Below are 144,179 nucleotides of genomic sequence, written 5' to 3' on the forward strand. Positions count from 1 at the left end.
AAGCTGAGTTTGAACAACATTTTCTGATGTTTAGACGCAAATGAATGTGTGTTAAATGTCATCATGTTTAAGGAGTGAAGGCAACTTAAGAAAATGGCATTGCATCATGGCAGTTGCTTGAAGTGCGAGCTCCACCATGAACCAACCTGATCCAGGCGTCATCCAGATTACCAGCTGCCGCTCTTCAATCCCCTACACTGTTGTTGACCCGGGAGGAAGCCCCGGTGGCTCCAGGCGGCTGCTAGGCAGCTAAATCACAACATTACTGGTGAGGCAGGAGGCCAGGCCTACGACGTGGCGGCTAGCCTCTCCTGGGTGAGTGGAGTGTTGGACCCCAGAGGCTTGTCCCACATTGCCCTGGTGGGATGTGGATGGATACCACCTCCTGGACTCTTGCTGCACTCTAGGAGGCAGGGCTCTGCAGCACTCCTGACATCCTCCACTGCTGTGACTGGGCGAGCCCTGCCGCTTGGCCCAATTCAGTGCATTCCTGGACAAGGCACTCATCCTCTTCCCTGCCCCCTCACAGCCTTCATCTCTCACCACAGCCTATGGTGCCCCTCCTGGAAGGCCCGGCGGAATCGCTCTCCAGGCTCCTGTGGTACCATGTGATCGGTGTTGCACTTGGGGGCGAGGCAAAGAGACAGCAGCCCGATCTGGCCCGCATGGCAGGAGTGGGGCACCCCAAGCCTGCGGGCCCACTCGTGCGGTGGCAGGTGATGTGTGGGGCCCCCTCTGTTACTGAATTTAATTTCATTTTGATGAAAGAAATATAAAAAAAGTTATCGAAAACTGAATATACCTCTCCTAATTGTGATAACAAATTGCACAAAGAAGCCTGATAGTAAGTTGCAAAATGTGGGAGTGCTAACCCCCCTGTGCTACATCTAGTTGTAGTGTGGTTAGCTTAACCCGGGGGTGTTTATTGTTCCACACAAATTTCCAGATCATTTCACCCAGTTCTTTAAAATAAGAACTGGGAATTTTTAAGGGAAGATTACAAAAAAGAAACAAAAACAGTGGGAGCACAAACATTTTAACCATGAAGATTTGTCCTATCAATGATAGATGGAGCAAAGACCACTTATCTGATAATTTTTTCACTTTCGCAAGCGCGCTACTATAATTCAATAAAAATAATTGGCAATAGTTATTTGTGACAAAGACACCTAGGTATCTGACTGGATGTGGTAGTAATTGTAAGGCAACCGGGACGTCAGAAGGCGCAGGATTAAATGTGAGGATTTCCGTTTTAGCTTGGTTCACTTTATATACCCCATCTGTTTAAATTTCTGAATTTCGTCCAATGCATTTTGTATATTAGACCGGTCTGCTTCAAGATATAAAATTATATTGTCTGCATATAGCTTAATTTTTGCCATCCCCTCCAGAGGGGGCAAAATCAATAAATTATTACGAATCCTAGCAGTTAGGGGTTCAATAAATAAAGAAAACAAAAGGGGAGATAACGGACAACCCTGTCGTGTGCCACGTTCAATATTTACCCTCCCTGCTTCTGTTCCATTGATGATGATTTTGGCCTCCGCCTGGCTATAAACTTTTTTTAACATATGTATCAATTGTGGCGGAAAACCAAACTTCTCTAAAATAAAGAATGCCAGTTTACCAAATCAAATGCCTTCTCGGCATTCTTCATCAGAATGGCTGCCTTGATCTTATTGGCTGAAAAATAACCAATAGGTTGCGTTAAAAAATATGTGTTGGCGGCCATTAACCGTCCTGGAATAAAACCATTTTGATCAGTATGGACCACCTGTTGGGTGCATGGAACAATCCTTCTGGCCCAGATCTTCATAAACAGTTTACAGTCAGTATTTCACAGACTGATAGGGTGATAGAAATTTGGCTCACGAGGATCTTTATCCTTTTTCAGAAAGACTACCAGAACTGACTCCTTAAAACCTTTGTGGGTATCTATCCCGTCCTTTATTTGATTAAACAGTTCCATTACAAAAGGGATCCCATCTGACTCAATAGTCTTGGCGTTAGCCATGCTTTTCAGTACTGTCAGAATTTTTGAGATTCATTTTGTAACCATTAAGCGTCTCAATAAGTTGCTTGATATCTGTAGTAGCTCCAGTAATTCAAAATAGGACATCAATTCTAGCTCTTCTACCACCTGCACTTCCGTATAAATTTGTTTGAAATGAGAAAGAAAAACCTCAGAAATCGCCTGCTCGTCTTCTTTTAGCAGGCCGGTAGAGGGATTTTTAACCTGACTAATGATTTGCGCCGCTTTCTGACTTTTCGTAGTCCAAGCCAAAAATCTGCCGATATGCTGGCTTTCCTCATAGAGCTTTTGTTGGTAAGCCCTGCTCCCCGAAATTTCCTCCAATATAAATAAATCCTTTAATTTCTCCTTGGCTTTTAATAATTCTTGCAGTTGTGCTTTAATAATGTGCTCAGCTGTCGCTGTGAGATTTACATTTTAACTGGCTCTCTCCACAGCAGTCTGTAGCTCGAGAATCTTTTGCTTACGTTGCTTACTTAACCTAGCCTTATAGATTATCTCCTGTCCTCTAAAAGCAGCTTTAAATGCCTCCTAAATCACACACATTGAGGCAGTATTTGCATTAAACTCAAAAAATTCCCTTATAAAAATGTTAGTTTCTGCCACCCAAGTAGGGTCTTCAAGTAAAAATTTATCAAACTGCCACCTTGGTTTCTTTTTGGAGTAATCCCCAGCATTAACATAAAAGAAACTACAGAGTGATCAGAAATATCTCTGTTTTACCATTGGCTAGCAACTTATCTACCAGAAAAAAATCCAAACGGGATGCTGTTCTTTATCTTGAGGAGTAACAAGTACATTGAGAAGAGCCAAGGTGCCCTTGTCTCAAAGGGTCTATTAAAGCAAAATCTATTTTCAGATTGTTTATTTACTTTGCAGTTTTAGGTTTTAATTGTCATTTTGCTTTATGCGAGGTATTTAACGCAAGGTTCTGAATATAGGTAAAATCACCACCAATGACCAATATACCTTCCATGTTCGCTACTAATTGATAAATTTGCTCAAGTGCTGTGGTCTCGTCATCTATGGGGCCGTAATAATTTATTACATTTAACACTGTTCCCTGAAGTTTTACTTTTACCCATAACCATCTACCTTTCTCATCTCGCCAGACCAGTTTAACTTGCCAGTCCAACGTATTAGATAGTAAAATCCCAACCCCGCGCACTGCACAATTAGCAGATGAAAAATACGCCAGTGCATATTTCTTAGGTAGTGATATCTTGGGGGTGTCAGTCCTGAAATGCGTTTCTTGTAGAAATAAAATTTCAGGAGAGAGAGATGTTAACCAATTTAAAAAGAGAACAACTTTTACACGGATTCAACAATCCATTGAAGTTGCATGTGATCACTTTTATATTTTGTGTCATCTGGGCCATCTTAATAAACCTGTCTAAACTTTGTCAACTATGAGATTTCCCTCCACATTTTGCACCCTTCTTTTACAGTCATCTCCCACAAAAACCAGGCTGTACGGTATCTGGCTAGCTTAAAAGCACATCCTGTGTAATTCACTTTTTTCCTGCTCATTTGTCTAATGCTACATCCCCCCTTCCCTACCATCCCTACCCACCCCACACTTCCTGTGGAGGGAGGTAGTCCTTGCCTCACCTCCACAGCCTCCCTCAATCAATAAGGCACCTTGACTAGGCACCTGGGGGCACGTCCAACCCACCTTTCAACCACTATGAATGATACCATCTAGCTAGTTAAGCCCCGAGGCATCTCTAATACAAAGCGCTTCCAAAAAAAGTGCTTGTGCAGTAATTAACGGAGACTTGAAAATAGCCTATCTTGAAAAGAATAATAAACCCTTATGCATAGAGCTTTGCACTAATCGGCAAAAAAAGTATCGTTCCCCCTACAGAAGGGGAAATAAAGTAAAGTGCAACAGTTCAATTTTTAAATGTTACCAAAAGGCAAAATGTATTCCAGTCTTCAAGAAGCTAGAAAGTGCTCCCATACAGGGAAAGAGAATAAAGTACAATAGTGCAGTAGTACAAATTTTAGCTGAAAGGGGAAAAAAAAGAGGGGCACTAGCCCAAATCCAGTACACCATCCTCAAAATATTTCAGCCTTAACGAAAAAAAAGAAGAAAAAAAAAAAAGAAAAGGGGGGGCCGCCACAAATCTTTTACACGGATCAAGCGCAATAATATCATTCTCCCCTTTAAAGGTGAAGTGTAATGGTGCCATAGCTCACTTTTCAGTTATGAACATATTGCAAAAAAAGTGCAGAGTACAGAGAGCATTTCAGCATTCTAAAAATACTATAGAATACCCATGCAAGAGTAATTTCTATAGAAGTAGAGAGAAACAATAACTCAGTCCAACACATCTCTCCCCCAAAAGGAGAGCAAAGTGCAAAGTGGCAAAGGTTTAAAGTGAACTTAGTGTCTAAATAGTGAAAGTGCCTTAGTGCGAAGGAAAAAAACAAAAAACAAGAGACTTAAATATTCATTTCTAACTAAGGACCCGTTGTTATGAACAAAAGTCACCACTCCAGCACCCATACTTCCATTATTTTACATTTGCTTGAACAATCTTGTGCCTCTTCAAGAATGGTACACAAATGGAACTTTCCTTTCCATAAAACTCTCAGTTTGGACTGTTGGGCAATAGAGACCTGTGCTCCTGCACTCTTAAATTGGTTCATCATCTCCACAAAGTCCTTCCGTCGTTGTGCTGCCGCCGCTGACATATGGAAGAATACTCGAACTTTGGCCCCATTAGATAAAACAAACTCCCTATTTTTGATCGCTTTAGTCAGCACCGCCTCTCAGATATGGTAATCTGAGAAGTCCACATCAATGGAGAAGGTGAGCTGAAGTGACAAGTGCGCAAGGATCTGTGTGCAGCTCACTGCTGGATGACGGACATAGACTTGGCAAGAGACCGGAGGTGGTGAGAGTAGTGAGTGCTGAGAAAGCTGTGACAGAGCGGTGGAGCAGCGGAGAGCGGTGGAATGCGGGAAGTGGAGGCGGTGACAGTGGAGAAGCAGGTCTGTGGAGCTGCGCTACTGGGTTTGGTTGGAAGCGCAGAGCAGCCATATCACCGTTTTGGGTCCTGTGGAAAATACTCTGCAAATGGGGTGGTATGATGTGTAAAAACGAGCCTTAGAGGCAAAACTGGGGACCTGGATATGCTCTGAGGCGTTTTTCTTTTTTTGTCACTATAACCCCTCAGTGACACCGTGCAACCACCTCTTGTGTCGGGCAGGCTGTTGGAAATTTTAACGGATCTGCTAAAAGACTGATATTATCATTGGAATAGTTGCCCTCTGTGCCCCCTCAATACCCTTCCATGAGAGCTGGCTATAAGTGACTTTGGGGTAGCCTCGCTGTTCGTTGGATGTTAAAAAACCAATACTTGGCTCCCAGGAATAACTTTCTACGTGATACCCCACGTGTAATAGACATTTGCAGCACAGGATCTGATAATATAACTTAAGGCCTGGTGGTGAATTATGCGGCAGATGGTGTTGAGAGGTTAAACAACACGTGCAGGAGCTCCAGTTACAGTCCCTACTCCCCCATCACTGACCCAGAAGGCTAGGAGACAAGCAGGGCAGTCTCATACCTTGGCAGCCGGGAGAGGAAGAAATAACCAGAACCAGGGGAGCAATTAGTGCTATGAGCTCACAAGTGGATCTACTGCCCCAGATGTCTTCTTCTACGTCATCTACTCCCCCTGGAACTTCTTCAGGTTTTCCAGTCTCTCCAGGGTCCTCCCCAGAAATAGAGATTGGTGGAAAAGGTCCTAGTCCTAGCTCTAGCAGAGCGGAGGTGGCAGCCGCTGCCCGGTCCCAAGTGGCAACGGAGGGAGGCCTAGTTAAAGCGCTAGATGTGGTAAACCCACGGCATTCCAGTACTCAGCAGTCTCAGCAGCCGGTTAATGTGGACACTTATAAGATTGGATCCCCACAATTTGTCGACACGGGCAGTAGGAGTCTAGAGACAGATACTCCTCTCAATGAATACCCTCTGTTCTTTAAAAATCAAAATTTCAACCAAACGGTCAACAAGGTGCCTTCAACAGAAGTGACACTGCTCGAGGAAGCTGCTCCCGTTTCACTGGATACAATCACTACTGCTCTCTCGGGGGAGAAAGTAGAGATTGAAAAAGGGCTAGAAGGCCAAGCACAATCAATTCAGTCGGGGGGGGGTCTGCTCAAGGGGCAGGTCAGGATATATTGAGACATAATTCTAAGACTCTAGCGGGCTTAAGATCTCTATCTCCCTTATCAAAGCACAATCCTCCATTGAAAATTAGGCCTGAAGAGATGATCTTGCCCTTTCAGCAGGAAGTGGAAAGCAGAGATGTTAGCGCTGTGGGGGGGGTTACCATCACGGCCCAGTCTTCATCCGTCCAGATGGACCAAATGCAACAGCTCTTTGAGACCATCCTGGGAGAAATTTGGGACTGTAAGACCTCGCAAGCTCAGGAGCTCTCTTTATTGCACCATAGACTAGACAAAATTGAAACTATGGTTCAGCAAATACCTGAGCGATTTAAAGAATTGGAGAAAAGGGTATCCAATATTGAGGATCGCTCTGTATTATGTGATTCCCGTATTGCCTCTCTTCAGAAGAAGCTTCAGGCCTCTCAGCTAAAGATGGATGAGATGGAAAATTATACTAGAGGGACGAATCTACGCTTTACAGAGATCCTGGAAGACAGCGAAGGCATTGAGGGCCAGCTTAATCCGGTGGCTTATATGGAGTCGATGATCAGAAATCACATTCTTGAGGAGGCCCCTGAAGATCTCACTGTAATGCGGGCCCATAGAGTCCCCTTCCAGAAAATCTCAGGGCTAAGTAACCCAGGACAATGATTGCCAGCATGTGAGCTTGTATTGAGTGCAAAATTTGTGTGTGTTTAGTTATCCAAAGTGTACTTTAAAATTCTGGATGAATCAAACTGTAGAATGGTTTTACCCATTCTGTGTAGTCTAGAATGTATGTTCTGCCAAAGTTCAGCACACCCAATATTGATTGGAGTTTCTTCAATATGTTTGGTAGTTATAGAAGCACACACTTCTCAAGGAAATGTATTGCCAGGCTTCTGCCTTCACTTGACAATTCGAATCCTAGGAACAGGACACTGAGGTGGGATATATATTTTTTTTATTGAATTTGTGGTCCATGTGAGCAAATCCCAAAACTATGCGATCTGCTCTAGCTAAGTGAATTGAAAGGTCATCATCCATCAGATATATATCTTCAACATAGGACAATGCCTGGTCATCAAATTCTTGAAAACGTTCTGTAACTCGGGCTGAAAACAACCTTGGGCCGGTCTGATCCCACCGGGGCAATTGACAGACCTGCTTTTGAGAACCTAGCCCACTGAATGTGGTCAAGTATCTGCTTTCAGATGCTATGCTATGCTATGGAGCAAGTTGAGACCCTCATGGGTGAAGAGCGTGCTTATAAACCCCCTGTTGATTGACGATTGATTGATGTTTTAGCAGAAAAACCCATTGGAAATATCTGAAGTTGTTTTGTATTTTTTCCACACTATGTTATTCATTAGTGCCATGCTGTGCATGTTTTGTACAGGAAATGTGCTTGTAGCGATGTTCAAGTGTCTGTAATCTCATACTAGAGGATATGAATGGTCTAGTTTCTTTACTGGAAACAAAGGATTGTTCATTCAAGAGGTGCAACTTTCCATTACACATTGGTATTCAAGTTGTGTGAGTATTTCTCAAACTTTTTTTGGCCTCATGTTTAATTGGGTATTGTCTTTGAGGGTGTTTGGTTGACCTCACTGGTATGAAGTGATAAGGGGAACCGTCATGCCACCCCACATGGTTGCGGTGTAACACAGGAGCTTGTGTTAAAGCTCATACGAATGTTTAACTGCAACTAGGATGATGTTGGAAAAAGCAGGTAAAATTAACCTTTCTTGAAATATTGTGACTTCTGCCATGCTGTCCAACCTGGTCAGAGCCAACTCTCTTCTCAGGAGCAGTTCCTCAAAATCCATAGCATGCTTGATTTTCAGACCAGCCTCCTTCATCTTTTTGAGTTGAGGCTTAGAATGTTTAGGTTTATCTTCCTTTTGATTTATAAAGTCAGAAGAGTGTTGTGAATCCTTTTTCAGTTTCATATACTCCTCAGATCTGTGCTCTGATCATCCATGTCTCTCCGAGTGTTTTTCAAATGACTCCTGAAAGGAATGTAATGAACGTGCATCAATATCCTGTTACCTGAAAAGCATTTTAATATTATCACAGTTATTATCACAGTTAGGCAGACTATAGGGGCATATCAGCAACAACCGGCGATAATTATCACTAAGCGCACTTAGCACTAGGATAATTATCGCCGGCTAGCGTGGATTTTTATCGCTGGGATAGCATGCTATTAGCAACGCTTATCTCAAAACCGATAAAAATCCTCGCGCTAACTGCCTAACGTGAGATTATCGCTGGAAACACAGCGATAATTTCACGCAATGTGGCGTTAGCTTGTTGATAGAGCCCCACAAACTTAGCCATGATATCCACCTTCCATAGGATATCATGGCTAAGTCAGTCCTGAAGCAGGCGTAAGGAAAGTAGCGATAACAGGGGTTATTGCTACTTTTCTTGCCGCTATGCTTCATAGCGTGGGGCTTGATGATAGGAGAAATGTCGCTTAGCGACATTTCTCCTGTCATGTCAAGTCAGGAATGCCCACTTTGCATCTCATTAGAGATGCAAAGCTGGGCGTTAGGAATTCCTGCGCTAACGCAAGTTTTCACGCGTTAGCATGAGCTTGCTAATTAGGCGATTAAATTATCGCCGCTTTTCGGACGAAAACGGCCGCAAAAGCAGCGATAATTCTATCGCCTCGCCTTGCTGATATGTCCCATAGTGCTTTTCAGTGGACTCCTGTTAAGCCCACTTTTTCTTAGTAGAAGAATCTGATGCCTGCTTTAAGTTATCATTTTCAGAATACTGTTAATTTGTGGTTTATGAGGCCTGGCTCTCAAATGATCTCCACCTATTGTTGCATGGATTTCTTCAATATTGTTTGGTAATTCGTGCTCCTGTTCTCCTGGAGCCAAATTTGTGAGTCGCTGGCATATACCCAACACAGCTGCTTCCCCTTTAATGTTATTTACCATTATGGAGGATACTGCATCAGTTTCATCCCCAGATCCAGGGCAGTGGATGCCCTATCCTCATTTTGGATCTGTTTAAGCACCTCTGGAAAAACAGCTAATAAGTGTGTACTATGTGTTCTGGTATATACTGCTGCAAAAACTGTACCCCAAGTGAAGCAGTCTTCCACCACGGGAGCCATCCTCATTGGCAAGCATATTGTGAGAATTCTGTTTTTTTCCTGAGGTCCCATATAGAGAACCACTACTTCAATTGATTTGCTTTTTGTGCAATCCAGAATGGAATTTCTTCCTGTCTGATGGGAATTTTACCCATGACTGCATTTATTGTTTGTGGGCTAATTCCAGGTTTAGCCAATTGTGGATGTACAGTTTGAGCAGTCCATACAGGATTTATTGTCATTGTTTGCATTATAGATTGTTTTAAACATCTATGGTGCCGATTCCGATCCTGGAGAAACCGGGTACGAATCGTCGGACGGAGCGTTTTCTCTGTCCGACTCGTACCCGGGAAAAAGACCGTACAAACATGCAAGTACGATTCGTACGGAAACATCATTTCTGTACGAATCGTACAAAACACCGACCGACACAAAAATACATCCGAATGTGATCCGGGACAGCGCATACGCGACATGCGGACGGAGTTAGGCAGCTTTTTACGTACCAGCAAGTACGATTCGTACCGACAGCACTCCGGACGGCAATATTTTTACGGCACCCAAAAAGTACCGGAAAAGCTAAGTACGCCGCGAAGTGTGAGGAAAAGGGGGCCCGGTATGCGCCGAACACCCCCCCAGCCCCTCGTATGTATGCGCCATAACCCAGCTCCCCGCGGATGTACGCGCCGGACCCCCAGCCCCCCACGGATGTACGCGCCGGACCCCCAGCCCCCTGCGGATGTACGCGCCGGACCCCCACCCCACCCCCGTATGTACGGTGCAGACCCCCACCCGTGTATGTCCGGAGCGTACCCCCACCCCCGTATGTACGGTGCGGACCCCCACCCGTGTATGTCCGGAGCGTACCCCCACCCCCGTATGTACGCGCTGGGGGTCCGCACCGTACATACGGGGGTGGGGGTATGCTCCAGACATACACGGGTGGGGGTCCGCACCGTACATACGGGGGTGGGGGTCCACACCGTACATACGGGGGTGGGGGTATGCTCCGGACATACATGGGTGGGGGTCCGCATCGTACATACAGGGGTGGGGGTCTGCACCGTACATACGGGGGTGGGGGTCCACACCGTACATATGGGTGTGGGGGTCCGCACCGTACATACGGGGTGGGGGTACGCTCCGGACATACATGGGTGGGGGTCTGCACCGTACATACGGGGGTGGGGGTCTGCACCGTACATACGGGGGTGGGGGTACGCTCCAGACATACACGGGTGGGGGTCCGCACTGTACATACGGCGGTGGGGGTACGCTCCGGACATACACGGGTGGGGGTCCGCACCGTACATACGGGGGTGGGGGTCCGCACCGTACATATGGGGGTGGGGGTCCACACCGTACATACGGGGTGGGGGTCCGCATCGTACATACGGGGGTGGGGGTCCGCATCGTACATACGGGGGTGGGGGTACGCTCCGGACATACACAGGTGGGGGTCCGCACCGTACATACGGGGGTGGGGGTCCGCACCATACATATGGGGGTGGGGGTATGCTCCAGACATACACGGGTGGTAGTCCGCACCGTACATACGGGGGTGGAGGTACGCTCCGGACATACATGGGTGGGGGTCCGCACCGTACATACATGGGTGGGGGTCCGCACTGCACATACAGGGGTGGGGTGGGTGTCCAGCGCGTACATACACGGGTGGGGTGGGGGTCCGGCGCGTACATCCGCGGGGGGATGGGGGTCCGGCGCGTACATCCGTGGGGGGTTTGGGGGGTGTTCGGCGCGTATGCGGGCACATGTTTGGACGTCTCCATGGTTGCTATAGAGGTTCGCTCTGTACGGTGTTTTTACCATACGGTTGTGCATTCGGACGGATGGGACTGATCGTACTTGCGCATTCGGACTTCGGGTTTCCCGATCCGTACGTAAAACTGTCCGGAGACGTGTCGGACACTTTTTCCGACCCGAGGACGTGTCGGGGAATTTTCCCAAGGCGATTCGTATGGAGTTTTTTACATACGAATCGTACTTGCCAGTTTGTACGGGACTTGTACGATTCGTACGTAAAAAAATCCGGATACGATTCGTACGGGGAATATTTTAAACGGATCGGAATCGGCACCTATATGTTTTAACCAGATCTGTATATAGCATACACATGTCTGGAGCTGTCGGATTTTCATTATCTGGGTACGGTGTGTAACTGGCTAAGATTGGCCATGTTGCTTCTTCATTGCTAAGGGGACCTAGTCTAACATGGTTGTGGGTGTCTGGTAGGATGCCTTCAAACCAATTTTGATGTTCTTGGTAAGTTAGTCATATTTTTAAAGCTTCAAAAGCTATGTAGCTGTTAGGAACTGCAGCCTCAGTGTATGATTGAAACTGTCTTGTTTGTGCTTCTGCTGCTGGGAGTTTAACCTCTGAATAGAATACCTCTGTCTTAAATGCTTTGTGGGCCTCAACCATGAAGGTAATGTTGCCACCCGAGAGGAGCAGTCTACATTGTAACAGCATTTGTGTAATTGCATGTCTGCAGTTCACTGGCATGTTAGTTGCTGAACCTTCAGCCATATGAATTTGTGGAATCAGAGAGGGTACCCCTGTGGGGGATCCTTTGAAAGGTTTGTGATTCAACAACCTGCAGCCAATGCATAGGGTAAGCCCTACTCAGCTGAGGAGGATTTTTCTCTAACACCATGGACTTCTCTGGTTAAGAGGTGAGTAGGGGTCTTTGGGTATACAAATGAAAACTACTCAGGTGATCCATTAAATAAGAACCCAAGCTAGAACGTTTGCGGCGCTATGTCGTATGGCTTATACATTCCCAAGCAAAACTGTGCATTTGTTGGACAACATAAACATCAGAACTGTGCAAGATTGACTCCACGCCCACCATCCGGATATGTTGGCTTTAGTCCTGCAAGGTGACAGTGCATCATCTGTACCCCTGGCCTAACAAAGTAACAAATGGATGTGCAACCTCAGAACATGACAAACCTGACTCCCCAAGGAAATTGATGTAGCAGATCTAGAACCTAAAGAGATATGCAAGAAATACACAGTAAAGCATTTAAATATTTATTAAAGCATTGTGAGATTCTTGAGTAAAATACGTGTGCTGCAATAATCAACAGAAAGAAACTGAATAATGTTTTTAGAACAATAAGAATTGTGAAGAAGATGAACAGTTTAACAATTTTGCTATTACAGTGAAAATATGCGTGCGTATTATTTCAGTCCCTTCCTGCACAAAATCAATCAGCCCCGCAGCGCTAGCACCTTTGCACCATGGTGCAAGGGTGCCTGTGTTGGCACATGGCAGCCCATTGTGCACTGGCGCAGGTGAGGACAGGAATGTGCGGTATCTCATAGATACGGCGCATTCCTGCCCATTTGTTTTGACGTAGAGCAGTGCAGCAAGGTTCCTTGAAGCGCTGCCCTGCGCCAAAACCTCATAAATGAGGCCCAGAGGCTATAAGTGAAGAGAAAAACTGCTTAGGGAAGGGCCTAACTTACGTCATATAATTCTCCTTGGTTACCTGGTAGCGATGCTTCAAAATGCTAATCAAAGTCCAAGTTTGTTCAATCAATTAACATATTCCTTTGGTGGCAAAAGCTAAAACTCTTCTTTTCATCGGGCAGATGATGGCTGAGAGTGGTGAGAAGAATATGTTATAAAGGGGTGATGTATTCCAGAGCAGCAGTAACCCAAGATTTTAAATTAGCAGGAACCTGTTTAGGTTCTAGGCCAAGGCAAAGCTGATCTCAAGTAGCCCACTCAATAAGTTGTTTCTATTAATTCTAGTGAAGCACCGTTTCAGGATAGGACCAATAATGGAACTGACAGGAAGTTCAAGCATGATAGAGAAGATATAGCTCATAGATGCTACATTATCTGGCCTTGACCAAGATTTTCACCTATAAAATAGTGGAAGAAAAAAACAAGGTCAATAGTGTGGCCAGCTACGTGAATGGTACTGGCTACCTTCTGATTAGGACCTATTAGAGAGCAGAAGGCGGTTTTTGGGCGCAATCAGCTCAAGGGATCAGCCTAAGGAGTAAGTTACCTATGGCCATATAGGTGGCTGTTCGAAGGGCCAAGGGAGGATGTATTCAAAAAATCTAGTTTGAAATCAATAGTGAGGCTTAGCAGGTGATATAACCAACCACAGGTGAATTAGGGTGAAGGTAGTAGGGAGATAATAATGATGACACTGTTATCTATTGTAGAAGAATGCATAGGATTAATGGAGACGGGGTATTATTCATTGCAGATAGCCATCTCTCCTCTGCTATTCTTTACAATGCGACCTGAATGAAGAGGTTTGTGAGATGCATAAACACCAAGGGTGATATCAGATGTGGAAGAGTATTTGATACATTTCCATGTAGAGAAAATATATCATTTGTTATCTTCCGTCTATCCATAATGTCAGCTTTATGCATTACATGAGTAAGGCTGACTGGTACAAAGGAGAGGTAGGAATAGGGGTTGCAGGTAAATACTGTGTTCGAACCATCTGAGAAGCAAGGCGAGGAGTCACATCACTCCTGAAAGAGAGGAGCACACAGGTGATGCTGAGGTTGGGGCTGTCAGGTTGGTCTCAGGTGTAAATTGTTGCTATGGCGGTGCACGACGCTGCTACAATTGTGATGTTGACAAGTGCAGGTGGATTTGCTTTTGGTGTGCTCCCTGCACATTTACTGTTCTGTTGTCTCCTTATCATCTAGAGTGTGGCATCGCTGGCAGGGGCTGTGCCAGGCAGGTGATCATTGCATCTAGCCGCTCTACAAACGCACGAATTTAAAACAAACCCTGGGGGCAAAAGAAACACCAGAATTTAATGCCCAAAACTCACTCCTTCTTCAGCCCTTGCACTCCGAAGTCGGATACTGGAAAAGAAAAAAGAATCCCAAAAAAGTAAGAACTGACACAACACAATCAATACAAGGTAAAATATCAAAGCACCAAGCAGCAAATTAAATTAACAAAAAGTAAAATAATGATACGAGAAGCGAGGACACGATCCTCAAACTGCAAAGAAAGTAACAAGAGGAACTAGCTAAAAAAAATGGAAACACCTTCAAAAGCAGCCAGTGCCAGCGGTTTAAAGCAGCTGTACGAGAGGTGTGGTACGATGCGAACCTGATGCCGATGCATCCTTTTCGGACATTTGCAGATAGTGCTGGAACGAGACATCTTCGGTGGGATAAGCAGGGAGCAGATCAAAGGATTCACCCGTCACCTCAAAGCAAACATTTTTAAAAACTCAAACCAAGTGAGGCAAAAAAAAAAAACACAAGAGCTTTCGTTCAGAAGCTCGTCATGTCTTCAGCTTGTGACTGAATTTTGGTACATGAAAAAGAACAACATTTATGAAAAAGTAAGAATGTACACAGAAAAATCAACACCAGTTAAGTTAAATAAAAAAAAACCACAAGTAACCATTTAGAAATCTCTACCTCCTCTGTTAAGCATTAAAGAACAGAGAGGACTTCACGGTAATTCAGATCAAAACTCCGTTTAGAAGCAATTTCATCCCGTCAATGAAGTGACCGAACCGAATCACTTTTATTTACCTAACTGCTTAGCTTGTGGTAACAGGCACAGCAGACAGATTGCCCTGAAAATGGGGTCGGATTTAAAATAATTCGAAAATGTAACACCATATTCACTGCAGTGACTGAATAATAAATAAAATAGGTCCAAAGCATGATTGAATGTGCAAGGCACAGCCCCGTAGTGTTAAAAAGATTGGGAGGAATCAACACACCCTCCGTTTTGCTTTGAATACAAAAGGGACCTTTATTGGCAGCAAGCTGAGACCCCTGAAACTCTTTCGGCTGAGGCACACGTTCTGTTAGCCCTGACTACTAGCTAACACTGTGCTGTTGTTGTAAATTCTTTATTCGATTATTTACAACTAATCCTAAGATAATGAAACATACATTCAACAAAGGATATCAATAATAAAACAGAACTTACATGATTAAAATACATAATCACATGATCGCAAAGAACAAGATCCTTAAAAACACATATAATCAAAAAGTTTGCAAATACTCTATGCGATCTGGAGAAGTTATGCTAAAAGTGCTTCTACGGCAGAACACACCGCTGAATCATACAGCATTTGTAGAGAAAGAAAAGCATAATCCATGGGTTCTAAGGATGGGTAGTAAGTGCCTGCGGCGAAATGGTGCATACTAGATACAAAATGAAGGAAAGTGCTCAAGCGACTGGAGGGAAATGCCATCACAGGGACAGGGCTGGATGCTGATAGGGTCAAATTGACCAGCTGGGAAACAGAGGTCGTTTTTGATAAAGCCTATTAGAAATTTGGCTAACAAGGATCTTTCCCACGGGTTCTCCACCAGTGACAGATAAGGCCCAACGCAACTACCAGGTAATCTCTCAACATAACTTTGCTCAGGGCCTCCTTCTCTCTGGATTCCTTCGCACCCAGAACAAATTGCTCCCTAATCTTAGCACACTCTCCCTTATTCATCACCTGGGGGAGGAATACATTTAAGGTCTGCTAACACTTTAACCCTGAGCCATCGATCCACCCCTTAAAACACTACCACCACAAATTCCCACATCTCCAATGACCTGAGACTTGACAGCAAGCTCCCGCAATCTGTTCGAATTGACATGCGTGACGCCACCAATTGCTCCTAACACATGTCACACAGCCCATGCCAATGCCCCACCACATTGTCCCTTTCCAACCCAAGCTGGTTTCCTCCAAATTGCTTCTCTGTCACCACCACGGCCCATTTAACATTGAGTTTCTACAAATCTGCATGTCCAATCATCTATCACTTCCAGTTCACCTGCAGAAGTAAGACAAGGCATTTCAATTCCTCCTTTATCATCCAATTCCTCTGCATGTAACTCCAAACACGAGCACTTTGCCATCTCCCCAAACCTTTTAATCTGCTATCACTCATCCCCAGCCTGAAGCCCTCTTTGTTGGCCAAATCTGTAATAAGTGGGTCCCACCATATCTTCCCTCCCACATCCAATGACCTGAGACTTGACAAAAAACTACAACAATCTATTCAAATTAACAAGTGTTCTAGCAATTCTCGTTCTTGGAATTCAAAAATGTGCTCGTGTTGCCTGCCCACCATTTGACCAGGCCCACACCTCTTAGTTGTCACTTCTTTTCTGTCCCCCCACTCTTCCTTATTCCGCCATTTTCCGTTTACTCATCTCTCTGGCTTTCCCCTTCCTCGCCACCAGAACAACCCTCCCCTGACTTTGAAGTCTCCCTTTCCTAAACCACTCATTCAACATTCCAGCCTGCATGTCCAGGTACGACTTGTTTCATAACATAGACATGTGCACCCCATCATGCCTAAATAATGATGGGTATTCATACATGTTAGACCTGGCACCTTGGCGTGAGTTTCCCTTCCACTTTTTGCTGATGTGCCTCATTGTGTTTTGTTGGTGTTAGCTGCTCAAGGCACGGTGCCACTGCTAATCAGTGCCACAGTGCAAGTGCTCCCTTTGAAAGTGTATACATTGATTGGTGTCCATGTTTGGCTTATTTGGTTTACTATCAGCCCCTAGTAAAGTGCACCAGGAGTGCCAGGGCTTGTAAATTCAAATGCTGCTGGTGGGATTGCAGCACTGGTTGTGCCACCCACAGAAGCGGCCTAGAAAAATGTGTCTAGGGTCTGCCACTGCAGAACCTGTGCGTGGTCTGGTACTGTCGAGCTGATTGCGCAAGTGCACCCACTTGCCAGTCCCTAAACCTTCCCTTAACTACATATTAGCCACCCCGCTGGTAGGCCCAAGGGCAGGGTGCATTGTAGGCATAAGGTAGGACATGCCCTGATGTGTGTGGCATGTCTTAGTAGTGAATTACAGCCATTTTCGTTTTTCACTATTAAAGGCTACCTGCTCTCCATAGGCCAGAATGGGCTGCTGGAATTACTACACGCTGTAATCCCAGTGGACTCAGAGAGCATGGTAGAAAGTCAAGTTTAGTATGCCTGAACTCAGAATAATAAAATACTTCTTTTAGTAAAGTTTATTTTAATATCCTGTGTTTGTAAATACTACTTTTAGAAAGTTAGTATTTACTGACCTGGCCATTTCAGTCCGCCTCTGCTGTGTGTGTGTGTTCTGCCTAGTAACAGTAAAGGAGCAGGGCTGGGGAATTCCAGGAGACAGGCTGGCTGCCAGGTGGTGAGTAGAGAGATTACACCAGGATGGGTGGGAGGAGTACACCTTTGACTCTGAATAGACCTGTGCTCTGCCTCCACAATGCCAGCTCCGCACCCTGTGGAGCGGCTGATGTCTCTGCCCTGCTGCTGAAAGGAAAGAGCAGAGTCACCACAACAAAGTGCTCCAAAACTGGACTGAGCCAGGCCCAGGCCCCCTGGCGTCAAAGAACAAAAGAATTGTGCTATAAAAGAAGGAGCCCTGCTCCTAAGAAATCAGATCCTGTTTGCGCCAAGAAGGAACTCTGCCTGAAGAGAAGGACCTGGGAAAGCTGCATGGAGGACTAATGTCTCTGACCCGTGAGACTGGCCTGTGGTGGGTGCCTTGCTGCTAAAGGAGAGGAGGAAAAGACTGAGAAAAGACTTTGAAATTCAACTTGTGCTGAACAATCTCCAAGGGCTTGCTGGTGAACTTGCCCCCTGAACTGCGCCCCAGGAACAGTGGGCGCTACCTTTCCCTAAGAAGAAGAGAAGCTGCTGGAGGTGACCCTGTACCGCTGACCCCCAGAGAACCTGTGTGCTCCTCTCTCTCTTCGAGCACCGCAACGTCTGCCACCGGGGCTACCGTAAGCACCGCAAAGGCCTGCCTGCCTGGCCCAAGCACCGCAAGCAACTGCCCCCGAGCCGTAGCTCGCAACGCAAGGAAGAGACCCTGGACGTCCAAGCGCCGAGCCTCTGCGACCCTGCGCCGCTGAGATCACTGTAAGGACCTCAAGCACCTGTTCGTCACCTGGACGAAGCCAACAGCGCTGCGACGCGCTAGGAATCACCCCCGAGCCGCCCCTCCTTCTGCCAACCTCGTTGTGCGCCGGGGACTGCCCTCGAGTGCTCCACGAAGCACCGCCGCCCACTGACTGCAAGGGACGACAACGCGACGTGGGACACCTCCTTGTGGACCCCTGAGGCCGCAGCGAACCTTCCCGCAAAGAACTAAGGTATTTGTGACTTGTACGCCGTGGTACGACCCGTACTTGCATTTGTACGAGCCGTACCTGCTCTGCCGTCCTTGTGCGATGCGTCCCTGCCTCTGTACGGCCCGTAACGTGCAAAATCTATTGCCGGCGATCACGCGGGAAGCGTGGGACTTGGCAAGAGACGTCCCGAACGAGTACGACGCGTACCTGCGAGGGTACGGTCTGTACGGTTCTCGTCCGGCATACGCGTACTCACGCGAGAAGCGTGAGGAACGGCACGACGCGTCCAAATAGCGGTACGACGCATACCGGAGGCGCTACGAAGCATACAATACCCCAAAGAAGCCTTTTTAAAGTAGAACTTTGCCATTTTAAGATCTGTGGACTGCCTGAAAGCAATACAAGTAACAGGAACATTATTGAAGCAAGAGAACTGTATTTTGACAACCTGCCTAGAGAAATCTTTTATATAAAGAACTTTATTTTGATATAAATACAGCCTTGTGTCTTTGTGTGGTGGGGAGGTGATTATTGTGTGAGATATCGTGAACGCTTAACCTAATGCCCTCTGGAAATCTAGCCTGACTGCTCGCGCCACGTTACCTAGAGGGTGAGCAGGGGTTATTTGTAAAGAGGTAATCCTACGCCCTGACTTAGAGGAAAGGGTCCCTGCTTGTCGCAAGTGCATACCTGCGCCAACCAGAGACCCCGGATTCTAACAATACACTATCTCCTTGTGCCTAATCACCTGCACCCCTTCGACCCTGCAAACATCTTCCATTTCTCTATCGCTCTCCTTAGTGGCACTTTTATTTGCTGCTGACCTCATCAGCCCTTTCCACGCTCTTGTAGCAGTTGTGTCTAGTAGTGTCTAGTAAAACAGCATCCCTCACCTTTCCCGCAGTAACTCAATATCTTTTTTCATCAATTTCAGAAGCTCCAATCCCATCAACTGACCCAAGTCATTCTTGCCCAAGTAAATCACAATCACCTCCGGTTGACTGCCTCTCTCCTTGAATTCCCATAGAGCTGGTATGAAATGCTCCCAACACATGCTACCCAGACCCAAGCCATTGCCCGTGCACCACTACATTGTCTCTTTCCAATCCAATCTGGTTTCCTCCAAATGTCTTCTCGGCCTGCACCTTGGCCCATTTAACTATTGAGTTCCTGCAAATCCACACATCCCATTGTCTGCCTGTCACTTCCAATTCAGCCGCAAAACAAGGAATATACATTTCCTCATTCCTCATCCAAGTCCCCCGCCTGTAACGCCACACACAAGCACTTTGCAATCTCCCCAAACCTGTCAATATGCTATCACTCATCCCCAGCCGGAAGCCCTCTGTTGCTGTCAAATCTGGAATGAGTGGATCCCATCAAAACTTGTCACATCACCTGTGACCTGTGACTTGACAACAAGCTCCAACAATCGGTTCAAATTAACGTGTTCTTGCAAACCTTGTTTAGAAATCCAAAATGTTGTTGTGATGTGTGCCCGTCCATTGACCAGGTCCACATCTTTGAGTTGTCACTTCTTTTCAGTCTCTCCCCACTCGTCCTTACTTCCCCCATTTCCCATTTACTCATCTCTCAGTCTTTCCCCTTTGCACCACCAGAATAACCCTCCCTTGACAGTGAAGTCTTCCAACCGTGACCCACTCATTCAACATTTCAGCAGTACAACCTGTTCCATAACATACACAAGTGCACACCATCATGCTTAAACAATGATGGGGATTCATACACTATCTCCCTGTGCCCAATCACCTGCACCAATTTCACCCTGCAGAAACATCCCATTTCTCTATTGCCCTCATTCCTGGCCCTTTTAATTGCAGCTGGCTATCTCACCCCTGTCCACACTCTCCTAGGCAGCAGCTGTGTCTAGTAAAACAGCATCCCCTCACATTTTCTGCAGCGACTCTAAATCTTTTTTCATCAATTTCAGAAGTGCCAATCCCGTTAACTGGACCAGATCATTCTTGCCCAGGTGAATAACTGCTGGTCAACTGCCTCTCTTCTTGAATTCCCACAGAGCTAGTACCACTTGCCCCCAAAACATGCCACCCAGACCATCCAAAGCACCACCACATTGTCCCTTTCCCACCCAAGCTGGTTTCCTCCCAATTGCTTCTCTGTCTGCACCCCAGCCCATTTAACCATTGAGTGCCCACAAGTCCACACATCCCGTCATCTGCCTGGCACTTGCAAGTCACCTGCAGAAGCAAAACAAGACATTTACATTTCCTCATTCCTCATCCAGCCCCCTGCATGTAGCTCCACACAGAAGCACTTTGCCATCTCCCCAAATCTTTCAATCTGCTTTCACCCATCCTCAGCCTAATGTCCTCTGCTGCTGCCCCAATCTGGAATGAGTGAGTCCCATATTCCTTTCCCTGATGCCCAGAAAACTCCAAGCACCGACTGACAATTCCTCAGCGCCGCCAACACTTGTCTAGCCACCACACCTGGCTGGTCACACTACCAAAACACCACCCATGCCTCCAATGCCAAACATCCAGCCCCCTGACACCCAAATATTCCCACACCCTCCTTATGGACATACCCTTTTGTTGCCTCACTATCTCAACCACACCATCATCCTTTAACATTATGGTCAGTCTTGGATCTCCTCAACAATAACCTCATACCTTCTTTTTCCAAACATATGTTCTTCATCTCCAGACCACGTCGCCTTCTTCACCCCACCAATTCAGATACCAAGAATGCCCTGAAGAATAGCAACACGGACAAGGCTCTAAATAAGCATGTCTCCCAGGCGGACATGCATGCAAATACCTGCCACATCAATTGTGATCGGCTACCTCCTCTTTCACACCAACCCTTTCTCTCTAGCCCAAATTTCTGACAGCCTTTTTCCTAGCTCCCAATGTATTTTTCTGTAGAATGCAATCCCACCAGCTTTTCCTCTATGTTCACTCCTGCTAGATTCCCGTCACGCTGTCCTATGATGAACTGTATCATGTCCTTTCGCCTCCCTTGTCTGTCCTTTTTATCACCTAACTTTTGTCTCACACTTGACTCCAAAAATTCCCTTCAGCCCAGCTTTTTAGATGTCTTAGTTGAAACTGCTAACAAGTTCTTCACCAGGTGATGTGATACGCTCTCAAATTCTGATTGCCCACAAGTCACCTGGAACCTTCTATCCCCCTTCACAGCTCACGTGGCCAAACCTTGAAACCTCTCCCACTGCAAAGGAGAGTGCATCATTCACCTCTTTCTCAAGCTCCACAATGTTCTTAGCCCTGAAGAGGATGATCTAGATCTCTCAGGATCCTCAGCACCCACACATTGTTTGCAGATATCCTGTTCACCACCTGCACCACTGCTGTATTATCTGACACAAATGTCACTTTCTGGTTCCATAACACTTCCGATACACAAGGGTAGTGCCAGTAACAACAGGCAGAATCCCCGGAAAGCGAAGCTGTTGTGTTTGCCCTTCCAATCTAGTGTCACTGCTCCCTCACCATTGGCAGTCGCAATACACTCCAAATCCTCCAGTCCCGATGCAACAGAGTATATTTCCACCCTCCAGGTCAAGGGTTATTTTGCAGCACATCGTCACACCATGGTACCATAACAAGACCCGCTGCCACATCTTCAGATCTGCTGTCACCCACCTCCTCATAGGCATGTCACTGCATCGCAAACGCGAGGTGCCTGCAGAAGGCCCATCTTGGTGCTATCACCCAGCATGCAAAATTCAAGTGCCCTATCACTTTTTGGATCAGCCGCAGCTCACACTTCTCCCTTTTTAGCACTTCAGTCAGTAATTCAGTGTGAACAACTTGTCTACAGGCAGCCTCGATACCCTGGCTCGCGAATCCATTTAAATGCCTAAAAAAGTTAGCTTTGCAGCCGGCCCCTCCTACTTCTCTGCAGCTAACGGAATCCCAATCCTGTCTGCCACCATTTCTAAGCTTTTCATCAATCTTGCACATTCCTGTTTGGCACCAGCCCTCTCATCCATCAAACAATCATCCGTATAGTGGAGGACCTGTTCTGATCCAGCCAGTGACCTCACCACCCATTCCACTAAGGTGCTGAACTTCTCAAATACAGCACATGCCACCTGTCAACCCATCAGCATTCACTGAACCACTATGTAGTTGCCCTGAAAGTGAATTCACAACAGGTGATAGTCTGATTGATATACTGGCAGTGAAGTGACCAATCTGATTTCAGTCTTACCCCACATGACCTGATCAAGTGTACTGTCATATCTAAATTGGTGTAGAACACCTAATATTCTCCTGATGAATGAAATTGTTCACTGATGCACCCTCTAGCCATGAAAAATGGTGTGTAAAGCTAAATTCCCCCTCTGCCTTCGTTGGAACCACACCCAGCGGACGCACCATAGGATCAGGCAATGAGAGAATGGGAATGGGCCCACCACCCTATAAAGAACAACCACCTTTTGGAGCTTGGCCCTCACCACTTTTTTCATTTCCTTGTAAGATTTTAGATTATCAGCTCATTTCCCTTTCTAGTGGCCAGTGGTTAATAATCTAAACCCCCACCAAATCCCATTCCACAGCTTAGTGGTTGCAGCCCCGTCTGGCTACCTCTTCAACCAAGGTAGCATGGCTGCTGGTGTAACCGGAGTAGCCATCTTGTTCTGCCACGACCCAGGTGTCACCCCTTCTTTGACTTGTTGCAGCTTAACCTGCTCCACCGGCACGCTGCAACACGGGATATTGCCTACTGCACTTCAAACAGTCATGTCGGAATTTACATGGCTACAGATATCAGGCTCCTTTGTTGAAGTTTCAGGTCTTTCTTATTTGCTCTCCCCCCTCACAGACTGGGAACACTTGAAAAGGTCTGATAAGGTAAGGGTAAAGAAGTAGCCATGTGAGCTGATCGGCCTAATAGTAATCATGTTGGTGGGTGCTCATTGTCTATTTCGCCCCATGATTTCCCTGTCATAATGCTATTCCTTGCCCTGACTTGCTCATCATAGAGCAGCCAGGCTATGCCCCTATAACTTATGTTGACCGTCCTAATGACATCAAGCTACTTTCAGAGCACTACACAGCACTTTGGCACCCTTCTGCAAAATGTGCTTGCATAGATTGAGACTGCCTCTGTCCAGGTGTCAATATTGTTAGGGACCTTGGGCCTCTTATGCCGGACCTGCTCCTCCACCGTTCAAATCCTCTTTGATGTTGTCTCCAGATGGAGCATCTTCAATATATTCACATATTAATTTGCCCATACGCTTTCTTTTGTGACCAAAAACAAGTGACCCACCCAAGGACTCTCTGAGACCCATGTATGGCAGGACCGTATGCCCAGTTTGGGCATTCCTGCTTGCAGCAGGTGTGAGCTCTGCTACCAGCTTTTTACTATCCCCAGATGAGATCTGTTGCCCACCTAATGCTGTGCCACTCACCCATGCACTGCCTTTCCTATCACTGTGCTGCTGCACCATCTCATCTCCTGAGCTTGCTCTCTGTACTATCCCACCACCTTTTCCAGCCCCTCACTCTTTAGTCTATACTGCCGTGGACATCCCGGTACACTTGTGTGCTAAGAACAGGTCCCCTGACTCCCACCATGCTTTCTGCATTTTCTTAAACTCAGTCCCACCCCTCTTCCTGCTGTCACCCAAACTTCCCTCGCAGCATTGCCACTTCCTTGCTCTCAATTGTCCCCCTACATGTAGCTGCCAATACTTGGTCATACTTATGCTCTGGACCCATAGCTCTGGTCTTTCCTCCCACCTCAACCGTTTCCAAGGAGAGGATTCGGTTCTTTGGCCCACCCTGCAAAGCTGCACCTCCTGTTTGGTTGCACCATTTTACTACTCATACCAACATCGCCACTGTCACTGGACGCTCTACCTCCATCAGAAACACCCCCTGATGTTTCTGCTCAGGGACATGCCCCTTGGCCTCACTGCCATCTCACCTTCAGGGCATAATTCCCCTCTAAATTCTTCACTCCCTGATTTATCACCACTAGTGCTCTATTCCTCCACACCGAGGACTTCGCCCTAGACCTCCATTGCCCTTCACTGGGCACTTGATCTGCATGACCGCTGACTTGGTAGCAACCCTGTGCTCCACCGCCACTATGACCTTTACTCTTGTCTTCTTGTCAATGCTGCTTGCCCTATCATGTACAACGAGTTCTTGAATGCAGAATGATCAGAGTAAATACCCGCATTCTGAATCACTGAGGCCCCAAAACCTACATTGGTGCACACCTGGGGGCACCTACTCTGTAGGATTGGAATCTGTGAATGCTGTGCATCTGCCGGGGGGCCCTCACTTGTCCAACAAGGGCCCTGCTCTCTTTCTCTTCAGTGTGAGCTGCCTCCACATGCTTCTGAATCCAACATACTGGTCCTCCCCACCTACATTCTCTAAAGACGACTTTGCGTACATGTTGGTGAGGAGTTCATACTCCACAGCTGTCCTGCAACGTTCTATCACTGTTGTGCTGCAAGCTCCTCTGCATCCTCAAGTCTGCCCTGGACTCCCTCTGTGAGCACTGCCATCTGCCCCAGGTGTCACTCCACCCCTAGAGGGTGCTCCTGGGAGGCAACTCATCCACTCCTTTTCGCAATCTAGAGCTGCTCCTTGGTGTCTCACCCAACAGAAGGCCACAACATCTACCACCAGAAGACCTTCTGTTATGTTATGTTATGTTATGTTATGTTATGTTATTAATATTTTTATAGCGCACAGCGTATTGGCCCCAACTGTCCCAGGGACACCTTCCTGCGCGCAAACAATCTTAAGAGGCAATTCCCTCTATCTATGTTTGCTGCAGAATGCAGCACATATGGAAAGAGCAATATACGAGGAGAAATAAAACATTTCTCCTTGTATAACCTGTTTACGGCCAGGTATTTCCTGGTCTTATTTTTGGCGCTGACCCATACCTTTCAAATATGGGGCAGCGTCAAAAAGCAACGAGTGTTGGGGTGGAACGCCCACTTCAACAACCATTACACGCCCCATTCACGCTAAGTGCTGCGTGAGTAGGTGCATTATTTACAAGGTGGCGTTAAGCCACGTTAAGTGGTGTAACGCCACCTTGTAAATAAGGCAAAGGAGGTACACCAGAATGTGACGTTCTGGTGGCGTTTTGTCCTTGTAAATATGCCCCTAAGTGTAAAAAGCTCTAATTGAATTGGCATTATGATGGAATATCACTTGAATTTAAGTGAGGCTTGCCATGTGGGAATGATTCTTCAGCATGATTTCAAGTTTGGAGGACAGAGATACGCCCATAAAGGCGACGGAGTAAATAACTCTGTTGCAAATTTAGAGATGCCTGCTGGCCTCCCAAACATCTCTTAGCTTTGGCAGGAATTGTATCCACAGTAGTTCCTGTCCATTAAGTAAATGTTTGATGGATGGCTCCATTGAAAAGATAGTCACCTGTCAAAATTTTACAATTTTTCATTTTTCAGACCCAAACTTCCGGAGCTTGTTTCCGAAAAAAAGAAAAACTAATGACCCACACAACATGGGTATTTTACCAATTACTTGAGCAACTCGCATATTTTTGTACTAGAAGCTAGTGAGGCTCTTCTGAAATCTTCTTCTGTGAAATACTGCACAACGAAGTGGTGAGATAACATTCTGATTGAGTCATGTTAATACTTTGAATCCCATTTTCAGAAGTTCCTCACTAGTTTCTAGTAGCCACATATGTGCATCGTGCAAGTAATTATGCTGCATATCTAAAATTATATCGGGCAAACTGATGATTGATTGGAGGATACTCCTATGTTTTTTTACCTTGACATTGTCTAACAGCTTCTTATACAATGTGTCAAAGATGATTTTGGATGTATCCACAAGTTTGTGCACATCTTTGGATGGCATCCAGAGTGCCAGGATCATCCCAGGAGATGCTGCTTAAAAGAAGCCTTGAAGCCAGAAACCATCCAGAGATTAGGAGTTTCAGGGACAGGAAATGGCTGAACTTCTCCAAAGATGTTACACGTTGACAATCGATGTCTTGTTCAGAACTTGTTTAGGAACTGAAGAATATGTCCTTCAGAGCTCCTAAGCTAGAAGCAGTTGAATCCTAAGAATGACTAACAGCTTTGATGTCCTTCAAAAGGCGACTTACTTCTCAGAATCTAGGTCATGTCACTAGATTTTTGAAACAGGTTTTGGGGTTTCAAATATACCTAATTGGGCTCAGGAAAAATAGTTAGTATGAGGGAGAAAGAAACCTTTGAGTGTAGAATTTCGGAAGGGGAGAATGACAGACTCACTTGCTGTGCCTCACTCGGAATAAAATAAAAACTAAACAACATCAAAATGACTATCTTGCAAGTGGAATGTATTCTATTGCAGATAGGGGCGTGCAGAGTTGAAACATTTAAAAGACAGTGGCATAGCAAGGGGGAGGCAGAGGGGCGGTCCACCCCAGGCAGCACGAGTTTTGGGGCAACAGCCTCCCCCGCTCTTACCTGAGACCATCGCAGGGGAATCGCCAGCACACACCCCGCTCTTGCATTCGCCTGCCGAGGGTGGCAATTTCAGGGACCACCACAGGACTCAAAAGATCTATATACGCCATGGTTAAAAGTATTTCTGTTAGACCTGGCACCCTTCCCTTGATGTTTTGCCTACATACCTCCAGTATAGCTAGCTTCGATTTTGCTCTGGACACTTAACCACTGCTAACCAGTGCTAAAGAGCAGGTGATCTCTACTTAGAACATGGTAACATTGGCTTATCCACAATTTGCATATATAATTTGCTTATAAGCAGAGTCACTGGAATTATCCAGTAGGGTTGAGTAAATTATATGGCAAGAAAAGGCAAATTATTTGGAATAACCTGGCACATGTTTTGATAGTATTATTTCGTTATTTTGTACTTTTTACACTTGTTAACACTGTCTGGGGATTGGGTGCACCTCATTAGTACTAGTTTAACACCCAAATATCGCAATAAACAACATAATGGTAACCAGTCAAGCTTTGCAAAGGGCCTTCGACTGCATGGCAACACATGTCGCTGCGCTTTTAGTACCTTTTGAACCAATTAAACTAGAAAGAAAATAATTTTTTTGTTAAAATCTGCAGATTATGCAGCTGATGATGTATTATGTGGCAAATGTGGCAAATCTATAATTATGCAAAAATTGCAGTGGCCGCACAATCATATAATTCCAGTGGCTCTGCTTATAATTCCCTTGTAAAGTGCACTACATGCGTCTGTAAATTAAATGCTACTAATAGGTCTGCAGTACTCATTGTGGACCCACTTAAAAAGCACTTTAAGCATGTCTCAGGCCTGCTATTGCAAAGCCTGAGTGGGCAGTTTTAAACTGCCATGCCGACCTGACAATTTAACCCACTTGTCAGGCCCAAACCTTCCTTTTTAATATGTATGTCACCCCTAAGGTAGGCCCTAGACAGACCATAGGCTGGATGCTGTGTATTTGAAAGGTAGGACATGTCTTTATAAGTTTTATATGTCCTGGTAGCGCAAAACTCCTACATTAGTTTTTCACTAGTACAAGGCCCATCTCTCCCTTAGGATAACATTGGGATTACCTAATTACATTTTATAAGTGTAATATCCAAATAGAAAGCGATGGGACCCCCAAGTTTGGCATCTCTGGAATCACAATTTAAAATCACAACTCATAGTGAAGTCATATTTTAAATTGTAATTCTGAAAATTTAGTTTAGTAAGTTATACTTTTCTTACTTTAGCCATTTGGTGCCTTCTGCCTGTCTCTGAATACATGTCTGGGGTGGGTGACAGCTGGGCTTTGTGCATTTCCTCAAGACAGCCACACACAAGGGGAGCTTAGGTGTGACTGCTGGGCCATCCGCATCATGATGGGCCATCCTGGGCAGGATGGGAGGGAGACACTGACACTTACACCTGAGTAGGCTGTGTCCCCACACAGAGGGGTTCATACTCACCATAAATTGAGCCTGGAGCCAGGAAGGAATGGCACATACTCTGCGCACTTCAAATTCTCTCTTTGAAGTCTCCCCCACTTTGAAGGCACAACTGGGTGTAAGTACTGGACCTATGACACTACCAACTCAGTACACCTCTGGACCTGTGGATACTCTGCCAGGAAGAAGGACTTCTTTCCTGGAGGGGAAGAACTGAAACTGGAAACCAGTTTGAAATAGGACCCCAGGTATAACAGGCTCCCCCACAGCTCCTGGACCAGTTTTCTAAGAGTTCCTGGCCCCAAGAGGTGCCTCTCAGGTCCCTGGCCCCTTTGGAGGATATACAGCTCTTTTAATCAACCTATTGGGCTCCTTGCTTTGTCCATCCGTGACTCCTGGTGGCTCTTCGTGTCCTGCAGACCCTTGCCAGCGATACTCTCCTTGCTCCCTGTGAAATTCTCCCCTGCAAACGGGACTCTTGGCATAATTCTTGAGAAGGTTAAATTTCAACTGGACTTACCTGGAACTGTATCTGACCTGTGCTCCATTATGGTTGGCCTGAACATTTGGATTTGACCCTGTCTAGCGCGACCAGATAGTCCTGGTTGATGCTTTATGCCTTTAAGCCAATATATTTCAGTTTATTGTTTAAAAATTCATAACTCTGGTACTACTTTTTGGATTGTTGTTGTTTTGGTCGTCCTGCAAGTAGTTGCCAGAACTGTAAGTGCAGCAGAGAAGAAGGTGTGAATGATGGAAGCAAGATTGTGCGTAAGTGTCACAGACGCAGACGCAACACGGAGGACTGAGCCACTGAGGATCGATCTGCGGCCGCAGCTGCAGCCGTTCATCGCTGAAAACTCTCCAAAACTCGCCTCTAGGCTTCCAGCCATCGGGATCTATTTTCCAGAAGCACCCGGGAGCCGCCCATGAGGTCCGCGGGGGTCGTGGAGGCTGTGGGCCGTGGGCAGCCATCACCATCTCTGCTGTTGTTACCTTCACAGCCCAGAACCCTGAAAACTGCCGGGTTGCAGAAGGTCGCGGAGGCTGTGGGCTGCCATCACCACCCCTGCTGTTTGTTGCCTTCACAGCCCAGATCTTTGAAACTGCCGAGTTGGAGAGTGGCACTACATCAAGTGTGGTAGGTGTGGTTTGGCGGTTGGCGGCGGTTGGAAGTGTTACCACCAAATAATAAAGCATCAAATAAAACTTCCTGGAAATTGACTTTAATTTTCATAAGTGAATTTGAGAGGGAGCGGTTTGGCGGTGTGCAGAGCTGCGAGCTGTAAGCTGAGTCAAATCGAAGGAGGAAGGGGAGTAACTGCAGCCGTATGAGGAGTGAGGAGCGAGGGGCAGAGAGAAGAGGCCCGTGGAAAACTGTGGGGTTCGGCCGTGGACGCACCAGCTGGGTCTGCAGTTAGCTGGTACAGCGCAGTGCGGCCGTTGCAAGATTAAAAGTCTTGTGTAGATTCATTCAGCGCAAACAAATTGTATCGTAGCCGGCATTAGCAGCTTTCAGATCACCTTTGATTGCCGTTGGTACTAATTGAGTCTAACCCCCAACCCTCTCAATCGTTGTGCCGGGAGCTTAGGAGCGGCTCCCTTTAGGAGAGTGCCCGTGGGGGGTGGCTGTGGTTTGCTTAGGAGTTTTAGATCCCAGTCTCGCTGGCACACGTTGTATTTAAAGGAAGTTCATTTCCATTAGAAGATCTTTTGAGTGCACAGTCCATATAAGAGGTTTGGTGAGGCTTGGTGTGTGACATTCAAGTGGGTTGAGCCCCATTAATCAAGGAACATGAGATCTGGAAAAATTCGACAGACGCCACTGAACAAATCAAAGAGGAGTGTCTCAATAGAGGTTTCAAACTCTATCCCAAATAAATTCTTCACATTTGGGGAGAAAAACGGCAAGCAGCAATTTTATTTCTTAAAAGACCCAATGGCTGCAATTTATGCTCTAGATGGAGGTTTAGGTCTGCCAAGCCCAATTATTCCTATCAAATCAAGTGAAACTAGTCCTCAGGTATTGGGATGCACAAAGTTAGAGGCAAAATCAACTCAATTAGATCAACTAGGGCAAAGCCCCATACTCAAAACGCAAAACAGGCCAAGAAATAAGCCAAGTAACAAGTGCAAGGGAGGTTGATAGAGAAGAGGAGCCTGCAAAAAAAGTGTTGATAAAAATAACAACACAGGTGCATCTACCTAAGGATTCGCTTGATCAAAACAAAGAAAAAATATGTGGAAAATATCTTAGTAAAAAAGGAGCCCCAGGTAAGATAGGAGTACAAGATAACGTCCACATGGGTGAATGGATTAGTTCCTTTTCTATATCCAATGATTCAGACCTCATTCCCAATCCACTGGAAATAAACATTCAAAATAAAGTGGACGCTCTCACCGAAAATAAAGAGGATGCTCACTTTCAAGACCAAGGAGATATTCCTATATTCATTTCACTCCCAGATCGGCAAGACAGGGAGGTAGGGGTGGCAGCCTCCACCCCAATCAAAAGTACAGTTTGCGTGGAGCAGCAGGAGGGTAACAACATTACCCAAAATGGTCATCTTCTGGAAAACCAAAAGGCTTTGTCCCCTCCGATCACAATTTCATCAGTCAGTGGGTTCGAATCAACCACAGGGATGTCGGCGCAATCAATACATTCAGCCACATGGAGTGAAACTCTGTTAAGAACCCTACAGCAAGCTATTGATGTTTTAAATTTTCAATCAGACAAATTAGAGGTTTAGATCGACTTAATTAATCTAATCACGGCACACATTGCAGGTATAAACCCAAAATTGGACACAATAACAGTACATATTACAAAAGATTACAAAAGTAGTGATCCAGGCAGCGGACGTTTGTCAAACTTGTGGATGTGGTCAAATAATCGATAAATTCGCATCGATTCCACAAATACTAAAAGAAATTTTATGTGTTGTTAAACCTGCACAAAATATGAAACACCAAGCCACGAAAGAATCAAAAGATGTAAAAAAAAAGGCAGCATAGGTCCGGAAAGGAATTTATGAAACCTCCAACTTGACGGTACTACAAAACACAATGAACTTATGGATACAAACGGAACAGGAAATCAGCAAATAAGCAATCTACTTCAGTACTCAGTTCATCAAATGGTGTTCAAACAAAAAGACAATGAAAACGAGCACGTAAGGCCAGGAACAAAGCGTATAAACAAGCCGGCCATGAAGCAAGACAGATTTACCGTTTATTCTCCCAACGGCCAAGTCTTAAACAAAGTCAACAAAGCAGAAAAATTCGCCAATGAGCAACAAAGTAGCCTTAGGTTACATCGGCAAGACTCTATTAATAAATCCCTCCAAAGTGTTTAATCTACATGCGATCAAGAAAATAACAAAGAATATCAAAGTGAAGGCATTAAAAAACTAAACATGATAAAGAGCACCCAGTAAATTTACTAGAGCCAGTTGTCATTCTTGTCATATCTTCTCATCGTATCACATCTGGTTGTGAAGCAGAAAATAATAAAATTCCTCAAAATGAAGGATTCAAACGAATAAAATATGACAAGAAGCACATAGTAAACACATCTGGTTGTGAACAAGAAATCAACAAAATCCTCAAAAGCGAAGGACATAAAAAACACGAAAAGGAGCTTACAGTAATCACGAAATCGATACTTAATACTACAACCGTAATAAAAATCGAGAGGGCGAAATTTAATGAGAATGTTCAAAGAGATCCCAAAATTACGCAATTTTGCATCTGCAGAGCTCCTGGCAGCAGAATTTTTGCAAATGGAAAATAGGCCAGAAATAGAGGTGACCCAGACAACCTGATCTTCAAAAGAAATAACTGATCCGAAATACTCAACAAGAGAGGACTTTGAATCCTGGGTCATATTATTATTACATCCAAAACGCCCAAAATATCCGTATCCATTATTATCAGATACAGTGGCCCCACACTTATCAGGACATGAGTCACGGCCTACTTCATGTTTAAGGGGGGGCGAGAAGTACAACTCCTAAGAATACAGTTCTATCAGGCAAAAAGTCGAAAAATCTGGATCAAAGTCCATGAAAAATTAAAACAGACAGAAGAAGTTCAAGATTGGTCGAGTGTTTCTTATTTTCTGAGCCTACAACGATCCTGATGTATTTAATGGCCCACAAAGGAAACAGCATTTAGAGGTACCTCCAAGCCCGCCTAAGGAAACCCAAATCACTTTTTGTTCATGGAATATCCATGGCTTTAAAGAAATGGATCAAGACCCAGAGACCTTAGCTTTTATTCAAAGTTTTGATATTATTCTATTGCAAGAAACGTGGAATCTGACTCCAAAAACTATTGTGGGTTATGAGGATTGCCACGTCCTGGCAGAAAAAATTTGCAATTATGGGCATCCATGGAGGGGATTGTCAATATATGTCACAGAAAAATTAGATTGGCAAATGGAAGAACTCGATATGGGTGAAAATTGGCTTCAAGTAGTAAAACTGGAGAGTAAAACATTTGTAATTACAAAGCCTTGGCAGCTGTTGATTTTAAACATATATATTCATCCTAACAAAAAGCAGAAGGACAAATTGTCACGCCTGACAAACTTGATAAAGGTCTTGCAAACCAGCCACCAAGTTAGTGAGTTGATAATTTCAGGCGTTTTGAATACCAAAATAATAGGGACTAATCTGAAAAAAAGAGTATGTAAAAAGGAACTAGAGGTCATTAAACAAAAACATGAATTGGAAACCCTTGGTTTACATTTCCTGAATGGAAAAATAAAGGGAGACCAGCCAGCTGGCATTACCTTCTTAAGTGGGAAAAAACAATCCACTATCGATTACACAATGGTTAGTAATGAATTACTACACTTAGCGGAATCGTTCCATATCCAATCCCGCCCTGAAAGCAGGCAAATCTGTTTCAGAAAAAGATCACCTCAACTTTAATAGAAATGCCTGTTATATACAACTTAAGGAAGTTAAAATGGTGCGGCAAAAACATCAAATTAATTATGGCGTCGCGTCGCGCATAAATAAATAAAAAATAGTGGGTCACAGAGTGTTCAATCATTAGAAGAGGCTTGGGAAACTTTAGGGAAAACCTTAGTTAATAAATTTCCAGTACTCCCAGGATGCCCAGGCCTACAGGGAAGAATATATATACCATGGTATAATATTCAGCTCCGTGACCAGAAAAGGGAAATAGCAAGGCAGGTGAGAAAAACAGCAGGAAAAATAGTAAACAAGCGACATAATAAAGATATGAGGAAGAAATACAAGGAGAAGTGCAGGGAGGCAAGAAAAGAACATACGGAAAAACTCTGGGAGCAATTACTTTGGGCCAGCAAATTGCCAAATAGCTGCGAATTTTGGGGCATAATCAACAAGTTAATAAAGGGAACAAGAACATATCAAACGGCAGGAATAAGCGAGGCAAAATGGACACAACACATACAAAACTTATATAACTTCACTAAGAATTATAAGCAACCGAGGCTGGAATGTGATCTGGAAGCCTTGCAGGAGGAAAAGCAGAGTGCAATCGCAAACAGTCCATCAACTCTGGAAAACGTGCAACCTGAAAAAGACCTTAAGGAATTATGCCATAATGGCTCAAACCCTTTAACCAACAGTATTCAACTAAAAGAAGTAATAAAAAAACTGAAAACGGAGGGAACAGCAGGGCCAAATGGCCTTCCAAACGCACTTTTTACACAAGAACCAGATTTTTGGGCTAATTACCTCACACCACTATTCAACTATCTGTACTCCCAAAATAAGTCTCTATATTCTTGGAAAGGGAGTCAATTTCACCCCATTTATAAGAACGCAAGTCGCAATGAGCCCGGGAATTATAGGCTTATAGCCTTGATGGATGCAAAAAGAACAATTGATGGACAGAATGCAGAACAATGTCATACATTCACCCTAGTACACAGATCTGGGCCTAAATCCATTGTTTTTTTGCTCACCATGCCATTCCAGTTTGGACGCAGCCATATGCAAATCAGTCTTGACCCTGTGCCCAATGGGAACAGTCCAGCCCGAACTGCCAGGCCAGGTCCTCCCTGGCCTGGAAACAAGCATCCTAGGACCGTTTTTGGGTTTTCAGCCCGTATCAGCCAGGATAGCTTGACTCCAGCGGCATGGAGAGCACGGGACTCACGTCGGAGCATACCCGTCCCTCTCGGGGTGATAAATGCAAAAAGAACAATTGATGGACAGAATGCAGAACAATGTCATACATTCACCCCAGTACAGAGATCTGGGCCTAAAGCCATCGTTTTTTTGCTCACCATGCAATTCCAGTTTGGACCCAGCCATATGCAAATCAGTCTTGACCCTGTGCCCAATGGGAACAGTCCAGCCTGAACTGCCAGGCCAGGTCCTCCCTGGACTGGAAACAAGCATCCTAGGACCGGTTTCGGGCTTTCAGCCCTCATCAGCCAGGATAGCTTGACTCCAGTGGAATGGAGAGCACGGGACTCACGTCGGAGCATACCCGTCCCTCTCGGGGTGACAAATGCAAAAAGAACAATTGATGGACAGAATGCAGAACAATGTCATACATTCACCCCAGTACAGAGATCTGGGCCTAAATCCATCGTTTGTTTGCTCACCATGCAATTCCAGTTTGAACCCAGCCATATGCAAATCAGTCTTGACCCTGTGCCCAATGGGAACAGTCCAGCCTGAACTGCCAGGCCAGGTCCTCCCTGGACTGGAAACAAGCATCCTAGGACCGGTTTCGGGCTTTCAGCCCTCATCAGCCAGGATAGCTTGACTCCAGTGGAATGGAGAGCACGGGACTCACGTCTGAGCATACCCGTCCCTCTCGGGGTGACAAAGGCAAAAAGAGCAATTGATGGACATAATGCAGAACAATGTCATACATTCACCCCAGTACAGAGATCTGGGCCTGAATCCATTTTGCTCACCATGCCATTCCAGTTTGGACCCAGCCATATGAAAATCAGTCTTGACCCTGTGCCCAATGGGAACAGTCCAGCCCGAACTGCCAGGCCAGGTCCTCCCTAGACTGGAAACAAGCATCCTAGGACCGGTTTCGGGCTTTCAGCCCTCATCAGCCAGGATAGCTTAATTCCAGCCTGAACTGCCAGGCCAGGTCCTCCTTGGACTGGAAACAAGCATCCTAAGACCGGTTTCGGGCTTTCAGCCCTCATCAGCCGGGACAGCTTGGCCAGGGCTAAACTGGGGTGGCATGGTAATCAAGAGAATGATGGATTTAACCCAGATCTCTTGACTGGGGTGAATGTTTTGATTTGTTCGGCATTCCGTCCATCAATTGTGTGTCTTTTGCTTTCTCGCCCTAAGTGCGCCAGGTATGCGCAGATGTGGGTCCTGGGCTCACTGTGCCACTGGAATCAATCTATCCTAGCTGAAGAGGGGTGAAACACCGAAACTGGTCGTAGGATGCTTGTTTCCGGTCCAGGGAGGACCTGGCTTGGCAGTTCAGGCTGGACTGTTCCCATGAGACACAGGGTCAAGTCTGATTTGCATTTGGCCAGGTCTAAACTGGGGTGGCATGGTGAGCAAAAGAATGATGGATTAAACCCAGATCTCCTAACTGGGGGTGAATGTTTTGATTTGTTCTGCATTCCATCCATCAATTGTGTGTCTTTGCTTTCTCTCCCTAAGTGCGCCAGGTATGCTCAGACGTGGGTCCTGGGCTCACTGTGCCACTGGAATCAAGCTATCCTAGTTGAAGAGGGGTGAAACCCCGAAACAGGTCCTAGGATGTTTGTTTCTGCTCCAGGGAGGACCTGGCGTGGCAGTGCGGGCTGGGCTGTTTCCATGAGGCACACGGTCAAGACTGATTTTCATATGGCCAGGTCTAAACTGGGGTGGCATGCTGAGCAAAAGAATGATGGATTTAACCCAGATCTCTTGACTGGGGCTGAATGTTTTGATTTGTTCTGCATTCCGTTCAATTGTGTGTCTTTTGATGGAAGTGGAGGCAAAACTTTATGCATCTTGCATATTGTTAGATCTACAAGCATGAACAGAGTCAAACGGTATAATCCCCAAAAATCAAACTGGTGTCAGACAAGGAATGGATACAACTACGAACCTGGCGGTGTTAGCAATCCTTACGGGAAAAGCCACACTTAAGAACACAGGACTTTTTGCATGTTTTATTGATCTAAAATCCGCCTTTCACAGTCCCACGAGATCGACTCTGGATTAAACTAAAAGAAGGGCTATTAACACAACAACTAATTAACGTCATAGTACCTCTATAAAGTGAAACTTGGGCAAGGGTGAAGCTGGGAGACGGTAGCATTATATCGTCCAAAATAAGCATTTATAACGGCCTGAAACATGGTTGTGTTTTGGCCCCAAGCCTTTTTAACCTGTACCTCGCAGACCTGCAATCTTATTTGTCAAAAATAAACGGTCTTCCTCCAAAGTTGGCTGAAGACCATATACAGTACCTGCAATATGCAGATGATATAGTGGTCTTGAGCCAAACTCCAATTGAATTGCAGAGTCAATAACCGCCTGATTATTTCGACCAGCAAGGGCTAGAGATAAATAAGAAAAAAACAAAAGTCGAGCAATTAGCAGGCCATAGTCCAGGAAAATGTAGGTGGTTTGCTAAAGACGAACAAATAGAGGAAGTTTGTACCTATAAGTATCTGGGGATTAACTTGGGTTGAGGTATGTCCTTCACTGAACAGAAAAAAGTAATAAGAGAAAAAGGCCCAAACACTACTCTTTGATTATAAACAATTGAAACAAAAACTGAGTTGCCCATCATACAGTCATCTTTTGAAAGTAATGGCCTCTCAATTACTTCCTGCACTGGCATACGGTTTGGAAATATGGCATGGCTGGGAATTTGAAGTCTTAGATGAAATACAAATAAAGGTGTATAAAGCCGTTTTTAATCTTCCGAAAAGTGCCTCATCAGCACAAATCCGTCTGGAATTCGGCTTACAAAATCAGGAATTCCAGCGACAATCTGTTTTTGTGAAACTGTGCTGGAAACATTGTTCCTCAGATCCTGGTTCTCTGAATAACCTATGTTGGGCCGAAATAAAGGCTCAGTTTGATTTAAATAAATCGTACTCATGGGGCGAATGTTTACGATTAGCATTGGCGGCACTAGACATACAAGAGGCATGGGACAGTAAGATGGTAAGGGCGGCATTTAATAGAGTGTGTAATAGCGCCGCCAAAAATCGGTCCTTTTTCGAAGACAAAAAATTACTGGTGAAACGCAAACATTCTTGGACCGTCATAAATTCTTACCAAAACCGCAAGCTTACTTAGCGGCACATTTTCGATTGGTTCTAAAAAAGAGTTTCATGCTGTACCGGCTTGGAGTATTTGAAACCAAGGATTTGTGCCAAACATGGAAAGGAAAACACCTAAATGCATATTGCCGTTTATGTGGATATTATAATGAATCTGTATGCCATTTGATGTGCGTCTGCCCTACAGTGAAAGAAGCAAGAAGGAGACTTTTAAAACCCATTTTAAAAGAACTTAACATTCGTACCTGTAGACAAACCGTAACTTCTTGGATGGGGGAACATCAACCATTTTAATTTGTTGAGGGGCGAAGTTTCTTACCTTGATTGATACACTTTTACGAATAGTGGACAATAAAAAATGCACTAGGTCATAAACGAGTTGGAAACTTTACATGCATTGTAAAAATATCATTATAAATGAATGATCTTTTCATGAAATTTTGTTTTAAACCTTTGTAATTGTTTTTTTTAAACACAGTTTTTGTATTATGCTTTATGGTTGTGAAAACCAAATAAAGTTTTTCTTGACTGTGACTGTGACTGTTGTTGTTTTGGTCATCTTTTGATCATTAAATTAAGCTCTATTTTCTTAATAAGGTGTGTGTCTTTTTGTTTTATGTCCTCACTGTTTTACTGTTTGAAGTGTTGCACAAATACTTTACACATTGCCGCTTAATTTGAGCCTGACTGCTCTGTGGCAAGCTACCACAGGTTGAGCACAGGTTAATTTAGGGTGTATATATGACTTACCCTGACTAGGATTGTGGTTCCTGCTTGGACAGGGTGCATACCTCTGCCAACCTGAAACCCAATTTCTAACAATTTCCTTGTGTACTTCCATATAATGTTCCAAAGAGTAGCAATCTGCATGATAGTTGCTGAAGTATTACGAAAGGAGATTATTGCAGAAATAAATAAAAGAATAGGATAATTCTCACATTTTATTCTCCAAAAAAGAATTTCTAAATACAAGCAATGTTTTGCAATGTTTACACAACTTAGCGACTTTTGCAAAGGTTGTAAACAATTCAAACATAAAAATGACTTCTTTATTTTGTAGACGCTTCCAACCACTTCACCGTCTTATTAGTTTTCAGCAAAAACATTGCTTACAATTGAGAGTGCCTTGATTCTTCCATTATGGTAGTGGGCATGAGGAGTGGAATGTACACTTAGTGGTTTCAGAGATTAACAAATTGAGGTAACTACAAGAACAGATAGCTTGCCAAATCCGTTATTTTATTTTGTGATTATGTGGAGGCATCTATTCTCCTCAGGTGGTGATTAATAGTGGGAAAGTGTACAAGATAAATACTGATGTTCATCATGAAACAATAGCATAGGACAATTGTCAGCACTATAAAGTGGCCTTCTGTACCAAATAAGTAATTTAATTTACAAAACAAATAAATAGATCAACAATAAGCAGTTCAGCCCTGAAATTAGCTTAATTGTTTTCTGCTGCAGATGTTTGCAATTATGATAATGTGACCTCCAGTCGGATTGGATTGTGAATATTGTGTTTTAAATATCTTTTATTGTGACATCAAATATATTGTGGAACAATATTGAAGGAAAGTGTACCATTTATTGTGCATGTTAATAATATTGATCTTTAAACTTTGTTTACTAAAATAGTTTTGCATTTATTGGTTTACTTTGAACCCAATTTTATGTTATGCATGGTTCCCAAAATCACCTGTCACTGGTCTCAACTGCTACCTAGCGGCAGAGGACTTTTGGGATCCGAGTGTCCCAACCCCCAGAGCTGTTTGAAAAGGGAACGGTAGCTCCCCAGTGCACTATTGAGATCTCTAGCCCTGCTTTTTAGGTCTCGCCTAGGCAGTGTTTGCGCTGTCTCTTCGAGACATGTTGGTAACAGGATATGGGCATGAAGCTCGGTCCACTTTCCACACATCTTTTTAATTGGCTCTTGGCACAGCCATTTGTAAATGGTGGCTTTTCATTGGTCAATAGGCTTAGTAGTCCCTTCTTAGTACCGCCTTTTCCCTTCTCGTAACCTCCCATTAGTACACCCCATGTTACATGTCTTGTTACTCTGTATGTCTTAATTACAGTCTCGGAGCACTCTTTTCTTAATTGTCTTTCTCCTGCCTGCTTTAGCAGGCAGGATATGCTCTTCCGCCGAACGTGGGAGCATGCCTTTTTTCTATGTATTTACTTTTTTACAATGGCGGCACCCTGCTTTAGCTTAAAACATCCTAAGCTAAAACGCGGGTGCCAGGAATGCTTTAAAAGTAAAGAAATAGAAACAAAACGTTAATTTTTTTCCATTTCTTTACTTTTGAAGCAAGTGCGGCACCTGCACTTTAGCTTAAGATGTTTAACGCTAAAGTGCGGGTGCCGCCATTGTAACAAAAGTAAATAAATAGAAAAAAAAGCATGCTGCCGGCATTTTTTTCTGTTTGTTCACTTTTGTTACAATGGTGGTACCTGCGCTTTAACTTAAGACATCTTAAGCTAAAGCGTTGGTGCCGCGATTTCTTCAAAAGTAAAGAAATAGAAAATAAGTTTTCTTTAGCTTAAGATATTTACAGCTGAAGCACGAGTGCTGCCATTGCACACGTTTCCTTTGACGTAACCTGAGAAATATTGACCTCCCTTATTAGCTGTCACCGAGCAGAAGTGGGTGGTGCTGCTATGTTTGAGCAAGACTGGAATCAATCTACGTAAGATTGAACATTGTAATTAGGGCAGATTATTATTTATTATTATTTAGAGTTTGTAGAGCGCGTAGTCACCACGAGGGTATCCCAGCGCTAGAACCTTGTTGCTCAGGAGGGGGAGCGGCTAGGTAAGAGACCGGATTAGGGGAAGAGGAGAGTTTTGAGGGTTTTTCTGAACCGAAGTAAATCGGGCTCTGTTCTGACGTTCAGAGGGAGTGCGTTCCACTTGAGTCCGGTGTTTACCGAGAAGCGGCGGCCCCCTATCCGGGCCTTTTTCACCATGGGGATCGTGATAAGGTTTCCGTGCTCTGAGCGAAGCGCTCTCGTGGGTCTGTAGGGGGTGATCCAGTTGTTTAGTATGGGGGGGCCGGTGTTATGGAGAGCCTTATGGGCCAGGCAGAGGGCCTTGAAAGTGACCCTTTCTTTGATCGGGAGCCAGTGTAGCTTCCTAAGAGCGGGTTTGGCCGATGATCTGGCCGGGGTGCTAGTTAGGAGTCTGGCGGCGGCGTTCTGAGCCTTTTGCAGAGTTTGGAAAGTGGATTCCGGGGCGCCCAGGTAGATGGCGTTGCTATAATCCAACCTGGATAGGATTAAGCCCCGGATCAGCATAAGGCGCGACTGGAAGGGTAGGAGAGGGATTACTTTCCTGCAGGATTTAAGTAACCCGTAGCAGGTTCCGGCCGTCTTTCTGGCCTGGGTCCGGAAGGTAAGGTCGGTCTCCAGCCACACGCCAAGGCTCTTGACCTCTTTTTTGGGAGTGGGAGGATCGCCCATGCAGGCGGGCCAAAAGTTGGAAGGGATGTTAGTGGTTTTTTGTCCGAGGACCAGGATCTCTGTCTTGGAGCCATTAAGCTTCAAGGCGGAGTCGCTCATCCACTGGTATACGCTGGTAAGGCAGTCGTGGAGGTTGGAGGGCTCGAGTTTGGGGTGGGAAAGAGTGACCACCAGTTGCGTGTCGTCGGCGTAACTGACGATGGTGACTCCGAAGGGTGAGACAAGTTCCTCCAGTGGGGCCATATAAACGTTGAATAATGTAGGGCTCAGGGAAGAGCCCTGTGGCACACCGCACTGGAGGGGGATGGAAGAGGAGCGGCTTTCGCCTTCCCATACTTGATAGGAGCGTCGGGAGAGAAAGGACGAGAGCCACTTCAGGGCTTTGCCCTTAACTCCAACAGTCCCGAGGCGGTGGATTAGAACCTGGTGGCTGACCGTATCAAAGGCCGCACTTAGGTCTAGGAGGACCACTGCCACTGATCCTCCTGAGTCGATGATTTCCCTGGTTCTTTCCACTGCCACAAGGAGTGCAGTGTCTGTGCCTTGGCCAGGTCTGAAGCCAGTCTGCGAGTTGTTGAGAAGATGGTTTGACTCGAGATATTGCGACAACTTTTTGTTAACTAATTTTTCAGCGACTTTGCCTATCCAGGGGAGAAGTGAAATGGGTCTGTAGTTGGAGAGGTTAGTGGGGTCAAGCGACGGTTTCTTGAGAAGCGCTTTGGTATTTCATTTTATGTTCTTGCGGTTAGGGACAACTGCAGTGCTTAGAACTGTAGAGGAAGCTCTAATACGCTACTCGGCTTGGAGTAACGTCTGGGATTTATGGACGCAACATAACGTGTAGCATCTTGTTTGTCACACATTTTCATGACATTGTCTAGTATCATTCTTATTTTGTTTGACACTTATTTTCACCTGCCTTCAGCAGTGGACCATGTTGCCTAGAAATAAAGACACGCTGCCCTAAGGTGGGAGGAATTTGTCTAACTTTGGCACTCAGGCTGCTAAATTATAACCTTTAACATTTAGTAAATGACTGGCACCACCACTCTTTCAGCTGAGTGAAAACGCCAGTTTTATTCAGGTACAGCTGCTAAAAAGGTTCATGTCTGTTATCCCTTATGTTTTTCTAGCTTATTTTTGTTTCTCTTGCCTATCTATTGCCTTTATACCCTATCTTTATTTTGGCTTCCCGAACCTCTAATTGAAATTCCAGTAGCTATTTTCCATTTGTGGAATTTAACCTGCCCATTTTAACTTTGGACTATTAAAACACAGATCAGTTCTTACTGGTGAATCATAATTTTCTAGCTATTGCAATTTAGAGGGGAGTAATACTGGCAGATCAAGGGTGGGATGAAAATAATTGTGCCTCCTTGCATGACAAATGAGATGCTACAGTCCGGGCTTTCTTTTAATAACTTTCTCCTTCAACAAAGGTTGCTCACTGAAGCCAAGCTGGGCACAGGTGACGTGCATTACTGCCTACTAACAACTTATAATATAGCAACTTGCTGTTCTGCACCAAGAAGTGATGGTTCCTGGCTCAGTAGGGACAGCTAGTAGCAGCTTGCGGTACTCCCCCAAGACATGCAGTGCTGGCTCCTAGGCCACTAGATACCTCTAGGAGCAGCTTGCTGTACTGCACTGAAACATGAAGTCCTTGTACCTGGCTCACTAGGGACCTCTAGGAGGAGCTTGTGGTACTGCACCCAGACATACAGTGCTGGTTCCTGATTCACTAGGGACACCCAGTAGCAGCTTGCGGTACTGCACCGAGTCATGCAGTGCTGATGCCTGGCTCACTATGCAAGCATTTGCAATGCAATAGGTTTCACATTACTGAAAGTTTGAAATATTGGCGTTGCATTATTATTTGCAACGCCAATACCTCAAACTTCCAGTAATGCGAGAACTATTGCATCGGAAGTGCTTGTTTTGCTTTCATTCAAGTACACAGAGGATGAAGTATTCACACCTGACGTGGGGCAAGCTAACGTCTCAGACGTTATCATGTATCAGGTTCCAAAGTAAGAAACGCTTGTTTGAAATTAAGGCACGTTCTAATATTTTTTTCAGCATAGAAATAAGTTATAAGAAGTTCTTTTAATCATTGTTTTTCTGTGGTCTTTGTCAAATCTTACACAAAGAAATATAAAATATAGTACAAAAAATGTTAATCTATTAACTGAGACGCTTACATCTAAGGTAACAGTTACACTATTCCTTTTAGGGGATTTATGCTTGTTTTAATAGCAAATGCTCTGAACAGTGGGTATCAAGTAAGGTGACAATGTTACTCCACATTCTTATAAACACTGTCCCCTTTCCTAAAATTTTTACCTGCAAATAATTGCTTTCAGGGGTGTTAGTCTAAGTAGTTCAATGAAGGCAACGGAACATTACAACACCCAGAATGCATTAAGTGATCACACTTTCACGTCACCAAAGGGTACCAATAAAAATCAAAAGAAGACAAAATGACAGTTAGAGCAGTCTAGGAAACATTTGAAGTTGGCACACATGACAGTAAGCTGTCAAAACAACGAAGGAATTAGTGACTGAACCCATGTTGTGGGAGAATCTGAGGATAAATCAAAATTGGTTCAGTCATCTTGTTCAGTTATATGCTTTTGTGAAGTAGTCCCGAAGTATTCTTGGCTTAACTTGTATTTAGGTTGACATTGTAAACATTTTGGGACATATTAAAAAAAATTTACACGTTTTTTAAGGTAGTACTACAGGAGTAATCTTTCAAATATGCTTACTCTATTAGTAAAAGTGCGAAGATAGCACAATCCTTTCTATTTGTACTGATTTTATATGAATATTCCCAGAGCATTCTCATTTTAATCCCTTTTAGATGTTTTGGGGATAATTCCCTAACATATCTAAAAGTATGTCAAATAATACTACAGGAGTACTATTTTACGTACTCCACAACATCTTTGTGAAGAGGCTTACTGCATCCAATATGCCACATTTTAAACAGTGCTTGAAAATTGATGTGGATTGTTTTTCAAATACTGAGATATCAGTGCCTATTTGCAAAGGGATTTTGGTGTATGTAAAGGTCCACTCCTATAATACTATTTTAACTACTCTTAGAGGCCTTTGTGAATTAGCTTCAAGACATCTAAAATGTGAATAAAATGGGACTTTTCTTGGAATGCTCATATACAGTTTGTACAAATAGAAGGACTGTGCCCCCTTTGCACTTTTACTAATAAGTTGGGCATTTTGAGGCTGACGCACTAAGGAGGTCACTGATTTACTGGTCAGGCCACCATCCATGTCAAACTGGACCTTTCCTAGGCAAACTGATAGAAAGAGCAGCATTTGGCAATATGTCAGATTTTATTAAAGATAAGTCCATCCTTTCTGACTTCCAAATAGTATTCCATCAAGGAAAAGGCACAGAATCTGCCCTCATTGCAATCTGGATTGACTTTAAAAACTCAGTACACAGGAATGGGGTACCTGCACTGCTTCTTTTGAACCTTTCAGCTGCCTTTGACACAGTTGACCATGACGCTCTAATCCAAACACTCTACAAAGCCAGCATAGAGGGGACTGCTCTTGACTGGATCACATCCTACTTTCAAAACAGGACAAATGTCATCCATGACCCCCCTTTCTCATTCAAACTGTACTTCACAAATGCAGGGGTCCCTCAAGGCTGTATCATCTCACCCATGCTTTTCGAAATCTACATGAATTCATAGCAATGATCAATGAATTTCAACTCAAATGCTATTACTATGCAGATGACACAGAATACTTCTTACACTGGAAAGCCCCTAAAACATTAGAAGCTCAAAATACTTCCATTGCCTCAGAGCCATTGTTCCGTGGATGACATGGAGCCACTTCAAATTGAATGCTACCAAAACCGTAATACTCACATCTTGTGTTTGGAAAAATCATGATTCACTCTGTGCCTGATGATCTGGGACCACTTCCTAAAGTGTTTGATCAAGTAAGAAACCTTGGAACTACCATGGACTTCAAATTATCAATGAACGTCAAAGTGGACAAGTTAGCAAGATCAAGCTTCATTACTATGAAAACTCTGCGACGTATTTTTCCCCACAAAGGATTTATGCACAAGCTCCAAGCTACCACCTCTCTTATGTTGTCTAAACTTGATCACACCAATCGCCTCTACCACGGATCATCTTTATCAACTATGTAAAAACTACAATGAATTCAGAACTCTGCTGCCACACTGCTCTTCCATATAAAGCCATAAGGCCACATCTCCCCTGCCTTGAAGGCCCTACATTGGTTACGGGTTACCAGACCATCTACCTTCCAGCTGCTTTGTATCAGCCACAAAGTAATACATGGAACAGGACCACTTTTTGTCAGGAATAAATTCCCCAAATGCATCCATCAAAGGAAACTCTGCTCAAGATTGGCACCTCACCTCAAAACCCCAGCAAAGAAGAAAATAAACATGGTTGGTACTTCTTTCTCTGTTGAACCGGCCAAACTATGGAATTCATTACCCCCAAACACAAGAGCCACGGACAAGTATCTTATCTTCAGAAGACTACGAAAGAGTTGGCTCTTTCCTACTTGACCACCACACTCAAACACAAGTTTACTGCATATACCTGTGCATGTAAATATGTATAATTTGATTATATATATGTATTTAGATATGTGCCTTACTTTGTATACAAATATATACTAATTATGGTTTAAAGATATTTAGATATTCTTTGGGTCTGCTTAACAAATGTATATATTTCTTATGGTAAAAAAATCTATATAAATATAAATGTACACTTTTTTTATGCATAACTTGTATTTAGGTCACTGTGTAGTTTTCATATGTTATTTGATTAGACACTTATGGGTCTCAGTTTATGTCTTCTTTCTATCAAAAAATTTGAATATTATCTTAACAATTGTATCTTTATGTGCTTCACTATTGAAATATTGAGAAAAACATAAAAATAAAATAAAATACACAAATAAATGAGCTCATTCATACAGCAACACGTAAAGTCTCAATTTCAAACTATTTATCCATACTTGCACATATGGAACTTAATGCAATACAATTTTTTCTCTCTTCATTTCTTTCCTTATACATGTATACCCTTTCTATATAGTTATGTCTCTATATTTGTATTACCTTACTCCTACGTAAGAAAGAGAGAAAGAAAGAAGAAAGAAAAAACCTTCAACTCCCTCCAATGCACTACTCTGTATCTCTTCTTATACCTACCTCAATATTTCCTCTACCTCCACTTTTTGACTCATCCCAAACCTCATCATACTATTATAATCTCCTTAACATCCTTTCTTGACTCTTCACAGATTCACATGCCCACCGCTCAAATTAACAATATATATTTCCCCATACTTATCCACAAGTAATCCTTTGGGTTCCGGAGTAGCGTGCTACTCGCCAAAAAGTGCTTCAACACCTTATCAGGGATAGTAAGCACTATTTAAATACAATTACAATTACCACCACTTCGGTTCACCATTTCATTTTGTTAAAGCATAAAAAAACGCACAATGCTGTCCAAAAAACAATATCAAACTCAAAAAACAATAAGAATGATAACACAACTGAAAGTTCATAGCAATCTTGCCATACGTCAGCAGCACAGAGATTTCAGCCAACAGCACTAAGCATGAAGTTACTTGCAGTGTCTTTTTTCCTGCTGTAACAACCTACAAATTCAAGTGTGTTACTCCATTTGGATAAATTACTAAGACTGTAAACAAGATATACTTATGAATCCTTATAACATGGACTTTGCTCACAGCTTTGCAATTTATGCTGGCACAACCCCCCTCCAACAAAAAACAAAGCATATACAAAGACAATTGTTTTGGCATTTGCCTGATACAAAGGGGTTCATAAGCTCTGACAGCCACATAGGCATGAGGCCTAGTTAACCAGCCGACATGCATGTTTCCCTTCAAAGAGAGTTGAAGTTGGTCAGCAACTAGTGCAATATTCCCTTGTACACAGAGCACAGGTAAAATCAGAGCAAAGTTTCCTTGCAGCATACAATTTCCAGGATAGGTATGACACGGTCAGAGGCAGTATGTGTGCCTAGCACAAAATGGGTTCAAGTGAGAAGCCGCAATACAAGCTCAACCTACGCAGCATGTATGAGCACAGCAGTGTGTGTGTGTCCATGTGCGTGTGTGTCCAAAATTGCATTCCTTTTATTTGCTGGAGCTGTATTATTTTGTTTCCACTATTTCATTTTAAAAAGGAGGAAAGCAGATATTCAGAGAAAGTAAATCTCTTTTTTACACTAACAAATTAGCATTCTGTTACTGCTGCAACTGGTCACGTAAAACATTTAGGTCCGGATTTACAAACGCTTTGCATGAGGTTTGCGTTACATTTCTAATGCAAACCCAATGCAAAGTGTTCAGGTGAAATTTACTATCTAACATAAAATGTGATTTGGATTGGATAGTTACCCAAAGTAGCACAAAGCTGGTAATGTGCTACCTTGTATTACTTTGAGTCAAAAGGGCAATCCATGGTTGGCGGATGGGTGTTCCCATGCAACCACCCATGGGTTTTTATGGAAATCCAAATGCACGAAGAATTGTGGATGAGGATTGGGCCACATTCCTACACTTTCCTGAGGCAGGTGCAACCAGAAGATATGTTTTCCTCTTTTTTCCCAAGTTGCACAGGTGCCTCATTGCAGAGTACACATATAAAGTGGGAAAAGCCTCAAAGAATAGGTTTTGTACTGGAAGGACTCTTTGCAATACAAACCTATGTTTCAGACAACACAGACACCCATGCACTGTGGCACAAATGTATCTGCATTGGTGCATAGGAGCTAGCACAGGGAGAAAGCAGAACAGTGCTACAGCTAAGTACATATGGTGCTGTTCTGCTCTCCCTCTTTCACTCAATGCAGCACAGCAAATTAACTTCCTGCCCTACCTTGCATGGCTTCTTTATAAATCTGACCATAGAATCTTGCAAACCAACCCTAATGTACACTCTTCTTGTAAGACATGCTTTGCTTCATTTATTAACTACATACCAAGCATGTTTTAAATCTTGTCCACAGTTTCAGACAAGGTCTTTCAGGGTCCAAATTTTACAACTGGGCTCCCATTAGAAGTACAAGAAGATTTACTTACATCATCTTTTTTAACAGTGATCATGATGCGACCTCTTAGCCCCTGGCCAGCCTCACTGAAGCTCAACCACACTTAGAAATAATAGCTCACTCAACCATTCATTTAGTGGCTCAACAGTATTCTGGTACACAGTCCAGAAAAGTGTGGCCACATAATATAATGTTGCAGCACACAGAAAAACATAATTAGAAGATACATTGCTATTTGAGTCAATTTGTCATCTACTTTCACCTTACAGATATAGGGATGTTTAATGGTTGCAGTTCAGCCATTCTGAGATACTACGCATATGTGGGTACTTGACACAACTTGCCACAATCAAAGAAATTAGATCGCATGATTTATACATCTCCTCTTTCCAATAGTATAGGAGGCTCAGCATCTCAGCCTTTAGCTTTGGATAGCTGTAGTTTTCTCTCTGGGCTGGGTTTGGTCTTAAGAAGTTTTTTGCGGAACTTGGGATATCAACCTTAGACTTCCCTAGGGGTTAGAGTGGTGTTCTCCATTTCACCACTCCATAAATGATGATAGCAATGTTCACTACATTTTCTATAGTAGAATGGAGTTGCTGATAGACCAACCACTACTTTGTCCAGGTGCAATTTATAAGAATTGGTAGCTGCAAAGTTCCTTCACCACTTGTCGTAGTCCCTTGGTTTATCTTCAAATGTAGTCACTTTTTAAAATCTGAAAATTCTCCAGTGGGGCAAGGCTGAACACTGTAGCAGGGCAGGGCTCCAATAAGCTACATACTTTTAGAAAAAGGTGTTCAAGTAATTTTCTTCTTGGCAAAAAGCTTGAAGAACATTTGGTTAAATTGACTGACCCCTTAATAAAGATAACATCTCCCTGGTCTCTGTGGACCTTTCATATATCAAGACACAGTTCAGCAGTGTGTCACAAGCTCAAGCTCAAGCACTTTCTCCTGCTCAGGCACCAGTAAGATCCATTCCAGTCCACAATCAACTGCTGTTTCATTCTCAGAGGAGCCCCTTGTCGACCTTTACCATCACTGAGGCTACATAAACCTATCCAAACTGACCTTTATCACCTCTTCCAAGCAAAGATGCTAGCGGAAGCAGGGTTGCCTCAGGTCAGCAGTCAACAAATGAACACCATATTCTTCTTCTGGGTCTCCAAAGTTCAGTTGTGATGTGAGGAGCTGGTGGCGAGAAGCAATTATTATTATGACCAATAAGTAGTAATTGGTGATAATTGCTAATCCGAATTTTCGAGAATTCCAACAGTTCCACCAGTCAAAAGTTGTAGTTCTTACTCTTGCTTAGTGCTAATCAGGCCAAGAAATCCATGTTCTGGGCCTTTCTAAAATGTCATAACATATCAGATCTCGTCCTAGGGAAATGAGGGAACACCAGTTGAAAACCTATCCTGATTGTTCCTGAAGCCAAGCTGATATGAAACACCCTCTAAGCCACTATAGCATTGTTTAGCACAAACACACTACTCTTTAAGGTCCAACTTGTTCTTTACAATGGTTATCTGCTTTTCCAGTCTACTCCTCTGTCCCACATTTCAAAATAAGTGGCCAGCAATAACATTTACCACTCTCCCTGTCTCCCTGCCACTAGGTCCGAGCCTATTGTACTTTCACAGGAAGAGCTTTTCGCTCATCAAGATGATAATTACTGCTCCTGGAGGGGATTCAGGACCCAGCAGAATTTAATACATAGAGGGCACATTTACTAGAAAATGTCGCAGCGTGGAGCAACACCAAATTTGGCAGCGCCACGCTCCCACATTTAAAAAAATGCAGGGATGCACCATATTTCCCACAATACGGTGCACCCCCATGTTTTCCCCAGCACTGGCGCTAAAATTAGCGCCAGCGCAGACACTCTTGCACTATAGTGCAAGGGTACCTGCGTTGCTGGGAATTATTGTTTATGTTCAGGAAGGTGTCCCTTCACGCACATAAGCAATCCATAATGGCTATTTGTTACTTCTATGTGTGCTGCATTCTGCAGCACACATAGAAGTAGCAAATCGTCATTATTTAATGATTGTTTATGTGCAGGAAGGGACACCTTCCTGCACATGAACAATCATGAATGGCTTTTTGCTCTTTCTATGTATGCTGCAGAATGCAGCACAAATTGAAAAAGCAAAAAAGAGGAGAAATAAAAGCATTTCTGCTCATGCACCATTCTAATGCCTGCTTTTGCATGCACCTCCTTGTAAATCTGGGGCAGCGTCAAAAAGCAATGGGTGTTGCGGTGGAACGCCCACAGCAACACCCATTGCACACTCCTTTGACGCAAAGGACTACGGTGGAAAGGGGAATATTTACAAGGTGGTGTTAAGACACGCTAAGTGGCTTATCCCCACCTTCTAAATATTGAAAATGGCTTGTAAATATGTCCCTAGGTTTCTCCCTTCTGAGATATACCAGCTTTTATAATAATTATTTTCATTACGTATCTAAAACCATCTATGATCACCATTGAATTAGATTTTTTATAACCCTTTTCATAGCCTCACTATAAAAATTATTTTGTTTAATAGCAGGATAGAGCTACTTAGGCACGTCAAATGGCAATGTCACAGGGACGTATCAAACAAAGAAAATAGCCATACTCCACTGCTGCCATTTATGCACTGAAGTCTTGCTGGCTGCAAGCTACAAAATATGAATGACTGAATTATTGTCAAAAATAGGTTTTTATACATGAAAAAAACGGTTTCCTTTGACTTGGGCTAGATGTAGCCTCTGCTTACAGCAGAGTCAGGGCTGCAGTGGTAGGCCTTACAAGAATATGTTTGTGGTCACTCATGTAGGTGGTGCAAAGATAATCTGCAGCCCACAGATTACTTTTAACTTTTATACAATTGTTGCCTTTCCTGCTCCATGTCTCCCAGTGTGCATGGTCAACATGCTGGCAGACCTAGGCAGAAGAAATTGGAGGACCATGGAAAAAGAGGCACTCGTCTACATAAATACAATACCTCAAAATTGGGTTCCTGGAGCAGCAGTTAATTGCAAGAAGTAAAAACCAAGCCATTAATATTAAAAAATCAAATGCTAAGTTTTGGGATGCGGTAGATCAGAACTTAGAGACTCTTTTCAACCAAAAGGCAATACAGTGTGGTTGAAAAAATGCTCGTGATTCTTTCTGGTCAAAAAGTTTGCTTTCAAAAGTGAAATATCTTTAGTGGATCAAGGCTGGAACCTGTAGCCAAGATGGGCTCCACAAGGCCAGAAAATACTGATAATCTTCTCCACCTGAGACTTCAATTTCATAGCAAAAATTTCCCTAAATAGGCTATAATAAAGTCTCTGAGGTTGGTTGCATTTTTTTCGAATAAACTTGGCACCTTCTCCTGAAGAGAATCATGTTTAATAAGTTCTCACTTTCCAAAAAAAGGTCTGTCACTTTGTTTCTGTATGTACAAAAGCCACTTGTTTTCTATTGATATGTTGAGACATGTTTTAGAGAAACATACAAGTTATTTCATTTTCCACTCAGGTGTTGCTATTTTACACCAGAGATTTGACCACTATCATTTAGCATTGTCTTTCAGGTTATCATTTGCAACTTACTTTAAACAAATTCCAAAGAACTATTGTTGCCATAAATAGACACATGACCCAGATTCACTGATTAGATATTTTTAGTCCATCCCTCCATCTTGTGCCTCCTTTACTTCACTCTCAAGTACTGTGACAAGCATTTGGACACAAGCTTGAGAGTAATTCCAAACCTCCTTCTTCAACTTAGAAGTACCCCCGACCTTGTCAGGAGTTTGAGGCGCTATACAAATGCTACTATACAATGCAGTACAATTTGTATCAAATACAAAACAACACAATGAAATGCAAAGTAGGGAATACATCTCTTCCCTCTTCTACTCCATAATGGAAATATGAGCAACAACACAAAACCTCTGCACGCAATTACTGTTACCTTTCTATCATGTCAGCTATGCAACTTATCACTAAAAATAAAGTAGAACACATGTAGCCAGGGACTGGTAAGCCACAGATTCTTCAGAGACCAATAAACCAGATGTTCAGAGCCAAGAAAAGTGGGTGAACATGGCAAAAAGACGTATTTCCTCACAGTGGGGGTTCATGCAGTTTTAACTGTGTGGCCCTGAACTGTTTCCTGATGCCTTTGTTGCTCGCATATGAATTAACCTTAAAATAAATGAAAAGACAAGAGCAGTTTTGCAAAACAGGAACAAGTTGATTTAATTAACCGCAGATATCGACAGAGGCATGCTTGAAGACAGTTTCGAAGTTCAGAAGTTTTGGCTGCACATACATGCATTTTGTGGGTACTATAAAACAGTTTGACCTTCTTTGAAAAGCATCATAGTCATAAATACAGAGAAAAACCATCTGACACAGATGGCTCTTGTCCTCAAGAGAGCAGTTGTGGACCAGTGTGTACGTGTCCAGATGCCTGGTGTGGTGAGCGCATGATCACCCTGTGTGGTGTACATGTCGTGTCCTGATTGGCTGAGTGTTTCTAAGTTTGTGGCATTTTGGAAACACACGCCTTTGTTCAAATGTGTTTTATTGGGGCCAAACTCCTCCTGTTTGTGGTGTAACTACCTATGTGTGGGATCGATCAGGGTTTTCCCCGGGTGCGCGATTGTCTTTGGGCTACGTGTAACCCCACCTGTGACCTGTCAATCAGTAGGCTTGGGTTTGGGTCGCAGGGCCTGTCTGCCTATGTATCTCTGAATCTTGGCTGATTGGGAGGTCATCTCAGTTAAATCAGACAGCAATGATCGAGTTTGAGCACGTGTGACATGGTGTTCATTGATATTATACTTACCGATATTCTCATTATTATGCATACAGTTGTCACATCGTACATCAATATTGCATTCACTGATATTGAATTCATTATGTATGTTTTAATTTGCACTGTACATTGACATTAGATTTACTGGTATCGATATCACTGTGTGTGCATAGGTTACAGCGTACATCGGTATGGCATTTACTGGTATTGACATCATTGTGCATGCATAAATTACAGCATACATCGATATTGCATTTATTGGTACTGCTGCTATTATGCCTGCATATGTCAGGGTATACATTGCTATCATATTTATCGATCTCAACACTCCCCTCTCTAGTTGAATTTTCATCTTTGTCATTTTCCTCATATGTCATGACAGTCACATTATATGAAATGATGTGTGTTGCTGTGGTGTCTGTTATCTCTTCCCTAGCTATTTGCATATTACCTAGTTTTTACAGCAGAAAACCCTAACCTGTAGGAAACTACACAGTAATAGTACAACCATCACACCATGATGCAGCCAGATGAAAAGACTATGAAACCAGTCCTGCTCATGTGCAACCCCCCTCCTTCATGTCTGTTTGTAGAAGATGCAGTGCTTGGATGTTACAATCCAGTGTCCCATTGTCCATGTTGTTTCCAGGGATAAAAGTACAACAGGAGGTACCGATCTTGGCACACACCTCTCCCTCCATTGTGGTCATCAAGTCCTATGCATACTGAAGTTGCATCACCATGAGGAGTACGGCTATCAATTCTTCCCTGATAGCATTAAGGCTGAGCTCATTGTCATTGATCATTTTCAACACTTCCCACCTGGTAATTTGTAACCAGGGGGAATTTGCTTTTGTTTGAATGGTGAAGAAAGGTATGGACCCACCTGCAGTGATCAGAGTCTGGGAACATTCTGAATTCTTCCAGAATGTTCTTGTACTGAACCCAACCAAAATATTCAGGAGTTCTTCTTCTACGAGCCTGATGCAACAGAGTTTTTTTTCTTCTGCAGTAGATGTTGGAACAACTCAGACAGATCTTCTCTAGTGATGACCTGGGTCGGGGTACGTATGGTTACGAGGGCACAGAGGCCTGCCATCCGGGAATGAGTTGGGTATAGGCAAGGTCGCCACAATGCCACTAAATATCCATGTGGGGGTGCCCCATTGCAGTTCTGGTATGTGCAACACTGCTTCACAATTGACATTGGTCCCGTGCGGTAGTGTTTCAGACCCTTTGGCTCTGAAACACAAAGAATGCTGAGTACGTTTCCATACAATTACGGGTTGTCCCTTCCCTTCCAACCACATGTACCTATTTATTTTAGTATCCCAGATTTCCTGACATGAGGTATCTGTGCTGGAGTTTGAACCCATCCCATAGGACTCATTTCCACTGCGTTTGTCAAGATGGATGGCCCTTCGCTGAATTTCCATACTGGGGATCCATTTGTCATTAAAAAAGGAGACCCCAAATACGTTAAGAGCCATCCGGGGACCACAGACAGAAGCGGCAGGACTCTTTTGCACACTGGAGCTGCGGTTTTGCTACCACCTAAGAACCTCTTTTATATGAAGTTTCGGGGCCAAAGACTGCCCTCCCCTAGTGTACCCTGTCTGTGCATCCTGTCTAAGCCTGTCTGAATGTCTCTAGGTTCAGTAAAAGGTACAGTGCTGTGGGATCGGCCTCGTATCAGGAGATGTTCCTTACTGCTTTATGTGATTCTACTCAACTGGGATGTATCTTTGCCCTAATCTTACAGAGATACAGGTGGATGAGATATTTTGCTTTCTCAGGGGCTATCTCTTGGTGTAAACAAAGTCTGTCTGCACCTACAGTATGGGGTATCAATGAGCAAATGTAACATGACCTTTTCGTGGTTTGAGTGCCCACGGTTGTCATATTTTGATTCCATGTGATGGTAGGAGTGCGCTGTGTAGTGCGTGTGGGATGCTAGTTTTGGATTCAGTGTACGTGTACGTGAGGTGCGAGAGGTCTCTACGCATGCGTTGCAAGAATGTCAAAGCAGGTTTTATAGAGCTAGACACATTTCAGGGATTGACGGGGCATGCAAGAACCCTGGCTCAGCAGAATGTGTACCAAAATGCAAGGGTACATAGCTTACAAAAATATCCGTAGGCTGTAGGATGGTCTTTGGGGGAGATGTCTGTCATCTAGGTACCCAGAGGTGTCTTGTCTTGTTTTGATGAAGAGCAAAAAAGAGGGTTTGTTAGCAAAAAATGACTTTAAAGTCAATGTGTTGTCTGTGCTCTTGAGCGGTTGAGTTGTGGAAGTCCTTTTGGAGGCTGCGATCAAAATTTATTTTGGACGCTTCAGCTGAAGAGGTGGCAGTTGCACATGTGGCAGGATTGCCGACCTGTAGGATAAGAGCTCTGGGTCGTTAGTTTGGAATAAGCACATTGTTAGACTGTTTTTGTAATTAATTCCTAGTTTTCTCTAAATGGGTATATTCTGTGATTCTACTGGAGCGTGAAGCTACCAAGCAGGGTGTTGAAAAATTGTGGTAGCATGTTTAGGGAATGGTGAGTTTTAAAATTGTTTTAGTGTTATTTGTACTTTTGCTCCCCCCTCTGCTTGCTACGGTGGGCACCGTATTTTCCTCTGTTGGTTGCTCCGTAAAAAGGTGTGCTATTTTACTCGGTGCAGATGCATCCCTTTGACTTGCATGGGCTGCGTGCAATTTTGAGAAGTAGAGGAGTCATAATTATTTAGTGGTCTGTCTAGCGTGCAGTGGGGCTCACCCTAAATGGGGTTGAGTTGTTGGGTTATGCCTTCTTTCTGGAAGGTTAGGGAATTTGGGCTATTTTTAGGCTGCCTTGCATGGGTTCTGGTGGGCGTTTACCTGTGGTCTGGGCATTGCTGCTTTTAACAAGGAATACTGAAGGTGGTCGGAGGGTCATTTCTGGTCCCCCGTAGGTCCCTGCAGGGACATGACTAGGATCAGGTTTGTTTGCTGTGTTTTCTGACGAGGGTTTTGATTGTCCCACTGAGCTGAGACTCATTACGCACGGCTCCATGTGGGTGTTGTTAATGGACTTAATGGATTTTCTACTACAGACTGCGGTCATATGATTGCGTTTCTCTGGAGTTTTGTAGACACCTCTTCCCTATGCATGTGTGGAACCTGGCTCTCGATACCAGAGAATTTGCCTTCTTTTAGAACTAAGGCAGGCCTCCATTTGGTGGTAAACTTTGAAGTGGGCAAAACTTACATAGAATGCCCATAGTTGGATTTGGATGAGTGGTACTCGGTGCCTGCTTCTATGCACTAGTTGGGGGCCACTTTGCTCCCTCGTCAGACTGTCCTTCCCTGTGTGTGGTCAACTAGCCAGCCCTGGGGGACCAACAGTGACGGGAGGCGCATTCTGGCATGGCCTCCCAATTGACCTAGTATTTGGCGGCCCACACAACTGTTGTGGATGTAGGTAAGGAAATGTATCTGTATGATGGCGTGCTATTGTGTGTTAATATTTTGTGCTTGTTTAAAGGAGTTACCCCTCCTTGCTGTGGCTGTGGCCCTGGTCCTTGCAGGGCTGGGCTCCCTGTCTGCGGTGACCGTTGCCACACACTCAGCCAACCTTCCGGTCCCTGCTATGGCGGGCCACTACTTGCCTGATTTCCCTGGGCCTGATTGGAAGCTGCAATGTCATTGCTCTGGCTTCATTTTGTTGATGGGTATTCTGTGTGAACTGTCCCGGGATTATGTGTTTTTGTTTGTGGTATGCTTTTAGTCGTTGGTCAGTGACAATAGGGGCATTTCACTGAGCTTGGCTGTGGCCAGCCTCCCTGCTGTCTGCCTCTAGTATTGACCGGGTATCCCGTAGGGTATGGGGACAGAGCTCTCTTTAAGACTGGTGCCATCTGTATGCTAGCGGTCAAAGCGGCTCCCTCTAGAGTGAAATTCTTCAATTTGTGTTTGACCAATTTTGCAGTGTCTCTTTGGGCCTACTTCTGTTTTTCCCTGTCCTTCTCTGGTGTCTAACCACACTATGCCAGCTAGTCCAGCCTAGGATCTCAGTGGGTAGTCATTTTTAGAGGATGTTGTAAAAAAATACTACATGGGTACCAGTGTCGGTCCAGGGCTGTCCTGCCTCTTGTCCCCATCATTCTCTCATTCTATCTAGGAAATCAGTGTCTTCCCAGGCTTCATGCTTTCTGCCATCAATCCTCACACGTCTGGGCAGTCAGTCTCTCTCAGGGCCATCCATATTTGGTTTCTAATTGAGTTAAATGTGGCCCGTCATTCTCGGTATTGATCAGTGTGACTGTGGGGATGTGGGCTCGAGAAAACACTGTGTCTGTCTGCCCCCTGATTAGACTGCTAGGCAGACTTTTGATGTCACCTAGCACTAAGTTTATTCCTGCTGTGTTTTTCTCAAAACATAAGATCCACTTACTTGCCCCGTCCATCAGTGGGGGCAGTTTGTTTCTGAGCCCTTTTTTGTCCTCCTGTGCCCAAGGCATGCAGATGCCCCTGATACACCTTTTTTCAGTAACAGCCATATTCTGGCGTGGGGCGACTCCATTGGTTTGTCCCCGACATAGAGCTCCCATTGTCTCAGGCATTCGTGCATGTAGGGGTAGTTCCATTTGGATCCCTCCTCCATGCTAAAAGCAGTCCTCTGCAATGGCCGTGCCCTTGGGTTCAAAGGATCCCTCATCTGGACAGGGACAATCATACTGGCCCTTCCTTTCTTTCCAGTAAGCCAGTAGATGGCAGAAAGTCCACGTGAAGGCCTTGCCCTCTTTTTTGGACACTATCTCTCTAGGGGTTGCGCTGCATGATTGGCACATTCAGGGGGAGCAGCGGATGTCCTTGACGTAATGGTGCCATGCTGCTCCTTCTGTGTCTCAGTTGTGTTCCAGGAAGGTTATCCAGACTACTTATTTCCTGGTCGGCCCCTTTCTGTGCTGATGGGCAGGTGGTGTGTATGCTTATGTTATGGGTCTTCCCTCTAACTCTTCCCTAGGCTCATCCCCATGTGGGGCCTGGGGCCTAGCCCTGGCTCCCTCTGGGGGAAGGGGAGTTATTCCCCCTCCCTGATGTTTTGCTGCACCGGAGGGGTGGTCGACCAGCGTCCTGACCGGTGGTTTGGTGCCACCCAGTGCAGGGGAGACTGGGATGGCCGGAATCAGCGAGAGCACATCCCTGCCGGTGTATGGTGGGGGTAGGTGCAGATACCTCGCTTACAGGCTCGGGGATAGTCTAATACGCTGTGGCCACCTCAAAGATGACCCATAGTTCATGTAAAACCTCTCATAGTCCTCCTCTGACCTTTATATCTGGTCTGTATGTGTGTCTTTGTGTGCTCTATGATGTTGGTATCGAATGCTCCCCCTTCAGGCCAGTTGAATGTATATTCTTTGCAAGCAAAGGGCAGGGTTTTGGTCAAATGTGGTCAAATGAGGTCTGTAGAGGGCTCCTGCAAGGGGTATACGTATACTAATAGGAGTTAAGGTGTGTGAGACGGTGCTAACAGGAGGGGGAAACACCCTGAACCCCCCAAATTTGGACCAAGGTCTAGCGGGTTTGCTTCAGGCCTGTGCACACGTCAACGTAACAAAGCAGAGTAAGTACTCCTTCTTTCAAAGTTCCATAATACCACAATCGATATAAATTCGAATAAAGACAAAGTGAACAATTTTGTGTGTTGTGTTCTTCTTTAACTGTTAATCGATTGCCCAGCCAACACGTGTTTCATCTGTGGAGGTACCCCAATACTCCTTCAGGGCTATGAGGTGAAGCCAGGAGGTGTCTAGGTTCTCTGAGTCGGAAGCAAGTCCGTCTCGGCAATGCAACAGGTGTTTGATGAGATCCGCCAGAGTGGAGGGACCCTGCGGTGGAGCCAAGAGTACGCTTCACTCCAAACCGGTTATACTTCCATCCCGGCTGGGAGCCACTGAATATGAAGTAGGGAGAAGTCCGGAGTGGGGAACTGCAGCGAATGTGGATTCTTTGGTAGGGGCATGCCAGTCTTTGCAATGTTTTCCTAATTTCCAGGCTTGTGTGGGGGATCCTATCTTGAATATGGTCAAGTGGAGTCTCCATGACGGATTAGGGAACTCGTTTAAATGTATTTACACATTTTTGATGAAAACAATTCCACTCTAACTGTAGGGAAAACTGTATACACTGGGTTGTACCAGAAAGAATCTACTGGTTACGAACTCTAAAAAACGGATGCATCGACAGACGGTTAACAATTTGACAATGACAAAGACAATGAAATAATAACAACCTGCAACAAAGTGTAATGGTTAACTCAGAACAATATGAGTTGGCTTTTAACAGTGAAATAGCAAATATGGAATTCTGATTTATGGAAAAAATAGTTATTACTTCATAAAAAGCATGAACTTATTAACATGACACAATATTTAACCTGAGGCACACAGCACCACAACATCAATAGTGCATAAAATGGAAGAATCTAAGAGAGACTAGAAAAGAAAATATCTGACAGAAAATATGGTTACTTTGTCCAAAAAATCTCAGTCCCCTCCCAGTGCCTACAGCCTGCGGAGAGATATGCTCCGTGTAGCACACACAGCTAAGGGAGCTCAAGAGTCTGTCAATAGCGGCTCGGCAGAGAAAAATAGCAACAATTTGTGCAGTGAAAAAAGGGACAGCTGACGACTATTGACCCTCTGTGGCCAGATACAAGCTACATCTTAACCGAGGTCTAAATTTTTCCCTAACGTCTGAATTACACCCAATGCCACAACCAGGGGTATGTGCGTACTGAATGCCTGATGCCTGATGTCCAGCGGTCAAAGCAAAAAAGTCCACCCTTCACTTCTTTCAAGGACTGTCAGTGTTAAGAAACCGACAGTCCCTAAGATAACACCCTTTAACTAAATAATAAGATTCAGGTGGTGTTGCTATAAAACACACCATGAGCCAGTGGAGGACCTGTTGTGTCATGCTCAATGGTTCAAGCAAAAAAACACTGTAGCTGCCTTCATCTTCTCTAGCATGCTGACTAGGGAAAGAGCAAAAGTGATCTATGCGCTTTCCTAGTTTGCCACATACTGGGACTAAGGATTAGAAATAGTCTCTTACCCGGACAGACCTCTGCCCCGTGGATTCAGCAGAACTTGTAATCAATTATGGCCTCTGCTCACTGATCTTGTTGAGCAGATCTGAATCCGTTCAGGCCAGGGTCCTTCCTTCTGCAGCAGTCGGGCTTGATAAACCAATCTCTCCTATCTGGCTCACAATATGAATTTAACTTAAATAAATAAAAAGACATGAGGCATTTGGCAAAACAGGAACAAGATGATTTAATTAGATGCAGAAGCCAGGAGAGTATCGACAGAGGTGCGTCTGCATTTAAATATATTTTGTGGGTACAATAAAACACTTTGGCATTCTTTGAAAAGCATCATAGTCAGAAATATCAAGAAAGAAAATCTGATAAGGGGGTCACAGATGGCTCTCGACCTGGGAAGATCTAGTGTGGGCCAGTGTGTGCATGTCCAGATGTCCGATGTGGTGAACGCTTGATCGCCCTGTGCTGTGTTCATGTGGTGTCCTGATTGGATGTGTGTTCCTAACTACATGTGGCATCTAACTTTGTGGTATTTTGGGAACGTGCACCTTTTGCCATATGTGTTTTATAGGGGGGCCAACCCTTTCGGTCCTGATTGTGGTGTGACTACCTATCTGTGGGATCGATCAGGGTTTTCCCTGGGTAAGCATATCTCTTTCGGCTAAGTGTAACCCCACTTGTAACCTGTCAATTCCCGTAGGCTTGGGTTTGGGTCACAAGGCCTGGCTGACCACGTATTTCTGACGGGGAGGACATCTTGGATGAATCCAACAGCAATGATACGAGTTTGTGAGTGGGAGCATGTGTAACATAGCAGTCATTGATATCATATTTACCGAAATTCTCATTATTATATGAACAGTTGTTACATCATACATCAACATTGCATTCACTGATATTGACATCATTATGCTTGCATAAGTTACAGTGTATATTGACATTGGATTTACTTGTGTTAACATCACTGTGCAGGCATAGGTTACAGCATACTTTGGTATTGCATTTACCGGTATTTACATCATTGTGCATGCATAGATTACATCTTACATCAATGTTGCATGTATTGGTACTGCTACTGCTATGCATGCATACATCAGGGTATGCATTGCTGTCATATTTACATACAAGTTTTCTAACTACTTCAGTAATTATTAGGCTCCACAGGTCACCCAGTGCTCCTGAGGCTTTAAGCCATTTTTCCAAATGTCCTAAAGAAATATTCTGAACACTCCCCTAGCTGTATTTCCCCAAGATCGATGTTTATTTATTTATTTAAAGTTCCTTACAAGGGGATTTTAGCATTGAACATTAATATTAAGAGATAGCTATGCCACATGTTTATATTTAACTTTAGACAAACTTCAACCATTGTACATTGTACATTTTATATTAAAGCTGAGGCAGAGGAAGTTAGCAAGAGAGAGGATATTGCAACTGCTCACAGCTTAGAGTGCAGCCGTTGTAGTTTGGGTCTCCATCTGGGCCACTTGCCAGTCCCGCATACCGATACCTTTTTGAGTGGCTGCCTAACTACAGCTGCAGCCTCATCTCACCCTTCACCCCTGCCCTCCTCGCCAGAGCTAGAAAAGGAAGGGCCATAGCCTTTCCAACTGATGGGATGCCATGTACATGAAGTCTTGTGAGAACTGCTGAGACTTCGGGAAGTGCATGTGTTCTGGCAGCCATCTTAGGGCCGTGGGTATAAATATCGCAACCCAAGCATAAGGCCTAGCTTTGCTTCATTAGTCTGTGGTAGATGCTCTACCCCTCCTGCTGCTGCCAAAAGGCCCTTGAAGGCAGATGGAAGCTGTCTTGTAACTTACATGGGGAGCTCCTTGACCCAAGGTGACTTCTCCTTTTGTCATGTTGACCTGCTTCCAGCACCTTAATCCTCTGGACATCATCTGACACAACAAAGAAAGGACGTTACTTAAGAAGCATTGAAAGCTCTTTGAAACCTCATTAGTCCTTTAAAAGAAACATAAGGTTAGTGCACTAATCATGTTTGTTTATTCTACATGTTAAATGACGACGAAGCTGATTTAAAGGATTCCCAGTTAGAGAACCAGCTGCACAACCGCTTGGATTTGCAAAGGGTAACATAGCAGACAGACTTAGAACAAACCTAGTAATATTTGTTTTTTAATAAAGCTCAACGCAAAATTGGACAGGGCTGGGATTTACACTTCAGGGAAAAAAATCAAAGGGAAGAGAATTCTATCCTAAATACATTGGTCATCAAGAGTTGAATGTTTGCATAAGGTCTAAGGTATGCATATGTTCTCATTCTAAGAAATTATTTAGTGCAATTAAGGAAATCAGTGATGTCTCTAGTAATATGTTATTCATTACAATTTTCTCGATTACTCAAGAAGAGATTGGAAGCAAGTTGACCAACTCATGGGTCATTTGAAGTTTAAAGCGCCCCATAGAAACCTCATTAGTCCTTTAAAAGAAACATAAAAATAGTACACTAATCCTGTAAGTTTATTCAATGCATTAAATGATGAAGAAGCTGATTTAAAGGATTCTCGGTTGGAGAACCTGTTGGAAAATCTCTAGGATTTGCAAAAGGTAACTCTGGATTTGGTAGCTTAGCTGACAGACTTTGAAGAAACCGAGTACTATTTGTGTTTTAATAGAGCTCAACAGAATCTTGGACAGGGCTGGGATTTATCCTCAAGGGAAAAAAATCAAGAGAAAGAATTCTAGCCTAGAGACATTGGTCATAAAGAGCTGAATGTTGGCAGAAGGTCTAAGGTATGCATATTAAGGAAATCAGTGATGTCTATAGTAATATGTTATTCATTAGTATTTTCTAGATTACTCCAAGAAGAGATTGGAAGCAAGTTGCGCAACTCAGGGCTCGTTTGAAGTATGAAGCACCCCTTAGAATTCTCCAGGACGAGTTCACGGAGACAGTCATGTAAGTGGTTGACTGCATATCCAGTGTTCTCATCTCTTCTCATTTCAACCCCCTTCCCCTCAGGAACATCTGCCAGTACACAGTAGCATTCTTAAGACTTAGAGTTGTTTTAAGTGATGCGGGTGTAATCACATTGCCCCTGTAGACTCCCTGGGAAATAAGGTCAGTATCTCAGGAGAAGCGTATGTAATAATGAAGGAGGAGGGACAGGCAATAATCTGAAGGAAAAAAAGAGGAGAATGATGTTTGAACCTGTGTGTCAGTCCTTCTTCAGCTGGAAATCACATAGAGAATGACACCTTTGTTAATGCTTTTGTTGTACCTAGAAGGGTCTATACTCAGGATCAATGGGAGGCAAAGTTAATTCAGAAACTCTGCTCCAAATAATTCCACCAAAGGGACTTACTTTGTCATTTTAAAGTTTTACATTTATTCAGTAAATATAATTAACATTACAGTAGTAATGTAACTACCAAAATTAGTACCAGTCACAAGTAAAATAGTATGCCCATTGCACATAAATTTCCTAAAGAAACAGTATAAAAGCCAAATCAATATAGCATAATCAAATAGTCAAATCATTAGCCTGAACAACATAGTTCTCTGCACGGCAAAACCAAAGTGCCCTAAGTGAGCTCCTTGGCAATACATTTCAGTTTTCTTATTGGGTTTTTAACAATACAAATAATTCATGTATACAGAACTACACAAAATAAAGCATAACATTCTGTGGGTAACAGGAACAGAAAATTAAATGTTGCATGGAAATAAAAACATTGTCCATTGATTTCTGTCCAGACATTTGTACTTTCAAAATAAAAATACAAAACTCTATGATTTTCTGTGCAGGCATTCATTACATACCATCTGAGATAGATTTCATTAATTTATTTCTTTGTACAGCATTTTTATGCATGTAGATCAGGCTGGAATAAAGCTCCACATAAAATATAACAATATGAGAGCTATCAAAACACCAGCGTTGACTTCCTCCTTGCAATGTTAAATCTATTAGCTTTGGAAAGATATAAGAGGCAATCAAGCTAGGTAATTTTAGCTAATTTGTGATTTTTTTCTATTTTACAGGGAAAGAAACATAAGTGGATTTGCCATCCAATTTTAAGGGCATCTGTGTTAGCAACTACAAAATGATGTTACATACATTTCTAATTTCCTAATTAGTTTTCTCACATTTAGGTGTGTTTTAAATCGCTATAGTTTGAGTTTTTATCAGAAAGAATAAATATTCTCTTGACATCTTAAATCCTTGTGAAGAAAGTTCTGTAACTAACTGGAAGTCCCAGAGAATGTCTCTGCTGAATTTCTATGTCCAAAGACGGAAGTTATTTTTGTATCTGAGAACTTTCTGCTTTTCCAGACACACAAATTGGGCATGAGGTAAATTGCAGGTGCAGTTCCTCCTTTGTGGTAAAAGAGAGTTGCCCCCCTCCCTCGATCTGCCACATACAATAACATGATACATATTCTTTACCTTTAACAAAATTAAGGGGCACATGCATCAAGGTAATCATTTGCGATGATCAAATAGCGAATTTTAAAGATTCGCTATTTGGTAATCACAAATGCCTATGCATTAAGGATTCACAAATATTTTTGTGAATCCTTAATATTCCCTAATAGCGAATTGCAAATTGCGATTCACTATTAGGGAATGCATTCCCATTCGGCCCATAGTAATGATCGGGAATGCATTTGCAATTTGCGATTACCAAATTGGTAAATGCAAATTGCGAATGCACCTCCAAAAAAGGTAATTGTGTACATGTGGCACACACACATGCCTCTTTTTAAAATGCAGTTGATAGTAATTTGCGAATCCTAAATGCAAAGTTGCATTTTGAAAATGCTACATGCATCGCATTTAGGGAACCGCAAATTGCGATTCCCTAAATAAATTCACAAAAATTGTGATTACCTATTTTGCGATTGCAATGCCTTTGATGCATCGGAAAAGGCATTTTATCGATCGCATATGGGCCGATTCTGTGAACCGGCCCGTTTGCAACTGGTAAAATGCTTGATGCATGTGCCCCTAAATTCCTTGCTACCTTGCTCGAGTGTCTTGGAGGGCTGGGGGGTTCTTGGCTGATGATTGACAGCAGGGACGGGTAATGTCCGAAGGTTGGAAGTGCGCATGTCAGATTGGATGGATGTCTTGTGATGGCCAGCCGATATGCGCACTTGTGGACTTTTCAACCGGTGCTGTGTTAAGAAGCTGTGGGAAACGCAGATGCAAGCCCCCAGTCTCCTAATAAGCACTGGGATAGCCTGCCCGAACCAAACCAGTCACTGCTTTCATGCTGTGGACTATTGCAAACAACATGAGAGCAGGATCTAGATTGGTTAGGTTAGATGGCTGCAGTTTGTCTAGGGGCCCACGCTATAAAGGGTGTAAAAGTGAAATCAGAGTTCTTTGCAGGAGTTCTCTGCACACCAGCTGCCTCCGCTTGCATGTTTCTGTACTTCAATGGCATTGCTGCTGCCACAAAGATCCACCCACTAGTATAAGAATTGCCTGCACATATGGAGCCACGTAGTTTTACGTTTTGCTAGGCCATATATATATTTACATTTAGCCTTATGTACTCATATGGTGTAATTATACTAATGAGATTTAATCCACTAAAGTTATAGAAGGTGCATTTATTGTGTGTTTAACACATATATGTGTGCGTACTAACGTGTTTCCTTTTCAGAAATATCTTGATTTCGGATAATAATCTTTTATAGGTTTAGATTGTAAGGTAGTGCGCTAAAATGCATCTAATACAGTGCATTCACTAGGGAGAGTGAGAATGAATCATATGTGTGTTTAATGCTTTCGTTATAAATTGTGACCAGTTGTCGTTTTCGCTTAAAATTACATGTCTTAGCTATTGTGCCACTTATAAAGCACAATATAGCGTGATTCATCTGTTTAAATATCTTTATTGGTCTTTTCTTATTTTATCTTTTTTTATATCACATAACAGTTCAGGAGTATCTGTGACATTATCTAGACATATATGAAACAACTCAATGAAAAAACTGTGCATATCAACAATGTATTACAGAAATGGAATTACAATGCGTAGTGATGCATACATGTGCTACTCCCTGTTTGCACTGCTGCACTGCATTTCCCAATCTTCATTCAATGTCGCCTGTGCCATATGCTAACACATCTAGTTTCAACCAATCCGTCGGTCCCTGGCACACATGGCATTAGCGTACACAGAAGGTATCAGTGCATGGTCGTTGCAATACTTCAGTAAGGGGGTTGTGCAAAGAAAAAGAGAAGAGGATAAAAGAAAGCACCAATAGGACATATTTATTTATGCAAAAATCTAACAATATAATAAAGAAACTGCCATCAAGAAAATACAAATATAGTAAACACAGCATGACTGGGTATGGAAATGCGCATCCAGTATCTTACAATATGGTGGCTCGCCAGGGTGGGGCTTGGACCTATGTGAGTGCTAAAAGTCACTGCCATATGAGTGGCTGGGCAAGGGCTAGGGGAGTCTCCTATAGCGGACTTGGGCTATATGTGGGTGTCACAATGGTTCGCCCGCAATCTAGCTTGATTCATTATTAAAGATTTCATTTATTGGATTATATGTAGGTTATAGAACTAATATGTTTTTAAAAGAGAAATGTTAAGTTAGCATGATTGGGGACCTTAAGCTTACAGTCAAAATAGCTAATACTAACGTCAAAGTTGTTTTTCGTCATGTTTCTCTTCTGCAGGTGCAGACCAAAGGTGTTAATTAGTTAGCGAAAACCACATTGTATTTTAGAGATAGAGAGCCGAGGAAGAGCTGGCAAGGTCCAATGATTTTAATGAAGAACAAAGGGAGTGTTACTAGTTGGTACTATCAGGCGAAGGGAGTAAGCAAGGAGGCTTTGGAAGCTGAGAGTGGAATATGGGAGTAGTGTTCAAGGCACCAGGTTCTTTTCTGGGAGCAGGAAACCATATTATCCTGTGTATGAGGTCATGTTTTTTCAAATGTTCTTTATGAATTTTAATTAGTGAACCCACCTCGGGTTTAGTCAGATTCCCTTTAGACTTGGAGGGGTACAGACCTCTTTTGACATCTTTGAATGTGTGGATTCATAATATACATGACTCTTTGCTTATAGAACTTCTACAGAGCTTCTGATGCTGACACCTTTCTTGCTACCTTGATTCAATAGGGCTTCCACTATTCTTAGGTTAGTGTAGGGTTTAGTAGATGCTACACATCCTTTCCATGTATGGGGAGAAGGATCGAAACCAAGAGTCATCAAATTATTTTTCTTATTTTTTGTATTGCTGCTACTGAGATCCTTACATGCTATTTGTTGTTGAGGACCAATATTGTAAGACACTTTGGTCTTCCTTTGATAATTTTATTCTTTTACAGTATGTTCTTAAGAGTAATAAATATTAGTCTGGCTTTGAGTTTGTAATAAACCTTTTAACATCAAGATTACTGACTCAGATGTTTATTGTGTGGTCCTACTGATCACACTGCACTTTAGGATTTAAGTTGTTGTTTACCCCTTTTCCTCTCAGGGTACTAAAACAATCTATTGACCAAAATCGAATTGAAAGGAACGGCCTAGAGCATTCTCACATGCAAAGAACTGGGAGTAAGCGAAATGTCCTAAAGAAACTGGTGGTGAAACAGGAAATTATGCTGGTAATTATTTATAATCATCACACTGAGAGCAGAGCAAAAAAAAAAGCAGTGTTCAGAGGAAAAGGGAGGAAGAGTCAGATTACTTTGACAAAGGGATTGCACAAAGCGGGATCTTTCATTGCCCTAAAGGAGTAAAGTTTGGTATCAAGCTCTTAGACCTCTCATTATTGCTTGCTGGAATTTAGGTATTCTATGACCCACCACTTTCAAAAGTCATCATCCACCACAGGTAAATTGGTTGTTGTAGTTTTAGCGCTTTGAAAGTAAAGCATGCAAGTTTGAATTTAATTCTTGCCTCCAGCAGTGCAGGCTCCTCACGATCAGTGTTATGTGACTAAATTTGCTTGAGCCGTAGTCAGCTTGCAGGTGCATGCAATAGTGCTTCTATAGGATCCAAGGAGTTTTAAGATGCTATTAGGAGGGGTGCATCTCCATAATCAGACTTACAAATGACAACACATTGTATGACATTATAGAAGTCTGATTGAGTTAGAAGGAGTTTAAAGCCTTACAAAGCAAACAGTGCTGCACCGGCTGTTTTCATTGTTAAATGTGTATATGTTTTCTTGGTAAGATATGAATCTACCTGAAAACTAAGAGATTTAACTTATTTGGAAAGTTTAGGTGAAACTCAGTCAGGTTTTAGGTCTTCAACTATGTTAGTTTTACATTTTTGAATGTTTCCAGATATCCACTTTTAAATGTTTGTAAGTCAGATTCTAAGAATGATTATGACCATCAAAGAACCAATTTGGAGTTTGTGGATGCTCTTGAGTGTAGGGCAGAAGCTTGGTCAGTTGTATGAGCTCTTTCTGAGAAACCAAGCTCATCTGCCCTTGTATACACTCAATGTGCTACACCGTGTGAGCAAGGGGACTTGCCTGCATGTCTTAGGCTCCAAGCATGCAGGCCCAAAACAAAATACCAGAAATGAGTATTTAAATCTACAATGCTCAACAAGGTAAATAATACATAAGGATAGCTGGAGGGAACAGAGGCCTTATATAGGAGGTATTCATTATGCTTTGGTGCTCTGGGACCACCTTTTTTCAGTAACTAATTAAAGGTTTTCTCTTTCTATAAAAATGTGTCTGTAATGCATAGATAAAATATGGATACTTTTTATGTGAAAAATAGGAAATAATCACATTTGAAGTATATTCAATTCTCAATGCCTGCAATTCCATAATCCAATGGTCAGCTAAGAAGTAATCCTCAACTATGAATTTGTGTTTTTATGGTGATTCGTTTAAGGGTTTATTTATTTAACTAAGGCTAGAGATATTCTTTTTAAGTGGCTGTAGGTAGGGGATAGTGGGATGCGAGTGAGCACGGGAGGTAGCACCTGCTTGCAACTATACCTGGAAATGCACAGTGCCTTCAAACTAGAGGGGGGAGGAGTGAACTCATCTGTGAGGACGTGATTGGGTGTAGGGAGGATGATAGGCTCTGGCAAAGAGGAGCACTTAGCCTGGCATGGACGGATGTAGACAAATATAATGCTAAAAAAAACAACGCTCCTATACAGTGAAACAAAAACACTGTGGGTCTGATTCACAGAGGAAAACTTACACTTCTGTGTAAGTTTGCACTTCTGGTAGTAATTTCACTACTTTTTGGCATTCACAAAATCGAGTAATTTTACTAGTAGTAAAATTACACTAGTAATGTCTGAATGCCAAAAAGTAGTATTCACAACCTATGAGTAATTTTACTAGCAGTAAAAATACACTCGCAATTTGTGAATACCAAAAAGTAGTAAAGCTACTGGAGTAAGTGTATACTGACACAAAAGTGTAAGTTTACAGTGTGAATTGGGCGCTGTGTTTCTGAGCTACCCTGTAATGGGCAATCAGTTACATCTCATGTCATGAATTTCATGGACAAGAGTAGTTGTTCAAAGACGTCCACTAAATTAACCCTAAGGCTTAACCTACTGAATGGTCATAAAGGATGAACCCGTGGATATATTAGGCTTCAATGGCTGCCAACTGCATATTGCCAATGGTGCATTGGAGCTAACACCTAAAAGGGATAATTGGACGTACAACCACAAAGTTCAACATTTTAAATATTTTTATTGGTGCTAAATGGCCCTTTGACTTGTGCAACACCTTCAGCTGGTCCAAGTGCTTAAGCCAACGCTGCATTGTATTGCATTTGCACTTATATAGTTTCACAGTCATCATTTGAAGTCTGGGCTCAATAATAACCAGCACATGGTCAAAAAGAAGGAACTGGCCTAATATGTCATTCAAGGGTCCAATTGCAGGCAGGGCCTCATATAGTGAGAAAATGAAAAGAAAAAAATAGACATTAATATTTGTCAAAATGTCTCAGGTGCCTCTAAAGTCATCACACACTTTAGTTCAGTTGCTTGTAATATATATGATGAATTTCAAATTTGAGATTTATAGCAAGAAAAAAATACACAGAGCATTACTTTTGGACTATTGTTTAAAAAGACACTAATCCATAGAATTGTTGTCTATATTAGTTACGTAGTTGTTCTCAGGCCCCGTTGAAATCCTTCAGATGAGTTACAATATATTCCGTTTTAGTCAATTTATGTAACCAAGTAAGTTTGCCATTTTGGAGTCAGTAAATTATTTCGTGCGAGGGGGCGAGGATGTGGTCAAACGATGTTTGAAGACCATTTCTGTACAGTTTACACCACAAACAAACTCAACTCCCCCCTGTTTAAAGAAACTTCTTATGTGAGGCACATGGCTAATGAGAATCTTTTCGCGGAAGTAGCTGTGGTCAGAGCTGAATCTGCACATCCTCTTATCCATTAGCTTGTTAAAACAAAGGCCTGTTCAACCGGCATGCACATATCCACATAATAATGACATTTTAAAAATAGCATTGCATATTACATTTCTGCCTTATCTATGAACTGCATGTAAATTATTGGCATCAGAAAGATGGATTTCTCAGTGCATTTTGCCACGATCTGAACTTTTGAGTTCGATGTTGCTGCACCAGTGCTTAATTTGTAAAATATTAACTGCCAGGGCTCTGACCAGGAGGCCTCTGCAGCTTACACCACCCATCGCCCTTGTCACGGCTGCCAAAACAACTACTAACCTTCTTTCTCGCAAGTAAATGCAACAGTGCAGATTATTCCAGGTCCCCAAAGGTAAAGGAATGGCTGGGGAAGCAGGTATTAGCAATTTGAATGGATATTGTATTCCTAAACCAACCGTTGTTCTGCTCATCTCTAAATTAGATGAGCAGCGCCACCATGTGGAAGACTGTTCCATGTATGGTGTTGGCATTTAGGTGCCGAGCACCGGAAACCAATCAAGTGCTGATGCTTAGCACCGGAAAGCACCCGCTCAAATTAAGCACTGCAGCTGCACACCTCAGCAGGGGTTGTTTAACTTGCTGAGCCATCCTCCCGGCAGTGCGAAGATCTCATAGCAGTCGTCGTGACATGGTATTTTTGCGACAAAACTTACCTTGTGAGCAGTGTACTACTTTTTCATCCGACCGTACAGCAGGTCAAAAAACTGCCTGACACCTTTCACGAGCCAATTTTGGCTTCATTTGTCAGTGACACGGTTTGCCTTTTTTGCTGTTCTCCTTCATCCTTGGATGAACTCCAGAGCTGGTCCTTGAATAGCTGTGCAGCACTCTCAATTTATTTTGTATCTCTATTTTCAGTATGAGTAATTTCCATGCGCATCAATGATGACAGTTCTAAAGACCCCAAGCTGCTCTTATATCCCCTCAGGCAATCCCTTTGATTCTGTATCTTTTTGATCTTATTCTAAAAAGAACCCATCTAAGACACACTGATGAATGATTTAGAAACTCAAACAGCCTTCTAGGTCAATAACAAATGGTATTCATGATTTGTGATCAAAAATAACTTTATCAAATAACGTGCTAGTAAACCTTAATACGAACAAATAGTTGAATTACCCAATAAACCTGTATATAAAAGTCCTTGTTTTCTTTTTGCTTAAAGTTAGAAACATATAACAGGGATTTTGTTACGTGCACCACATATGATTTATCTCTTTTACATGTCACCTTGAAGCACCTGGAAAAAAGAAGAAAAAAAAGTAGGCAGAGTTCACACTTCACTTTCTGCTTCCTAGTTGTTTCTAAAATGGTATATTGTATGAACTTCTGAAATGTTCATGATCTAGTTCTTGGCGATTTCTTGCCACTAAGAACGATGATCAGGTAGGCCTTTTAATTTGAGTGACAACACTGCTGCTCAGTGTAGTATAATTTCAATGTAAAAAAATATTGTTGATATCGGGGGTTGCCATCTTATGGTAGCTAGGAGAAATGTATTAGCTGCCAGTAGAGTACTTCCAATGTGGACTTTTTGGGATAGCTCTTTCAAGAGTTAATTATTTAAGAAAGTATGTTAAACCTATGTACATTTGCGTCTAGCCTTAAAAATTATGAAACCTACTTAGAAGACTATAATACAATATAATTATAATACAATATAATATTTCACTTTTAATAAATGATAAGTGGCTATATTACTGGAGCTACATTGAATTTCGAGCACAAGGAGACCCAAGGGCGATCCTGTCTTCACTAGACGTGCACCTTACAATGTGTAGCCACCCAAGAAAAGAACATTTCCCATGATGGATTTTTGGGATCAAAAGGTTCCCTTTGGTTGTTTTTTCTGATCTCTGTCACATACTTCATAGGTGTCCTTGAAGAGTCACAGTGACAGTGCAGCGCCAAACAGACCACTAAAGTAAGATAAACTTTCGTTGAAGTTTTAGGGAGACATTTTCAAAATGAAACCCATTGTTCAGAGAGTTACTTGACAAATCAGTTGCACCAAGTGGTACTGAATGATGCTTCTTTCAATCAGTTTACAATGTCTGAATGAAATGTCACCATGATGTCATGAGATGTGTCTCTCTCAAACTTATCTTGTGGTGACAAGATTTCACTGCAGGTTCTTTTAAGTGTCCTACAGCAAGAATAACACCCTGTCTTCGCCTGCTTGATCTGAGCCAAAGATTGAAGTGAGATCATCAAAATCAACAAGGAAATACTTGTGTGGAGTGTATAGAGGAGTACAGACCACACAATGAGCAGTATGTATTAGCCACTTAATTCTTTAAAACCTGTACCATTGAGACAGACAAGTGGCGCTACAGTTTAATCAATATTGACCAAATTCACGAAAGTATACGGTAGACATGTGAAATTTTATTGCACAATATTTTCATACATTGCCTTGTCACCAATGCTGCATAGAAGTGTTCTTGTTGCAATGTGCTACAGAGTATGATATTCATGCGAATTAGAGGTTTGCACCCCTTCCATGGTGTATATTATCCGGCCATATCTCAAAACATTTATGAGTGTGGAAATTAGTCTTACAGGAGTACTCTTTTATGTACCCTTACATGCCTTTTTGAAACAGTCTGAAACACCCAACTCCATATTTGTAAAAGTGCAAAGAGGACACAGTCTTTTCTATTTACTATGATTGTATATGGATATTCCTTGAATATTCCAATTTCATTCTAATTTAAGATATTTTGGAGGCAAGTCACAAAGGCATGCAAGAGTGAGTAAAAGAATAATACAAGAGTACAGGCTAGTATACTTTAAAATGACTTTATGAATAGGCACCAATGTTGACAGTGCACAAGCTTAAGGCTGGGAAAACTGTCGAACTGGATTTTTAAATTTTATTGTTTCTTTTTTAGATGCACTGAAATTTTGTTTTACATATGGAAGCGCTTTATAGACAAAACAGATGGCATACTTTTAGTAGAACTTCTGACAGAACCATGCACTTTAGATGCCCACTCAAGCATGAGAAGTGCATTTCTCAAACTTTATGCCCTTTGTCCCCTACATTTCCCCACCTTTCTGAACTCCCATGGGGATGTTACATGGGCATAATGCAATTTAATGTGCTCATAGCAGCGTGCATGTGTTAAGCACTCTTGCATGCATTTCAAATTTCTGAGCACTTGTTCTATAGGCATTTATTTTCTAGGACAGCAGTTCTTAACCTGTGGTCGGAGGGCCCCTGGTTTGCGACGTCTACTCAAGGGGGCAACAACTGCTTAGAAAATTAAATACTAATAACAAATTAATAAAATGTCTATAAATAAAGAATGTAAAGGTAAAATTAAAAATGATAAAATATTCTGTAATTGTGAAGGACTTTGAAATTGGATGCTAAAAATTAAGGGTTTGAGTCGCAAAGGTAAACCTACACTTTTATGAGAGTTTACGTTTGTTTGCTATTCAAAAAGGTGTTTTACTAGTAGTATCTTTACGACAGCTGTGTCTCCACATATAAAAACATATTAATTGCATGTTCTATACAATTCGCGATGGTGAAAGTGCAATACATAACTTACCATTGGTATACCATGTGTCCTTCAGAGAACATGATTTAAAAAATACCATACAGGGAAAACCATACAAATGTTAAATAATGTTTTTAGCCCGCATTTATAGTTATGCAAAATTCATTTAAAAGGCACTTTATATACCTGCTCTGACATGGCATTAGGGGACACATCGAACCATTACGGGTGATGACCGTGAGTGAAGTAGCCATTTATCGTGTACTTTGGAGAGCTGTCCTGGTACAGAGGACTGTCCACATCATGCATTTGTGAGATAGAGGAACAGGTTCCTCCCTTTCTCTTGCAGGTATTACTCGAGATCTTGTGGCTGTTCTCCTGTTCTCCTCTTCTGCGCTTAGCATGCTCTGCTCTAATTGTAAGTGTCAGAGGGTCTGACAGACAGGGCTACTTAAAAAGTTCAGGCATTTCATCCTTATCCCCCATCCTCCGAGGCTGCTAGGTGCCTTGCATCGCTGTGCAGAGCCAAGTTCTGCAATGCCATTATTTACAGACGAAAGGGTTGTTCCTGATTGAGTTGCGAGAATGCTTTCCTCAAGACTGCAGTATGTTGGGATGTAAAATCAAGCACCAAAGGCAGGAGAGCATTGCTAAATATATGATGGTACTTGTAGGTGTGGACCACTGACAATGGTTTTTAGAGACCGGTATTTATTTTTTCACATCAGAGTTTGACTTAGATCAAAAGTGAGAAAGGCAGAAGAGGGAGATAGATGGAGGAAGAGAAGGACTGAAGAACAGTGACTAAGGGGTGAGAAACAGGAAATCAGGTGTGAAAAAGTGTGTAACATGACGTGTAGGGTGCAGCAAGAGCGAGATATGAAGTGGAATTAGGACCAGGCAGTCTTGGTAATTGGTAACTTGGCATTCAGCAGTGCTAGCAGCAGGCTCCTAAAGAAACCTTTGGCCACCTCAACTTACAAATTTAGCACTGCGTGAGAGGGAGTTCGAATTGGCAAAAGGGAGAAAAGCAAAGCACAAATAGACTCTAGAGAGAACAAAAAAGAGGATGTCAAGAAGTTGAAGACCCAGTCAGAAAGACTAAATCAAAGAAAGAATGATCGGGAACTATAGACAATTTACAATACCCCTTACATTAGGGGAGTAAAATCATTACTGATTCAATATGATTTGACATACACATGTTTGACCAGAAAGTTCAAGAAAAGACTCTGGAGGAAGGGAAGAATCTTGAGAGGTGCTGAATTAGTATATTCCTGAATATCAAAAAGCTCTTTTGAAGGAAAACATGCACGTCTGCACACAGTTTAGTGACAAAATAAGATTGAACGGCTGGCCACCCTAGCTGTATGTAACTTTTAAAGCTGGACTGAATGTGGAATCTTAAGACCATCCTGCCCTCAGTGTTGCCCTGGGAAAAGGACTCAGACAGTTGTTATAGGTACCTCTATAATGTATTGCTAAATACTACTCCATAGTACCGTGTCAGACCCTATAGCATTGGTATATTTAAGTTTCTCTTCAGAACTGTTTATAAATTCTGGGACAGTTTAATTAATATATTTGTGTTAGGAAGTGGGTTATTTGTAGTGGTAAATATGCATCTGCCACTGGCAATAAGGCCACTAACACAAACTAGGGCTCAGTATAGGTCTTAGAAAATTATTCCCATATTCAACCCTTGGTAGCTTGGCTGCGAGCAGGCAGGCTTAACTTCAAAGACCGGTATGTAAAGCAGTTAAAAACACCAATTCAGTAAATAATTAAGACACAACTCACAATCAAACTACAACACCAATTTATAAACATAGGACATATTCTTATCTTTAAAATGACACCAAAACAAAAACAATACAATATAGGAAACTGGAGATATGAATTTGTAAAGATTTAGCACTATATAGCACATAGAAACCTATAGCGCCTATTGGGACATCTGGTCGTGCTTGACCCTGACAATGTCAAAGTTTCAGGCCAACCGCTATGGAGCCCTGTGCGGCTACTCCTCATGGTAGGTCTTGGTCATAGTTTTTACCTTACAGCTTACAAACTTTGTGGGAGTTTTTCTTCCTGGGGCCCCTTGAAGCTCGCAGCCAGTCTGGATTCCGTGAGGGTTCGCCAGCTTGCCTTGTGATGAGCTACCGGTCAAACTTATGGAAGTCAGACCTCCTGAGCTTTCCAGCAGTATGAACCAGAGATCCAGGCTGGCTTGAGGTTGAAAGTGGGTGGCTTGACTCTAGTGTTTTTCTATGTTCTGCCTTGGAAACTATTACAGAGCTTTTTCTCCTTGGGTCCCTCAATGCTCTTCACCAGGCCGGATTTGGTGAGTGTTCGCTGGCTTGGGTTTCCACCAACTCACGGTCAAACACCTGAAGTCGGACCTCCGGATCTTTTCAGCAGGATGAACCTGGAGGACATGTCAGCTCGTGGTTGAGGATCGCAGCTTGGCTGGCCAGGTCGAGGAGGACCTCTCATGGAGCTTTTTTCCAAAGTTGCTACACACTTCTTCAAACTTCTGGAACCTCATTCTGAAGTTCCTTTGATGGTCCCTAAGTTCCCAACACTTACTCCAAGGATCTGGAAGCCCCATAATGGTCCTCAAAAGATTGGGACTCAATTTCCACAATCCACTTGGACAAACCCTTACAAATCCACTGGTAGTACCTCAGGCTGGGGATTCTTGGTGGTGATGGTCCAGGTGAGCTCTGTTAACCTGTAGCTTGCAGGGAGTCCACTCTTTTGTCCTTTTGAAGCAGGCTTGATTCACTGGGCTATAGTTCCAGATTGCGCAGCAGGCACAGTCAGTCAGAATGCAGGGCCCGGTTGGTGCAAATCAAACTTCCTGTATGGACCCTTCTTCTTTTTTTAGTTTCAAGCAGCAGATCTGAGAGACACTGTCCCTCACAGATACTTATTCAGTATTCTCTCGGGTCACACAGGAGGGCACTCCTGTCCAGTGAGGATCAGCACAACACCCTAGGGCATGACCATTTCCTCCATAGTGCGGCACAATGGTTTTCCAGAAAGTACTATTTCTCCCAAATTCAATATGGCTGAGGTCTCAGCAGAGAGTCAAGAGCTGGCTAAACCAACCTCCAGGATGGCTCATCTCCATATTCTCCCCCCCGGCATCTGCACATTCCTTCCTTGAGCCTGACATCTGCCCGGCTCCTCCTTCTTTTGAAGATGATTGTTTACTCCCCCTCCCCCTTGCTCTGGCATTCCTATGCACCAGAACCATCTCCTTCCAGAATGGCTCTTTCGCCCAAGGGGTTATTTATCACCTCATGAAAGCAGCCTGGCTAATCCACTTAACTCTGAACATACAGGGCAGATCACTGGACGGCTGAACTTTGGCTTACAGAAAAGACAGTCTTAAAACATCTTGTCTGTATATTTATGGATACATTCAACAATAGCATATTTTTGGATTTATCAATACCATTCTAGTAAGTCCTAGTATTATATTTTTGAGTTTCTCCTGGGGGGAGTAATTAATTAATAACTTCCTGCCATGTTAACCTATGTGGCTGGGGATCTGCAATGGGGAAAATGCACTGGGCGATTTCTCCAACACCAGGGCTTATAAAACATCTTTTATAAGGACCCTGCTTATATGCACAGGACACCCCCCCATCCCTGGAACACCTAGTGGAGACTTTAGTGGCTCTGTATATGTAAAACTATTGCAGATCTCACTCCACTGTGCCCCTAGCACAGCGATTTTGGGAAGCACTTTCCTACAATGGGGGAAGTGAAATGTGCAATTTCACTAAACCCAAGGCATATGAAACCTATTTTATAAGGGTCCTCTGGTCAGTGGTTCCTTTCCTTGAGTTCACGCCGGGACACTCTGCTGAGTATCTGTGCGCGGTACAAATGGATTTAACATAACAAATACAAATACACGTGTTATGTTATGTTAGGGCACCACTTGTCCGGGGTGTACCCTTCTAACCTTTCCCATCCCTTCAGGGCCTGCTTAATCAAAAAGGATTGTGAATGATACATGTCTCCCAGCCAGTTTGGCACTGACGGCAATTGCCGCTAAGTGCCGCCTAGCTGAGGATGCCGAACTACCCTGAGCGGTCATGTATTAAAAAGAAAAGCAACCAGTTATCTAAAGAAAAATCTGCGATTGAGGATTGTATGCGCTGTAAGCAACATAACAACATAAAGCCCTTTTGTAGGCTCCCAGGGTCTTTGGAGCAAGGCTGGCTGCGATTAGACCAGGAATAGTTGTGTTCCAAGGTTCCAGAGATGTGCTGGGAAGTGTGTGGGTTCCACATCTGCTTGTGGGCAGAAGCACTGAAATTCCTGCAGCTTGAGATGAGATAATACATCAGCAGCATTATTCAAAAGTACGGGCACATGCCTTGCTTTTAAACAATATGTTATTCTTTAAACAAATCAAGACCAACTCTTCTAACATCATAAGCACGTTCTTGCATTTCACATGCTGACCGTTAATACTTTCCACTACCGCCATTTTATTGGATCAAATTGTGACAGATTGATTGCGAAACTGGTCAGTCCAGATATGTAATGCCACCAAGACTGTGAAAAGTTCTAAAAAGGTGATGTTCGTTACCAAACCTGACTCAAACCAAGCCTGGGGCCAGGCCTGTGCACACCACTTGTTGCCCAATATAGCTCCGAAACCAATGCTGCATGCTGCATCTGTGAACAACCCAAAATCATGAATGGACTGCAAAGGAGCTGGCCGTACCCTAGAACCGTTAAAACTTGAGAGAAATAACAGCCAGAACCTTAAATCCTGTTTTTGATCTGCAGAAAGGTGTGTCTTATGGTGTTTCCCCCTCAAGCCAGACATTGCCTGGGCTAAGGAACGTGAGAAGGGACTGCCCATTGGTATTATACGCAAGGCAAAATTGAGTCGTCCAAGAAGTACCTGCAACTGATATAAGGAGGGGAAACAGCGTTTACAAAGCTGTCTCCACAACGCATGCCATTACAACGTGGTCATTACAACGACTGCATTGTTAGTACGCATACCACTACATCACAAGTCATTACAATGACTTGCAGTAGGGGGTGCACTGGTATTGGATTTAAAATAATACTATTCCTAAGCCAAGTGCCCCGCCTACATCAAGTCATTGTAATGACTTGCGATGCAATGGTATGCATACTAACAACGCGGTCTTTGCTAACGACTGCATTGTAATGGCATGCAAACTAATCGCATGCGTTGTAAACAGCTATATTCGTAAGGAGACCTCCCGGGCGCCCACACAGGATTCTAGTGAGGCTGTGAAGGCCTGCACCTTTTCTTCTGGCAGTCTACATTACCCTTTAAGGGAATCGATCTCTATCACTAGGAAAGTCAATGTTGATGCCGGCATCACAGTTTTCTCATGAGCCAGGGGTACACCAAAGTCAGCTAAAGAATTGGCACAGTGGTCAGAATCCCCTGGCCCCAAAAATAAGAAGTCATCCAAGTAACGAATGACATAGGTAGAGCCAGATACCTGAGTAAAGTCCCATTCCAGGAATGTGCTGAATTGTTAAAAAAAGGCACAAGAGACTGAGCAGCCAATGGGCATGCACCTTTTGTAATCGAACTTCCCTTGAAACTGAAAACCCAATAAATGGTAGTCGTCTGGGTGGACTGGTAACAGACGGAATGCTGACTCTATATCTGTTTTAGCTAAGAGGGCTCCTGGACCTAACTGCCTTAACAGTTCAAGGGCACCATCAAGGGATGCGTAATTGACTGAATACAATGCAGGGTCAATGGCGTCATTAACAGACTCCCCTTTAGGTGCTGACCGATTGTAGATCAACCTAAAGTCTCCTGGATCTTTTTGGGAGACCAAACCGAGGGGAGAGCAAACAAAACCAGCAAATGGAGGCCTATCGAATGGCCTAGCCACCCTTCCCAATCTCGATTCTTAGACAATTTTCTTCTTGGCCACCTTCATTCCCTGAACTAAAGATTGTTGGTTTCTGCAACTTGTTAGGCCCTGCAGTCCTACTCTTGGAATCCTGAAACCAAATCGAAAACCAGAGTACAATTGGTAAGAATGTTCCTGGTGTGGGTTGACCTTTAGCCAAGGGTTCATAGCCAGTAGGGAGACTGGTGAGGGATTAGCAAGACCAAGGGAGGGGGCCCCTTCATTTCAGTCCACATTTTTTCCTTGGATTTCTTAAAGCATTTGAACTCTGGGTGCCCTGTCGTCCCAGAAAAGGAACAGTTGTGCTTAAACTTACAAGAGCCTTGTGGATTTGAACATGCTTTCTTACTATATGCCCAACACACCCCTCTTCACTCTCCACCTCCTGGATCCTGACGAAAGGGCGTATGGCCACTACCCTCTGGTTTCTTCAAGATCATACACCGCAACCAAGCATTCACATCACTCTGATCCCAAAACATCCCTGGGTTCGTGGCTTTCTTCAACCTGAATGCCTTATCGTATTCTTTCGATCAGCACCCCCTGAATTACTCGTAAGCACCCACTATTTTGTTCATATAGTAGGAAGTCTGAGTGCCCCACTGAAGAACTGACTGATAAATAGTAAGACCCGTAATCCAGTTCATAATGGTTTCCTCAACTTTTGGCTTTTTCAATTTATGTGAACAGTCTTTGGACTCCTTGCTGTCCTCATGAGGAGGTTTGACACAGTAATTTCAAAAACATCAACATATGCACCCTTTTTAGGTCTCGCCTGACCCAGCGCATGTGCTGGTCTGGCGAGACTTTTAGTGAGGGCTCAAAAAATGCTACCATGGCCAGCCTAGAGCTACAGTGCATGTGCACGAGCACGCGCTTAGGAGCAGAGGCACCATATGGCAAACCTCATCATGCTCATTAAGCGCCTGCGATCACTTTCACTTTTGCCCGCGATCACTTTCGCGGCACCCCTTTGATGTTCTCGTTCAAAGAACATCAAACATCAAGGGACATGTTATGTTAATGCTTTGCTGTGCCCGTTTGACTTACAATGTGCTTTCTCTTTCCACAAACTCGATGTTTGTGTTCCTTTATTTTGATATGCTTTTAGTATTATTGTCACACACACAACCACAACCACACGCACAACCACACGCACAACCACACGCACAACTACACACACAAAAACACACAACCACAACCACACACACACACACACAACTACAACAACACACACAACCACACACATAACCACACATACAACCACACACAACCACACACAAAAGCACACACAAACAACCACACACACAACCACAACCACAACCACAACCACACACACAACCACACACACACACACAACCACAACCACACAACCACACCCAGAACCACACCCAAAACCATACACACACAACCACACACACACACAACCACACCCAACCACCCAACCACACACACAACCACACACAACCACACACAAACACACACAACCACACACATACACACAACCACACACAATCACACACAACCACACACACACAACCACAACCATACACACACAACCACACAACCACACACACACAAGCACACCCACAACCACAACCACACACACACACAACTACAACCCCACCCAACCACACCCACGCCCACACCCATAACCATACACACAACCACAACCACACACAGAACCACACCCACACAACCACCCACAACCACACACACAACCACACACACAACCACACACACAACCACACACACAACCACAATCACACACACAACCACAACCACACACACACAACCACACACACACAACCACAACCACACACACAACCACACACACACAACCACAACCACACACACAACCACAAACAACCACACCCAACCACACACACACACAACCACACACAACCACACACACAACCACACACACATGTTATGTTAATGCTTTGCTGCGCCCATTTGACTTACAATGGGCTTTCTCTTTCCACAAACTCGATGTTTGTGTTCCTTTATTTTGATATGCTTTTAGTATTACTGTCACACACACAACCACAACCACACGCACAATCACACACACAACCACACACACAACTACACACAAAAAAACACACAACCACAACCACACACACACAACCACAACAACACACACAACCACACATACAACCACACATACACACACAACCACACATACACACACACAACCACACACATACACACAACACACACAACCACACCCACAACCACATAAACACAACAACCACACACACAACCACACACAACCACTCACAACCACACACACAACCACACACACAACCACACACAAAACCACACACAAACAACCACACACACAACCACAACCACAACCACACACACAACCACACAAACAGCCATAACCACACAACCACACCAAGAACCACACCCAAAACCATACACACACAACCACACACACACACAACCACACCCAACCACCCAACTACACATACAACCACACACAACCACACACAACCACACACAAACACACACAACCACACACACAACCACACACATACACACAACCACACACAATCACACACAACCACACACACACAACCACGACCATACACACACAATCACACAAACAACCACACACACACAAGCACACCCACAACCACAACCACACACACACAACTACAACCCCACCCAACCACACCCACGCCCACACCCACAACCATACACACAACCACAACCACACACACAACCACACCCACACAACCACCCACAACCACACACACAACCACACACACAACCACACACACAACCACACACATAACCACAATCACACACACAACCACAACCACACACACAACCACACACACACAACCACAACCACACACACACAACCACAACCACACACACAACCACAAACAACCACACCCGACCACACACACACACAACCACACACAACCACACACACAACCACACACACACAACCACAACCACACAACCACACATACACACACACACACAACCACAACCACACACACAACCACACCCACAACCACACCCACAACCATACACACAATCACACACACACACACAACCACACAACCACACACACAACCACACACACACAACCAAACACAACCACACATACAAACACACACAACCACACACACACACAACCACACACACACAACCACACACACAACCACAACCATACACACACAACCACACAAACCACAACCACACACACACAACCACACAACCACAACCACACACACAACCACAAACAACCACACCCAACCACACACACACACACACACACACACAACTACACACAGCCACACAACCACACACACAACCACAACCACACACACAACCACAACCACACACACAACCACTTACACAACCACACCCACACACAAGCACAACCACACCCAAACACACAACCACACCCACAACAACACACACACAACCACAACCACACACACACACAACCACACAAACAACCACAACCACACACACACACACACACACAACCACAACCACACACACAACCACACACACAACCACACACACACATCCATACACACAACCACACACAACCACACATAACCACAACCACACACACAACCACACACACAACCACACACAACCACACATACAACCACACACATACAACCACACACACACAACCACACACACAACCACACACACACAACCACACACAACCACACCCAACCACACCTAACCACACATCCACACACACCCACAACCACACCCACACCCACAACCACACCCACAACCACACCCACACACAACCACAACCACACACACAACCACAACCACACACATAACCACAACCACACACACAACCACAACCACACACACAAGCACCTACACAAGCACACACACAACCACACACACAACCACACACACACACATCCACATACAACCTCAACCATACACACAACCACACACACACACAATCACACCCAACTGCACACACAACCACACACAACACACAACCACAACCACAACCACACACACAACCACACACACACACAACCACACACACAACCACAACCACACACACAACCACACACAACCACACACACACCACCACAACATACAACCACACACACAACCACACACACATAACCACACACAACCACCCACACAACCACACACAACCACACACACAAATACACACAACCACACACACACAACCACACACATAACCACACACACAACCACACACACAACCACCCACAACCACCAACACACACACACAACCACAACCACACACACAACCACGCACAACCACACACAACCACATGCAAGCACACACAGCCACATACACAACCACACACACCCGCACCGACAACCGCATCCACACACAACCACAACCACACACACAACCACAACCACACACACAACCACAACCACACACTCACAACCAAACACACAACAACACACACAACCACACATACACACACACACAACCACATACACAACCACACACACACACACAACCACACACACAACCACACCCAACCACACACAACCACACATCTATACTCACAACCACATCCGCACCCACAACCGCATCCACACACAACCACACACACAACCACAACCACACACACAACCACAACCACACACTCACAACCAAACACACAACAACACACACAACCACACATACACACACACACAACCACAACCACACACACAACCACACCCACAACCACACCCACAACCATACACACACACAACCACACACACACAACCACACAACCACACACACAACCACACACACACAACCACACACAACCACACATACAAACACACACAACCACACACACAACCACACACACACAACCACACACACAACCACAACCCTACACACACAACCACACAAACCACAACCACACACACACAACCACACAACCACAACCACACACACAACCACAACCATACACACACAACCACACAAACCACAACCACACACACACAACCACACAACCACAACCACACACACAACCACAAACAACCACACCCAACCACACACACACACACACACACACACACACAACTACACACAGCCACACAACCACACACACAACCATAACCACACACACAACCACAACCACACACACAACCACTTACACAACCACACCCACACACAAGCACAACCACACCCAAACACACAACCACACCCACAACAACACACACACAACCACAACCACACACACACACAACCACACAAACAACCACAACCACACACACACACACACACACAACCACAACCACACACACAACCACACACACAACCACACACACACATCCATACACACAACCACACACAACCACACATAACCACAACCACACACACAACCACACACACAACCACACACAACCACACATACAACCACACACATACAACCACACACACACAACCACACACACAACCACACACACACAACCACACACAACCACACCCAACCACACCTAACCACACATCCACACACACCCACAACCACACCCACACCCACAACCACACCCACAACCACACCCACACACAACCACAACCACACACACAACCACAACCACACACATAACCACAACCACACACACAACCACAACCACACACACAAGCACCTACACAAGCACACACACAACCACACACACAACCACACACACACACATCCACATACAACCTCAACCATACACACAACCACACACACACACAATCACACCCAACTGCACACACAACCACACACAACACACAACCACAACCACAACCACACACACAACCACACACACACACAACCACACACACAACCACAACCACACACACAACCACACACAACCACACACACACCACCACAACATACAACCACACACACAACCACACACACATAACCACACACAACCACCCACACAACCACACACAACCACACACACAAATACACACAACCACACACACACAACCACACACATAACCACACACACAACCACACACACAACCACCCACAACCACCAACACACACACACAACCACAACCACACACACAACCACGCACAACCACACACAACCACATGCAAGCACACACAGCCACATACACAACCACACACACCCGCACCGACAACCGCATCCACACACAACCACAACCACACACACAACCACAACCACACACACAACCACAACCACACACTCACAACCAAACACACAACAACACACACAACCACACATACACACACACACAACCACATACACAACCACACACACACACACAACCACACACACAACCACACCCAACCACACACAACCACACATCTATACTCACAACCACATCCGCACCCACAACCGCATCCACACACAACCACACACACAACCACAACCACACACACAACCACAACCACACACTCACAACCAAACACACAACAACACACACAACCACACATACACACACACACAACCACAACCACACACACAACCACACCCACAACCACACCCACAACCATACACACACACAACCACACACACACACAACCACACAACCACACACACAACCACACACACACAACCACACACAACCACACATACAAACACACACAACCACACACACAACCACACACACACAACCACACACACAACCACAACCCTACACACACAACCACACAAACCACAACCACACACACACAACCACACAACCACAACCACACACACAACCACAAACAACCACACCCAACCACACACACACACACACACACACACAACCACACACAGCCACACAACCACACACACAACCACAACCACACACACAACCACAACCACACACACAACCACACACACAACCATACCCACACACAAGCACAACCACACCCAAACACACAACCACACCCACAACAACACACACACAACCACAACCACACACACACACACAACCACACAAACAACCACAACCACACACACACACACAACCACATCCACACACACAACCACACACAACCACACATAACCACAACCACACACACAACCACACACACAACCACACACACAACCACACATACAACCACACACATACAACCACACACACACAACCACACACACAACCACACACACACAACCACACACAACCACACACAACCACACATCCACACACACCCACAACCACACCCGCACCCACAACCACACCCACACACAACCACAACCACACACACAACCACAACCACACACATAACCACAACCACACACACACAACCACAACCACACACACAAGCACATACACAAGCACGCCCACAACCACACACACAACCACACACACACACATCCACATACAACCACAACCATACACACAACCACACACACACACAATCACACCCAACTGCACACACAACCACACACAACACACAACCACAACCACACACACACACAACCACACACACACAACCACACACTCAACCACAACCACACACACAACCACACACAACCACACACACACAACCACGCACAACCACACACACAACCACACACACACAACCACACACAACCACCCACACAACCACACACAACCACACACACAAACACACACAACCACACACACACAACCACATACATAACCACACACACGACCACACCCACAACCACCCACACACACACAACCACAACCACACACACAACCACACACAACCACACACAACCACATACAAGCACACACAGCCACATACACAACCACACACACCCGCACCGAGAACCGCATCCACACACAACCACAACCACACACACAACCACAACCACACACACAACCACAACCACACACTCACAACCAAACACACAACAACACACACAACCACACATACACACACACACAACCACATACAGAACCACACACAACCACACACACACAACCACATACACACACAACCACACATACAACACACACAACCACACACACAACCACACACACACAACCACACATACAACCACACACACAACCACACACACAACCACACACACAACCACACACAGAACCACACACACAGCCACACAAAAACAACCACACACATACACACAACCACACACACAACTGAACACACAACCACACACAACCACACACTACCACTCACAACCACACACACACAACCACACACACACAACCACCCACACAACCACCCACACAACCAACCACACAACCACACACAACCACACAACCACACAACCACACACACCACACACAACCACATACACACAACCACACACACAACTACACACACATAACCACACACACACACACAACCACCCAATGCTACAAGATTGGATGTCTGTCTATGGAATCCACTCCTGTAAAGGTCAAAGGCACATATAATTTTGAATGTTTCATGAAAATTTTGAAAAACACATTTTTTGATAGGCTTTGATGTGCAGGGAAAGTATGCTTGGAGTGCTAGGAAACTGCAGGTTTTGGGGCTTTATAGAAACTGGTATCCTGACTTTTAGTTGGCCCTAGCAGCATACTAATCCTGCGTGTGCACATAGGCTAAGGCCTGCTGATGGTAATTCAAAGTCCAGATCATGTTCTTTGATCTGGAGGGGCACATCCAGTATCACCTTATAGTGGGCATAGGACTGCTGTGCATGCCCTGGGAAAGTCACATAAAGGAGAGTTGGCAGCCTACCAAGAGACTGAACTGAAGGAGGATGGAGACAGGACTACCCTTCGAAATTTAATGAGGTCCTTGTCAGAAAAAGGTTGATGATTAGTTCTTCCTGAGAACTGCCATTTGGTTTAATGGTGGGCGTGAGCGATCCCATTGCAGTTCACTTATTCAAGGGAGGGCCTGCCCTTATGTCTGTCCCTGATTATTGCTTCAGGAAGGCTAATAGCAGATAGGTGCAGAAATGTCTCAGTCCATTGTGCCCTTGCCTTGGTTACTCCTCTGTGGTGTTAGTACCATTGTTACTTGCTTCATGAGTTATCACCTTGCAGTTAAGCTATGTCTGGGGAACAGAAAGAAAATTACATTTGAAGGAGAACCAACCCAAACTGGTTTAAAATCTTGGAAAGTTGATCCACCACCTCTGTCTTTGAAATGTTCATAAAAGTGTGATTCCAGTTCAAAGTTCTTCATAACCAAGGCAGAGAATGATCTGCAGAGTACTCAAAGGACTGCTAGACACTATTAGCCTGTTTGGCTGCTGAGAGAGAGAAGGAGTGTCACTGGGCTTTCACAATGGGAGACAGCAAGAGAAGGCAAATCTCTAAGAAGGAACAAAAGCAGGAGTGCCCCTTGTGTGGAGGAGTTTCCCAGTCTCCCCCCTAGTGGCTCTTGGTGAACGGTACCAAGCAATTGCCAAACATTGTGTGTGATAAGCAGCCAGCTGTATGACCAAGAGACTGGTGCAGCTGCCTATGTCAGAGTTAGAGGCCTTTGTCGCACCCTAAGTGGGAGTCCTGAATGGCCTGGAGGTCACAACTCCAAAGACATTCATTTGTCCATAATCGGCCTGGAGGCCACAGGAGCCACCCAGGTGCGCTGTCTATACCGCGCCTAGAGAGTCAACAGCTGCTGAACAAAGGTGCCACTATGTTTTCACTGCGCTGATTTCTCCCAGCTGCCAAGTTCTGAGTGAAGGTGCAGCCATGGGCCCTGCAGTCCAACAGCTACAGTCACAGGAGCAGAAACATTGCCTGCACCCATCTGGTACCACCCGAATGGCACCAACAGAAGCAGGTATTCACAAGGCCTAAACTGTGCATGAAACAGAAGACTGAGGATGCAAACAGAGCTCTACTATACAAACCTGAGACTTACTGGGTGAATTTGAATTGGTGTAGGCACACTGAACTGTTGTGTGCATTTATGCTTGGGGGTATTTTCAGTGAACTGCACCTGTGCTTTATCATTGCCTTATCCCATGTTACACATCTGGTCTTATAGACACTGAGAAACTTTATTAGTGCGTATAAGATAGCGAAAGGTTGTAGTGCCTCACTGAAGATCAGAAATAGGATTACAACCCAGTGTCGGACTCCTCTAATTGTACTGTATGGTTTTCATTATAATTTGTGCTTAAAGTACATTCTTTTTGGCTAAAAGATGAGTACCACGTTAGACAGTACATTCTTTTGACTGACTGGTTAGTTCTGAGCACAGTACTAAGGGAATCAGTCCCCGAGTCCTGAGAAAAAAATAAAGGGCTTATAGAGGGGGACAGAGTGTACACAGTCTGATACCCAGGCCCAAGCGTGGCTTAGAGGGACTTGCTGTCCTGGTAATACTGGAGTATTGTGGTACCAAAGATAATTAAAAAAATAGAAGAGAAACCAACCTGTGGTTAGCTCACGGAGTATACACAGTGGGGTAGGCCTCCCAGCACTGGGTTGGGTGCAGGGTCTGCCACAGGCAATGCACTTCTGCAATACCTTCTATGCGTGGCTGAAGGCACAGCAGTGGGTTACCTGTTCCATGTAGTTTGAGGACAAGGCCTGGCCAAATGCCATATGCAGAAGGGGTAGGCTGTTCTAGGAGAGGCGTGGTAGGGAGCAGGGCCTGGGTGTAACCACAACTCCGCCGCCACTGCTTGCAGCCACCTCAGTCAACTCAGGGGTGGGGGCAGAGGGCTGTGTCCTAAACCTGAGTCTACTTCACTTTCAGCACTCTGTCTCCTACACCATGTCAGAGGAAGCTTTGCAGGTCTTAGTCACATGGCCACCATCTTGCTTTAATGCCCAGTCAGTTTTTTTTTTAAAGAAAAAAATAACAATATATGCAAAACTAGATACTAAGTACAAAATTTCAAACCTATGCAAAACTCCAGCTGAAAACACCAATAGGAACACACTCTAATGGTTCTTGCAGACTGCATATAGTGTGCACTAACGAAAGGTTACATGAGTCAAGTAACCCCTCATTTTAGACAGTACACAGCAATCCTCCAGCCCCCTTAACAGGTTGTGCTCCAGCAGACCCAGATAAAACCACCATATTGACTTTATAAGCCTCTTCCAAATCATAGGTACACAGAGGCATGCCTGCTGGCTTTGTCACTGGGTGTTCTACATACATTTAACAATAGGAAAATGGTCACAACAAATATTAACTTGTCTTGTCTTTTTTTTTAAACTGCATAGGTATTGTTTTTGACACTCTTCCAATACTAACCATTGCAAAACAGCAACCATTTCAATAAGATCCATATTTCTTCTATTGGGCAGGGTTGTCTTGCCACCTTTAAAGACTCAGAAGCTCAATGGTTGCTCATGCCCTCTCAGGGCACACTACATGGTCAGACCTAGGAGAGTTTTATCATGGGAAACTATCTTACGGGGCCCCTGTGGGACCTAGGGTGCTCCTAATTCCTGTGCATGGGTGCATTTGTGGGGGACCTGCAATGTTCCTACAACCACCTACACACAGCAATCCAGATGGCGATGTCCCCTGCTTCTCTGCTAATACAACAACTAGAGAATATATAAGTTATAAACCTCCTCAATGGCTAATGGGATGCTCCGTTAGCCTGAGGTGTTCCTCCTGGCTCCTTTGATGCAGCCTCCATGGCCCGCTGTTTCATTTTACGTTTCAGAGAAAGCAACTTTTGATGCGTTTGCCTCAGCCTTTCTCATGGGGGGGGGGGCATCTCCCTGAGGATTCCTAGGCATTTTAAAAGAGGGATCACATGGCTGCTGTCTTTTCCTCTCCTTGCAAGCCCTGCACTTGGCAGCTGGTGATGTGGAGAAAGGTTGGTTGGCTCCTGCTCACCTCCTCTTGTACAGGAAGACCAGGGAGAGAATGCAGAGGTGCACAATGTGCCTGGAGACCATCTTTGTTCACAGGTCCACTCAGGGCAGATGTGAGATGCTGGTGGCCCCAACTCTCCATTTGGGAGCAAATACAAAAGTAAAAGGACAACGCTCCTTATCTTCCAAGGACTCAAAAGAGATTCCTCTAGAGAAGTGATTCACTGATCCCACTTGGGATCTGATGAAGTGGTGGATGAACCCAAGTCTCAGGATACCAACTGGCAAGCTCTTACACTGCACAGGAGTGGCTCCTTGTTTTTGTTATAGCTCCAGAAATGTTGGGCCATTTCAGATGGTATTTGCTTTGCATTGCCTTTGGCGGCTTTCTACAGCTACCACGAATACTCTTTTGGGTTCAACCAATCCACAAATTTCAGTTATTGATTTCTTGAATAGTAATGACACCCTAAAACAGCTTCTGCTTCCTCCTTGTTTGCACCAGTTTGGCTGCAGGGGCATGAATCCCCTTTTTCCAATGCTGGTTCTCTCCTGATGGTGGGTCTTTCTGCAGTAGCATCCCACAGTGCTTAAGCCAGGTGAGTGTCCCTGCATGTACTACCCAAGACTTGCTAGGTGACTATGTGTCCAACAGCTACCTAAGCATAGGCGTCTCACAACCGGGACTAGTGTGCCGAAGTCTATGGGCAGACTTGTTACTTAGGGATCCCAGAAAATCCACCCTCTTCTATCTCTGAGAAGATGGACAACTAGTACAACATGATCTGGAGGCAGTTCAATAGAAGCCCAAGGATACAAGTTCACAATGTGTTGTCCACTCACTAGACAGGGGTTCATTAGGAAGCTGGTCCATCTTCTTTCTCCTGTGGCTCCTCTTCTTCTCCAATGTTCTTAACTGTGTGAGGGTTGAAAAAGTGCATACTTCTAGAAGCTGGAACTACCTAACCAGACAGAAAGACACATTGGCCCTTCACCATTCAACTGTAATTTCCTGGAGCAGCCCCTCAACTGTCTAAACCCTTGCACAACAATCTGGCCTAACGGCTAGAGTGGTCAACATCAAAGCTGGGGATCTGGGTTTGAGTCTTGGCAGGGACGCTCAGCATCCTGTGATCCTAGGCAAATCACTTGATCTCTGTGTGCATAACTAAAAAAATTAATGTGTCTGTCTGTAACGCAACTGGAGCTTATGTGAAGCGGTCTGATACCTTTGGGATGAAATCACGCAATATAAACCTCCGTGAAAAAAAATGAAAGTATGAAGAAACATTGGAAAAAATCCCTCCGTCACAGTCAAGCTCTGTCCACCCAGGTTTTGTTTTCCCTACAGCCTTCAAATACACACCTCAATGGTGCCAGATCTCCCTTTGTCCCATGGGAACAACTTAAAGGTACTTTTTATTTTTTATTTAAATTATGGAGCAAACAATAAAGAACAAAGAGTACATATGCAATGACTAGAAAAGAGATACGAAAGTTTGACCACACCAATATAAGCTACATAATATGTCACTTCTAGATACAGCCACTCCTATCGAGATTATCACAAATCAGGAAAGTACAGAGCACAATAAGGACCACCATCCCATATGCTCACAACATCTACCCGTCCAACCTCATCAATCACATTGCCCAACAGTGCAGGCATAATTAAGATTTTTGGACCGTGGTGGTTTTTGGCATGTTTATGTCTGGTCTAGGTGTATTCGCTGGTCTCTGGTGAGGCTGGTGTTTGCCTGCAGCTTGTGCAGACAGATATGCTCACTGGGGAGGCCATATATATTTCAGCCATTCATTTGCATCTGCATGCAGATGATGTAAGCACAAATCAACATGTGGGTGGAGCAAGATACAGACCTTTTGAGAGTATGTACTGTACAAAGAGAAACACTGTTGAGAGCCCCACTTGCAAGCAAAGTCATGAGCGGACTAAGAGGAGTGGTGAGTTTCTGGCAGGAACACACAGTCAATGGAGTGATGATCTAAGTAGGCAAGCACTTAACGAGCTTTGCTGTGATCACTTAGTCCCCTAATGTTCCAGGACAACAAAGACAATTTCTTTTTATGGGGCGCCATTCCTGTGTGTAGCCACAGTTGCATACTGCGTGTCTTCCAGGTGTAGGAGTCTAGTACTGCATCTGATAAACAGTTCATATAGAATGCACCTCAAAATATAAGAAAAACCCAACGTAAAACTCTCCTCCCCAACCCACACTGACATCCCCAACTGTCAGTCACACACACCTACAATAACATACCCTTAGTAGTCCTTATGGAATGCAAGCAATACACTATAACAGAGACATTACAAGAAAGAAAACAAACCAAACTGGTGGTACACACCATGGGGCTTGGCAGCACCCCTCAACACACTCTTAGTACAAATATGAATTACCACAGTGTTCATAGTGATCTGATGGGTCCCACCTAGGTTAAGTGAATAGTGATCATTCCGCGGTGTGGCGATCCACCAGGGCCGTGAAAAATTCAAGACTCTCCCCCCTGGTGCATCCATCATAGAAAAAGGGGAGAGTATGTAGAGGGAGCTGCTTTAGCTGGTTAGTCACTCAGCAGCTGTGTGGCCCCCTGCAGTCCCCAGTGAGCAACTGGGGTTGCCACACAAAGAAGGTGGTCATGAGCCAAAAGTCGATCTTGGAGTTTAGAGTTGGTTTAAGCGACTTGCAACATTTAGTTGCCTCCTCCACCGAGGTGAAAAAGTAGGCGCTCCCTACCAAGTCCACTCAAAGCCGAGCAGAGTGCACCATTGCATATTTCACATTACAGTGGTGCAGTGTGTGTATGATGCCCACGTTTTTCGGATGCACCTCTTGTACTGCCACCTTAAAGTCTGGGAAGAATGAAACCTGCAAACCTTATCATCGCAGTGGGCCTCTCTCTCTGGTGAGCTGAAAAATGATGTTCCGTTCTCGGCAGGTCAGAACTCGTGCAATTATTTGTCTGAGAAGGGAGCTTGGAGGGGGTTTTGGGCCAAATGATCAATGTGCTCATTCCACCAGGAATATTGCAGACTAGCTGTTCAATCTTAAGTGTTTTAACAAATATGGCAATCCTCCCTGTGTTTGAGTATTCTGCTATATCAGCTATCAGGACATTATTTCTATGCCACCCAGCTTCCAAATCCTCCTTCTTCACTTCCACCGGTAGGGTCTGTTTCTTTATACGTGCCAGTTTGGATTTTGTTTCAGTAAGGTCATCTTCCAGGTTGGATATCCTCCTTTGGGAACCATGGATTATGGTCAAATGGTGATCCGTTCCATTAGGCCATCTAGCTGCGCTGCCACTGTGTTAATCTTGACATCAATGGATTGGAGACTGGTCTTGGGTTCATGGAGAAGCATGGTCATGGAATCAGTCATGTCCACCTGGCCTGCTGCCTCTGGGCGATCGCCATCCGCCGCTGAGTTAGTGTGACCAGATGTTTCCCTGGCATCATTTTTCCCCATCTCGATGGATAGCAGGGAGGCAAAGGCCTATATAGCTGGGGAGGAGTACCGTAATAATCGGCTAATCGTGGCCCAGATGCAGAGCAGTCCATCCTATCCCCCTTATGATTCGAGTGGAAGTAGTTGTCAGCAATTCCAGATGGCATACTCAAAGGTGCAAGTGAGGGGTACAGGGAGGGAATGGTGGAGCAAACAAAGATCGTGCCCACAGAGCCCCATAGGAGCCAACAGCAGCTGAAGCTCCCTATCTCCTCCACTTGTAGGCAATCTTTAGGGGAGCAAGGTGACAACAGGCCCACCAGTGAGTCATCCAGTAGGGGGCGCAGGCACTACGGATCCCAGTGTTAACAAGGAGCACCCCCAGGCTTTCAGCAGTGAAGAAAACAGCCCAAGCAGCAATTCTGGGCGCGCTGGCACAGCACACAGTACTTACAGTCAATTAATCTTCAGGGACCAGCCCTCAACAACAGCACAGGTTCAGAGGGCCAAGCGTGTTCCTCCGACTCCCCACAGCAGTGATCATCAGCAGCATGGGCTCCACAATGAGGAGCAAAGCCCCACCTTAGGGCCTCATAGCCACCCATGCAGCAGGTCAGACATCAGCTCCATCCAGACTGCATTCTGCTCGGTCGTCAGATGAGCAGGGAGGTGGGGGGCACCCTGCATGTCAGGCAGGGTAGAAGGAGGGCCTCAGGCTCACCAGAGACACCTGTCGTGGCCGGGCCTCCAAGGCCACCCGTCCCTCAGTAGGCCACGTCTAAGAGACAACACCCACACCCCCTCCAACAGCACTTCCCTCTATTGTGGCACCAAACCTCAGTCATCCCCCCAGTGTCTAATATGGCATACTTCATGCCAGGCTCTACCGACTGCAGTTTATTCGGTTATGGTCATCAGAGCTTCATGCTAGATGGCCATCATGGCTGCCGGCGTGGCCACGCCACACACCTTAACAGTACTTGTCAGGGAGGTTTCGCTAATTAGCTGATTTTACCCCTTCCTCTGGCAGTACCTGATTAATTTCTTGTGATGAGTTTATTCCAATCGGAGCTTTGAACTACCAGCGGGCCAGTAGAGCATTTAACTGACCTAGTAGACTAGCTCAATGCAATAACTCCATTAAAGCTGGCTCAGGGGAGAAATATGCCTATTTAAAAAGCACATAAAAGGACCATTAAAGAGTAAAGCAAATCTGGATATGCATTTCTGAATTTAAAGGAAAAGATATGTCACTTGTCTTCCTATTTCGCCCCAATTACATTTTATGGTGCCTGTTAGAACTGGCGATTTCTGGTTGGCTAAGGCTTGCGCCAAAGTCAGGCAGAAACCACCACTCTAGTCAGGGCAAGGAAGTTACACGCAAAAGATAACCCCTGCTCACCCCCTTGGTAGCTTGGCACGAGCAGTCAGGCTTATCTCTGAGGCAATGTGTAAAGCGTTTGCGCGCGCACCCAGCAACAACACCCAAGGCCCACCACAAAGGAAACTCCACACAAGGTATTCTATAAAAATAGCCTTTGTATTATACACAACACATTAGGTAAAAACACACACTTTACAATGTGCCAACAGGCACGGGCAGAATTTACAAGGGATTATATGTACAGGGGACAGGGCCCCATGGACCACTGTCAGGAATTAGCACTTTTAGATATTTGGCACTTAGCACCAAATATAAAATTACTGTAGCACAAAAATAACATATATATAGCACACAACCAGTAACTACTGGCAACAAGAAAGTACCACCTACGCAACCCTAACCACTTTAGGAGACTATCACGCAGGGACTCAGAACCTCCCTAGTACCACCGGTACCAGGGGAACACAACCACCTAAGTATCACAATACCTGTAGGGGAAAACACACATTACACATGATGCATAAAACATTCAGAGGTGCAAAACATGGCACATGACGCATAAACTCATTCAGAGGTGCCGGGCAGGTAAACACATGATGCATAAAACATTCAGCGGTGTTCTGAAAGAAAAACACATGATGCAGAAACTACATTCAGCGGTGTCATAAAAGGAAACACATGATGCATAAAACATTCAGAGGTGCTAGGAAAGAACATTAGCGAGAAACACTCATGAGCCACCACCTGTGGCAGTCCCTAGGCCAACTGGCCTTGTCGGGGCTAGGACACCCTGTCGCAGTCAAGCTGCGCCAGCTACGCAGGCCAAAACGTAAATATCCCCCAACCTAAACGTGGCAGCTGCCCACTAAGTGCTGGGCAGCTGTAGAATGAACTCAGGCACCGGCGTGCCTCTGGAGCCCTCCCTGGGCTCTGCCAAAAAGAATGTCCCCCACTACGTGGGAGCCAGGGGGCTCTGATCACCAGAAAGGCGCCCCCCTCGCTGAGCCTCAATCGGCTCGGTGGAAATACAATGCGCCTCGTTGGAGCCTCAACCGGCTCTGAAATCAATGCGCCTCGTTGGAGCCTCAACCGGCTCTGAGCACCAGACAATGCCCCCTCAATACATGCGCGGAGTCCCCCAGCCCTTTGTACTCACCGGGCTGCTCTCCGGGGACTCCCGCATCGTCTCCTCTCTCGGCGGACGATGGACGCCGAGGCTTCTCTGCAACGCGGAGGGGCAGGCACCGACAATGTGCCTCGCGCCCCCTCCGCACCAGCTCCGGCCGCACTTCTCCTCTCTCTCTGCTCCGGGAAGCGCGGGGTAGGCTCCCGTCCGCTTCCCTCCACCAACGTACGGCCTCGTTGTCCCACCCACCACCAGGCGTGACTTCTTTCCGCTTCCGGGTCGCTGCAGGCAGCGCGGCGGCCCGGCTTCTCGGCGGCTGTACGGGGTAGGCTCCCGCAACGTAATCAGACAATAAGCGGGGTGGGCACCCGCCAACGATCACACAATGCGGGGTGGGCACCCGCGGTCGTCCTCACAGCCAAAGGCACGCAAACAAGCGGGGTAGGCACCCGCTATGGCAATAACAGCGCCGGGTGGGCCCCGGCTTCCAGAATTAAAGCGCTCACAGCGCTATGAAGCCAAACAGCGCGCCCAGCGCTATAAAGTCAAAAGAGCGCTCCCAGGCGCTTAGGAATAGCAAGTCCAGCCAAAAGTCTCTCAAGAGCAGGGGGGGGCAAAGACTGGGCCCAGAGCCAGCTCACAGGGCCCTCCAGCAGGGAGGCAGTCCCCAGTGGCGGTCTCTCCTGGCGCCCAACAGCAGCAGGCCCCCCTCAAGTTGATCCTGCAAGAGAACACCATGTAAGGGGACACAGCCCCTTTTTATACAGTAAATTCTTTGTCTGCAAGGTGCAGGGAAGGGGCGAACCAGTTACAACAGGTTCCTGAGCACTTTGTTTTGCTCAGCCCCTCTCCCTATTCACTGGCAGGCCAGGGTCATCAGGCGCACCACAGGGGCCGGAGCCAGCAGTGTGTGGGGATAGCCCTGTCCTATTCAGGACCCAGGTATACTCCTCCCCAGCCATCAGTATGCTAAACTCCCATTCACCACTGGGTGACTCCTCCTGACTCTGGGGATTTCCCTAGTCCGTCACATGACCTCCACCAGCCAATCGCCAGACAAGCCACACATTTCATACTGCACACTGAAGTGCCCACTTCTAGAAGTGGCACTTCCACACTAGGTACATGCACGCCGCACACATCATCGCGCAGCATTCAATCACACGAGTCCGCACATACCAAACTCGGGCCTGCACACCCCACGCATCAGGAACTACCAGGACACATACATTCCCCCATGCATTCCTATGGGAGGGCAGGCCAACCTCAACACACGCACGCACTTTACCCTGGGACACAGCGGTAAAGCGCGCAGAAACCAAAAATCATTACACCAAGTCACCCATAAAAAGCAAAAAGTTTCGGGGGTGAACCTGCCAGAAGGGCCGGGTCCAACAGTGCCCAAAATATAGAAACAATTAAAACATTTCAGGTTTTATACTTCGGCAAAAAGAGAAAGGGGGAGGCATTTTTTGGACCTCCCAATTGTATTGAAAGGCTTTATCAGGGCATAAGCAATTTAATCCGGGTTCCATTGCCACATTGCTGCCGACGCACAGATCTCAGGCTGGATCAAACAGCCAGTCTCTCTCTCAGCCTCCTCACCTGTGCCCACCGGAGGGAACATAAGTAGTGCGCAAACTGTCAGAGCTCTTTATACCTGATGTGCACAGCAGCTAACCTCATTTTAAAAGGTAGACACCCACAGTTGCAGCTCAAATCCATTTTTAACAGAAGTTCACAGTAGTGGATTATCCTTTAGGGAACATTACTCAAAAAAGCCCAAAAGCAAAAAATGGGGATTCTAAGTGTTCAGAAACAGCTTCCTTACACAATTTCATCCGGCTTTTCATTTTTCAAAATGTATGTAATATCCTTATTCATTTTATTTCTCCATCCAGCCCCTTTCACATAGATTCACACATATATGTTATGATTGACATTGACACGTGGAGGACCTTGTGCAAGTTGCCCCTCCCTCGACAATGAGCGAGTTTCGTGGACGTCACGGTTGGGGGTCAAATCCACATCCCCTTCTGAGTGTTCTCCTGAACGTAGACAACTATTTCTTCTATTTTCACTTTCAGATAGGACTACGATACTAGTCCACATTTTAGGGGATGCGATATATCGCTTTACACTTTTTTGACCATCCCTTTGAGAGCAGATGAGGATCCCCTGGTCCTGAAGAAATGCCGTTGATCCTATTGGACGATTGAGGGCATGAAGCATGTCAACCATCTCCACCCCACACACAACACTTTGAGCTGCAGCAGGTATAATTTTCCTCACCAGCCACAACTTTAACAGTCGGTTATTTTTATTGGTAGCAGAGGAATCCAGTGAATAAAATTGGTTTTGGATTCCCCTAGCTATTTTTAAATCACACTTTTTGTTTCCCACTTCTACTCACTACACCTACGCCCACACACCACTCTTTAGTTTCAGTGCAGCAACCACAGAACACCTCCAGCAAAGAGCCCCCTGTGAGGCCCGTTAGGCATTGCAGCGCCAGCCCGAGGAGCTGCCCTATGATGAAGCATGACACCCTTTGGGGTGTGTGCGGGCCCTTGCTCCTTATTGGAGCCATTTCACTTTCAGTTTCCATTCTATACCTGCAAAAACCTTTTTTCTTAAACCCCCCCTCCCCCTGCCCCTTCCAAGGCCCTTTTAGGAGCTGCATACTTTTGTTCATGCCATGATTAAGTATCTACCTCGAAGGAGACCAGTTGAAGAAATCAAATGTTTTTAAATCTGACAATCACATACCATAGACAGAAGAGATACAAGAGATACATACATCTTTCAGGCTTGTATGACAATCCTGCTGTTCATTTAAATAGAGATCACAGAATCAAGTACCAGGCAACTTGCACTAAACTTATAAGATCAGATAGCATTAGGGAATATATCAGAAAAAGGTTTATCAAAATTGGTAATGAAATACCTATGCATAATTCATGAAATAACAGCCATAGTCATTTTAGTATGTGCCTCCTGGTGTCAAGGAACTAAAATCAGTAATATGTCTAATGAACCCTGAATGAATTATTACTCAAAAAACTGTTTCAAATTAATTTTAGAAATACAATATTTTTTCTATAGCATTGGATTGTATTAGGTTCCAAGAGAAGAAACTTTCTAATTGTCATTGTCAATCCTAAATCCCTACAGGGACATGTTTGTGTAACAACACACATGCAGTAGGAAAAGCCAGGGAAAAACTAGGGGAAAAACAGGGAAAAGACTAACAGACAAATTCTGAACTAGTATATTTCTCTGGTGCATGTATCTCATCTATAGGATTGTAAGAGAACTTCAGGGACAATGGATTTAACCTAGGCATGCATAGGTTTTTGCTTTGTTCGCCATAAGTTGGCAGGGTATGCTCAGACGTGAGTCCCTTGCTCACTTTGCCACTGGATTCAAGCAAGCCTGGCTGAAGACGGCTGAAATGCCAGAAACCGGTCCTAGGAAGCTTGTTTCCGGTCCAGGGAAGACATGGCTTGGCAGTTCGGGCTGGACTGTTGCCATGAGGCACAGGGTCAGACTGATTTGCATACGGCCATGTCTGAACTGGGGTGGCAGAGTGGGCTAAAGAACAGTGATGGATTAAACCCAGATCAGTTGACTGGTGGCGAGTGTTTGCAATGTTCAACACTCCGTCCATCATTTCCTTTGGTTTTCAATTTATAGTTAAAACAACATAAGTGAAGATTCAGTAGCGGCTCGTGAAGGGAGTTCTGCGGGGCGGTGGGGCGGGGCGGGGCAGGGCAGGGTGGGGGGTAGTAAACTACGGCATATGGCCAAACAGGTAAGTAAACAAATAAATAAATAAAATGAATTTCATTGCACGCGCTGCATTGCCAAATGCGATGCAGCGCGCGCAATGAAATTCGTTTTATTTATTAGTTGCATTACTCCGGTCGGCTGTGAGCTGCAGTTTACTACCCCCCACTCTGCCCCTCCCCTGCCCCACCGCCCTTCGGCACTCCCTCCACGAACCACTACTGGTGAAGAATAATGGTACCATTGGGGAACCCAGAACTGACGTCATGTTGTTCTTACTTTTGTGGACTTGAAAATCATTTACACCTGCAGTATCTGTGCCTTCGTGGTCTTGGGAATGCGAGCTTACAGTTTAAAAATAGTGATTTCCACAATTTTCGAGTATGGCTCTCATTGAGATAACTATTGGCCATGTGTGTTGCTTGTTTGTTGTTAGGTTTCAATTTTAGGTTTGGCACTTTCATCGTATGCGACTGGTGAATTAATTCTTTCTGGAGCAGTTGTTTTTTTCATACTTCCAAATCTCAAGCTACTTGTGTGTTAGCAGGAGACAGGTTTATCGACCTGGCACCTGTGTAAAATATTGCACCAGTATGTTTTACTCGCATGCTGTACTTTACAGGAACCCACACATCATTCTGTGGTTTAACATTACAACTTAATGCCATTTGCAGAATGCTGGCAATAAAGAATAAACAGCGTGATTAATTAATCTCTCTGAAATACACCCATAAAAATTAATTTGTGGTTATTTAGACCTTATTCCTGTCTGAAGAAATGATGCGACCAAAGGGAGTTGGGAACATTTACTGTAATGAAGATGAAGCTCACGCTGTGGCACTGAGCATTTCCCAGCTATTGCATGAAATAGGTCCTGTTTTACAGTAGACAGATGTCTAGAGCAAGAAGACGCAGGGAATGGGACACACTGTGATCAAACATTTCACCCCCTGTCGCTGTATCTCTGTAGCTAAACAAGCGCAAAGCACATTGAAGCACTAAACTTACAGCCTTGGAAATGAGACAAACAAAATAGAAGCAATAAGCAGAATATAGTTTGTGAAAGAAAGAGCGTTGGCACCCAAAGCTAAATTCAGAAGCCTGTGGCCAGTGCTATTAAATGTCGGTGCGCCCACTTGAAGCCACCTCAAGCCTCTTGAATCCACTACCAGGCACTCCCTCCACTTTATACCAATTTTGCAGGGTCCTCCTTTTTTTTCTTTTGTGATAGATTTTTCTGTCTTTCTCTTCTTCCGTCTTTCCGCTGTGTTTGCTTTTCACTCTCTTGCTATCCTTAAATGTCTGATTCAGAAAAATGAGTGCTGGTCCCTAAAAATAAGTGCTGGTGGCCCCCACTGGCAACCACCGTCTCAAATTAAGCACAGAATATAATGGTTCAATTACTTATCGGTAATTGCATTACGCTGAGTCGTCTTCCCTCGTTTCTAATCATTACTACATTGAGGCAATCCTGCCTCACCAGACACCCATAACTCATGATTTTTCCATGCAATAAAAGACTCCTCCCCTCGAATCCTCCGGAATATACCATGTAACCAGACACAACCCCAAATTGGTTGGCCTGTCCCACCTGGGAGGGAGGGATGGACATAATGAATAGAAGCGAGGGAAGACAACTCAGAGTAATGTAATTACCGGTAAGAAAGTGAAGCATTACCTCATAGTCGCTTCCCTTCATTACTACATTGAAATGCACAAAGCCAACGAGGACAACCAAAAAGGCAAAGCATAAACTCAGGTATAGGATACATAAAAGACAAAGCAATGAACCACCAGAATGGTGACCCAGGGGTCAACACCTGCGACCCAAACACCACAGACTGGCCAGGAGCCTTAACAACCCAAAAAGGAGAGGTGAAAGACAGGGGTGCCCATGTGTCCACCGTGCACATCCCAGCAAAGGAAGTACCCCGCATCACAGCCCATGAGGCAGACATAGAGCACATAGTTTGACCCTGAACCCCAAAAGAAATAAACCATCACCCCGACTCCACTGCCAAAGGAACGACAGGGGTGCATGAAAGATCCAGGAGAAGATGAGTGCCAAGAAATTAACAAAGATGGAGCTTAATTAGCCAACACCGCCGTGTGCAGAAAGTGAGCCCTGACAGCCACAGAGCCTGAGGCCTCACTGACCCACAAGAGTAGCCATAGTCTGCCAACCCAAAAGAAGCAGACCATGTCCCACAGCCGAGGGGAAAAGGGTGGTAGGGCCAGCCGAATCACCTCTGGCGCACAACCCCCAGGCCACAGACCACCATAAATGAGCAACACATGGACCAGAGGGATCAAAGAACCACCCCACAGGAAGCAGGAAGGCAGCAGCAACAAGCCAGGCACCCTCCGGAACACCCCCGCCACAGGCAGAAGGCAAAGCCAAGCCTGCGCAAAAGGAACCCATGAAATCAAAAAGAACCGCATGAGGACAGCAAGGTGCCACCAGACCACTGGGCACCAAGGCAGCCAGAGCACCCGCGCTGCCATCCAGAGAGACAATGCCCAAACAGGTGCTGCCAACAGACCACAGATGCCACTAGTCAGAAAACGCAAAATGCCTAGAACAAGGGTCATAAAGAAAAAAGGAACCAGAAGGACACTTACAGTCACAAAGACCACCAACAACACCCACTGAATGTACCCGCTGCTACCCCAATGCAGTCCCAAAGAAGCCCCTAGATGAGAAGCAAAGACCCAGGTATACCCAGTAGGAAGGTCCCAGAGACAGGCAGGGCAGACTGTGCAGCAGAGCCGGTCCCCAGAACCCACATCCCTCCCAAAGGACAGGGAGCAAGGCATCAAAGACGGAGCAGGTGAAGAGCAGAGCACAGTAGACCATAGTAACCCCCACCAAGGCCTCCAGTGTAAATAATGTATGAAAACCGCAGTACAGGGCGCAACCAGAAAGGCAAGAATGCCACCGAGTAGGCAAGATGCCGCAGAACCAAAACTGGTTGAACGCGCTCAAAGCGAGTCAAACCACAAAAGGCCACAAAGCATTGGAAACATGTTTCCAAGAGACAAAATTAAAGCACTGGATGCCATTGCACCACTTGAGGATACTGCGACAGCATTGGCAGGATTCAAATCCATGTCATATGAGAGCCGTGCCAACAGGGGCACAAGATGCACCATCAAGCTAAAGCTCCTTGGACATAAAGTAGCAGGGCATAAGAGGAGCCCATGAACAACAAAAATGGGTCTCAAATAGCAGCGTGGACAGGCACAAACCTACAAACACCAAAACCCCTGGGGTGAGCTTGCAAGGCCAAAAGCAGGCCTTGAACCAAAAACTACCTGAACAAAGGGAAGCGAAGAAGCAAAACAACGCGTAGCCCACATATAGCAGCAGCTCCGCATGTCGAAAAACCAGTAAGCGACAAACAGAGACAGCTAGGGCCCCAGAGGCTCAGGCCAACACAGACACAAAACAGAAACACCCCTACGCCCACTGCCCAAAAAGGCACAAGCTACCGGGAGGCCATAACATAGTGCCAGGGCCAAGACCCTCCAGTGTCATGAAGCCATCGATGTGGCAGTAAACAAGCCGAAGGAACAACAGCAACAACCAGCAAAGCAGCAAAATAGAGCCGGCAGGTGCATACGGGCAGAGAAAAATGAGATGGCAACCCATAGCCTGCTGAACGTGTGCCACACTACAAGCAAAAAGAAACTCCAAGCATGAGCAACAACAACCGGGCAACCCACACTGGCCCATGCAGAGGGCCTTGCAGGCTGCCAAGGAGACACTGCATCCCCGGACAACCAGACATGCCCATCCCAGCCGGAGGAAGGCACCGCAGACCTCCGGCCGGCAAGAAAGGCTGAATCTCTGCCCATAGCTAGTCCACCACACCACAAGCAGACACCAACACACCATACGGGTTCCCAGGCGATTCAAAGGCACACACCAGAGTAGCCTGCCGTAGTGGTGGGAATAATTGTGTTCTTAGGCTAGACAATGTAGAGTGCAGAACTGTATTATGCAATATTAGAACATGTGTATTTATAGCTGGTCATGGAATGCCATGGCATTGTGGAGTCTTACCTGCAGGTGTGATGAAATACTACATATTTTGATGACGAGATGGGATTGTGACATTTTCCTGTTTTTTTGTGCAACTTCTGCCTAATTTTTTAATTTTTTTTCTAAAAAAACAAAGCAAAGAAAGCTTCTGTATTCTGCGTTCTGTATGTCGGAAGCATCCTTTTACTGCTAAGTGGCGTTGCTAGGAGGGGGCGGCGGGGGCGGCCCGCCCCAGGCGGCACTATTTTGGGGGCACAAAGGCATTCAGATACGGCTCGGCTTGCTTTTTTAGTGGACGTTTCGGGGACGGGCAGAGAAGGAATAGGACTCGGGCAATCTCCTCTTCTTTTTTGTGCTGGCAGCTACCCCCCCTCTCTTCCTATTATTCCCTCTCTTCCTGTCTTGCTCCTCACTAACTGAAAACCGTAACTTGAAGAAACGGTTCACAACCTCTTTCCTTCTTTCATTTAGTTGCTTCCCTGTGAAATGGATCCAAAAAAGAAAAACACTCTTGCGGAAATGCCCTTTTTCTGGCATTTTTCTATTCCAAAGTGCAGCGGGATGGAGACAAATAGAAGGTTTTAAATATGAAAAATAAATACTTAACTAAATAAAGCAAGACAGAGTGGTTGCAAAGTGGCCAGATTGGTTTTATTCACATTCAAACACATCAGCCTCACTTTACAGACTTTGAAGTGAAGCGCTACTTTAGTTTTCTCGTCTTTCTTTGAACAGCATTGTTGTCCTCAGGTGGGGAAGTGCACCATTCCTGGAGGTACTGCAATACCTGGTTGATGGATGGATTGGAAAACAAAATGTGTACCATGGCTCTGTTTATGGATGTGGTCTTTTTAAACCATACTGCTTACGTTTTGTAAGGATATAAGCAATGGACATTGAAACGGTTCCCTTCAAGGCCCTGTAGTTATGTCCTTAACTTTTCAGGTAATACCACTCGCTGATTTCTGAATAGTGAGTGAGAGATCGTTAAGGTAACCATGTTGTTTCTGCTTACATTTCACATGCTTTACTTAATCTTGCATTCCCTATGAGTGTTTGCTTTTAATTTTTTTTACGCAGCATATTACTCTTATCAAATGCATAATTTGAATTGAGCCACATCCAAGTGTTTATAGCGGGCACAATTAGGTTGTAGCTGAAGGCAGTGCGAGTTTCTCTCAGTGGGGCAGTATGGTGTTCAGTGGGGGAGAGGATGTAGCACTATGGCCGGAGCTGTCGAATTTGGAACTGGGGAACTGGGTTCAGCCTTCATGACCAGTCCACCAGACCACTCTACTGAGGGAGCATATTCCCATGCTAGACCTTACAAGACCCCACTAGACCTTAGAAGGCTTGATGTCTTAGCACAAGCAGGTTTGGTGTCAATTGCGAGTTAACCTTGAAGGCCTGTCCACCACAATCCATACTGAAGTTCATCTCCAGTCTTGCGGGCAGGCCTACGAAGCAGCACACCCTAGAGCAACAGTGATCCAGTCACTGTGACTCTGTCAATGAGGTCACATGAACCTTGAGCAGGTTAGGGCGGTGCAAACGGTGTGACCGCACTGGGTACCTATTTCGGGTGGGTGTATAGTGTTTGCAAGTATATTATGGTTTAAAAAAAAACTTGCTGCCACCTTCCTGGCCTCCAACAATTTTCAGAAACAATAAAAATGTCATGATAACTTTGGTGATTAATGTTCTTCCTAGAGAGAGATTCGAGTTTTGTTTAGTGGAAGGGTTGACTCCGGGAAAGGTAGCACAGAGGGTTAATATGCCTGCTGCAAAGAACATGTACCATGCAGATCACAAAGTGCACTGCTTTAATGGGGGGACCATGATGAATGCTCATTTAATGTCAGCTGTAGATGATGGCTCCCCGAACAGTGTCATGTATGTGCATGTTTGCATTGCGCTGAGGGGATTACCAGGTAATTGTTCACGCAGCTCTCTGATGGATGTCACATGCGGTTGTTCTGCGTCCCCAGATAGATCATACAGTCTGTGTGTTCTCTTTTGTACTGAAAGTCACTGCCAGTCACGGTGTATTCAACTGTGTAGCCTTGGACCATGTAATGTATGTGCATGTAACTTGCATGATCGTGGTAACTATTAGCAGCGATACTACGTGTCTCTCGGTCCTCTTTCAAGTGCTTGTCGTCCTTTTTCCCCAGCAACACCACCCCACCCCCCCAGGGGCGGCAATCTGAGGGATAACCCCGGGCGCCACAAACTCTAGCTATGCCAGTTTGTGTAATTTATTAGTAAGAGCCACTTACTATTTCCATGGCCTCTAACGGAAGCTTCCCAACTGCCAACATTTGTATGTTGCGGTACTCGGTACGGGACTTTATGTGCTTGAGGAATTTGGAGAACGCTGGCTTGCTCTATGCTAATGTGAGCACAGTTCTCTGCAAACGTCATTTTCTACGAGGGGGCTTCATGCACCGGTTGTGTACGTTTGCCTTCAGTGTGCATTGCCATCACCAGAAAGTATGCGAATCAAGAAAGTATTGAAGAGTATCTTTTAGATTAAAGAAATTAGCAAACACATGCACATGCAAATTCGGTTACCTACATGATGAACTGGTTTGTGACCAAATTGTTATGTATACCAAGAATAAAACTATGCAGGGAAAACTATTGGTTGAAGGAAAAGGAAATCCCAAAGACATCATTGCCATGGTGAAAAAGAAAGAACTATCAGAATGTTGTGCTAAAGCCACTTTATCACAAGAAGAAAAAAGAAAGTGACTTGAGAGGAAACATTTCTGATAGCAAGAAAAGTGTAGAACAATGAAGTGGACACCATGGTGATTACAAAGGAGATAAAAAGAAAGGTGAGAACAATGATTTTAAGAGGAACTATAGTGTTCTATGTTACCGGTGTGGTAGTCTGACACACTCAGCTAAGTATGACAAATGCCCAACAAAACTTGGTAAGTGTTTGGAGTGTGTTATCATTGGGCATTATGCCAGGGTATGCAGAAAGAAATCCAAGAAGAGGTCCAGTACCAAGGTTGCGTGTGTGAAAGATAGTGAGGAGGAACATTCCTCAGATGCGAGTGATGAAGAAACAAGTAGGTGATGTATTTGTAAGAAAGTGGTTTTAAATATTACAGGAGAGGTATCTAGTAAACCGTAGTGTTGAGTGTCATTAGGAGGAATCAGGTTACACCTTGCAGTAGACGCCAGTTCTCCTTACACCATTATTGCGGAGAACGTGTGGGAAAAACATTTTATTAAAAAGATTGGTGTTTTTCTGGAACCACCAGATATCTCACTTAAAATCTACATGGGTGAGAGGATAAATATCTTAGGCTTCAGAGAATTGGTATTTAGATACAAAGACAGGCATGCTATATCTAAATTATATGTTGCCAAAGAAGGGCATTTTTTTCTTGGATGGAAGGATCAAAAACGCTTGCACATAATAGTCAATCCCAACAGTGCTGAACAGGTTTTGATAGCATATGAGAGCAAAGACACTAAGAAATGGGAGTAACAAGAGTTCTCCACAGTATTTAAGAGGAAAAGGTGAAAGCCCAAAGGATTTACTTACCTAATACGACTCAAAGAGGCCACACGCAAGGTGCACAAAGCTCGTAACATACCATTTATTATCAGAGAGGGAGTGAAAAAAGAATTGGAGCAGTTACTAAAATCTGACATTATTGAACCAGTTGAAGCATCTGAATGGGTTTCTCCGTTGGCCATAGCCTGAAAATCCAATGGAAATATGCAAATATTTTAGTTTCCTCTTACCAGAATTGACTAAATGCTTACACTTACAAGATAGGCTAAGTGGTTTTCCCCATTAGATTTGTCCGCAGCATATCACCAAGTTATTTTGGAACACAAAAGCAGAAATCTTACATCTTTCTGTACACCTTTTGGATGTTTCCGATTCATACTAATGCCGTTTGGATTGGCGTCAGTAGCTGCGGTGTTTCAGAGACACGTTCTTCTAAGACAACATTCTTATAATGGGGTAGAATAGAAAGCACCATGATGTCATTCTCAGGGAAGTAGTTAGTATTCTCAGGGACAATAGATTGTCTGCTGAAGAAAGCAAGTGCAAGTTTACAGAAAACGTGGTTACATATTTAGGGCATGACATTTTTGACAAAGGGATAAAGCCAAAATCTAAGTTGGTTGAAGCAATAGTAAATGCACCTTCTTCCAAATCCAAGGATGAACTTAGATCTTTTCTAGGTTTGGCTGAGTTCTATTAAAAGTTTGTTGATCATGTTTCATAGAAGACACATGAAATGCAACTTCTGATGAACAAACAATCTGTATTTCTTTGGGCTGAAACGTGCCCAAACATTTATTGAGATACAAAATGCCATAGCAATGCCCAAACATTGCTGAAATTCAATCCTTCAGCTGATACATATGTCACCCCAGATGCTAGTGGTACTGGGTTGGGGGGAGTTTTGTCCCAGAAATCAAAACAGGGAAAAGAGGTGGTGATCACTTTTGCTTCTCGATCTTTATCCCCTGCGGAAGAAAAATATTCGTCATAGAAAGAGAGACTCTAGCGTGTGTTTGGGCAATGGAACCCTTTTGTAAATTCATTTGGGGCAGAACATTCACCCTTCCATCAGATCACAAGCCATTAACCAAGTTGTTAACAACTGAGGGACTTTCAAATGCTTCTGTGAGGATTCCAAGGTTATCCATGAGGCATCAGCATTTTGTGTATTGAGTACAGAATGTAACTGGGGTCAAGAATGTGACTGCAGATTTTCTGAGCAGATTACCCCTAAAGCTCAGAGAAGTGGATCAGGACCCTTGGAATGACTACTGTGTGGGTGAGGTATTTTCAGGCACCAGCAGCTTGCAAAAAGAAAAATGGGTTATGGTGTATGATGAGGATGATATTTTAAGAAAGATAGAAAACAAAATTGTCAATGAGTGGAAGGAGGATCGGGGGAGTGAATGGAAAGGAGAGTTGTTTTTATTAACTTTCTTTATTAGTTTTTCTTCAGAGCAAACATGAGACTTGTACAATTGTTATGGCATTAACGGTGACACACTACATTCCAATAAGTTGTAATGTAAATCCAATAAAATCGGGCAAGAAATATTCGATTGGCGACTCGCTACCTTACTACATCCCAGTCCCTCCCCCTCTGCAAGCAACCCAACTCAGCACCTGCATCCCAATATTCTATAGGGCCCTACAATGCTCATCATTCACGCAGCTACGTCTTAGAGTTTTCCCACCATGTTGTGTATATCGTGTCAGGCTTCACTGCGCAATTAAGCATCGTTGTTCCTATCCAGCTCACAGTCCCCAGTGTCAGCTACTATCTCCTCATTTACTCTAGTGGATGTGTACATATGGTACAATGCCCAGAAATTCTTAGGCATACTGTGTGGCAGTTGAAGATCACTGAAGAGTTCAGTTTGTTTACTGCAATGCAATATATCATTTGCCCATTGCTTTGTCGTAGGGGTCGGCCCTCGCAACCAACACACCGCTACTTTGCGCTTAGCTAGCATCAATCCCATATCCACTAGCCTACGGGTCCCCTTCGGTATTGTTTTAGAGTAACCCAGCAACGCCAGGGCAGGTTCCAGAGGAAGCACCTGGTCTATTATTTTTGCCAGTTCCTTAAAAACGAGGTCCCAGAATTTTGCAATCCCGGGGCAGAGCCAGGCTAAGTGGAAAAAATCTGCCGTCTGCTCGCTGCAGCATTCACAACTTGTCTTGTCCCTTAGACCATACCTGTGCAGTCGCTCCAGAGTAGAGAGACTGCCCTGCAAGCCCTTTACCATTGCCACCAGCATGGCGCGGATATCTCCATTGGCGTCGTCTTGGGCTTGTTCCTGCGAGTTGTCCCCTTTGTCTGCGTCTATCTCCCTCCCCTTAGCCTTCCTTTGGTCAAATGTTAATTTAGGCTCTGTCTTATCCAGCCTACCCATTGTTGCCAAGCAGCCACAAGAGCCTATGACCAACGTTCAACAGTCGTTCTGTGTGCGTAGTCCCCACAAGGTAAGTCCGCTCAGGAGGAGACTGCACAAGTTGCCCCAGTAAAATGAACTGCCAATTGAAAGCAAAAAGTGTGGCCGTCGCACTGCAGCACCTAGCGGCTAATCAGCTGTTTACCTGTGCAATAGGTCAGGCACCAGTCGAGGGCCGTCGCAGTGAGGGCAGATGGGTCCACCAAGGCGCACCACTAGCAACAGCCAGGCTACCAGTCTCGTTCCTGGTAGTCCACCAGTATTCGCAGCAATGCTCCTCGCCACCACCATAGTGGGACCCACAGGCTGTCACAGAAGGGCGAGCAATTGTTAGGCGCTGGTATGTCTGCCCTTTACCACTCGAGGCTGCACCAGGAATCAAGGGTCCGCAGCGCAGCTCGACTTATAGTGCCTCTGCCTCCGCAAATTGAGCATCAGGGCATTGAGGACCGTCTCAGTCCACCTTGTGTCTACTCACAATGTCCTATCTCCATTGTTAGGCATTGATGCAGCAATCCCCAACGCACCTAGCCATACAAGTGTCGCTCTGTGGCTACTCCTCGCAGTCCGCTGCAGGGAGCACGGCGCAACTCCAGGCAGCCGCTTTGCCAGCCGCAATCAAGATGGCCGACCGCACCGGCCACAGTACAGCTGTGCTCACTCGATCCTCTCCCCGCAGCCGACCAGCGACTTATCTCTCCTGGCAACAGGGTGCCAGCTCCAGTTGTGGCTTGGTTCTTCACCGCCTTCGGCATGCTCTCATATCTTCCCGCTGTGAGAGGATGCGCGCCAGGGACAGGCGCGATCTCCACTCCAGCCACGGCCCACTGTCCAATATAGCGGAGCCCGCCGTCCTCCGTCGCAGCCTCTAAATTGCCCCCGGCTCCAGCACTCCGACTGCAGGATTCGTTGGGCTCACCGCAAGTCTTGACAGGGTAGGTATTGTAATCCATGAGGATTTATGCGCTCATGTTTCACAATGCCTCCAAGCACCGGCCGCTGCTCTCTCACTACGCCAGCCCACGGCGTATGGCCTAGCTTGGTGACCCCTTCGTTCGCAACAGGCAGCTTGCTCTTTTCCGGGGGTAAGGGGTTCAGGAACAGCTCATCTCGTGCCTGAGCCGCCGCAGTAACGATTGCCACTGATGTCTGGTTTATGTGACCAAGCAGATGCAGGATACCGTTAGGATAGTCGGATGGCAAGTGCGAAGCTTGAGGTTTAAGCGGCCATCTTTGTGACGAGCAAGCTCCGCCCTCCAATGGAAAGGAGAGTTACATGTGTTTTGGGAAGTAAGAGATTAACTGAGTGCGGATGCAGAGTTCATTTGTGGAGGAGAGAAAATTATTCCACCTAAGGAAATGCTTGAAAAAGTTGTTCTTATTGGTCATGAAGGGCATCCAGGTATCACCCATACCAAAAGAAACATAAAAGCACTATACTGGTGGCCCATAGTGGATTTAGAAATTGAAAGATTTGGGGGGTGTGGTTTGGACGCTGGAGAAGATGGCGGCTTAGCGCACTGCTCCTCCCGTGGTTGTGAAGTACGGAGCAATTTGGGAGGTCAAAGTCAAGCCGTGACTGACGATAATGACTGATTTGGTGATCGGAGGTCAATGCCTGCCTCTGGGACGATTTTGAGATGCCTCGGCAGCCCTGACAGCAAGTTTTTGCCGAGTGCCCTGGAGACCGATTCCGAGCGAGACAAGCAACCGTAGGACCCTGCTGGTCACCGGGCGGATGCTGGCGCTGCCTTCTTGGAGGGTCGGAGGGACTACACCGACGCCACACAAAAGAGTGAGTGGGACTGCTTGAGGGACTATATAGGGTGGTGCATCCCCGACATGCTGGGTAACGCCGATATGCAAAATGGCGGCGATGGGAATCTATGAGGTCCCGGCATGTTCATCGGAGCGCGAGCCAGACTTAAATGAGGCTTAAATGAGGAAAGAGGTCAGCGCGGGATCACAGCTGGTGCATATAAAGGGTAAACACTCTGTGGCATATAATTTTCACCCCCAATGTACTGGGCTTGGCCGGTAATCACCGATGTATGGAAGACACAAAATGACGGCTGCAAAGGGTCTCCGAGGCTCCTGTGTGCTCGTGGGAATGCGAGGAAGGCTTTATTAAGGAGGGAGGTCAGCGCGGGACTGCCAATGAAGCGCACGACGGGTGAAGTACTTTCTGAGTAATGCTGCAAATGGTGTATAAGAACACAAATAAGAGTTATATTGGTACATGGGATTGCTCCTTCACGAAATGGCGGCAGTGGCGGCGGTTAGCAGGCTCCTCTGGAGACACTGAACTCAGCGGTTGGATATTGGGCATTCACTTACTCAACACATGGAGTATGCATGGAGGGCATAATGAGCACTATTGAAGGCAAGAAGTACTGCACAATGTAATGCTGATACTGCAGGAGGCTTCCTAATTGCATGTGTACCGGCTAGTGTCCGCGTTTGCAGCGCAGGGGATCCGAGCAGTACATGGATCGCAGAAAACTGAGGAGAAGGCGTGAGTGGCTCGGATTTGCGGAGTGGAGGGATAAAGCAAGGTGAATGGTGGTGCAAGAAGGCTGGAGCGTGATGAATGCGTGGTGATGGGAGATCGACGACACCGCTCCCCCTGCATGACATGCTGGCCACAGGTAGGGCGCTGATGTATGCTCTACGGTTTTGAGTCCCTATCCACACCGCTATCGGGGAGAGACCAAATAGAAGGATCCTTGCAAAGGTGAATATCTTCGGGCTTGGTAATTGAAATAAGCAGCTTCTACGAGTGATCACAAGATGGGAGACAAAGAAACAAAGAACCTAAAAAGACTTAAAGCTGAACCACCTAATCCGATCTCACCTGTCAAAGGTAAAAAGGATGTGACCGACACGATGGACATAATACTAAATAAACTAGAAGAGGTGAAGGAGATTGCGAAGTCCACAAAAGAAGAAATTGTAGCTATCTGTAAGGACATCCGAGACACTAATGCCAGACTGACGGAGTCAGAATCAAGAATCAGTCGCCTAGAGGATTCAGAGACCAAAACCTGTAGCTCCCTGAAACACCTACATATCTCCACAGAACAGATGTCAAGGAAGCTGTCGGAATTGGAGGACAGAAATCGGAGAGGAAACCTACGTATCTTTGGGATACCGGAGGGGTCAGAAGAGACATACGGGTCCTGTGTCCCATTTCTGGAGGCATGGTTCTCGCAGGCAACCAACCTTAACTTTCATCACCCACTGGAATTTGATAGAGCTCATAGGGTTCCGGGCAGGATCATGCCGGGCCAAAAAGGACCGCGACCTATTGTTTGTAAACCATTGCGTTACCAGCATGTGGACCAAATACTATCATTTGTGCGCAAAAATAACCATGTACTATGGAAATCTAGTAAGGTGTACATATCACAGGACTACAGTAAAGAAACTGTCGATACAAGGAAAGCCTTTCTTGCTTTGCGACCACAGTTGAAGTCGCTGGGCCACCAATTTGGTTTTGTGGGTCAGGCAAAGTTCCGTGTCTTTATCAAGGGTTCTCCGCAGGTCTTCACAGATCCGCTAAAACTCAGGCAATGTCTGGAAGGAGGCGAGGAGCTACACATGGATACATCATCGGTGGCCTCTACTTCCTCCTCTAAACAGGATTCTTTGTTTCCGTAGCAGATTATTATGCCATTGTGTCATTTGTGGTCGTACAATGTTGGGTCCTGATGTACTGCTGTACTGTTGCAATGTTGGGCTCTGTTCATGGAGTAGGGGGAGACGCAAGTCTTATCTTATGTGCTCTTGGGTGGTTTGTGCCTTGTTCGAGTGTTGATTACTAGTCACGAATCGTTACTAACTACTAATCGTTAATTGGTATGCACTAGTGGTCCCCAACCAGTCAAGAAGTAGGGAGGTGCATCTAATGCATGCATCTAATGCATGCATATAAGGGGATCTTGCATCGTATGGTATTGAATCTTTTGGGATAGATGTATAGAGGGGAGGCCTGCTCGGCTGTGCTTTTTGTTAAGTCAGGTTAAGTTCAGTGAGGATGGGTAGTTAATGTTGAGAACCCCACTGGGGGTGGTCCAACGGCAGCTCTGTCTGTATAAGTTAGTTGTTACCTAAACAGGTACTGTTGCTTAATGGGCGCACAAGTTATGTGCTGTTTTATATGTTGGGTTAATTCCCGAATTGCCAACACGGATACAAATTGAGGCCATGGGAGGGACACTATTTTTTCCGTGTCACCATGTCTACTAGCTTATCTCGGGGTGGGGAGGTGGGGGAGGGTGATTGGGAGGGAGAGGGGGAGGAGGGAGGATGGGAGAGGGAGATAGGGTGGGGTACATGTTTGCTCTCTGTGTTAATTTTCTCTTATGTCGTTGTTTATGTCATGTTCCAATGCATACCAGGTCCAACATCATTTTACTGCCAATGCCTATGCCGATTACACTGCCACGACTCTGCTAGTGTTTATGTCATGTTCCAATGCATACCAGGCCCAGAATCATTCCACTGCCAATGCCTATGCCGATTGTACTGTCACGATCCTGATAGTGTTTATGTCATGTTCCAATGCACACCAGGTCCAACATCATTCTCCTGTCAATGCCTATGTCGATTGTACTTTTACCCTCATGACAGTGCTGTGAGAGTTGGGGTGTTCTTGGAGAGAATGAGGGAGGTCCATATAAATACATTTAAGTGTAGTCTATTAACAATTCACCATGTTAGCTATTGAATGGCTATGTCATTATCCACAAGTGACACTCCTATAGGTGTAACAAGAGTGAATAACTTGAAAATACTCTCTCTCAACGTCAAGGGTCTCAATCAGCCAGTTAAGCGTCAGAAGGTCCTGGATGATTTACGTAGGCAAAAAGGCGATATTGTATTGTTGCAGGAATCTAAACTTGAGGCTTCACAATTTCATACTCTCAGGAATAAATTCTTTGTTGAGGTCGCAGGGTCAGAGGCGATAGGAAAGAAAAATGGGGTCCTGACATTGATTGCAAAATAATCTAACGTAGATTTGCTCTCCTCCGCTTCTGACTCCAAAGGGCGGTGGGTTACGACCAAGCTGACTAAAGATGATACTGAATTCTATGTTACGAATGTCTATGCTCCCAATACATGTGACCTAAATTTTTGGTCCGATCTGGCCAAGCAACTCGATACTATCCCTGATTCAGCCATACACATTCTGGCAGGGGAATTTAACCTACCATTTGATCCAGTATTCGATAGGGATTCCAGATGCTCCTTTCGAAGCAATAGATCTCATAGGGCCTTCACTAATCTATGAACTCGATTCCATTTAGTAGACACATGGAGGTTGCAGAACCCTGATGGGAGGGATTATACCTTTTACTCTCCTTCACATGATTCGTTCTCCAGGATTGATTATTTATTTATTACAAAGAATGGCATTCCCAGAATTGAAGGAACATCCATAGAACCAAGGGTTTTATCCGATCACTCATGTATCTCCCTATCCATCTCTAACGTCAAATCTTCTACTCAACAATCAATCTGGAGGTTTAATGAGGAGGTCCTCGAAAAAAAACAGCATAGGGTAGCGATCGAGACCGCGATTAGAGAGTACTTAGAGCATAACAGTAGGGGAGACACTAATGATTTGATTAGTTGAGATGCACTAAAGAGTACGATAAGAGGGGTCGGTCTTAAAATAAAATCTGCCATAAACAAGAACCACAATAAAGCTCTGGAGACTTTAGAAGGAGAAATTGCCGCTCTAGAGAAGAACCACTTGTCTGATAGGACGGAAGAAACACTGTATAAACTAGCAAATAAGAAGTATGAATATAACAAAATAGTAAGTGAAAGAGCGGGGATTTGGTTAACTAGGAGGAAACAATTCAAACTCTGTGAATCCAACAAGGCAGGGAAGAGCCTCGCTGCATACCTCAAATTCAAAATACAGAAAAATACGATAAATTCCATCAAAGATCAGGGGGGAACAACACACTCGGACCCGGTCAAGATAGCGGAGGTATTCAAACAATTTTATGAGCAACTTTATGCCAAGTATACAGAGGTAGTCGACTCCAAAATTGAGGGTTATTTGGATGAGTGCAATCTTCCCTCCCTCTCCACTACGGATCGTGATGACCTTAACGGTCCCATCACGCTTCAGGAAGTCGAGATGGTCATTAAGTCGTTAAAATGTGGTAAGGCACCCGGACAGGTTCACTGCTAGATTCTATAAGGGCTTTTCCTCACTTATATCACAACCACTCTTGCACCTATTCCAAGAAATCAGTACTATAGGGGAGGTGAAAGGTACGCTATCGGAAGCCATTATTGCGGTGCTGCCAAAAGAAGGGAAAGATCCAACGTTACCAAAGAATTATAGGCCTATCTCACTCATTAATCTTGATTGTAAGCTTCTAGCCATGATTCTGGCTAACCGACTTCAAAAGGTCCTGCCCAGACTGATACATGCTTCACAGGCGGGTTTTTTAAAACATAGACTGTCCAGTGATAATACCAGAATACTGGCGCATGTACTCGAAAGAGCAAAACTGTTATCTACCCCTAATGTTGCAAACACACTTGACGCCGAAAAGGCATTCATCAGAGTCTACTGGAACTATTTGAATGCAGTCCTAAATAAGATCAACCTGGGTCAATTTTTTACAAAGATGGTGATGTCTCTATATTCTTGTCCCTCTGCGAGAGTTAGAGCTGGCGGCTCATTTTCCTCCGCGTTTCAATTGCACCAAGGCACCAGACAGGGATGTCCTCTCTCACTCTCACTGTTTTTAATGGCCATTGAGCCATTTCTCTATCACTTGAGAACTAACGATGGTATTGCTGGAATCCCATTTGAAGATTGTATAATAAAGTTGACTGCATATGCGGATGATGTCTTAATAGTATCAGAAAGGGCGGAAGAAGCTATACCGGCCCTCATTTCTGCCATTGACGATTTCTCCAGGGTGTCGGGATACAAGTTGAATAAAGATAAAACAGAGGTTAAATTGTTGAATAATTTGGGTAATAGAGAGGTTATGGGGGACTCTGGCTTGACGTGGCAGCCAGGCTGCTTTAAATATTTGGGGCTGGAATTTGATAAAGATCTAATCACAACTTTGGGGGTTAACGAAAGCTTGACTCTGAAGAAAATATCTAAATTACTAGAGGGATGGTCCCCGAAATTCCTTTCATGGTGGGGCAGGGTGGAAACTTTAAAGATGATGGTGACCCCATTGGTAAACTATCTGGCGAGTATGTTACCAATGACATTCACGGAGGCCTTCTTGACAAAGGTGGATGGGCTATTTGGTGGGTTCTTGTGGCAGGGGAAGAAACCCAGGATATCTATGAAGCAATAGATCTCATAGGGCCTTCACTAATCTATGAACTCGATTCCATTTAGTAGACACATGGAGGTTGCAGAACCCTGATGGGAGGGATTATACCTTTTACTCTCCTCCACATGATTCGTTCTCCAGGATTGATTATTTATTTATTACAAAGAATGACATTCCCAGAATTGAAGGAACATCCATAGAACCAAGGGTTTTATCCGATCACTCATGTATCTCCCTATCCATCTCTAACGTCAAATCTTCTACTCAACAATCAATCTGGAGGTTTAATGAGGAGGTCCTCGAAAAAGAACAGCATAGGGTAGCGATCGAGACCGCGATTAGAGAGTACTTAGAGCATAACAGTAGGGGAAACACTACTGATTTGATTCGTTGAGAGGCGCTAAAGAGTACGATAAGAGGGGTCGTTATTAAAATAAAATCTGCCATAAACAAGAACCACAATAAAGCTCTGGAGACCTTAGAAGGAGAAATTGCCGCTCTAGAGAAGAACCACTTGTCTGATAGGACGGAAGAAACACTGTATAAACTAGCAAATAGAAGTATGAATATAATAAAATAGTAAGTGAAAGAGCGGGGATTTGGTTAACTAGGAGGAAACAATTCAAACTCTGTGAATCCAACAAGGCATGGAAGAGCCTCGCTGCATACCTCAAATTCAAAATACAGAAAAATACGATAAATTCCATCAAAGATCAGGGGGGAACAACACACTCGGACCCGGTCAAGATAGCGGAGGTATTCAAACAATTTTATGAGCAACTTTATGCCAAGTATACAGAGGTAGTCGACTCCAAAATTGAGGGTTATTTGGATGAGTGCAATCTTCCCTCCCTCTCCACTACGGATCGTGATGACCTTAACGGCCCCATCACGCTTCAGGAAGTCGAGATGGTCATTAAGTCGTTAAAATGCGGTAAGGCACCCGGACCGGACGGGTTCACTGCTAGATTCTATAAGGGCTTTTCCTCACTTATATCACAACCACTCTTGCACCTATTCCAAGAAATCAGTACTATAGGGGAGGTGAACGGTACGCTATCGGAAGCCATTATTGCGGTGCTGCCAAAAGAAGGGAAAGATCCAACGTTACCAAAGAATTATAGGCCTATCTCACTCATTAATCTTGATTGTAAGCTTCTAGCCATGATTCTGGCTAACCGACTTCAAAAGGTCCTGCCCAGACTGATACATGCTTCACAGGCGGGTTTTTTAAAACATAGACTGTCCAGTGATAATACCAGATTACTGGCGCATGTACTCGAAAGAGCAAAACTGTTATCTACCCCTACTGTTGCAATCACACTTGACGCCGAAAAGGCATTCGACAGAGTCTACTGGAACTATTTGAATGCAGTCCTAAATAAGTTCAACCTGGGTAAATTTTTTACAAAGATGGTGATGTCTCTATATTCTTGTCCCTCTGCGAGAGTTAGAGCTGGCGGCTCATTTTCCTCCGCGTTTCAATTGCACCAAGGCACCAGACAGGGATGTCCTCTCTCACCCTCACTGTTTTTACTGGCCATTGAGCCATTTCTCTATCACTTGAGAACTAACGATGGTATTGCTGGAATCCCATTTGAAGATTGTATAATAAAGTTGACTGCATATGCGGATGATGTCTTAATAGTATCAGAAAGGGCGGAAGAAGCTATACCGGCCCTCATTTCTGCCATTGACGATTTCTCCAGGGTGTCGGGATACAAGTTGAATAAAGATAAAACAGAGGTTAAATTGTTGAATAATTTGGGTAATAGAGAGGTTATGGGGGACTCTGGCTTGACCTGGCAGCCAGGCTGCTTTAAATATTTGGGGCTGGAATTTGATAAAGATCTAATCACAACTTTGGGGGTTAACGAAGGCTTGACTCTGAAGAAAATATCTAAATTACTAGAGGGATGGTCCCCGAAATTCCTTTCATGGTGGGGCAGGGCGGAAACTTTAAAGATGATGGTGACCCCATTGGTAAACTATCTGGCGAGTATGTTACCAATGACATTCACAGAGGCCTTCTTGACAAAGGTGGATGGGCTATTTGGTGGGTTCTTGTGGCAGGGGAAGAAACCCAGGATATCTATGAAGAAGCTACAGCTATCAAAAGGAAAAGGCGGCTTGGGTCTCCCTAGCTTCAGGAACTATCAGACGGCCTTTCTATGTAAACAAGGGGCACAGTGGTTGACTGAGGACGCGGATTACACTCCGCTGTGGATTGGGATTGAAAAATCTCTGATTGGTAATGCCCCTCTTATAGCATTACTCTCAATGGATCTATCCCATCTCCCCCATTCCAAATACATCCTACTAAACACTAGAAGAGCACTTCTGAGACTAGATCAAACTCATAAAGTCGGATTGCTGTGGAGAAAGTCTACTATGGTATCTTTATGGTATAATCCATCACTTAAGATGGAAGGGAAACCTCTGCAGTGGAGGGGTTGGTCTATGAAAGGCATTAACCTGGTGAATGACTTATTTGAGGGAGGGCATCCTTTGCCGTTCTCCTCGCTCCAGGCCAGCCACATTCTGTCACCAATGGATTTCTATGACTTTTTGAAACTCAAGGTCATTCTGTCTACTCGCTCCCTCAACTCGAGCGACCCTTGGCTTAAGACCCATGTTCCACGACTTATGAAGTCGGGTCACTTTGTCTCCAAAATTTATAAGTTGCTTCTCCCTGCCCCAAGGAAGGCGCACAAGAAAAATTAATCCTAGTGGGAATCTGAACCTAACTCTACCGGTTTAGTATTTGACTGGGATTTGATACATGCTGCTGCCCTAATGAATAAGATCTCCCCGATTCTAACCCAAACCAAATACATGCTCATTAATAGGACATACTGGACGCCAGAAAAACTCCATAGACTCCATCTGAGGGATAGCCCCCTATGTTGGAACTGTGATTCAGCGGTGGGAGACTTAGCTCATATGCTCTTTGGTTGCTCTGCGCTGGGACCATTCTGGGGAAAAGTGTTTGATTGCATAGATCAAATTTTCAAGGTCAATTCTAAAAGAGAGTTTGTCTATGTTCTATTGGGGGTGTTGGATCAGGAGCTTCATAATGACAATGATCGTCAGTTGTTAGATATTTTGCTTATTCTAGCCTGTAAGGTGGTACTATGTAAATGGAAAAGCACGTCTGAGGTCTCATTCAGGGTTTGGCAGGAATGGCTCTCGTTTCTAAGAGGAGCTGACAATCCAGCTCTACACTCCTCCCCGTGGCACGCTCCCCATAGGAGGCTATGGAAATCCCTAGACAGATCTTCGTTCTCATTTGACCCGCCCTGAATGGAAGAGGCGGAATTATGGCTGATAAAGCTATAGAGTAAGGGGCGTGGCAGACTCGGAAAGGTAACACACATGAAATAAGGCATTGGCAGTCATGGTGCTCACTCAACATAGCGCAATCGGAATTTGGGGGCTGAACATGGTTTCATGACATATCTTAGTTTAATTTAATTTAATTTAATTTCATTTGTTATAAGTTCGTCCATGTTACTCGGACGTGAGGGTCAGAATTATTGTCCTGACTTACGGATTTTATTACTATGTGTTTGAGGAATATGACTCCATATATGTCCGTGATGGGGGTGACTCATCTATAGACTTGCCAGTTCTCAGGTACTATGGGTCTGTTTGTTCAGGGAATGTACATGTCATTTATTGTCATTTATTGTCATTTATTGTATGTCTTTGTCATTTTTCTATTTCTTTATCAATAAAAAAGATTTGAAATATAAAAAAAATAAATTGAAAGATTTGTTAGAGCATGTGTGGGATGTGACAATGCTGAAAAATCACAAAAGACATTGAATCCTCCCATGTCTTCATTAGGATGTCCTGAGTTGCCATGGGAAGATATTGCATTGGACATTATGGGACCAGTGGCATGGCATTATGGTTCATGCAAGTACATTTTAGGCCTAGTTGACATGTTTACAAGATGGATGGAGTTAGAGACTGTCAATAACATAGATAATAGCACTGTCATTAACTTTCTTGAAGAAGTTTTCATTAGAGAAGGTTTCCCAGAGTCCATTTTAACCCCTTCTGTGCCCATGACGAGCTGGACTCGTCATGGAGCACAGTCGCGCTGTGCTCATGACGAGTCCAGCTCGTCATGAGGCATTCCCCGGGGAATCCCTCTGGTGCGGGCACCAGAGGGATTACCTTTTAACCAAAATAACCTCAGGAGCTGGGAAAGAGCTTCCCCAGCTCCCGAGGCACCCCCCCTGCTTTCAGTGTAATGACGATCGGAGCGCACGTCGCGCTGACGTCATTACACTGAAAATGAAACTGAAATGAGCCAAGAGGCTCATTTCAGTTTCACTTTGTACGTGCTCAGGGGGCTATCTCAGCCCCCTGAGCACGTAGAAAGACGGGAGAGGTATCGTTGGAAAGGGGAGAATCTCCCCTTCCAATGGTACCCCTCCCCAGTGGATTCCTGCTTGGGGATCGCCACAGGAGGGCGATCCCCAAGCTTGGATCCACCCACTAGACACCAGGGAGGGTAGAGCGGCCCCTTGGGCAAGGGCCTTTGCTCCCCCAAAATAATTTTGGCCAAATTTAGTCTTTTTGCCCCCCCTGGGGGGCAGATGGGGGCAGGAGCCCCCAATCTGCCCCCCCGGGGGGGGGCAAAAAGCCAACTAGACACCAGGGAATAAAAAAAAAAAAAAAAAACATAGCCCACTATACACCAGGGATTTCTTTTCATTTTTTTTTTAGGGTGGGGGCTGCCCGAAACGGGCACGCCAATGCCCCCACCCACCCACCCACCACCATTACAGCCTTTCTGCAGATGGGGCTTTGTCCCCCAATCTGCCCCCCCGGGGGGGCAAATAGACCACTAGACACCAGGGAATTTGAAAAAAAATAAAAATAGGGGTGGGGGCTGCCCAAAACGGGCACGCTCATGCCCCACCCCCCAATTATCACAGTCTTTCTGCCCCCCCGGGGGGCAGATGGGGCATTGGCCCCTAATCTGCCACTTCGGGGGGGGCAAAAAGCCCACTATACACTGGGGATTTGTTTTCAGTTTTTTTTTAGGGTGGGGGCTGCCCGAAACGGGCATGCCAATGCACCCACCCACCCGCCACCATTACAGCCTTTCTGCCCCCCCTGGGGGGCAGATGGGGCATTGGTCCCCAATTTGCCCCCCCAGGGGGGGCAAAAAGACCACTAGACACCAGGGAATATAAAAAAAAATAGGGGTGGGGGCTGCCCAAAACGGGCAGGCCCATGCCCCCACCCCACCCCCCAACTATTACAGTCTTTCTGCCCCCCCGGGGGGGAAGATGGGGCATTGGCCCCTAATCTGCCCCTTCGGGGGGGCAGAAAGCCCACTAAACACCAGGGATTTTTTTTGCGCAATTTTGTTAGGGTGTGGGCTGCCCGAAACGGGCACGCCAATGCCCCCACTCTCCCCCCCACAAAAATGACAGTCTTTCTGCCCCCAAGGAGTCAGATGGGAGCTGTAGCCCCCAATCTGGCCCCCCCTGGGGGCGCAGAATGCCCACTAGAAACCATGGATTTTTTTGTTTTATTAGTGCAGGGGTAGGGGCTCCCCAAAATGGGCATGACAATACCCCACCCCACCCCCAGAGAAATTCCAGTCTTTCTGCCCCCCAGGAGGGCAGATGGTGGCAGTGGCCCCTGATCTACCCCTGTGGGGCAGAAAGCTCACTAGGCGCCAGCGAGTACGCAGGCTTTTTTTTTGCGTGGGGGTGGGGGCTGCCCAAAATGGTCATACCAATGCCCCCACCCTCACAAAAAATAGCCACAGTCTTTCTGCCCCTTTAGGGGCATATCAGGATGAAACCCCCTTCCCCGATTCCCCCTCAGGGCGGCAGAAAGCCCACTGGGCTCCGAATTTATTTTAGCAATGTGCATACCTGTGGATTTTGGGCCCTAGCGCAGTTGGCACGTAGGCAAACCTGTACATTTTTTAAAACTAGACACCGAGGGGAATTCTGGATGGGGTGATTTCACTGGCTCTCACCAGGTTCTGTTACCCAGAATCCATTGCAAACCTAAAAATGTGTCCAAAATAACACATTTTCCTCACATTTCTGTGGTGGAAAGTTCTGGAATCTGCGTGGGTCCACAAAATTCCACCCACCCTGCGTTCCCCAAAGTCTTCAGAGAAAAATGGTACCTCACTTGCATGGGTAGGCCTAGTGCCCGCATCAGGCAAGGGCCCAAAACCTATTGAGGAGACATCAAAATTACCTATCACAAAACAACCTGGTTTTGCAAAGGGAGTCCCATGAGTTTTTGGCCCCGGGCTTGGCGGCAATCTAGGGAAACCTACCAAACCCACACATTTCTGAAAACTAGATACCCGGGGGATTCCAGGGAGGTATGGCTTGCGTGGATCCCCCAACGTTTCCGTACCCAGAATGCCCTGCAAACCTCAAATTTAGCAGAAAAAATCACCTTTTTCACATATTTTTGTGTGGGAAAGTTGTGGCATCACCGGGCTGACACAAATTTCCTACCACCCAGCATTCCCCCGGGTCTCCCGATAAAAACGGTGCCTTACTCGTGTGGGAGGCCCAAGTACCCGCGACAGGCAAGGGCCCAAATCGTATTGAGGCGACATGAAAATTGCCTACCTCAAAATACCTGGTTTTGCAAGGGGGGTCACCTGGGTTTTTGGCCCGGTGCTCGGTGGCCACCTAGGGGAACCTACCACACCCACACATTTCTGAAAACTAGACACCCGGGGGATTCCAGGGAGGTATGGCTTGCGTGGATCCACCAACGTTTCCTTACCCAGAATGCCCTGCAAACCACAAATTTAGCTGAAAAAATCACCTTTTTCACACATTTTTGTGTGGGAAAGTTGTGGCATCACCGGGCTGACACAAATTTCCTACCACCCAGCGTTCCCCCGGGTCTCCCAATAAAAACGGTGCCTCACTCGTGTGGGAGGCCCAAGTACCCGCGACAGGCAAGGGCCCAAAATGTATTGAGGCGACATGAAAATTGCCTACCTCAAAACGAACTGGTTTTGCAAGGGAGGTCACCTGGGTTTTTGGCCCGGTGCTCGGCGGCCACCTAGGGAACCTACTAAACCTACACATTTCTGAAAACTAGACACCCGGGGGATTCCAGGGAGGTATGGCTTGCGTGGATCCCCCAACGTTTCCTTACCCAGAATGCCCTGCAAGCCTCAAATTTAGCTGAAAAAAATCACCTTTTTCACACATTATTGTGTGGGAAAGTGGTAGCATCACCGGGCTGACACAAATTTCCTACCACCCAACGTTCCCCCGGGTCTCCCGATAAAAACGGTGCCTCACTCATGTGGGAGGCCCAAGTACCCGCGTCAGGCAAGGGCCCAAAACGTATTGAGGCGACATGAAAATTGCCTACCTCAAAACGACCTGGTTCTGCAAGGGGGGTCACCTGGGTTTTTGGCCCGGTGCTCGGTGGCCACCTAAGGGAACCTACCAAACCCACACATTTCTGAAAACTAGACACCCGGGGGATTCCAGGGAGGTATGGCTTGCGTGGATGCCCCAACGTTTCCTTACCCAGAATGACCGGTAAACCTCAAATTTAGCTGAAAAAAACACATTTTTCACACATTTTTGTGTGGGAAAGTTGTGGCATCACGGGGCTGACACAAATTTCCTACCACCCAGCGTTTCCCCGGGTCTCCTGATAAAAACGGTGCCTCACTCGTGTGGGAGGCCCAAGTACCCGCCACAGGCAAGGGTCCTAAACGTGGTGTGCCTCACTACGTTTTGGGCCTTGCCCGTGGCGGGTCCTTAGGCCTCCCACACGAGTGAGGCACCGTTTTTATCAGGAGACCCGGGGGAACGCTGGGTGGTAGGAAATTTGTGTCAGCCCGGTGATGCCACAACTTTCCCACACAAAAATGTGTGAAAAAGGTGAATTTTTCAGCTAAATTTGAGGTTTGCAGGGCATTCTGGGTAAGGAAACGTTGGGGGATCCACGTAAGCCATACCTCCCTGGAATCCCCTGGGTGTCTAGTTTTCAGAAATGTGTGGGTTTGGTCGGTTCCCCCAGGTGGCCACCGAGCACCGGGCCAAAAACCCGGGTGACCCCCCTTGCAAAACCAGGTCGTTTTGAGGTAGGCAATTTTCATGTCGCCTCAATACGTTTTGGGCCCTTGCCTGCCGCGGGTACTTGGGCCTCCCACACGAGTGAGGCGCCGTTTTTATTGGGAAACCCGGGGGAACGCTGGGTGGTAGGAAATTTGTGTCAGCCCAGTGATGCCACAACTTTCCCACACAAAAATGTGTGAAAAAGGTGATTTTTTCAGCTAAATTTGAGGTTTGCAGGGCATTCTGGGTAAGGAAACGTTGGGGGATCCATGCAAGCCATACCTCCCTGGAATCCCCCGGGAGTCTAGTTTTCAGAAATGTGTGGGTTTGGTAGGTTCCCCTAGGTGGCCGCCGAGCACCGGGCCAAAAACCCAGATGACCCCCCTTGCAAAACCAGGTAGTTTTGAGGTAGGCAATTTTCATGTCGCCTCAATACGTTTTGGGCCTTTGCCTGTCACGGGTACTTGGGCCTCCCACACGAGTGAGGCACCGTTTTTATCGGAAGACCCGGGGGAATGCTGGGTGGTAGGAAATTTGTGTCAGCCCAGTGATGCCACTTTTTTCCCACACAAAAATGTGTGAAAAAGGTGATTTTTTCAGCTAAATTTGAGGTTTGCAGGGCATTCTGGGTAAGGAAACGTTGGGGGATCCATGCAAGCCATACCTCCCTGGAATCCCCCAGGTGTCTAGTTTTCAGAAATGTGTGGGTTTGGTAGGTTCCCCTAGGTGGCCACTGAGCACCGGGCCAAAAACCCAGGTGACCCCCATTGCAAAACCAGGTCGTTTTGAGGTAGGCAATTTTCATGTCGCCTCACTACGTTGTGGGCCCTTGCCTGTCGCGGGTACTTGGGCCTCCCACACGAGGGAGGCACCATTTTTATCGGGAGACCAGGGGGAACGCTGGGTGGTAGGAAATTTGTGTCAGCCCGGTGATGCCACAACTTTCCCACACAAAAATGTGTGAAAAATGTGTTTTTTTCAGCTAAATTTGAGGTTTGCAGGGCATTCTGGGTAAGGAAACATTGGGGGATCCACACAAGCCATACCTCCCTGAAATCCCCGGGTGTCTAGTTTTCAGAAATGTGTGGGTTTGGTAGGTTCCCCTAGGTGCCGGCAGAGCTAGGGTTCAAAATATACAGCTAGGCACTTTGCCATAAAAGGTTCATTTTTCACTGCGAAATTGAGGGCGTGTCCACAATGTGTTTTGAGCCGTTTCCTGTCGCGGGCACTAGGCCGACCCACACAAGTGAGGTACCATTTTTATCGGACGACTTTGGGGAACACGGGGCAGGTGGAAATTTGTGGATCCACGCAGATTCCAGAACTTTCCACCACAGAAATGTGGGGAAATTGTGTTTTTTTTGGTAATTGTTTAGGTTTGCAAGGGATTCTGGGTAGCAGAACCTGGTGGGAGGCAGTCAAGTCACCCCATCCTGGATTCCCCTGGGTGTCTAGTTTTCAAAAATTTATAGGTTTGCTAGGTTTCCCTAGGTGCCGGCAGAGCTATGGTTAAAAAAATACAGCTAGGCACTTTGCCAAAAAAGGGTCATTTTTCACAGCGAAATTGAGGTGTGTCCACGTTATGTTTTGCGCCGTTTCCTGTCGCGGGCACTAGGCTGACCCACACAAGTGAGGTACCATTTTTCTCGGAAGACTTTGGGAAACGCGGGGTGGGTGGAAATTTGTGGATCCACGCAGATTCCAGAACTTACCACCAGAGAAATGTGGGGAAAATGCATTTTTTGGGCAATTTTTTAGGTTTGCAAGGGATTCTGGGTTACAGAACCTGGTGGGAGGCAGTCAAGTCACCCCATCCTGGATTCCCCTGGACGTCTAGTTTAAAAAAATGTATAGGTCTTCTAGGTTTCCCTAGGTGCTGGCAGAGCTATGGTTCAAAAACTACAGCGAGGAATTTGCCAAAAAAGGGTCATTTCTCGCTACGAAATTGAGGTGTGTCCACCTTACGTTTTACGCCGTTTCCTGTAGAGGGCACTAGGCTGACCCACACAAGTGAGGTACCATTTTTCTTGGAAGACTTTGGGGAACGCGGGGTGGGTGGAAATTTGTGGATCCATGCAGATTCCCTAACTTTCCACCAGAGAAATGTGGGGAAAAGGTGTTTTTTTGGCAATTTTTTAGGTTTGCAAGGGGTTCTGGGTAACAGAACCTGGTGGGAGGCAGTCAAGCCACCCCATCCTGGATTCCCCTGGGTGTCTAGTTTTCAAAAATGTATAGGTTTGCTAGGTTTCCCTAGGTGCCGGCAGAGCTAGGGTTACAAAACTACAGCTAGGCACTTTGCTAAAAAAGGGTAATTTTGCATTGTGAAAATGTGGTGTGTTCACGTTGGGTTTTGAGCCATTTCCTGTCGTGGGCACTATGCCTACCCCTACAAGTGAGGTACCATTTTTATCGGGAGACTTAGGGTAATTCATATTTGTAAAGGAACTGTTATTACCTATTGACTTTCGATGTATTTCTGCCTTCCAAATGAAAGACATGGTGTAAAAAAGAAGTCATTCCAAAAAATGACGGATAATTCTCATGCTAGTATGAGTATCCCAATTTCGGAAATGTGCAAATATCTACTGTTTCTAAACTCTATATTTTGTTCCCATTTCAGAAATACATAGGTGTCTTTCATACCGATTTTTCCATGTACACATTTTTACAGAATAATTACTATATACCCGGTACATAATAAAAAACCATTGCAAGTTGCTGCTCAGTTTTTGGCTCTGGGTTCGTCGGGTTCTTGGTGAACCTACAAGTCCTATGTATCCCCACAACCAGTAATGTCCAGCGGATGTAACGGTATATTGCTTTCAAAGAGATGTCAAAATTAGAAGAAGTTACAGGTGAAAACGTTGACACAAAAGGCGCTTTTTTTCAACAAATTTTCAATTTATCCTATATTTAACTGTTAGTTTCTATAAAGAAACCTTGATGGATCTACACAAATGACCCCTTGCTGAATTCAGAATTTTGTCTACATCTCTAAAATGTTTAGCTTTCAAGGATCCATTATTGCTTTTGTACCCATTTCTACCATTAACTGGAAGGAGGTTAAAAGCACAAAAAATAGCAAAAATAGGCTATGTCCCAGAAAAATGCCAAAACTGTGTAAAAAGTTTTGGGTTTCTGACAAAAGTCTGGTATCCCCTAAAAGCTGGGAAAATGGTGATTTTTAGCCCCACAAACCCTTTTTTGATAACATTTGCAGGGAAAAACCCAGATGTTTTCATTTGCAGCCCGTTTTTCCCATTTTCCCAAAAAACCCCGAAATTTTGCTGTATTTTGGCTCATTTCTGTGACCCCTCCAGGGGAATCCACAAACCCTGAGTACCTTCAGAATCCCCATGATGTTGGAAGAAAAGGACGCAAATTTGGCGTGGATATCTTATGTGGTCAAAATGTTACAGGGGCCTCAGGGCGCACTACCGCAAATAGCCAAAAAAGAGCGTGGCACAGGAGGGGAAAAGGCCTGGCAGCGAAGGGATTAAAAGATAATGTGGTTCAGTTTAAGTTAGAGGAAATTGATTTTTGGTGAAATCAGCAGGCATTGATCAAAAATGTACAGCTTTAAATCATCCCAGGGGAAATGCAGTTGTGGAAAGGTTGGACAGAGTAATAAAATATATTATACAACTAGCAAGAAAAGAAAATAAGAATTGGGAAAGTGACATAAAGTAGATGATGTGGTCAAACGGGGTAACTCACTATGAGATTGTAGGTGAGAATCCTTTTAGATTCATGCGGGACAGAGTACCATATTCAAAAATAAACCCTGGATTGATGAAAAGAAGTAGAAATTGGAGTGAGATGGTAAAAATGTAAGGGCAAGCAGCTTAACATCACTAGACAAGAATACACGTTATTTTGATGCTAAACATAACACCAAGGATGTGACGTTCAAAGAAGGACAATGGGTCCATGTTAAATTAGGCAGGAAAGTTATGAAAAGGCATAGTCGCTTCAGTGAACTCAAGGAAGTTGTGAGAGTCATGAGAAACACAGTAGAGTTAGATGATGGGAGTATTCATCATATGAGTCGCCTTGCTGTGAGTAGGAATGGGATAAGTAAAAGTATGAAAGATGAAAATGTTGATACGAGGGTGATTGGAGAAGGTTTGAGCAAATATCGGTGTTTAGAATCATTTCCTACATTAGAACAAGAAGGCCAGTAACCTCAGGTACTGGACAGTCAAAGATTTCTGGCACACAAATGTAATGGTGGAAACGATGCAGGTGAAAAAGGAAATACGGCTCGGAAAGGGATCAGAGGGGGGTTGTTCAATTGTTCTGTGGAGGATTCTGGAGAGTCCAGTGTTATAGAATCCAGCAGGTGTGGAAGGATTATCAGAGCACCTAAAGGTCTGGATGATTTTGTGTGTGAGTGAGTGATTAGCATGTGTCTGTTTTTTGTTTGTTCATTTGAAGAAAGTGGGATGTGTAGTGGTTGGATTAATTGTATTCTTAGATTAGGGAATGTAGGGTGTAGAACTGTATTATGCAGTATTAGAGTGTATATTTATAGCTTGTCATGGAAGGTCACGGCATTGTGGAGATTTACCTGCAGCTCTGAACATCCTTATATGTAAGGAGCTATTTACGAATAAAAGGAATTATTCTACTACGTCCTGGTGTGATGGAATACTACTCGCCAAATTGTGAGGGAGGTACCCTAATACTTAGAAAAGGGACGGGTATATGAAACACAAAGTAAAAAGGTCCCTTTCCAGTAAACCAGAAAGCAAGCAAAGTTAAAGAATAAATAAATTGCGCAAGCCAGCCAGAAATTAGTGTCCTGTGATATAAGTAACTTCTACATAGAGGACAACAGAGATTAAAACAGAAAAATCAAAAAACTTTTTACTTACAGATTGCTGTATTGTGATGCAATGAAACTCAATAAATTCAAACAAATAATCAAATATAAAAATTCAAACATATAATCAAATATATAAATTCAAACATATAATCACTGATTATATGTTTGAGTTTATTGAGCTCTGACGCTACACCACATTCTCTCCGCTCATGAAGTTGAAATGCTGTTGAAAGTTTGGCAACGACTTTGGCCAGGGTCACAGCCATGGCTGGGTTGTGTGAATTGCAGCAGCAGCAGTTGCGAAATAGCAGAGGATCACAGCATGATGGGAGAAACCGATTAGGTTCCCACCCTTCACCAATATAATCACCCTCCTTGGAGGAGGCAAGTGGGATAAGTGAAAGCTAGAGTGCCCTGGCTTTGCTACATGTCATTGCTAGTACTCAGGCCTAATCGTTACAACCCAGTGAGCTGAGTTCCCCAACAATTCCACTGAGTTCTTCTATGTCTTTGGAGAAGGAGGTAAGAAGTGCTTAACGGCTTTATGAACAACCATCAACCAACAGCTTCCCAGTAGGTGGTGGCAGCAGCCAGGAGAAAGTAAGAACTTTTGAGTAATTTACTCTTTTGAATTCTTGTCAGCCTTTTATCTAAAGAAACAAAACCTCCATACTCTCTCAGAAACTTAAGAAACCGTAAAACGTCTAAATTGAAATATGCAACTGTAAATAAGAGCTTTTTTCCTGGAGTCCCAGGATGTCTAACTACCTGAGTGCTTAAAGTGGACTAAATGAGTCTGTGATAACGCTGTACTGTGAGTTTACTGTACGGAATATGTACTTTACTACTCAAATTTATTTTAGAATCTTATTTTTGTGACTGCAAATGAAATACGCGAACATTGATTTGCTACAAAGATACCCATGTGTGAACTAAATGCAATTTAAGGTGATTAAGTCTTTGTTAAATAACACCTTTCTATAGGTAGTAGACAAATGAATTAAAGAAGACATTAGACAATATAAAACAATGATCCTCTGTCGTCCTAGTACATCCTGAATTACTAAAGTCAAGGAGAAAAAAATGATTCAAGGAAAAGGGATTTTGGTGAGCAGTGCAGCTGTGAAAGGGACACAATGAAGATAGACCCCAAAAGCATGTCACTAACCCTCCACGCTACCCAACTTGATACGCAAGATTGCCACTACGTACTTTAAAATCTGCTCCACCAAAGAATTTAGAGACAATTTGTTAAAAACAAGATCTTCTCACAACAAGGAGGTGGGATAAAGGGTTTATTCAGGAAACACAGAGGAACAGCATCAACGGTCCGCTCTCTCCCTCAGCTCACAGCACAAAACCCATCCAGCACTCCACATTCCATGACATATTAGGATTCCACATATAACATTCTTATCTAGATTACAACACATCCTCCTTACATGGAAGAAAATAATAAAAAAAACTAGATATAAGAGAAAAAAAACACAGAGTTAACAACAATACAATTTTACAGCAATAAAATCAGAATAAACAAGAATCTAACATAACAAAAGTACAACACAAACTCTATTACACTAAGGAAACTCTGCAATAACATATCAACTAATGCAATACATAATCCTCAAATTTCCCTGGATGAAATCTGCGTCTCAAAGGGTATCTTCTCGGATATAATTCCTCTTGCAAAACACCCCCATCTTCAAGATTCCTACTGTGAGATTGAACACCAACCTCACAATTACCATTGCCCAAATGAACATTAGGAGATTTCCCAGGATTCTTCACCAACCTTGACATACTCCACACGGAACCCGAATCAACCCTCACCACATTCTTCCTGATAGCAACAATTGTGAAAGGACCAATGAAAGAGGACCTCCCCTTCAAAGTATGTTTGGGATTCCTTACCAAAACCTTGTCCCCTACATTCCACTTTTTGTCTCTTACTCTCATCCTAGAATCATAGTCTGCCTTATATTTATGCCGATAATCTGGAATTCTTTCTCAACACACATCCTTGCTCACTGCAGGACCAGCAAACACAGGCAACCAGGAAGGATTGAGTTTTGACATTGCCTTCCTACCTCTCAAAACCTCAAATGGTGAAATCTGAGTGATTGCATTAGGTGTAGTGCGATATGCCCACCACGTATCTCTCAAAACCTCACTGAATGAAACCCTAGAGCTAAGTGCCCGTTGGGCACAATCCTTCACAACACGATTCATTCTCTCAGATAACCCATTGGCTTGTGGGGAATACAACGCTGTCTTCTAATGTACTATACCATAGTCTCTGAGAAACTCCACCATTTCATGGGACACAAATTGCACCCCATTATCTGTTACTAGAAACTTTGGTATCCCTTCAGAAACAAAAACATCCTTGAGGAAGTCAATAACAATTCTAGTATTTACAGAGGACACACACCTCGTGACCACCCATTTGGAAATGTAATCCACCACCAAGATAACAAAACGTTCGCAAGATGATAACAAATCAAAGGGGCCCACAATATCTAAACCCAGTTTAGACCAGACCACCTCAGGGACTACAACTGAAGACAACGGAACCTTACTAACAACATGTGATTTGTCGCTGGTGGCACATGACACACAGTCCTTAACTACTTCCTCAATCATGTGATCCATATCAGGCCACCAATACCTTTCCCACACTCTAGCCTTGGTAAGACTCCGCCCAAGATGACCTTCATGACCCGTGTTGACAATTTTACTCCTGAACTCTACTGGGGGAATTACCCTCTAACCCCTCATGAGATTACCACCAACAAAAGATAACTCGTCCCTTACTGACTAATATGCCTTCATTTCATGATCCAAAGTTTTGTACTCAGGCCAACCATGAGTAATCCATGTTTTCAGTGACTCCAAGACTTTATCTTTGTTAACTCCTTCAACCCAAGATTCAAAAGACAAAGAAGGTTCAGCCACCCAACAGACAAAATCATCATCATTTTCCTCGCACACCATACTGACCGGCAATCTAGAGAGGCAATCCGCAGTCTTATTGCTGGATCCTGGTATATACTGTACAACAAAATTATACTCTTGTAACCCCTCACTCCAACGCTTAATTCTGGGGGTAATGTGTTCACTGTGCCTGCAAGAGAAAATTTGTACAAGCGGACGATGATCAGTCCTGACTAGGAAAGGTATTCCCCACAAATAAAACTTAAAGTGTTGCACAGCCCAAAAAACACTCAAAGCCTCTCTTTCTATACACAAATAGTTGATCTCAGCATCCCTAAGAGCCCTAGAAGCAAAGGCTACAGTCTTCAGCTCCCCATCCACTACTTGGGAGAGTACAGCCCCCAATCCCTTAAGACTGACATCAGTAGTCAAAACTGTTTTATTATTAACATCAAAATGCCCAAGAGTGGGCATCCTTCCAATCTCCGCTTTAATCGTTTCAAAAGCTTCCTGACACTCTTCAGACCACACGAAAGTTGAGCCTTTCTTCAACCGAGCCCTGATAGGTTCCGTTACACAGGCAAATCCTTTGACAAATTTAGAATAAAATTCAGCAAGACCCAAGAACGACCTTACTTGTTCCTTGTCCCTTGGCATAGGGGCCTTGACAACACATTGTGCAAGTTCAAGTTTAGGTTGAATACCCTCACCTGAAATCACATGACCCAAATATGAAACAGTCTCAACCCCAATACGACATTTCTCCTTTTTTACTGTTAATCTCTTCTCCTTCAATCTCTTTAAAACCTCAACCAAGGTCTTGTCATGTTCTCCCTTACCTTTACCATAAATCAAAATGTCATCTTGGAAAAACATTATATTGTTTATGCCATCTAAAACTTTTTTCATAACCCTTTGAAAGCACGCCGCAGCAGAGGCCAAGCCAAACGGCATCCTCAGAAAGCGCTAAGCTCCTAGCGGAGTCACGAACGAAGTACGATGCCTCGAATCCTTATGCAAAGGAATTTGGTGATAAGCAGATGACAAATCTAGTACACTGAAGATACACGCCCCCTTGAGCATACTTAGCGACTCTGAGATGTTGGGTAATGGTTGTCGGTCCACCCAAATCCATTAATTCAGACTTCTCAAGTCAACACACATCCTGACCCCAGCACCACCATCCTTTGGGGCTAAAACAATGGACGCCAACCACTCTGATGCTTCTATCTCTTCAATGACACCCAATTTCAACAAGCTCAGACTTGAGGGGCTCCACCATCATATTGGGTACTTTTCTCACTTTATGAACACAAGGCGTTGCTTTGTCTTTCAGAATGAACCCTTAAGACATCCCAATTTATCAGTAAAAACTTCAGGAAATCTTACAAAATACTCACTACTCTGTTCATTCATCACTGCGCATTCATTTCTACCCTCGATCAACATTACTTGGTCCTTGGGATCTTTGGCATTGGGGTTAAGCATGATCCCTAGATCCCTCTGATGTCTCCATCCCAGCAAGTTGTCACCTCGTTCAGCCACGTAAACCTTCCCTACTGTATTCCTATCCTTGAACTGGATGCGAGATTAAGTGTAAGCCAGAACGTTAATTCTAGCACCCCCGTAACTAACAGGATTGATGTCAATAGGAAAGAGTGTAACGTTGTCCAACCCCACAACTTCGTCCCATTGTTTGTTCCCAATCATCGTGAACGGGGAACCCGAATCAGCCAAAACCAGAAAATCAAAACTATCTACAGAAATCCTACACTCTGGCATAGATAATTTTCCAGCATCTACTCCTCCATTATCCTCATCAATGCTCAAGATTATGGTACGTACAACCTCTGGTTTTTTTTCTGCGTTCCGGTTTGATTTGCATACACGAGCGTAGTGACCTTTAACTCCACACTTCATGAAGATTGAATCCTTCGCATAGCAATGAGGATAATTTGAAAAGTGAGCTGTGCTCCCACACCTGTAACACTTTATTTTTGGCAACTCTTTGGTGACCTTCTCTAGTTCACCCCTACTGGAGGTATGTGGGTTCAAGCGATCTTCATTATCCGATTTGATGGGAAAGTTCTTTGGAGAATTACCAGCTTTAGGATCCTTGTGAGGGACTCTAAATCTTTCGGACAAATTAATTTTTGCTACATTCTCTGAACTCACTGTACTTTCTTCACCGGTTAGAGCGTGAACTTCGCTTGAATTATCCTTCTTCTCATCACCTCCCTTTTTCATTTCCTTCATCCAAGAGGAGGTATTCTCCATTCTCTCAACAATTGCAACTGCTTCAACCAGGGTGGGGTTTTTGGATAATAATTTTTCTTGTACTCGAGTACTGTTTGTACATCTCACCAATTGGTCCCTGACTAGAGAATCGGAAAGATCACCAAACTCACAAGTTCTCGCTAAAGTCTTGAGGGAAGCTACATAACTCTTCACACGTTCATTGCTACCTTGACTCCTGGTGAAGAATTTGTGTCTCTCAAGAACAACATTTATACGGGGACCAAAATATCTTTTGAGCATTGTCATGGACATCTCGTACACATCACTGGAATCAGCATCAACTCCCCTGAAGATTAACCCACGAGCCGTATAACTTATTATTTCTTCCTTCAAGAATTACAGTCGGGACTCTCATATCTGGGCTCTCATTTGAATCAAAGGACTGATCGGATGACATTGCCTAATCGATTGTTACACTCGGACTACGGAGTTACTGCCTTGTGGTTAGTACTGTGAGTGTGATTCTATGTGTTGTGCTTGGTGCTAAACTCATTATTTACTTTCATCTCTGATCGCCTAGAGTGCCGAAATTGCCGATTGAATGGATGCGGTCATTTGTTGCGTGCGTACTCACAGTTATTAGGACGGTAGCTGCATCATTTGAATGTGGCTTCGTTTTCGGAATCGACTCGCAGAACTGTGTCATCTGCTGATCACCAAATTCCTTTGCATAAGGATTCGAGGCATCTTACTTCGTTCGTGACTCCGCTAGGAGCTTATCGCTTTCTGAGGATGCCGTTTGGCTTGGCCTCTGCTGCGGCGTGCTTTCAAAGGGTTATGAAAAAAGTTTTAGATGGCATAAACAATATAATGTTTTTCCAAGATGACATTTTGATTTACGGTAAAGGTAAGGGGGAACATGACAAGACCTTGGTTGAGGTTTTAAAGAGATTGAAGGAGAAGGCATTAACAGTAAAAAAGGAGAAATGTCGTATTGGGGTTGAGACTGTTTCATATTTGGGTCATGTGATTTCAGGTGAGGGTATTCAACCTAAACTTGAACTTGCACAATGTGTTGTCAAGGCCCCTCTGCCAAGGGACAAGGAACAAGTAAGGTCGTTCTTGGGTCTTGCTGAATTTTATTCTAAATTTGACAAAGGATTTGCCTGTGTAACGGAACCTATCAGGGCTCTGTTGAAGAAAGGCTCAACTTTCGTGTGGTCTGAAGAGTGTCAGGAAGCTTTTGAAACGATTAAAGCGGAGATTGGAAGGAAGCCCACTCTTGGGCATTTCGATGTTAATAATAAAACAGTTTTGACTACTGAAGTCAGTCTTAAGGGATTGGGGGCTGTACTCTCCCAAGTAGTGGATGAGGAGCAGAAGACTGTAGCCTTTGCTTCTAGGGCTCTTAGGGATGCTGAGATCAACTATTCGTGTATAGAAAGAGAGGCTTTGAGTGTTTTTTGGGCTGTGCAACACTTTAAGTTTTATTTGTGGGGAATACCTTTCCTAGTCAGGAGTGATCATCGTCCGCTTGTGCAAATTTTCTCTTGCAGGCACAGTGAACACATTACCCCCAGAATTAAGCGTTGGAGTGAGGGGTTACAAGAGTATAATTTTGTTGTACAGTATATACCAGGATCCAGCAATAAGACTGCGGATTGCCTCTCTAGATTGCCGGTCAGTATGGTGTGCGAGGAAAATGATGATGATTTTGTATGTTGGGTGGCTGAACCTTCTTTGTCTTTTGAATCTTGGGTTGAAGGAGTTAACAAAGATAAAGTCTTGGAGTCACTGAAAACATGGATTCCTCATCGTTGGCCTGAGTACAAAACTTTGGATCATGAAATGAAGGCATATTGGTCAGTAAGGGACGACTTATCTTTTGTTGGTGGTAATCTCATGAGGGGTGAGAGGGTAATTCCCCCAGTAGAGTTCAGGAGTAAAATTGTCAACACGGGTCATGAAGGTCATCTTGGGCGGAGTCTTACCAAGGCTAGAGTGCGGGAAAGGTATTGGTGGCCTGGTATGGATCACATGATTGAGGAAGTAGTTAAGGACTGTGTGTCATGTGCCACCAGCGACAAATCACATTTTGTTAGTAAGGTTCGGTTGTCTTCATTTGTAGTCCCTGAGGTGGTCTGGTCTAAACTGGGTTTAGATATTGTGGTCCCCTTTGATTTGTTATCATCTTGCAAACGTTTTGTTATCTTGGTGGTGGATTACACTTCCAAATGGGTGGTCACGAGGTGTGTGTCCTCTGTAAATACTAAAATTGTTATTGACTTCCTCAAGGATGTTTTTGTTTCTGAAGGGATACCAAAGTTTCTAGTAACAGATAATGGGGTGCAATTTGTGTCAAATGGTGGAGTTTCTCAGAGACTATGGTATAGTACATCAGAAGACAGCGTTGTATTCCCCACAAGCCAATGGGTTATCTGAGAGAATGAATCGTGTTGTGAAGGATTGTGCCCAACGGGCACTTAGCTCTAGGGTTTCATTCAGTGAGGTTTTGAGAGATACGTGGTGGGCACATCGCACTACACCTAATGCAATCACTCAGATTTCACCATTTGAGGCTTTGAGAGGTAGGAAGGCAATGTCAAAACTCAATCCTTCCTGGTTGCCTGTGTTTGCTGGTCCTGCAGTGAGCAAGGAAGTGTGTCGAGAAAGAATTTCAGATTATCAGCATAAATATAAGGCAGACTATGATTCTAGGATGAGAGTAAGAGACAAAAAGTGGAATGTAGGGGACAAGGTTTTGGTAAGGAATCCCAAACATACTTTGAAGGGGAGGTCCTCTTTCATTGATCCTTTCACAATTGTTGCTATCAGGAAGAATGTGGTGAGGGTTGATTCGGGTTCCGTGTGGAGTATGTCAAGGTTGGTGAAGTATCCTGGGAAATCTCCTAATGTTCATTTAGGCAACGGTAATTGTGAGGTTGGTGTTCAATCTCACAGTAGGAATCTTGAAGATGGGGGTGTTTTTCAAGAGGAATTATATCCGAGAAGATACCCTTTGAGACGCAGATTTCATCCAGGGAAATTTGAGGATTATGTATTGCATTAGTTGATATGTTATTGCAGAGTTTCCTTAGTGTAATAGAGTTTGTGTTGTACTTTTGTTATGTTAGATTCTTGTTTTTTTCTGATTTTATTGCTGTAAAATTGTATTATTGTTAACTCTGTGTTTTTTTTCTCTTATATCTAGTTTTCATATTATTTTCTTCCATGTAAGGAGGATGTGTTGTAATCTAGATAAGAATGTTATATGTGGAATCCTAATATGTCATGGAATGTGGAGTGTTGGATGGGTTTTGTGCTGTGAGCTGAGGGAGAGAGCGGACCGTTGATGCTGTTCCTCTGTGTTTCCTGAATAAACCCTTCATCACACCTCCTGATAGCAACAATTGTGAAAGGAGGTGTGATGAAGGGTTTATTCAGGAAACACAGAGGAACAGCATCAACGGTCCGCTCTCTCCCTCAGCTCACAGCACAAAACCCATCCAGCACTCCACATTCCATGACATATTAGGATTCCACATATAACATTTGTATCTAGATTACAACACAATTCTTCCAGCAGGACTCTGCCAGCTACAATGAGTGATGTGGTTGAGAATAATGTGGGGCGTGTTGTGGAGCACAGAATAAAATATGACCCCAACCTGCACAACTTCAGTGTGTTATAATTGCCACTACCTTCTCCTTTGAAAAAGGACCTCTTATTTGAACCTCACCTTGTCTGTAACAGATTCCTAATCTCTCCATCCCTTGGGGTGGGGAGGGGGTTCTGAGAAGATCATCATTTGAGGAGTTAAATTAAACCATGTAATACTATCTCAGTAAGATGATTGACTATCAGATATTCCTTGAGAATCTATGCTACGTGCATCCCTCTTAAGTGCGAACATTGGGTTTATACTGTCATCATCTCTTCTCGTTGTTGTACCTCTGTTGCAAGGAACTATTCAAGGTATTCTAGATGTATTAGTGATTGTAAATAAAAAACATCAATTTCAGTCTGTCTTATTAAAACATATCTCTCTTGAACTACAGGAAGCGATTCTGACAAGGAAGGGCTGCGGGGTTGAGTTTATGCATTCTAAAACAGATAGTACTGGAAGGTGGGTGCTAGCCAGAATGAGATGTGTGCAGGATTCTATGGGCTAAATGTTGATGACCCTCAGCATATTTTGGATCAGGAGCTGAATTTATCAGAGGCTTCGTTCCCTTTGGTTCTAAGGAAAGACTTTAATACTTTATTGGATCCTCTTTTAGACACATTAATCTGGAGGGTCTGTGCTCAGGCACCAAGGATGAGACAGGCCCTTAGAAACATGCTTCAAGATTTAGGATTGGTGTATGTATGGCATCATCTAAAAGGTCAGTTGAGAGGGTACACATTTCATAGCAAAAACAAAATATGGCCACTTTTCCGGGTTGGATTCTTTATTTGCAGATAGGGGGTTAGCGCCACATATAAAAGAGGGCAATCACCTTCCAGGGCATTTTATGGACCACTCAGCCATTACTATGTCATTACAATCTCCTGGAAATAGGCTTACTTTAAGGAGCGTAATATCCTTTTGGATAATGACTTGGTGCTTATGTCAAAAAGGGCCACGGCTGAATTCTTTTTGGATAATATAAGCACAGACTCGCCAGGAGCTGTGTGGGAGGCATTTAAACCATTTATTCAGGGACTATTAAAAAGTCAGGTGTATTCAAAGAATAGGGAATAGAGGGCGGAACTGGCCAAACTAGAGCAAGAGGTTGGGGCTCTGGAGGCCACTTTACAGATGCCGAGCAGATTGGAGGATAAAGGAACAGTATTAAAACAACTAGAAGAGGCACAGCTAAATTATAAAATCAAGTTGGATTCCAAGTGTAGGGATAGGTGGCAGGCTGAAAGCATGAGCCAGTTTGAGTATAGGGTGCAAACTGGGGCCTTACTGGCATGAAATGGAGAGTGGAGCGATCTAGGAATATGATAAAGGAGCCTGGTTGTACGTCCCCAGGGGTATGTTACAAACAAACTAGTAGATATGCAGAGTCACCTGGTCTCCCTTTTTTCCACACTGTATATGGAAGGGATCTCCCCGGAGCCTCATAAACTTAGAGAGTGGCTGGGAGATGGAGGCCTTCCTGAGCTTTCAGAGGAAGGAAAAGTGTGTATGGAAGCGCTGAGAACTCAGGAAGAAATCAGTGGGTTTTTGTCATGTAGTAAGAATGAAAAGGCGGCTGGCCCAGACGCCATCCCTTCGGAACTATATAAGCTCTTAAGGGAGGAAGCTGTATCTGTCCAGGGAACCCTGTTTAATTCAGTCTACCAGGGGAAGGCACAGATTCCTGATTCATGGAAGGAAGCTACGATTGTCCTGATTTTAAAACTGCCAAAACAGTTCATACATACAGATCAGAATGGCTTTGCCCTGGGAGGCAAATCCACAAACTCACTCAGCAGCTGATTGGCTGTATAGATCTTGCCATGGCCTTGTTGATGCCCCTGGCAGAAGTCATGTTAGATACAGCCAAGGCATTTGACGGTCTGTGTTGGGCTTATTTGTGAGAGGTGTTGGCGATATTGGGCTCTAGCCCCTGTTTTATTGCAATGCTGAAAGGGCTTTATGAGCAAACAACTGCTGGGATGCTCCTCAGTGGCTCACTAGGTGTTTTTCTGTTACTAGGGGCACCCAGCAGGGTTTTCCCCTTTCCCCATTATTTTTGTATATATATATTGGCCACTCGCCCATCTGTTACAGAGAGACGGCTAGGTTATTCCTTTCAGCTCGTCCCATTTTAATAATAAAATCGTGCTGTACGCAGATGATTTAATAATATACCTCGGATCCTGTAGGTACCATTCCTAGGGTGGAAATCCTGGTGAAGAAATTTGAGGGCCTTTCAGAATACTTAGTAAATGATTTGAAGTTGGAGGCGATGTGTTGGAATCTACCAGATTGGAAGGGGGAAATGCAAGCAGAGCTCAGATATCTTGGCATTCCAATTTTAAATCAACTGGAGGCAGTACTGCAGTATAACTTGGGGAGCGTGGCAAAGGAGGTAGATGTTTTGCTCACTAGATGGAGAACCCGTCCCCATACAATATAAGGGCGAGTCAATTTGATTAAGATGGTGATACTACCAAAATTGACATACCTCTTTAACTGCATAAATTTGACATTCCCAAGATCCGTTACAGATAAGATTCAGGGGAAAATAGTAGGTTTTATATGGGCATCTAGAGGGGCTTGCATGGAAAAAACTGAGGTATAGGGCTGAAAAGGGTAGTTTAGCTCTCCCAGACTTAAAGCTTTATTGCATAGCTTTCCAGTTTAAAAATTGTTGCAAGCTCCTGGGTAAACCAGAGGCCTCAACTTGTTTTGCTGTCCTGGGGGTGATGGTAAGAGAGTGCAGCTCTGAAGGATTCTTGTACAAGTATGGGGTGAAGGAATTCTTCAAAAAGGTCCAGCTGAAGGTTTTGAAGGCAGCTTTGTCTCTCTGGCTTTAAGTCAGGAGGATATTGGGCATGGATTATTTCTCACCGATTTGGGATTCTCCGGGTACCCCGTGAGTGTCTTAAAGATGGGCTGAGCATTCCACAACGGAGAGCAGGGATTGCAGTTTCGGGGGAATTGCTAACAGTGCAGGGTATATTACCCTGGGAATTTTTAGCAGCCAAGACTCATTGCTCCCTTTCTAGATTCAAATATCTTCAGTTGTCTTCTTGGTTTGCAGCCAACTCACAGGAAATAGGGAGCATGTGGGAACTTGAGTCAGAATTGCAGGATGGATCTCGCAAGGATAAAGAGGTTGCTCTGTGGTATTGGAACCTGCACGATGCAGAGGATAGGAAACTGAAGGTGCCATACTCTGTCTGGGAAGGAGGCATTCACAGGACTGAGCTTTAAACAGTATGGCAAAACTCACTAAAATTAATCTGTTCAGTGGTAAAACCAGCCAATCTTAAGCGTAATCACTACTTCACTATCAATAGATTAGATTGGACACCTCAAAAGATAGCAAAGTTTGTACAAGACCCTACCCCCAGATGTTGTAGGTGTGGCCTCTTAAGAGCTGATGAACAACACTGTTTTTTTACGTGCACAGAGATAAAGGCTTATTGGCAGGATGTCGAGGATGTGGTTAACAACATTTTTAAGATGCATATGACATTAAGTCTAACCCTAGTTTTAATGGGAGTAGAAACCTCTCCTAGCCAACCTCAGACCAAGTCGCAGCAGGCTTTGTTATTTTACCTGATGCTTTTAGCTAGGAGGGAGATCTGTAAGCGTTGGACGGATCCGTCT

This window comes from Triturus cristatus, chromosome 8, assembly GCF_964204655.1.
Source record: "Triturus cristatus chromosome 8, aTriCri1.1, whole genome shotgun sequence".
In the NCBI taxonomy this organism is placed as follows: Eukaryota; Metazoa; Chordata; class Amphibia; order Caudata; family Salamandridae; genus Triturus; species Triturus cristatus.